Below are 140,810 nucleotides of genomic sequence, written 5' to 3' on the forward strand. Positions count from 1 at the left end.
CAACATGCATTGTATCGCATTTTTCTGACAGTCAGTGTTCTGTCACTTCAGTCATCTCAAGGCTGGCACTTTGGGGAATTTGATGTGTAACAGAATAACAGACGTCTTTTCCACAGGTGCCCATCTTTGTTGATCCTGTCACAGCTATTCAGGTCTTTCTCTTTACTAGCTTCTTTGTCAAATTTGACACCATTCAACAGTATTTGCACTGATGTACATAGTTCTCATTGTTTGTTATATCACACAAATCTTGAACATTGCCAATATCACATCTTTTTCATGAAGTTCCATCACCTTATGCATGGAAAAGTTTATTTGTATAGCACTTGTGATGGTATGCAGTGCTTTACATAGAGATAGAGGAATAATAAAGTTTATTACATCCTGAGATTTATACTGGTAGGCAGTGTGTGGTCACAGAGACCTTCTCCACCTGAAGGAGAGAGGGTGATGTGATGGGGATAGTCACTTTTGGGGTGTGAAATAAGTGCTGTGGCTACAACAGAGAGCCGGTTCTTTGGTCCAGTGGTGAGGTCATGTGTTTGTTGCCTCTAGGATCTGAGTAGGTTTGCAGCCTTTGCCATACGGTATAAGGATTAGAGAACGGAGGTGATGTTTCCTTCGGGCCACTGCATTTTGGATCAATTGAATTTGAATCATTGTTTCTTTGGGAGTCTGATTTTGACAGCTTTACAGTAATTGACCCTGCTAGAAATAGAAGCAAGGATTAGCTGCTTTGGGTCTGGCCCCATCAGGAAATCTCTGATCCCTTAAGGCTGATTTCGTAACTGATTTGATGTAACTGTGTCACGTGTGCACCCCCCCCCCCCCCCCCCATCTGTCTGTCATGTCTCTGTTGTCATGTTCCATTCACTTTTGTTTTCATTCTGGTATTTTGTAACCCCATCTCTTGGAATAGATTTCATGTGTCCATAGTTTAATTCCTTATCAGTGTTGTGTATTAAGGCCTGTGTTGCCATTGTTTCGTTGCTGGCCTTTGTTTGATGTACAGCCGTGTCTAGTGTTTGTATTCTGGTTCTATGATGGTCTATGTGTTTTCAAAATTGCAAGGTAATCCTGTCATTCCTGTTAATAATGTTCCTATCTCTGATTTACCAGACTTTACGACCTTGTCTCGATGATTAGCCTTTATAAAACCTTTCTCTTCTTCTGTCCACCCCCTATCCGCTCCACACCCAGGTGTGAAACTGCTGAAATTCAGATCAGTCTATAAGAACACCATTTCATGAGCAAACTCAGAAAGTTTAGAATTTCAGTCTTAATAGGCAGCAAGTCTGTGCTTCCTATTGATGAAGAACACCACAAGTCACCCTCTCTCTTTCAGAAACAACTTATATTTTAACAAAGTAATTCCTACCTTTCAGGGATCATTTTGGAACTCTTCCTAAAATGAGTCTTGTGTGCCAGAAATTTGTATTAATTATGAAATTGCATCACATTGCAATGTACTGATATAACTTGAGCACAACGAACCTGGTGTTACCCTGACCCCTGTCTGTCTTCATCGCACTTTGGTCACTGTATCATGCTTCATTGATAGTATTAATGTCTGCATTCCACCTCCCTCTTTTTATGTGAATTTTATAGAAACAATTAAATGCCTGCATACCTTTCAGGGCTGTTTGTGTTTTTAAAGGCAAACACATCTGTCATCTGCTTGAAAAATTACACAGGAGACGAAACTGCACCATGAAGTTAAAGAGCATCACATATTCAGTGGCGTCTTTATTACCCCTGCAAAGAATAAATACAAAGAATAAGTTGAAGTCCTATTCAAATCTATGTGGAGATTAATGATTTATGTCCAGTAACCTTAAAAACACATTTACAACACACTTTTTAATGTCATACTTTTATAAAAAAAATATTATAGTTTCCGTTTGGCTGTGATAAACAACAAAAGGTATAGCCAACCCCCCGGTTACAAAAGAGTTATTGTAAGTTAATGTTATTTTTAGGCCTCGACTGTGTGTGGTGGGGCGTGGATCCGGATTCGGCGCTTTGAACTACAGGAAGTGTGAACGGATCCGAACCGGTTCAGTAACAGTTTTGACTGACAGACGTCCGTGTGGTGTTTGGGTTTAGATGCACGACCTGATTTGACATTTGACATGAACATCGTCCAAGCGGTAAGCGAGCACTCTCTCCTCATGAACACCTACACTTTATATCCGCGGAACATGAACAGTGAGTACATTAAATCCTGCGGGTTCTTCATACTTCACTGTCAAGATTCGCCATGTTTACTAACACGGGCTGCAAGTATGGCGAGTGTTTCTGACCTTGGTGTTATAAAGGAAAAGACTCAACATTTATTTATGACATTAGGATAGCAAACAAGCTTTCAAATTAGTCAATAACGTTGCGATATCAGCACCATCAGTCTTTCTTGACTAGTTTCTTTAATCCGCTATCTAGCTCAGCCCGGCTAGCTGGCTCAATGCTGCATGGCTGGCTGTAGATGTGTAATGTGGTGCCCGCAGTAACGTAAAATGGATCTAGACACAATGTTTATATTTATATGAGGTCTTTATCTAAAATCACCGTATTTATGTGCGAACCAAGTATTCTGTAGACGTGCCAGCTGTCGTTAGTAGTGTTGGTAATTGTGGTTTTGTGCTGGCAAGAAGCAACTTGTAAACAGATAGGGAGGTTGGGTTAAACCTAAACTTAATCTACTCAGCATACTTGTTTTACAGTGTTTAGGTGCTAGACTGCTCCCTCCACGGGTTTAAACGTCTTCAAGATCACGAAACTGAGCACATTGCACGCAGTGAATGGAAATATGATCAAATATGTCACATTTTTAGTGGAACATTTTAAAGGAAGTTCACATAGTTTATCCAACACAGTGATGTTTCACATTGAATTTGGGTGGTCTGGATGCTATGCAGAACTTATGACAAACACCACCAGTGGCTGCCACCCCACTGGAAATGGTAATATTAAGATAAAATATTTGTTTCCTTTCGTTTATCATTTATATGTGCACCACTCTGATAAAGCCTTGCTCACCCTTTGGCCACCCCTTGAAAAAACGTCTAGCTCCACCACTGAACACCACTAGACGCCAACGAATGTTAGCACGTTGTTTTAAAGGGTTTTGTTATTTCAGGGCTCTTGAACGACGGCATCATGTGGCGATTTGGGAGGACGGTGACACGACAAAATGGGCACCGACAACTTCACCCGGCAGCTACAAAGAAAAGTATCCTCATATTTTAGTGCCTTTAGCTGTGACAAAGTCACCATCTCTTTACATGTGAAAGCTGTTTTTTTAATTAATTCACTGACTTGAATGTCTCGACTTTTTCAGGGATCACATTGACCCTTTCAGCAGTTGACGGCCATGGTGTCAGACGGACGTTTCTGAGGTAATATAGAACAAGATAAAAGGTAGTGTGGTGTGTAGTAAGGCATGTGGTAGCGTGTGAAAATATTTTCACCTTTATAGTTTTTAAGTTCAGCTTCCTATATCCCCCGTCCTCTGCAGAGGGATAGGTCCTTATGGAAGTATGAGGAATGAACGGATGAGCTTAATGAATTCATCATCCACTGGATTCGATTTGAGGTTATTTAGTAACAGCATATCTGACACAGGTGAGCTTGCTTTTAGTCATACCACAATATCAACTGTAATTGTAAAATATAGCCGCAAGCGGCGATTGGCGGGTTCACACAAAAAAAGGCAAAAAAGCCCAAAGGGTCTTTTAGACAAACAAATTGGCCTCTTGGCCTCAATAGGCAAAAAGAAGCCCAATAGGTCCTTTAGACCCAAAAGTGAATAGAAGCTGTTTGGAAAAAATGCATAAGTAAATCAATGTGACAAAACATTCAATTCAACTGAGGCACTAAAGGCCCAAAAGGATCAAAATAATGTGTATTGGCAAAATGATTCAGATCACAGAACTAAATCACATGCTGAGGTCAGCTTTGTGTGCGTTTGTGTGGTGTTTCATGTGAGCAATTGTTTTCAGTCAGTTTCGGTGTTTGGCCACTAGATGGAGCCCAAGTACTATCATACTGATATCTCATTAATCTCAGTAATGCAATGACATTTTGGTGAATTAAAAGGTTCATTTCTGGTCAGGCAGTGCACTTTTTGTTATGAGATGTAATTGCAATGTTATAGACCTCATTGATCTGAATCATACAAGCCCCATTACTTGTCTGTATTCTGCATAACAAGATTGCTGCGTGAGTTTTTATGATTTCTCAGGTTTTTGGGTACTGTAGCGCCTCCGACAGGCCAATTTGAACCAAACTTGGCCTACCTCACAAGGACCTCAGTCTATAAAAGCCTTTCAAATTGGGAGTTGATCACTTACATGGTTTATGAGTTATAGCAATAAAGGTCATTTATGGCATGGCCAGAAGGATATAATGGAAAAATTGACCAATCAGACAAATAAAAATGCAACATTTTTTCCTTATTTAGTTAACTACAGTGTCTACAGATTATGCCTATGCCATTTTTGCCATCATTGGATCAAATTCCTAGGACTAGTTCTTAAAGAGCTATTTTCAAACAATTGATGAATGTGACAAAAGTATGCATTTTTTAATAGGACTTGTAATTGCAAAGTTGTCAGGTCTACTGCAAGGTATAAAATGAAACAAGTTGCATGTTCCTAAGTGAAAATTTGGAGGAGTTATGTATGATTTTCACAAATAGCGCCACCTAGTGGCCAAATGTTTCAACACTGCACAGTATGACACATAGTCCTGGGATATGTACAGTGATGAGGTTTCATGTTGATTGGCCAATGGTAAGTCTGTCAAATGGCCAATTAATTCAAATAAAAATTAATTGGCTCATGGCGGCCATGTTTTTTGAGTGATGAGGTCATCATTGTGTGCCTTGATACCACTTGGGCCCCTGATGATGCCTGTAAAGTTTGGGCTTGATGTGACTAATGGTTTCTGAGAAACAAATTTCCCCATGTTATAGCGCCCCCTATTGGACAATCGTGGCCAGCTTTGACCTGTGACCTCTGAGTCATGTGCCCTAACAACTGATAAATTTTCATAAAGATAGGTCAAAGCATTGCTGAGATATAGCTGCTGAAGTCAATTTGGCCACGCCTCAGAGCTATTGATTGACATGTGACAACCAGACGGTATACCAATGTCACAGTTTTGTTGATGTTCCTTGATAATGAGATTCTTGTGAATATTTTGACACCAAGATTGTGGTGATCAGATGAAAAACCAGGGACTAGTATAAAAAAGTAGGTTTTGCATATTATGCAAATTAGCAAAAAATCTAAGTAGGCGGAGCTTAATGGTTCTTGAGGCTTTTTTGTTTGTCTGGAGCCAAGGAATGCACCTGAAGTGGAATTTTGTGTCTAGGACCTACGGGGTGGGAGATATGAATCCAAACGCAAAATGCTGCGCTATAGCGCCACCATGAGGCCAATTTGGGTGTCTGTACTTAAGCACGGTCCCGCAAACAGACTACACCAGTCTGCCAAGTTTGGTCTCCCTGCGCCTTACGGTTTAGGCTGCAGTATGCGTTTTATGCGGAGAAAAATAATAATAATAAATATAGCCGCAAGCGGCGATTGGCGGGTTCACACAAAAAAAGGCAAAGAAGCCCAAAAGGTCTTTTAGACTAACAAATTGGCCTCTTGGCCTCAACAGGCAAAAAGAAGCCCAATAGGTCCTTTAGACCCAAAAGTGAATAGAAGCTGTTTGAGTGGAAAAAATGCACAAATAAATCAATGTGACAAAACATTCAATTCAACTGAGGCACTAAAGGCCCAAAAGGATCAAAATAATGTGTATTGGCAAAATGATTCAGATCACAGAACTAAATCACATGCTGAGATCAGCTTTGTGTGTGTTTGTGTGGTGTTTCATGTGAGCAATAGTTTTCAGTCAGCTCTGGTGTTTGGCCACTAGATGGAGCCCAAGTACTACCATACTGATATCTCATTAATCTCAGTAATGTAATAGGACATTTTGGTGAAATAAAAGGTTCATTTCTGGTCAGGCAGTGCACTTTTTGTTATGAGATGTAATTGCAATGTTATAGACCTCATTGATTTGAATCATACAAGCCCCATTACTTGTCTGTATTCTGCATAACAGCATTGCTGCATGAGTTTTTATGATTTCTTAGGTATTTGGGTACTGTAGCGCCCCCGACAGGCCAATGTGAACCAAACGTGGCCTACCTCACAAGGACCTCAGTGTATAAAAGCCTTTCAAATTGGGAGTTGATCACTTACATGGTTTATGAGTTATAGCAATAAAGGTCATTTATGGCATGGCCAGAAGGATATAATGGAAAAATTGACCAATCAGAAAAATATAAATGCAACATTTTTTCCATATTTAGTTAACTACAGTGTCTACAGATTATGCCTATGCCATTTTTGCCATCATTGGATCAAATTCCAAGGACTAGTTCTTAAAGAGCTATTTTCAAACAATTGATGAATGTGACAAAAGTATGCATTTTTTAATAGGACTTGTAATTGCAAAGTTGTCAGGCGTACTGCAAGGACTCAAAAGAATCAAGCGGCATGTTCCTAAGTGAACATTTGGAGGAGTTATGCATGATTTTCACAAATAGCGCCACCTAGTGGCCAAATGTTTCAAAACTGCACAGCATGACACATAGTCCTGAGAAATGCACAGTGGTGAGGTTTCATGTTGATTGGGCAATAGTAAGTCTATCAAATGGCCAATTAGGTCAAATCAAAATTAATTGGCTCATGGCGGCCATGTTTTTTGAGTGATGATGTCATCAATGTGTCCCTTGATACCAATTAGGCCCCTGATGATGCCTGTAAAGTTTTGGCTTGATGTGACTAATGATTTCTGAGAAACAGTTTTTCCCATGTTATAGCGCCCCCTATTGGACAATCTGGGCCAGCTTTGACGTGTGACCTCAGAGTCATGTGCCCTAACAACTGATAAATTTTCATGAAGATTGGTCAAAGCGTTGCTGAGATCTAGCTGCTGAAGTAAATTTGGCCACGCCTCAGAGCTATTGATTGACATGTCACAACGACAATGTATGCAAATGTAACAATTTTGTTCAAATTTATTGATAATGAGATTCTTCTGAATATTTTGACACCAAGATTGAAGAAATCCGATGAAAAACCAGGGACTAGTATAAAAAAGTAGGTTTTGCATATTATGCAAATTAGCAAAAAATCTAAGTAGGCGGAGCTTAATGGTTCTTGAGGCTTTTTTGTTTGTCTGGAGCCAAGGAATGCACCTGAAGTGGAATTTTGTTTCTACGACCTACGGGGTGGGAGATATGGACCAAAACGCAAAATGCTGCGCTATAGCGCCACCATCAGGCCAATGTGGGTCTCTGTACTTTAGCACGGTCCCGCAAACAGACTACACCAGTCTGCCAAGTTTGGTCTTCCTGGGCCTTACGGTTTAGGCTGCAGTATGCGTTTTATCCGGAGAAAAATAATAATAATAATAAGAAGAAAAAAAAAAAAAAAAAAGAAGAAAAATTCGAGCAATTACAATAGGTTTCCCACACTACGTGTGTGAACCCTAATAAGAAAGAAAAATCCGAGCAATAACAATAGGTTTCCCACACTATGTGTGTGAACCCTAATAAAGGTTTAACATCTAAAATGTCCTAAAATTTATTCAATTCAGTGTAATATTGGCTGTATTCCCAGCCAGTAGCTGTAAATTTGTAGTGAAAACATTGTTTGCCCTGAGTGACCTTAAACATTGTTCTGGTGTTGTTCCTGTGTTTGGTCCACAGATCCTGTGAACATCCACAAACAGAGGTTAATGTTATGGTTCAGTCACCTGCCCCGGGAGGAAAAGCAGTTCGTTGGTTACTTTTCTCCCGAGTCAATGCATGTAGAGCCACTCATCATGGAAAGGAACCCAGAGGATCGAAGAGGTCTTTCCACCAGTCCCTTTAAGGGCAAAGCAGCGGTCAGCCACTCTCTCACGGTTGAGCAGCTTTTTGACGGACGTTACTCTGAAGCTCAGGGACGAGGACCCAACATTCTGCTCTATGGGGCAGTTGGTACTGGGAAGAGCACAGTTGTTCGCAAACTGGTTTTGGACTGGTGTGCTGGGTCAGTGCTGTCCCAGTTCAAGTTAGTGGTGCCCTTCTCTTGTGAAGACCTCTCTAATTTGACAAAAATCACATCACTGAGAGACCTTGTGGGTAGAAAGTACATGCACCTTCGAAAGACACCGTTTCTTAATGGAGATGGTAATCAGGCCAAAGAGGTGCTCTTCATCTTCAATGGCATGGAGAAGATGAAGTTGGACTTTAGGATTGGCTCCACCGACCTGTGCAGTGACCCTAATGAGGCTCTTCCACCAGCATCCATTGTGGTTAACCTGCTTAGGAAGTATCTCCTCCCTGAGGTGTGTGATCCAGATTTTCCCTCCAAAAGAACCTATTTTTTACTAATTTATAAAACCTGTATTGCCATACTGATCCATTCATTTTGTTATTTTCTTTTTTGTTACCATTTAAAAGTGTAAATAGCCATATGTAGCCATTTATGTTATATTTTAACAACTAAATAGGGGATTAATGCCAACAATGTTTTAACTTTTACAATTTATTTATTAAAAAAAAAAAATTCTAATATTTTTCAGGCCAGCATTTTGATTACAACCAGACTGTCTGCTGTAGATTACATCCCTAAGAAGTATGTTAGCCGCTTCCTTCAGATCTGTGGGTTCAGTGATCCTGATCGCCAGAGAGCGTACTTCACAAGCAGACTGTTGCTGCAGACTGAGGAAAAGCCAAACAAGGAGGCGGAGTCTCTGATCGAGATGCTCTTCCTCAATCTCCAAAAGGAGAGCCAATTGGCCGCAGCCTGCTTCTTACCCTCCTACTGTTGGCTCACGTGTGCCAATCTGCATTTCCTGCACTTTACCAACGTCCACGCACCCATTCGCACTCTTACCGGCATCTACACCAGCTTCCTGAGGCTCAACTTCGGAGGAGAGGTGCTGGCCACGGGAGACATATCTTCGCAAGAGCCCCAGACGTCATTAATGCTTTACGTGGTTCGCACCGTGGGGAAGCTAGCTTTCGACGGAGTTACTAGCAAGCGCACGTCGTTTTCCAAGCACGATCTAGAACAGTGGATAGGCGGACAGACCAAAACCGACGAAGAGCTTCAGCAGTTGGCAGTGTTTCGCACAGACGTGCTTGACTTCTTTCTGGTGCCTTGTGTTGAGTATAATAACAGTCTCACTGAGCCGAATGACAAACGGTACGTCTTCGCAATTCCTGCCATGCAGGACTATCTAGCTGCACTTTATGTTGTTCTTGGTGAGAATAAGAGCGCTCTGGAGAAGGTGACCAATCAGTTATCGGTTATCATTGGACAAGCTGGCGAGGACGTCACTGCTTTAATGAGCATTCTCTCCAAGTTCCTTCCTCTCAGGATATTTGCCATTTTCAACTTAGTGAAATTGTTCCCGAAACTTTTCGAGCGTCTCAGCAGCCTCAGCAAGGGTCGTATCGCCAACACCATGGCCGCGGAAATGTTTCGCTCGGAAGACAGCTTCAACGAAGACGTGTTGGACCAAATCGAGCAAAGTCTGCTGGGCGTGCAGGGCCCGCAGCTCCAGCAGGAGGACGACACCAGGTCCTTCGAGCTGTACCCCATCTTCATGGGAGGCCTCCTTCATTACGGCAACAGGAGGTTGCTGGATCAGCTCGGCTGCAGCATCAAGAGCGCCACGGTGGCGCAGATCACCCGCACGCTCAAGAAGCAGCTGATCAAGGAGAGCACCAAGCTCCTTCCTCCCGCCGAGCTGATGGACGTGCTCGTCCTGCTCTACGAGCTTCAGAACCCGCAGCTCATGGCCGAGGTCCTGCGGCCGATCAAAACCATCAACCTGTCCACCGTGCGCATGACCCCACTCAAGTGCTTTGTCCTGAGCTCGGTGCTGGACTCCACCCCCTCCAGCTTCCTATTGGACGAGCTCAACCTCTCCTCCTGTCACATCACCCCGGAGCTGTTACCCATGTTGTGGCCCGCCTTCCACCACAGCCGGAGCGTCAAGTGAGACGTCGCTTATTAATACTGGCAATTTGATTGTTAAACCTGGAAAGCTGTTTGTTTTTTTAATGCTTGGAGCATTTATGGTAATTCATAAAATGTTAAGCATGGTATTGGCTCCCTGTTGATTACAACATTTTTCTCACATGAGGTCCATGATTATATGAGCTCGCTGCATGAGAATTTCGGAATATTTGGTAGTACCTTGCCATGAGCATTTTAATACGCCAACTCATTTTATGAATGAACCAGTACCTAATGAATAACCTAATACAGTTTTGGCTCTAATAATTAGTCCAATAATAATCTGTAGATATGTACAGCCCTAGATATGTGTAAAACTGCTGAAAGCTCAGGCATTGTGAAGTAAGCCTAAATTCTCAATATAGAGAGTAATTCATAGATGTTTTTTTCATAGATGTCTTTAATTCTGAAAACATAGTGAGTTAATGGCATGCGTGTGCATTTTTAACATCACTGTGTGCATTTTTAACAGCACTGTGTTTTTTAACAGCACTGTGTGTGTTCTTGCTATGTTCAGTCTGCAGTTTAACAGCCTGGGTCCTGAATCGTGTGCACTGCTGCGAGATCTACTACTTGAACCCAACTGTACAATGAACTCATTACAGTAAGCTGATTTCACCGGCACATTGCTTTGTTCAGAGGTCATTTGATTCAACAGTGAGATCAACGGTCTTGAAACTGCCTGTTGTTTTTTTTTTTTGTTTTTTTTTTTTTGAGAAAAAATTGAGAATGAGAATAATTTTTACAGGCTGTGTGATAACTCCTTACTGGACAGCGGAGCTAGTATCTTGCTGGACGCTCTGCCTGGTAACCACTCTTTGCGGAAGCTGTCTCTGATGCACACCGGCCTGGGAGACAGTGCAGCACTGAGCCTAGCAGAGCGGCTCGGCCAGCACTCTGGCCTGCAGGAGCTGAACGTGGCCTACAACAACATCGGAGACAGCGCGGCTCTGACCCTGGCCGACGCCTGCAGGGAGCATCCCACCATCCACACTGTGCAGTGAGTGTCTGTCGTTACGCTGTCCGACTCACACCCGTCTTCAGATAGTTAGGGAGTGTGATGGAGATGTTCCTGTCCCCCCACAGCCTGTACCTGAACCAGCTCACCGACGCAGGCAAACGCTCGCTGCACGTCCGCGGGGTCCCGCAGGTGAAAGGGGGCAGGCGAGTGAAGACGCTGGTCTCCGTGACCGAGGGCTCGGACATCTCTGAGGACTGGCACCCCATCCTGAGCGTGATCGGGAAGAACTCGCTCTCCTGGGAGAGGGAGCGGGTCCGGGAGCAGCTGCAGGTCTTCCTCAAGGACCTGGAGTGGGGCCGTCAGCAGCACCACAGCTTCTGGAAGAAGATGCACTTCCGCCGAGTGGAGAGGGTGGTGAGGAAGACCCTGCAGATGCTGGAGAGAGGCAGTACAACAGGCACCAGACCGGCTTCAAAATAAAAGCGCGGGAGGGCAATCGACTAAGCAGTCTCGTGAACAAATAATGTACAAACCTTGTCTTCCTTTGCATTACTTTCTGTTTATTCACCGTGCATTTCTTAACTCGGTGCTTCCAAATGTAAATCATAAAACGTATTACTGATTTGTAGGGAGGGTTTCACTTTATGGTGGGTGGAGTGATTATATTTATAAAACAGTACTTGAAAATATTTTAGTAGTGCAATGATAACTGCAGGTCATGTTACAAGGGAGAGGGAAAAGGGGACCTTTGTGCTTTATGGTCTATATACATTATCGTTCATGTTTTTTTTTTTTTTGTCTTCAACTTCTATTCATAAGAAAATAATGTTGTTCAATTACGGGCTTTGTTTCCTACAAACAATAATGTTACACTGACTAGTCATGGCGGAGTCCTCAGTGACTGGACCACACTGCAGTTTTGGTACAGTATTAAATGAGCTTATTACTGAAGGCCCACATTTCCATTTCACCACTGACCTACAAGGGATATTTTAATACTTTTGTAACATAATTTTGTGCCTTTAACCACAGTTTACCTCGTGCATGACGTGCCCACTCAGAAATAATAACAAAATAACCCTTCCATCTTAATTAGTCCATTTCGAGATTCATTATTCATTACGTTTGCACGTTTCTCTCGCCGTTACACAGTTGAGATGCTTTGTTTTGATTCTTCACTGTACGTACACAGTGTTCCATAATAAAAGTACTGGAGTCTGCTGATCTGTGCCTGTGTCTGCGGTATTGTCTCGTAAAACCTCAGCTTAAATATTAAACTCCAGAGGAGCAGAAAGGAGGAGCGATGATGGCGGTGTGGTCGTGGTCTGTGAACGTGCACCTTGATCCTCACTGCCCGTCATCTCCTGAGAGACGGTAGGTGGCAACGCCATGAAGTACACAACAGGTAACCAGCGTTGGTCTGGGGGCCTCTGTTTGCTCCCCTCTCACTCATTTACATTAAAGGATAAAGGAAATGTAAATCAATGGAACCTGTATTATGCAATATATGTATTATACTGCAATTATATTTCAATATATGACCGTTTCTCACAAGTGAGGGCTTTATGAGTGATTTGATGTGTTGTGTTTCTAATGCTGGTGATAATGTGATACAGACTGAAATCGTAAGTGTGAATGAAATCTAGATTCATGAGGTAAACCTTCAAATACTGTGTTAATAAAGTGTTAATACTTCATTAATACCGCTCCGTTTCCCTTTGCTGCTGCCATGACTGGTGTTGTCAAACACAGAAACAAGGCAATCAAAGTTCCTCTTGGGACAATATACTAATAAATGCAACCGCCCGCTGATATCTAACAACATGGTTGCTTTGTTGCCAAACCATCACGATAGCATGTTCACATGATCTGTGCTTGAGAAACACAGGATGGTCTTTAGAATTTTTATCCCTTCAACGACAAAATCCTCAATATCATATCGTAGTATATTGATTTAAGAACAACTTTCAGGTTTCTTTCAAAAAACGTGTTAATTTGCTTAGCTTTTGCATTTTTTTACAGAGTAGTCTGCAATACCCAAACCAGTGAAAGTGTTCTCAAGTTAATGTTAAACTTCAGGCACACCGCAATGGGCATCATTATATTTTAAACTGGTGTACAGATTGTTGTTGGAAATAGGGCAATATTTTGAAAGTTACAAAGTTATTTTTATATCCATAGGGCCAGTGGAGGTGACAGACATGTCACAGTAAGTATCCTTTAATAATTTCATAAAGTGATGTGAATACATGATAAATGGGATCACTGGAGGATTTGTCTGCATCTTACAGAGTAACTAATACATTAAATGAGTCATTACATTTTATCAGTGGATTAAATAATGCTTTGTTGTTTGTTTAAAGAAAGTTCACGTTCAACCCAAAAGAAGGGATTGACAACCCAGCCCTAGTTATATCAGATGACATAGGTAAAGTAACCCCGCCCCCCGCCCCACTCCATCCTCACCCCATAATGCATTTCCTCTGTGTTTGGAGGAGATACCACATGAATAAACAGTGGGTTCTGCTTTAGTTCCAGACGTGTGCCCACGGCTATGCCTGTTAAAGCGGGAGGAGGGCCAGGGCTTTGGGTTCTACCTGCAGAAGGAGACAGGTTGCAGGGGCCATGTGGTGCAGCAGGTGGCGTCGTGGAGCGCAGCGGAGCGCAGTGGGCTGAGGGACGGAGACCGCATTCTTGAGGTCAACGAGGACTTTGTAGACAACCAAGAGCATTCAAAGGTAAAGACCTACTTCCTAACAGGAGAGGAGAATGGATGTCCTCTTAAGGTCACCTACATTTAGTCTTCAGTGCGTCCTACACAGCCGAATCACTGGTGACGTGTGTTAAATCAATCAGCCACAAGAAAACCACAGGTGTGAACTGCAACACTAATGATTTTTCTGTAAATGGAGATGTGGTTGTGTCTCTGAGCCCTGCTTCTCTGCTGTGTCTGTGTGTGGTTGTATCTCTGAGCCCTACATCTCTGCTGTGTCTGTGTGTGGTTGTGTCTCTGAGCCCTGCTTCTCTGCTGTGTCTTTGTGTGACTGTGTCTCTGAGCCCTTCATCTCTGCTGTGTCTGTGTGGTTGTGTATCTGAGTCCTAGATCTCTGCTGTGTCTGTGTGTGGTTGTGTCTCTGAGCGCTACATCTTTGCTGTGTCTGTGTGTGGCTGTGTCTCTGAGCCCTACATCTCTCCTGTGTCTGTGTGTGACTGTGTCTCTGAGCCCTACATCTCTACTGTGTCTGTGTGTGGCTGTGTCTCTGAGCCCTACATCTCTCCTGTGTCTGTGTGTGACTGTGTCTCTGAGCTCTTCATCTCTGCTGTGTCTGTGTGTGGCTGTGTCTCTGAGCCCTACATCTCTGCTGTGTCTGTGTGTGGTTGTGTCTCTGAGCCCTACATCTCTGCTGTGTCTGTGTGTGACTGTGTCTCTGAGCCCTACATCTCTGCTGTGTCTGTGTGTGGCTGTGTCTCTGAGCCCTACATCTCTGCTGTGTCTGTGTGTGGCTGTGTCTCTGAGCCCTACATCTCTGCTGTGTCTGTGTGTGGTTGTGTCTCTGAGCCCTACGTCTCTGCTGTGTGTGACTGTGTCTCTGAGCCCTACATCTCTGCTGTGTCTGTGTGTGGTTGTGTCTCTGAGCCCTACATCTCTCCTGTGTCTGTGTGTGACTGTGTCTCTGAGCCCTTCATCTCTGCTGTGTCTGTGTGTGGCTGTGTCTCTGAGCCCTACATCTCTGCTTTGTCTGTGTGTGACTGTGTCTCTGAGCCCTTCATCTCTGCTGTGTCTGTGTGTGGCTGTGTCTCTGAGCCCTACGTCTCTGCTGTGTGTGACTGTGTCTCTGAGCCCTACATCTCTGCTGTGTCTGTGTGTGGTTGTGTCTCTGAGCCCTACATCTCTGCTGTGTCTGTGTGTGACTGTGTCTCTGAGCCCTACATCTCTGCTGTGTCTGTGTGTGGCTGTGTCTCTGAGCCCTTCATCTCTGCTATGTCTGTGTGTGGCTGTGTCTCTGAGCCCTACATCTCTCCTGTGTCTGTGTGTGACTGTGTCTCTGAGCCCTTCATCTCTGCTGTGTCTGTGTGTGGCTGTGTCTCTGAGCCCTACATCTCTCCTGTGTCTGTGTGTGACTGTGTCTCTGAGCCCTTCATCTCTGCTGTGTCTGTGTGTGGCTGTGTCTCTGAGCCCTACATCTCTGCTGTGTCTGTGTGTGACTGTGTCTCTGAGCCCTACATCTCTGCTGTGTGTGACTGTGTCTCTGAGCCCTACATCTCTGCTGTGTCTGTGTGTGGTTGTGTCTCTGAGCCCTACATCTCTCCTGTGTCTGTGTGTGACTGTGTCTCTGAGCCCTTCATCTCTCCTGTGTCTGTGTGTGACTGTGTCTCTGAGCCCTACATCTCTGCTGTGTCTGTGTGTGGCTGTGTCTCTGAGCCCTACATCTCTGCTGTGTCTGTGTGTGGCTGTGTCTCTGAGCCCTACATCTCTGCTGTGTCTGTGTGTGGCTGTGTCTCTGAGCCCTTCATCTCTGCTGTGTCTGTGTGTGGCTGTGTCTCTGAGCCCTACATCTCTGCTGTGTCTGTGTGTGGCTGTGTCTCTGAGCCCTACATCTCTGCTGTGTCTGTGTGTGGCTGTGTCTCTGAGCCCTACATCTCTGCTGTGTCTGTGTGTGACTGTGTCTCTGAGCCCTACATCTCTGTCTGTCAGGTGGTGTTGAAGGTACAAGCGTCTGGACTGCACGTGTGTTTACTAGTGCTGAGCGCTGAGCAGTACGAACGGGCTCTTTCCGAGGGGACGGACCTCATGGCTCTGGTCCAGGCTCACCGTGGAAACGGCTGCGCCCGCCCCCGCCTGTGCCACATCAACAGAGAGCCTGGCTTCGGCCTGGGGCTCAGTATCATCCCCACTGAGGGTACAGGGGTCACAGTGGTGCAAGCATGAACCACAACCCACAAATTAATAGGGATAAATCTCTGTGTCTCAAAGAGAAAGCTTGTGTGCACAGATCTAATGGACTGAGGCGATGCATTTTTGTGTAGGTGATAAAGGAAGGTTTTATCTGGACCCAGTGAGTGAGGGCCCGGCTGAAAGAGCTGGCGTTCGGGCTGGAGACCGTCTTCTCTGGATTAATGGAGTCATGGTCTCATCCCTCTCACACTCAGCACTGACAAAAAAGGTTGGTAGGCACCGTTTTTGTGTAATGGTTCTCCCAACGACTTTATTTAATCTGACCATCTCTGCTTATTTTTCTTTTTCTACTAGATTAAGAAGTGCGAGGATTATGTGACCATCTTGGTGATAGATAGCATAAGTGACGACAGTTATATTCGCCGGAAAATGCCCATCTTTCCTGCTCTTGCCTGCACCCATAACCTACCACACAGGCCCAAAACTCTCCATCTGGTTCAGGGACCAGAGGGCTACGGCTTCCTGTTACGACAAGAGAAACTGACTTCAGGGAGGATTGGTGAGACTCAGAGCACACAAGATTACATTTAGTCTAATCATATAATCATACTCAGGTTTCAGCATTTCTTTAGCAAACCCATGTAGAATAGACACTATTGATAAGATGTGGGTTACATCTTAGTGTATATATATATATATATATATATATATATATATATATATATATATATATATATATATATATATATATACCATTCTGTCCTCTGGACTCCCACACATTTCACATATTTGTTTGATCCCAGCTCAGGGTGTAAGCTACCCGTGTGAACTGAGGTGTGTGTGGAGTGCTGAATCCAAGCAAACAGAAATACTGTGTGCAGTGATCCTGAGAACCTGATTGTGAACTACAGACTTAAAGGGAATGAGTTCTGTATGCTGCATCTCAAATTCAAACGTTCTATTATTGTTTTATTATGTTTATTACTGTTCTATTATGTTTATTACTGTTCTATTATGTTTATTATAGTTCTATAATTGTTCTATTGTGTTTATTACTGTTCTATTATGTTTATTATAGTTCTATAATTGTTCTATTGTGTTTATTACTGTTCTATTATGTTTATTATTGTTCTATTGTGTTTATTGTTGTTCTATTGTGTTTATTATAGTTCTATTATTGTTCTATTGTGTTTATTGTTGTTCTATTGTGTTTATTATTGTTCTATTGTGTTTATTGTTGTTCTATTGTGTTTGTTGTTGTTCTATTGTGTTTATTGTTGTTCTATTATTGTTAATGTTGTAGTACGACAGTACTGGAAATGTATTATTATTTTTTACCCAGACCTGTAACCTTAGTGTTGGTTTGGTATTATGGGATGTGACGTGAGTGTTGTGTGGTATGGGTCACTGCAGCTCACCTGCTGAGAGAGGTGGACCCCAGCAGCCCTGCGGAGGTAGCAGGGATGGAGGATGGGGACCTGCTGCTGGCCGTCAACGGAGAGCAGGTGGAAGGTGTGGAGCACGAGGACATTGTGAGAAGAATACGGCAAAGCGGTCAGCAGGTCACACTTACCACCATCTCTATCCAGGGCAGGGAATACTACACACAGGTGCGTGTACACACACACACACACACACACCTACACACACACACACACACACACACACACACACACACACACACACACACACACACACACACACCTACACACACACACACACACACACACCTACACACACACACACACACACACACACACCTACACACACACACACACACACACACACACCTACACACACACACACACACACACACACACACACACACCTACACACACACACACACACCTACACACACACACACACACACACACACACACCTACACACACACACACACACACACACACACACACACACACACACACACACACACCTACACACGCACACGCACACACACACACACCTACACACGCACACGCACACACACACACACCTACACACACACACACACACACACACACGCACACACACGCACGCACGCACGCACGCACACACACACACACACACACACACACACACACACACACACCTACACACACCTACACACACACACACACACACACACACACACCTACACACACACACACACACACACACCTACACACACACACACACACACACACACACCTACACACACACACACACACACACACACACACACACCTACACACACACACACACACACACCTACACACGCACACGCACACACACACACACCTACACACACACACACACACACACACACGCACACACACGCACGCACGCACGCACGCACACACACACACACACACACACACACACACACACACACACACACACACACACACACACACAGGTGATATACTGCACATTTGTGGACTATATTCAATACCATACAAGGAACAGTGTTTTAGTGAAACATTAATATCCATCTCTCTTCCTGGGTACATTGCTGAAACAACATCTTTTTGACACTGCACATATAACCCTGAAGACTACACTCAGATCTGGGCGTTAACTCAATAACCCAAATGTGTTTCATACCAAGCAAAATGTAGAATTTTCTGCTGATTGTGTTTATTCTACACACTGTGTCTGGTTTGGGTGTCATTTCCTGACTGTGTACTCCACAGCTGGGCTTTTCACCGTTATTGTTTTACGAACAAGACACTCCACAAAAGGGGCGTTTCCCTGGGCTCACTCCTCAGCGCAGGGACGTGCACTCTCACCAGCTGTGTCCTCGCCTCTGTGTCCTTCACAAGGAGGACGCGGGATTTGGCTTCAGTTTGGCTGGCACTCAGAACGAGCCGGGGACCTACATCGGACAGGTTCTCATCTATTCACCTGGAATATCTAATCAGCAACAAACCGTACAGTTCAATATCAGTATTCAATCATTTGTAGCGTTACCTTTAGGCATAAATCATCTCATTTCCACCGACCTCATTCAATGACAGCAAATCTGATTCGTCAGCTGGGTAGGTCACGCCCACTCTCCGAACGCTTCAACAGAATGAGGTGTTCCACGTTCGTCCTGTAGGTGGCAGCAGGGCGTGCCGCAGAGAGAGCGGGGCTGTGGGAGGGGGACGTCATCATGGAGGTGGACGGCCAGCACGTGGAGCGCCAGCACTTTGAAGAGGTGATGAGTCTGATCAAGAAGGCAGGTTCTCCCCTCAGACTGCTGGTGCTGGCGGGCTCGGAGTACGAGGTGCTCAGATACGGTCGTCTAGCGATGAGCCCAGGCCCCATCCCGCATGGCACACAGGTGAGGGGGGGGGGGGGTAAAACATCAGGCGGTATTTAGGGCAAATGTGCACCCGAGGGTTTTTTGTTTTTACCCTTTCCATCCCAGATTCCCCGGGTGACTCTCAGCTACTGAAGCTCGTAGAAACGATTCACAGGAAACGATGATCGTGATTATTCAACGTCCCTTTCTGCTTTTGTCTGAAATGTTAAACTCAACACAAGATGAAGCAATTCGGGATGTTCCTTAAGGGAGTCAGAGCGTCTGCGCTTCAAAGTCATAGTGTGTTTATATAGCGCTTTTTACAATAGCCCCTGCCACAAAGCAACTTTACAGATAGTCCACGCCCCCAGTAAGCAAGCCACAGGCAACAGGGGCGAATGGAGAAACCCCCCGGAGAGCACGAGGCACAAACCTTGAGAGGAGACGAGACTCAGTGTGTGTGTGTGTGTGTGTGTGTGTGTGTGTGTGTGTGTGTGGTGGAAGTACCGTGGCAGGAAGGATGGAAGGAAGGATGTGTGGTTACATACTGCAGTGTGTAAAACGTGTGTTTATAGTGTATAAAGGTGGACTGTTCAGATCTAGCTGAGGCAGCTGAACGTAAAGAGCTGGAAGGAAACACACATGAGGTCTCCTTGGGCCAGCATCACTTCACCGCTCTCCATAAACCTGAATCACAAAAGAGGCACAGTGACACCATCACTGCATCTCGCTTTATTCAGTGCACTTCAACACAGTCAGGATATTCCTTAAGGGAGTGCTTTTTACAATCACCCCTGTCACAAAGCAGCTTTACAGGTGTCCTAGTCCAAGCAAATACAACCCAGTGCCCATAAAGCCCTTTACCTAAGAGGAGAGATATTTAATAAAATGTCTGATAAAACAAATGGGTTTTCAGCCTGGTCTTAAATATTGAGAGTGAGTCTTGAACATTGACATTGAAGATTATTCCATAGTGTAGGAGCTTTAAAGGAAAAGGCTCTTCCCCCTGAGTCAGATCTCCTTATTCTACGTATCAACAAGGAGTCCTTTGATCTAAGCATATGTGAGGACTGTTCAGTACTTTGTAGGTTATTAGCAGTTTTAATATAATATTTGACTGCGAGCCAATGCTGTATATCTAGTATAGGAGTAAAATGTTCAAAGTAATATAGGAGTGACATACACAAACATTCTAGTTTCGGTGAGTTGGTTTATTGGTTTGAGCTACACCTTTCAAACCTATGCTTTGTTTATGTTCTTCTATGGTGCTGTAGTCAAGGTTTAAAAAATCCAGTGCAACAAAACAGGATTGACACGGAGTGTGAACAAACAGCAGAGTCTGAATTTTAAAAGATTTCAAATGGTCCCATGACGTAGCTGTATAGACAGTGAGTATCTGAAACAGTGTATAAAGTCGGTCCACGCTGGACTTTCCTCAGTGCTAACAGAGCATATGAGTCATCACATAACAAGTGAACTATCTAATCAGTGAATTATTGCTTGATTGAGTAACTACAAAGCCAACTATTGTTGGGTCATTCCTGACACACTCGAATATGAACTCATAGCATCAACACATTCTCATTACTAATATTTACACAAACACATTTTTACACAAAATAGCTTTAATAGATCAAATGAAAATGATTCAAATCTGGACTCTTGTTCTGTGTTGAGTGCTGTTTTGTTACATTAGTTCTGGTAAGAACTCTGGCCGCTGCATTGTGAACTAGCTTACACTTATTGGCATAACCACATAAGGCATTACAGTAGCCCAAGCCATAAGTGATTAAAGCATGGACTGGCTTTTCTGCAACATGTGCTGATATTTAGTATATTTCTTATCTTTGCCAATGTTTTTGAGATGTAAAAGGCTCCCCTATAAATATTACTGACATGAACTTCAAATAACAGATTGCGTCCATAATTATGCCAAGGTCTCTAATGATTAAACATGGTGTAATTGGGAAATTTAGAATATAGTTTTCATATTTTATTTTTTCTTCTTTCAGGATGCAGATTCAACACAACACAAATTTGTATAAAGGGATATTAAAAAGCTACTACAGTGATTCTTCTGGTGACTTGTAAAGGAATTCAAACTCTGAAGAACAATTCTACTCAGTCTACTGAAAAGGTTCTGCTATAGAAAAAGCTAAACATGCAAAAGATACATTATGTTTTTTTTTTATTTAAGTGATTTACATAAAATACTATGCTTATAGAGTGAAAAATGTTCATGATGTATATTACAATAAATGCTATACATCAACATATATTCACAAGCCACTGTATTAGGTACACCTTGCTAGGGTTGGACAACACTTGACCTTCAGAGCTTGAACTTTACACTTGCCTAAATCATCTTTCTTCCCCATTCTGATACTCAATTTGAACTTCAGTAGGTTGTCTTGAGCCCATGTATATCTACATACATAAAAACATGGAGTTGTCATGTGACTGGCTGATTTTTTTGCATTAATGAGCAGGTGTACAGGTGTCCCTAATAAAGTGACAGGTTGAAACTATATATAAGAAACTGAGGTACATTATTAGTGAAATGTTAATGTAAATGCCCTTAATTGTATACAGTCCAAGCTTTCTTCAATTCAAACTTCATTTCACTCTTTTCTTCATTCTGCTTGTTTTTGTCTTTCTTTTTCCTGTGGGAGAAAAAAGATTCACATATTCATTGGTTTGAAAGCAGGTTATTTATTTTCTCTTAACACCAAATCCAAGTTTTTGTCTACATCTTACTAACATGTACATATGCAGTAACAAAATAAATATAATGACATTTTGGTTCATTTTGTTACTAACCATTTTTGTGTTTTTGTTTACTTTTTCGAGGCATCCTCAATTTCTGTAAAAGTCCCAAATTCAGTAGTTTATTATTTATTTATTACATTTTTTTTTTATAAATTAAAAAGTGAATCTCCAAGTAAGTATGTCAGAGTTGCATTAGGTGTGTCACCTTGGAGAATAAGACCGATTTGCTCAGTAACCCTTTCGGCATCCTCTATGCTGAAGCACATGGGTGGTTTGAACTTGATGACGTTCTCCCATGGTCCATCGGTGCTCAGACATATGTGCCTTTCTTTCAGCCTGAAGAAGGCAGCGTGCTTCTTAGTCGATAGAAATCCTGAGTGACAATCACGGAACAAGAACCTGTATGAACGTTTCCCACCTCCTCACAAGCAGGGCCGCCTCTTCTGTTGCTGGAGTCAAAGCTGCTCTGTCTCTCACCAGTTCAAAGCCCAAAAACAGTCCTGCACCACTGCAGAGGAGGAACATTCTTAATTTAGAGACCCTTCAGAAATCTCATTATAACATTTTGTCAGATGTCACAGTGGTTTATATTTTGCAAAGGTCATGTCTACGATACATAGGATGAACCCTTGTGGATCCAAAAATACTTCACGACAATGAACCTTATAACTTAAAAAAAAAATCAACTGCCGTCTGGCGTTACTGATTGGACGCTCACCGCACATCTCCGATGATAGGGTGCTTCGCCTGGAGCTGTTTGAGGAGCTTCATTAGGTGACCACCAACACGCTCAGCGTTCCCTCTCAGGTCCTCCTGCTCGATCACATCCAGTACTGCCATGCCAATAGCACAGGACACGGGGTTCCCACCAAACTGCATTAAAAATCCAATAAATACAAACCTACACGCAATACAAATTACGGCCAGTTTGGTGGTTGAACCTTCCTCTCTATGTCTAGTCCACATATATAGCATTTTACACTAAACTGAGTGCCGAGTGGTGTTTTATAATGAAACAATATAATAACAGCTCCTCACGGTATTGAAATATTCGACTCCATTGGCCGTGAAGGCGCCCGCTATCTCCTCTGTGGTGACCACGCATGCCAACGGGTGCCCGTTGCCCATGGGCTTGCCCATAGTCACAATGTCAGGGCAGAAGTCTTCACCCTGAAGCTGGAAGGCCCAGAAGTGGCTTCCCACGCGGCCAAAGCCCGTCTGAATTTCATCAGCTACAAACACTCCCCCCGCAGCCCGGATGTGCCTGTCGGAAATTCAAATCCTTCACCGGGTCCCTTCTGGCAGTGAAATCTCTCAGTCATTGTGTACAAAATAACACAGAAATGAGCTCTGCACCTTTCTGTGTTTCTGAGTTCAGCCAGGAGATTTAGAGCTATAGAACATTGCATTAGAAAGAGAATCATTGTGAGTCATTTTGCCCATGAAACCATATTTGTGCTGACAGAAGACACCAACTCTGCAACTCTTTGGAAGTATCCAGCTGGCAAGATGATTTGGCCCCCAACACTGGGTAAGGACTCCACAAAGAAACATGAAATCTATAACCAAAAAGGAAAAGATCTGAATGTCAAAGGCATAACTACATAATGCTGGAAAAACATTTGGTAACTTTCTCAAGACGCAAATATGTCATTTCTTCGGGACACAGTGAGCGTGACTACAAACCTTCCGTCCTTTCTTCTGTACTTCTTCGATAAGGTTTTTAACAGTGTCTGCGTATGCCTGGCCTGGGTTAGGATGATCCTCTCTGTAGATTCCTCTGTACGTATCAGGGAGTGGTGCCTGCATGAACAAAACTGTGTAGTATTGCAACAGCAAGGCTGTTATACTAGACGACTCTGATTAGGTCGTGTGTCTTACGCACCACATGGACCCACTCCTTCTGACCTTCCAACTTCTGGAACTTGTAAGGACTTATGTCGATAAGACTGGTAAGATGTCCATGGTAGGCACTTGAGAAGAATAAGAAAAGGCCAACACTGATTCGAACACACTTTGGTATATCGTTAAAATCGAGACTGTCTGTAAAAACATGAGCATGTTGGTATTTTAAAAGGTCTTACTGGTCTAGAACTATAACATCCTCAGTTTGAGTATACTGACGAGCCAATCGCAGCGCGAGATCATTCGCTTCTGATCTTCAGGGAATAAAAGAATAATTTGAATGAGACAAATAATGAGGTTTTGAATCACTGTACAGTGCATAATGACAGTGGTTATAATGTTTGAACACACTCACCCCGAGTTGACAAAGTAGAATACACGTAGCTTCTGGGGAAGAGTTTCTCTAAGACGTTCAGCATATTGCACTATATTGTCATGGAGGAATCTGGTGTTTGAATTAAGAAGCTCCATTTGAGCAGTAGCTGCTTTAGTAATACTGGGGTGACAGTGTCCCACTGCAAGAAACATGTGATAATGTGTTTATTATACAAATAATAACAATAAAATTAATAATAATAGGTCACTAGTTTTGGAGGATGTCTGGCATGCACACTTTTTCATGTGTGACTGAAGACTGCAGCAGAGCGCAAACGAAACAGATGACTTCAGATTTTCTCACCATGCTGAACATTGCTAATGCAATCTAAGTACTGTGTCCCGTTTTCATCGTACAAGTACTGTCCTCTCGCTCTCACGATCTTAATCGGGTCGTGCGAGAAAAAGAGCCTGCACGACTGCCTGCAACGACATTCATGAGGAAATGTAAATGTTAGGACAGTAACACAGTGCCACAAACATGCACAGTGCCACAAACATGACCAAACCTCAACAAACAAGCAGCTGTGCACAGAGGCACCTAAAAGCACCATACCCAATCAGCTTTTTACGCATCTGAAGAGTGTGTTTCTTGTCGAAAACCTCTGAAGTCATGACTTTCGCAGTTTTGTTATGACACTGTCATATGACTGTCGTGTCACCAGTAAAAACAGTGTTTGTGCTGAAGAAAGCGGACTTCGGGAGTAACGCTGGCTGTTCACCCTGCGTGACGTACTACACATGTGTGCTCATCCCGGTGACGTAGCAGCGGAGAGTACACAACATCACCTCAGCTAGCGACGTTACGCATCAACCAGCACAAACCAGGTGCGACATTTCACTTCTCTCGCTACCGTTTCACAATATCTGCAGTTATTTTTTTTCGAGGTTATTCTATCTACCTTTTTGGGGGGTCTAAAACGTGCTGCGGTTGTCACTGACGTTACTTCTCGCCCCGCTTGCTAATGCTATGCTAGCATGACAGCTGTAGCCACACGGCTAGGTCAGCTAGCAGACTCAACAGGGCTCCAGTGAGTTGGGTAAAAATGCCATTTTTGAAAGAAAATTGGGCTATTTAATGTACACATATGGACAATTCCGTGTTGTTCGTGTCTGTTGTTGTGTGACCGCACGTATGTTCACATGCACCCTCTCTTTGCAGGCTGGTATTGAGCACCTGTGTGTGCTCCAGGGAAATGACAGACCAGGGTAATAATAATCAGAGCATCTCTCGAAACCCCTTTGCTGCCCTCTTCGGCTCCCTTGCGGACGCAAAGCAGTTTGCATCAGGGCAAAAACTACAGCAGCAAGCCGAACCACCATGTAAGTCTCCTGTCTGCTGTTCTATGAAGCATCATAGAGAGGCACACTGATGTTTCCCAGTTTGTTCTGTGGTGTATGCTTGTTTATGAATTTTTTTTTTCATGTATTCAATGGCCACTCATAGTGGAAGACTCCGGCGAGAGCCAGTCCGAGTCTGACAATTCAGTGTCTGACAGCATCGACGACAACGATGACTCGGTGGCCGAGATCAGCCGCTCGTTCCGCTCACGGCAGGAGCTCTGCGAGCAACTCAACGTCAATCACATGATCCAGAGGATCTTTCTCATCACACTGGACAACAGTAAGCACATCATCACCTGTGATGGCCAGCTGGTTGACTGTAAGGTTCAAGCGTACCTTGGCTGGCGGAATGTTTTATTCGTGTTTTACGGCATTTTCTGATGGCGTGAGAACTAAATCACCATTAACATGACATCTTCATGTTCTCACTCAGGCTGATGGTAATGAAGTTACGTTGCTATCCAGAATTGGAGCAAATGACTTCACTCTTTTCTGTTCGGTCATCTTCCCAACTTCTGACTCATTGGTCCAACCCTTACTGTTTCAGTGGCTTTCAAATCATCACAGCTGCAGCACAGATAGCACATGTATGGACATATATGCCCTATGTTTATGATCCTCAGGTGACCCCAGTCTCAGAAGCGGTAATGGCATTCCTCCGCGATGCGTCTACCTTGAAGAGATGGCAGCTGACCTTGATGGTCAAGACTGGCTTGACATGGACACGATAGAGCAGGTGGTGATCAGATGATCAGACAATTAATTTTCTTCTGGCTGAAACGAGCTACTCCATGTGCAAACTGTGTAGGGCTTTTGTTTTTGTTTTGTAGTGCGATTGTTTTGTTTTGCATAAGGAAGTAAAGTGTGTGCACGTGGCCCTCTTAGGCTGTTTTCAGCAGGCTGCTCTTACTGGATCCAGGGAACCACCTCATCTTCATGACCTCCTGCAGTGCAGTTAATCTGTCAGCAGACCGTGATGCTGGCGAGAAGCGGGCCGTGCCGTACCTTTATGCCTGCTACCAGAGAGCTAAGGAAGAGGTGGGTTACGTTGGCCTCTTCCTTTACACCTCTGGACCTTTTCTGTTAAACTTGTGTGTTTTAAGTCTTTTGAATAAAGAAGCATTTTATTTCAGTACAAAAGGAAATTCATGTGAAGGTCTACCTTTAAATATCTCAGGACAGCTCATATGACAGTATGAGGAGATCCATATTATCCTTCATACCCTTGCAGTATAGGCCATACTACATGCATTGTGTGACCTTGTGCTATCATGGCTGACCACATTGATTTCTAAGCCATCGATTATTGCTAAAAAAAAAAAACCAAAACAACAGAACCTGCACTGAAACAAATGATTTAAAAGACATGCTACATCGTCCAGGTTCGTTTGTTTGAAAACTGCTAGAAATTCTTCACGGAAATTCCCACAGATCACAAAGGTTCCAGAGAAGCTGCTGTCATTTGCGGTGCGCTGTAAGAACCTGACCGTGTCAAACACTCGTACAGTGCTCCTCACCCCAGAGATCTACATCAGCCAGAACGTGTATGAACAGCTACTGGACCTGCTGCTGGAGGCGGTGAATGGAGCCCGTATGTAATGTTCATTCTTTGGTTTTTTTCTTTATATGGTACCTCTAAGGTTATTTATGTTTATACAGCCTTTGTAATGAAATATTTCATTTGGTGCTGTCTGGCTTTTATTGCAGAAATGGAGGAAGTTGTGGAGTTTTTAGAAGAAGTTATCGCTGGTCTTTTAACTGATCAGGAAGTGCGCTCATTTGGGGAGGTCATGGTCCCCGTGTTTGATATCTTCCAAGGCCGTGTAAAAGACTTGGACCTCTGTCAACTGCTGTTTTATTCTTATCTAGATATTCTGGTGTATTTCAGCAGGCAAAAAGACATTGCCAAGGTATTAGGGCTAAAAGTTAATACATTTTTTATAGTTGTGAAATACAGTGTTTAAACAGAGATCCTAATTGACCTAAGCCACATTTCTAAAGCCATTAAAGATCATTTATAGTCGTTCCTCTCATCCCAGGTATTGATGGAGCACATTCAACCCAAAGATCCTAGCAATGGACTTCAGTATCAGAAGACCCTTTTGGGCACTGTGTTAAATGTGTCTTGTCTGCTGAAGACCCCTGGGGTAGTGGAGAACCATGGCTTTTTCCACAATCCTTCCCGTTCTAGCCCACAGGAAATGAAGATTCAAGAGTCTAATATCCACCAGGTGAGTTTCCATGCCGGCAGAAAAGCACGTATGTAGGAAGGAGTGCCATGCTGCTTTTCCCTGGGATTATATGAGATGGTTTAGGTTATATGGGATTATATGAGATGGTTTAGGTTATATGGGATTATATGAGATGGTTTAGGTTATATGGGATTATATGAGATGGTTTAGGTTATATGGGTTTATATGAAATGGTTTAGGTTATATGGGATTATATGAGATGGTTTAGGTTATATGGGATTATATGAGATGGTTTAGGTTATATGGGTTTATATGAGATGGTTTAGGTTATATGGGATTATATGAGATGGTTTAGGTTATATGGGATTATATGAGATGGTTTAGGTTATATGGGATTATATGAGATGGTTTAGGTTATATGGGTTTATATGAGATGGTTTAGGTTATATGGGTTTATATGAAATGGTTTAGGTTATATGGGATTATATGAGATGGTTTAGGTTATATGGGATTATATGAGATGGTTTAGGTTATATGGGTTTATATGAGATGGTTTAGGTTATATGGGATTATATGAGATGGTTTAGGTTATATGGGATTATATGAGATGGTTTAGGTTATATGGGATTATATGAGATGGTTTAGGTTATATGGGATTATATGAGATGGTTTAGGTTATATGGGTTTATATGAGATGGTTTAGGTTATATGGGATTATATGAGATGGTTTAGGTTATATGGGATTATATGAGATGGTTTAGGTTATATGGGATTATATGAGATGGTTTAGGTTATATGGGTTTATATGAGATGGTTTAGGTTATATGGGATTATATGAGATGGTTTAGGTTATATGGGATTATATGAGATGGTTTAGGTTATATGGGATTATATGAGATGGTTTAGGTTATATGGGTTTATATGAGATGGTTTAGGTTATATGGGATTATATGAGATGGTTTAGGTTATATGGGATTATATGAGATGGTTTAGGTTATATGGGATTATATGAGATGGTTTAGGTTATATGGGTTTATATGAGATGGTTTAGGTTATAGGATTATATGAGATGGTTTAGGTTAAAGGATTATATGAGATGGTTTAGGTTATATGGGTTTATATGAGATGGTTTAGGTTATATGGGTTTATATGAGATGGTTTAGGTTATATGGGTTTATATGAGATGGTTTAGGTTATATGGGTTTATATGAGATGGTTTAGGTTATATGGGATTATATGAGATGGTTTAGGTTATATGGGTTTATATGAAATGGTTTAGGTTATATTAGGTTGTGTTTAGTGTTCAGAAAATAAGGGACTTTGACCCTTTTGTCCACTGCCAATTTCAGTTCATGGGCCAGTTTCACGACAAGCTGCACCAGATCCTGAAGAACCTGTTGCAGCAGTCTGGGGAGACGCGTCACTTGCTGCTGTCCTGGCTTGGGACCTGCCTCCAAGCCAACATGGGGCGGGCCAAAATTTGGGCCAATCAGATGCCCGAGATCTTCTTCCAGATGTATGCCTCGGATGCATTCTTCCTAAATCTGGGTTCTGCACTACTCAAACTCTGCCAGCCTTTCTGTCGCCCTCGCTCCCCCAAGCTCTTGACCTTTAACCCCACCTACTGCAGTCTCAGGGATCTGAGCGAGGAGGAGAGGCGTGGCAGGAACGTGCATGCCCGAGGTACGCTGCCCGCCGTCTGCTCTCAAGTCCTCAACTCAGTCCTCTTTCCCATCCAAGGCTGAAAAGTCAAAATTGTGTTACGCTTTCTTCTTCAGGGTTAGACAAGGAGACGTGTCTGATTCCTGCCCCTCCTCAGCAGACGGTTGAATTTGCCCAATCATACAGCCTCCTCACAGAGAACCTGATCCTCACCCAGCTCACCCTCCACCTGGGCTTCCACAGGTCATTTCAAGCTCCGTTCTGTCACCTACAAACGCATTCGGGCCGTCAACACAATAAAGTTGTGTTATATTACAGCAATGCTAGATTAAGATTTGCCTCAGGAACGAGTGTGGACCAGCTAGAGCGTTTTGTTGCCGATTTGACCAGTTCAGCTTAAGAGGCGGAGTGAAGATGCTCAGGTGTGCCTGCTTCTTCTCGCTCGCTGTGCCCAGATTACATGATCAGATGGTGAAGATGAACCAGTCTCTGCACCGGCTGCAGGGCACGTGGCGTGAGGCCCAGCTGGGCGGGGGCCCGGTGGCCGAGCAGCTGCGGGAGCAGTTCGAGCGCCTCATGACCGTCTACTTGTCCACCAAGGCGGCTGCCACTCAGCCCAACATGCTGGTCAACTGCCTGAACCTGCAGGCCTCCTGCGCGGCCCTGCTGGTGCAGCTCAGCCTGGACAACCAGGGTCCGGAGCACATGGACCTCTGCTTCCCGCTGCCTCCGCTGCAGAACAGCCTGCTGTGCTACGTCCCCGGTGAGGCCACGCCTTCACCAGCAGGGCTTTCTGTCCCCTCGCTTGTGCGTTTAACCCCTCGCACTCGCAGTAGCTGCCCGTGGGTGTGCTCTCTCACTCACCTCTCTTACTGTTTCAGTTCAGCTACTGAATAGTGCGCTTCAAATTTTCACCATCCACTGGTGTTTGGATCTTTGTGAATACCAGACTGCTGAACTTTAACACTATAAACTACTATAGGCAACCACTGTTATTCTTAGTCTTCTTAGATGGGCTGAGGAAATGGATTCAACACCATTATTGTCATCATTGATTTATTTAGTATGTAGCCGTGTAGTAAGTGAGATTAACTGGCTGTGTGTTATCATTGTGTGATAAATGACTGTAAGGCTCACCTGCAGCTTCAGGTTCTCCTCACCCTTTTGGGCATTATTTTGTTATAATTATTGTTGCACATTATCCCCCACCTGCCGCTAATTAATGATGAGTCAGTCTGGAGTTTAGGAGGTTTTGTAAATGTCTGGTTTTGCAGAGTTCTTTGCCGAGAACATGGGCGATTTCTTCATATTCCTCCGGCGCTTTGCTGACGAGGTGCTCGAGTCGTCGGCGGAGAGCTTGGTGCAGGTGCTGGACTTCATCGCTGTGTACATGGGAAGCGTGGAGAGGTACGAGCGCCCGTTTGCCATCCGCGTTTCCCTCCGTGTGCCCGCGTGCCAGTTGTAACAATGCGCGACCGTGCCCGTGTTTACTGACAGGATGAAGAACCCGCATCTGCGGGCAAAGCTGGCGGAGGTTTTGGAGGCTGTGATGCCACATATGGAATCTGTGTCTCCTGGCACCGCTCAGCCCATCATGTTCCAGAGACAGAGGGTGTTCAGCACATACCGCCATGCGAGATATTTAGCAGAGGCTCTCATCACTGTGTTTGTAGACATTGAGTTTACTGGTGAGTTTCATGTCTGGATTTAGCTGCTTTTTGGGTAACTCGTAATTTGTTATTGTTGTTTAAACGTGGCTAGATTGCAGCGCAATGCTCTGAGGTGTTCCTTAATCTCTCCTCCATAACGCTCAGAGGCGTTCCCTTACCCTGATTCTTCTGGCACCCTCCAGGCGACCCTCACCAGTTTGAGCAGAAGTTTAATTACAGGAGGCCCATGTACCCCATCCTGAAACACATGTGGGGAGAACAATGTTACAGAGAGAGCATCAAGGTGCCATTATCCAAACATGCCTCTTTTCTTTGGGTGCTACCTGCGTGTAACAATATTGTACACCTTCTATTTTTGGAAGCGTTCATTCACCCGTGTTGTTTCATTTTTTTTTGTCATTCCTTACTATAGCAAATTAAATAAATAATTTTATGTTATTTCAGCATCTGGCAGATTATGCATCTGAAAATCTAGAGGCCATGAATCCTCCGCTCTTCTTAAGGTTTCTAAACCTGCTTATGAATGACGCCATATTTCTACTAGACGAGGCCATTCAGGTAAGGATTTACACCACAGGGATGTTTTGCATTTACTTTTCCAAAAATTTCTGTTTGCCATTTTCTTCATGAATTCTCATTTTGTTGGATTACGCTAAAGGCTTGTTGTTATATAACAGACATGGTTACGATAAACCATCATTATTACACATTATTACACAGTTAGCTTCCAGTGTTCAGTTTTCTCCTGTCTATTTGTAATTCAAATCTGGCGACATTAAAATGTAAGAAAATACTTACTGGTTGATGCTGGACTGATCTGCTGACCACTGGACCCATGGGTGGGTTCCTTCCAGTACCTGAGTAAGATCAAGCTCCTTCAGTTGGAGAGGAGTCGAGGTGAGTGGGAGGGGCTGACCCCAGACGCCCGCAGAGAGAAGGAGTCCAGTCTGCAGATGTTCGGACAGCTGGCTCGCTTCCATAACATCATGTCCAACGAGACCATTGGCACCTTGGCGTTTCTCACATCTGGTAAGATACGTACAGGTATTTAAAGTCCTTCAGAGGTGGTACAGTGACGTATGCCCATAGCGGTCCTAATTGTCTTATCTTGCCCAGAGATCAAAGGTATTTTTGTTCACCCTTTCCTTGCCGAGAGGATCATCTCCATGCTCAATTATTTCTTACAACACCTGGTGGGGCCCAAGATGGGGGCTCTGAAGGTGAAAGACTTCAGCGAGTTTGACTTCAAGCCTCAGCAACTGGTGTCAGATATCTGTACTATTTACCTGAACCTGGGGTAGGCTCTCTGTATACAAACGCAACATTTTGCTAATTTTAACCGGCGCTTCAATTAAGTGTAAGCATTCTTGTACACAGAGATGAGGAAAACTTCTGTGCTACTGTCCCAAAGGACGGGAGGTCATATTCACCCACACTTTTCTGCCAGACTGTTCGAGTTCTGAAGAAGATCAACAAACCCGGTGACATGATAGTGGCTTTCAGCCTCCTAGCAGACAAAATAAAGGTTGGTCTCACGATTGGTATGAGGATTAGGAGTACCTTAGTTTCTGTCATGTCTTCAGTGTGTTTAATGTGCTGAAAATGCTCTGTGTAAAAAAGTCTCTGGCAGACCGGCACCAGCGGGAGGAGGAGACCTACTCTGATGCACCTGATGAGTTCTTGGACCCCATCATGTCCACCTTGATGCTTGATCCAGTGCTGCTTCCTTCTTCGAACGTGACCGTCGACCGCTCTACGATCGCCCGGCACCTGCTCAGGTGTGCGAACCCAGTCCTGCTCGCACTTTTTTTTTTGCACCAACACGACCGTTCACTTACAAATGCAATTGGTGTCTCAGTCTGACGACGTCATGGTCGATGTGGTGTTTCTGTAGTGATCAGACGGACCCTTTCAACCGCAGTCCGCTCACCATGGACCAGATAAGACCCAACGAGGAGCTCAAGCAGCAGATTGTGCGGTGGCTGGCCGACCATAAACAAATGGGTCCCAGTGGCTAGTCCACATCGTTTCCCCATCTCCTCATCCCACCATGGTCTTGCACAGCATGCCCACTCTGTCTCCTTCTCATACACTTCTGCGCCACAGAAAGTGAATATTCACCCATCAGCAAAAGACGTCCATTAACAGTGTGGTATACTTTCTTTACTTTAAGGTCCAGTACAGATGTGCAAATGCCATACCTCTGTCAGCATTTTAGGCATTCTTCTCTCCAAGGCTCCGTAGCCTTTTTCAAATCATCCGCTCAAAAGCCTTATCAGTGATATTAAGATCTATCTGGATAGACAGCTTTTATACTGCTGTATTTAACAGCTCATGTTCATTTTACCTTTGCTATTTCCCTTGTCTGTTTTTATCCTGCATAAATTGTTTTTTTGTCTTTTTCAAGGACGTTGGTGAGTTGATAAGCAGGTCTGTGAAAATAAATTCAAAACAATAATTTAGCCCCTTTTGTGTTGAAAGCATTTCGCCATGCCCAAAAATTAGTTACCCAGTCACCCAGTCAAAAGTGGAAAAAATTAGCATAAATTAGGGGTTGCCTTAATTCATTATTGTTGATTTCATACAATTATAGATTTTTACAATCTGAGATCTAATGTTTGAGATATCTAAAATATACCTAGGACCCTTATGGTCATACGATAAGTTCCACCTTTTTGCAGGATAAATACATTTACAGCTGTGATTTGCAATTGCTAATTGCAGTTTGTTGTTTTAAGTGGACCATTATTAGCCACTGAACTAATGACTTGATAGCTTTTGTTATTTAAATCTGGTGAGGTTTATTTGTATTATTGGGGATTGGGAGGTGTATTGTAATGTGTCTTGCGTTAAATGTTATTGACACTGTGATAAGATTTGGAAACAAGCACCGTCTTTCATTTTACTTGGATTCTTTGTGTCTAGTGCTGTGTCCCACCGAGTTACTTCTCGGAAAGATGAGTCAGACATGAGTCAGTTTCTGGAGCATGTTATACAGTGAATGACTTCAGTGTGTCTTTGCTATTGACACTGAGAACCTACAGATGTCCTGGGGGATTGACCTTGTCCTCTTCAGAGAGAACTTTAAAGATGACATCAACTACTCATTATTGTTCTAATGGGAGGGTGATGGTTGTTGCTATCAATCAAAGAATATGTTTTGGAATATGTGTGCATGTAGTTTGTAATGTTTAATTTTTTTACCACCCCCCTCCCTTATGTTCATCTGTCACAAAGGAGTGTCACAGGTAACAAATAAATAAGTTTATGAATTCATTTTTAAATATTCATTCACATTTGAAATTACATTTATTCTGCCTTTTTAGACGTTACAGTATGTAAATGTGCTGAGTGTATAATTATTTTAGATTAATATAATCATTTATTTTTCAGGTTTGAATGTTCTTAATACATTTTTTTTGCTAGTTTTAGCTTGCTTTTTTTGTTGTTTTGATTGCTAGTATACCTAGGGAAATATACCTAGTGGTTCCCCTAATCAATTTGTGTAACCGTCCGGTATAACTGGTTTTATATTGGAGCAGGAATGTCCATCATGGGGTTGCATATTGGTGGGGGGAGAAATAACGGGCTTTTAACCACTGTGGAGCAAGATAACGCCAATGCACCTGTAATACTCGTCATGTTTCATGCATTAAGTAACGTGTATAACTCTGGAGGTAGAAACCCCCCATATGTTCCTGCGTTTGTCTCGTTTGGCCCGTTTGCCCGCGGCTGGCGAAGTTAAGTAGGGAGCCCAGAGAAAAGTTGCCCGAGTAGTGCAGTCACAGGGATGCCAGGTTTTATTAAGGGACTCGCTTTTGCTTTTTTTTCATGCCCACGTTTTCAACCAGCTGCTCGTTCGGGACGCGTTACGGGTGTTTCGGTGCGCCGTGTGCCCGGTCCGCCGGCCCAGTCACCGGGTGCGTTTCCAGTGAACCTGCGTAATTAAACTGGGCATGTAAAATGCGAAGTCGGGGTGTCCATATTACCGCCGCCCCGAAACATGGATATTTAAATCCCGCCGCTTGACGAGAGTGGGGGTTCGTTGAAATCGCTGGTTCGGGGCCACGCCCACCGAGCTCCCTGATCCTAGGGCAGGCAGGCAGAGTGTAAAATGGCGCACAGCTGTCGGTGGCGGTTCCCTGCGCGGCCCGGAGGGAGCGGCAACTCGGGCGCCGGGAGGAAAGCGGGCCGGATCCGGGTCACCGCGTCCCTCCGAAACGGCGCGGGGCCGCGTCCGACCGCGAGCGGGCTCAGGCCCGGCTACGACGCCGCGCTGCGAGTCACCGCCGCGATCGACAGCAACCTGCGGGCGTTCCGGGACGTTCTGGGGGAGTCGAGCGGCTCCAGCAGCGGGGAGGTGAGTTCGGGCGAGACCCCCGGCGGTGGGGAGGAGGAGAGGGGGGCTCCGGCTACGGCCACGGCTCTCCGCACCGGGGCTTGTTTGGGCTGCACGGCGGCGGGGGACACACACACACACGCCTCCATCCGTCCATGTGCTGCTCTCCCTCCGCCTGGCGGGGTCTGGCGAGCGCTTCGCGGGGATGACACGTCTGGAGGAGGCGGCGGGCGAATTCAGTCGCTCTCCGTGTGATAATCTGCTTTATTTTTCCGGGATGTGAGCCACTAACTGGACGGATAACCGTTAAAAAAGCGGAGGGGGGGCAGCTCGCTCGGGTCAGTTATGCAACGGGGCAGTTAGAGGGGGCGACGAGCCTCTGGCCCTCGGAGTTGGAGCCCCAGTGTTTTGACAGAGTTGGACACCCAGTAAATGATCCTACACGGGAGGATTTATCTGCCACTTTTTTACCAGTTTTACCAGCCGAGCAGCTTGTTAAATAATAAAAAAAGGGGCGACGGGTGTTTTAGAAACACGGTTTTGAAGTGCTGGTCGCACTTTTACGCGGCTGCTACTCCCAAAACTTCAGGGCAGCTAGTCGGAGCTAGCCGGGCTGTCCTAGCTCAAAGGGGGGGGGACGACAACACAAGTACATAAAACTCCCACCATAACCCACACAAGAGTCGGCGTCCGAGCACATATTGTCGGCTAAATCGCATTTATATTTCTTTAAAACACCCAAACGTCTCCCGGTGTTTTAATAACAAACACCCCGCCGTTCAACGGCGAGGACTTTTAAGTGAATGCTGTAGCCGCGCTAGCTGGTTCGGACGCGCTAGCCTAGCCGAGCTCGCGCTCAAGTTTTTTTTTTTTTTGTCGTACTTCGGTTCGGCTGTAGTGAGCTCGGGATGACCGGCGGGTCCCGCTCGGAGAGACAAAAAAAGTCTTGACGGCAACAACTACAGGGCACCAGAGCCGTTAAAAGACATTTATTTTAATGTAGATAATAATAATAAAACCCCCCGTGAGTAAATGAGACTCGCGCAGTTTCAGGTGAAGCTGACTGACGTCTCTCCTCAGAGCCCGCACTCTTTACCTCAGAAATTACCTCAGTGTTACACACGCACGTATATGTGTGCGTATATATGTCTTAATTTCACCGCCGAGGCTTGGATAAAGGCGATTCCCCCCCAAATCCCGCGTGTATTCGATGAATTATTGACTGTAATAACAACCCAATGACAAGTGTATCCTGGCCTGAGGTACTTGGGCTGGCTAGCTTGTCATCAACGGCCCTTCAAACAGCGCTAAGCTAATGCTAACGCAGCTGCCACATCCTTCCCCCCCCCGCACCACCACCACCACCAGCAGCAGCTTGAACGGAGATATATGTTCGTATATAAACCCCCTTTTGCTCGTCTTTTAATTAAACCAACGTTAATCGAATAGATTCGGCCCTTCAGCGGGGCGCTAACTGCGGCCAGCCCCGTTAGCTCTCGCTGATGCTGCTCGAGAAAATGGGAGGTGGACATGTTGTTTTTTTGTTTTTTTTTTCTTAACACATACTGCGTAGTACCAAAATTAATTCGGCGACAAAAAAACTATAATACCGCAATATTTATTCGTCATAAAAACCCCCCCGACCGTGTCGTTTGTACGGTGAGCAGGTGAACGGGTGATTGGGGCAACAAACGGATTTGTCGGGGCAGCCCCAACGGCTCCCACAACAAGGCGCCTTTTGGCGGTTGTGTGGGGGTGTGTGTGCGCCGTTACCGAGCGGCTCGCGACCGAGCAGCTCGCGACCATCTTCCCTTTCTCGTGATGAGCACGCGTGCGAGGCGAGGGGCGGGGAGTACAACACGGAGACGTACTGCTACCAGAATAGCGCTTAAAAATAAACAAATACACATTTTTGTTTTCAACAAATATAAGATATTTCGGGTCGTTTGTTTGGTTTTTTGTTGTTGTTTTTTTTGTATGCACGTTTTGTGTGCTGAAATTTTCATACCACGTTTTTGAAATTAGCTATGTTTTTTTGTTTTTGCCATCGGTTTTTACTGCCTTCGTGTACGTGCATCATTTAGGGAGAGTGGGAGGGGGGGATTGGCCCAATATGTTTCGCATCTCCATCTGTTACAGTTAGACTTTAAAGTGCATATGAGTAAAATAAGAATTGCATGTAAAATGCATAAGTCATGTACAAGGCAGACAGACGGTCAAAATCCCAGTGGAACTTGCAGCTCGTAGAAGTTGCGGACGCAGCGTTGTGATTTCATTCAGAGGGGATGTTGCGCCTGAGCCGGATTGTTCTGGCTCATCGCAGCCTGCTGGGCACCCAGACCAGCCCGAGGCCAGCATCCTTAGTAAACAGAAGGACGGAGAGGCCCTCCTTCATGCTAAACCCAAGTCCTGCTGCGGGGGTCCGCTGGGTCTCAGTAGGAATTCACTTGTTATGAATGCAATTTAGATTGCTTAATCAACTTTTATGGTTTGCCAAAGACGCTGACGTGACGGTAGACACAGTTTTATGCATCAAGTTGTAAAAATGAATAACATTTGTTTTCAAGTCCGTTATTGTTTCGTGCAGCATTTCTTTTTGCGCACAAAAATGACGCGAATCTGTAAGAATTCGGTTGCTACTGACACTTGAAGGATACATTGACTTGAGCGTGTTCCTGTTTTGTTAGGGACGCCATGTGGCTCTGCTTTTGGGGTCCAGAATAAGCCCCGCTCACCACAGTAGAATGAGGATCGCTATCAAGGCCTGATACAAAAGTGCAGCTGAATAGATACAGCAAATGAATGCTTTGCTCCGCTGCTCACGGATGAATGGCGCGGCCTGTGCGGAGGGCAAAGGTCCAGCAGGTGTTTGGCCTATTTATGTGGAGAGGGCTCCGTCCTCCAGACAGCGTGTGGATCATAGCAGGAAGCTTTGTGTCTGCTTTTATCTGAGTCTTTAAGAAGCACAGGCGGCTGAAAGAGCACAGGCGCTGATATCAAAGGGTGAAGAGCGCGCCCTCCTCCCCCTGGGACGGCACTGGGAGGGACGTTGGACACGGGCCCTCCCATCCATGGCTTTATTCTTCTTCTCTCTCTCTCTCTCTCTTTGTAGGCGGGCACTCAGAGGAGCTTTGCTCCTGTTTTGGGGAGGGGGTTGGGGGCGTGGCACAGGCGTTGAGTATTTGGAGCTGTTTGCTACGGTTTTTATGTCCCTCATTACACCTCACAGGAGGCGCGTCTTTTGTTTTTATCACGCCTCCCTCTTAAAGTCACAGCTACCCGGCCGTGTGGGTGTTGGGTGTTGGAACATGGCGTCTGTGTCGGCTCTGTTTGCAGAGAGCAACGTGTGGGTGCGTGAGGCACCGTTTGATCTGCATGATGTAAAGGGAAATTTCTGCGCGCACCTTTTTAAAGTGCTCTGAAAGGCTGCGATGATGGGGGGGAAAACCTGAGCTGGTCGGAATTCCCCTTCTGTGGCGTTTTTTTGCTGTGGGTGGAGAAACAACACAAAATGAATCTTACATAAAGCCCCAGTGCAATCTTTCTGTTTCTGATTAGGCTATCTGCTAGTCTTTCAAGTCAGCCCATGTGAGAGTATATATGTAGTTTGTGTGTGTGTGTGTGTGTGTGTGTGTGTGTGTGTGTGTGTTTGAGAGCGAGAGATGCGATATTGGTTGATGGGTAAAGAAATCCTGACCAACTTTAGAGAGTTTGATCAATTGGCGGTTGTCATAATCTGTGATCTTTTCAGGAAAATGAAATTCAGTAATTTAGTCATGGGCCTTCCTATCAGGTATCCTGGGGCTGGCAGTTAATGATTGGGTATGTTACTTGATGTGGAAATGTGGGCCTATGGTGATTATAGGGGTATTTGGGTATGTTTAGTATCACTGGCCACACACAAAGTAGTGTAATTATGGCTCCTTCTGTGGAGGGATGGTTGCTATGTTTCCCTGTGCTTGCCAGTTTGTGTCTAGTTTTTGAGTTAACTGCCATATTGAACTTTCCTGGGTTTGTGACCATCTGCTCAGGATGGGGCGCGTCACGACCACGTGTAAACAAATGGGCTGCTGGTTAACCTTTTGTTACCTAAAACTGGCAGATGGCCCAAAAGTTGTTTGTATGAAAGAGGGGGGGGGGTGTTTTTGCTCATTTTCAGCATGGCATAGAGCATAATCACAACCATTCCTTTTCATCTGTGGCTGATCAGGCTTTTAATTTTTAATCTGGGCACTTAATTTGCCGCTGTCTTTATGTTTTAGGAAGACCTGAGCAGAGTGGATTTACTGCCTGGATACATTCTTATTGCAGGTTGGGCTGAGAGAGACGGGGGGAAAGTCCAAGAGTCTGTGTTTAAAGTTGACCGTGTCCCTGTCCTCCATGCAAGGTGTCTCGAGCCCGGTGTCTCTGAATGTCCCCCATCTCTAAAGTCCCCTGTGGGTGTCGTCTGTGGAGCTCTGGTTTAAGGCAGAGAGCTGGGAGTGTGTGGGCGGTGTTGTTTAGATGAGCTTTTCATGTGTGCCTGTTGGCCACCGAGTCTTTTTCATCTTCCTGAATCTGCTGCAGCAAACTGCTGCCGTGTGGTCAAAGCAGAGATCTCTCCCTCCTCCTCTCCTCTCTGCATCTGTCACTGGAGGGTGTGTGTGTGTGTGTGTGTGTGTGTGTGTGTGTGTGTGTGTGTGTGTGAGAGAGAGAGCGCGTGTTACAGAAATGGAAGGGAAGTGTGCCTAAGGCAGTCACTCTGTCATTGAGAGCCACTCTCACACTTGCTCTGTGCTGCAGTGCTTTAAGTAGTCCACTCCTACCAACACATCTGGACGATCTGCTGTCAGGACCACGTCGTAGATGATCGTGATGAAAGGACACTCCTGGAGCCAGCGCTGTAGGCCTCCTTACGCTCACTTCCATTTTGCTTTCAAATTAAATTCTCTCTCACTGCACTACTGGGATTTCTAACAAAGTAAAGAGGCTCATGAAGCCTGAACAGTTACGAACATCGTCACGTTTCTCGGTTAATAATCAGCTTTGATTCGATTTTGATTTAACATTTCATATTTGTCAAGTTTTCCGTTCATCATACACAGTTTGTTTGGTCCAAGGTTTGTTTGTTGCAAGCTGCTGCTCCTAAATCTTGAGTGATCGAACATCTTGCGTTTAACAGACAGATGTAGCTGTTGCTTCGCTTGATAGTTTCATACCTGCAAGAATGGCAAAGAATTTAATCAGCATTTGAAAGTGTCACAAACTGGTTTTATTTGAGTAAAAGGAAAACAAGAATGATCGCAACTTGTCTATTTAGATTTCGATTTATCTGAAAGTGCTATATTTGCATAATTTTAATATTTAAATGTATTGATAAGCACTGGTAGGGGTGCCTTGTGGTAACGGCTTCATGTTAATCCCACTTGCTGCTCTAAATAAAAATTAAAAGGGGACACACACCCCCCCCCCCCCCCTTTTTTTTTTTTTTTTTTTTTTTTTTTTTTTTTTTTTTTTTTTTTTTTTTTATAAATCTTATCAACACAAAAGGATCCACAAGCCAGTCTTGGACATTAATCAAGCTGTATGGCTGAAATTACATGGTGTATCTAACATTATTACTAGCCTAGACTTCAGCATGAAAAACAGTGTATAACTAAGATGTGTTACTGTGAACAGGCTCTGATTCTGCTTAGTAGATTGACAAATGTATTTTATACAACTTCATTATTAATCATAGTGCGGTTTTGATGTGTTGTGTTTATAACTGGGAGTACCTTGTTAACCCTTCTGTGTGACTAATGTCTTCCTTTAGAGTTTGCATTAATTACAGTCATCATCTACAGTGTAAGCCTACTGAGAAATCTCATAAATGTGAACTTCGGTGGGACAGATAGCTTGCTTCTAAAATAAGCTTGGAATTATGACCTACCTAAACAGTTGTGACAGAATTAGATCATAAGTGCTATAAATGGCTTTAGTAATAAGTGCTCCTCCCAGTATCCCATGTGGTAGCTATGGGATAGACTGCAAAATACGCAGGGCTGTTGTAAGGCAAACTCCAAATCTTCACAGATCTCCGAAAGCTCTCTAAATGTTCGTAGAGCCATCTCGGCAGAACGAAGTTGGAGCACATTTGGTGATGTGCCTTTTTGCAGCCGATATCTGGGCGAGTAGCTTTGTATGCTAACATAGCTAGGGGACGTTTTCTATATGTCATTATATAGCTAACTGCCAATTTATCAATATTAAATCGGAGGTTTAGCTAACTAGACGTTGGAATTAGTAGTGTTACAAGCAGTCGGTATTGGCATCAGTCATAATGCGCAAAGCTAGGAAGGATTAGCTTCAGCTTCTGCCATGGTCTCTGTATAAGCCATTCACAGAGAAGACATACTCCAAATCGAGCTTGTTTATCATCGTTTTCACCCGAATGTGTGGAATAATCTCTACCACTCTAAATATGTACGTTGATGTTATCAACATCCCAAGTTGTCCCAAGCTACATTGATTAGAATGACCAGATGCAGACGGGACAACTTCCTGTCTGACATGGTGTCGTCGTGGCACTGTCACTCTGTGACTACGTTTTCCCATCACATGTTGACTAGCGTTTTTATGCATTATGATCTTTAGGGTGCTTCCAGACTCCTTTCTGACACAATGCTGATGCATGTTCCCCTCTGCTTGTCTTCTGTTTTTGTTATACTTTTCTCTTGTGTTTCTTGGCTTCATGTGTGTTGTTTCTGGTCGTGCTGTTGTGCTGTCTGCTGTCGACCAGAGAAGGATTGGCTTTGAGTCTCGCTTCCTCTTGAGACTTCATCATCACACTCCTCAAGTTCTTCCTCTGCCCCGTCACCATTGGCGTGCTTACCGGGCTGTGTGTTGTAAAAAAAAAAAAAAGGACCATGTTCATAACTTTTGATTGATTGATTTGTGTGTTTAGAATAGCTCGTGTCTTGTTCTTGGCGCGCAAATGGAATTTCAGTGTGTTTTCCAAGCAACAGACATGACGGGAATTTCTGCAGTGATTCTAGGTAGAGTCCTGTGGTTTGGATTTACATGGATGATTACTGTCGGTATGTGCCTTCTGAAACCTCAGGTGCCATATTTGTCATGACGATGGAATGAGCTGAATGAGTCAGCAAATTAACTGGCTTGTGCTGATCGTTTTAGGAATTGGACTCAGATGATAAATCGGATGCCACTAGTAAGTTGCTAACGGCAATGACCTGCAGAAATCCATCTGATTACGTCTCCATATTGATTTTTATAGGAAGAAGTATTTGGAGGCTTTGGTACAGTCAGTGAGAACGGAAGAATACAGAGTCCTGGATGGACCACAACAGGTGATGTGTATTTACCATTTTTTAACAAGAAAATACAGTGGACATATTTTGTTAAGTCCTGGTGTGAAATGTTTGGTGTTCACCGTGTTCTCGATTTTAATAGTGGCTTTAATAGCAGCTGATATTCCAGCACTGTGCCTTTTTAGTTTGTACTGATTTACTTTATTTCACTTAATCTCTCTAAAAGGTTGAATAAGTCTCTGAATTAATCCTGTTCTCTTTTGATTAGTTACTCCAACACAGGAGAAGAAGCCCAGAGGTCGCCCCCCAAGAGCGTCGACTGTACAGAAATTGGCAGGTGTTGAACCTAAGCCTCTACCTGTCCTCACACCTCCAGCCACAGAGAAGGTGAAGCGGCCGCCCGGTAGACCCCCTGGCTCTGGGGAGAAGAGACGAGGACGTCCCCCTGCGTCCGCCGCACAGAGGAGCTGGTCGCAGAGCGCCCATGTGTTGTCTGACGAGGGGAGGGATCCTGCCCTGGAGTCCTGCCCAAGTCCAGGACTTCGCAAGGACGTGGAGGATGACAGGGAGAGAAAAGCCCCGAAGCGCCCACCCCTGGGGCCTGACGCACCGCAGGCAGCCGGTGCCAAACCGCCCAGGGTGGGCTGCGATTCAAGGCTGACCAAACTGAAGCGACTGCGAGATGTCAAGCTGAGCCCCCTTAAGTCCGGACTCTTGAAGGGTGTACCGGTCCCCGTTGTGCCAAGGCGGAGGCGAGGCAGACCTCCATCTGCCGAGCGCCTCAAAGCGGAAGCCACGGCGGCTGCTTCTGCCGTCCAGGCCGCCGTCTCCTCCGCCCCGGAGTTGTCTCCTGCAGAAATTGGCACCGCCAAACAGAAAGCCTTCAGGGTCCGCCAGGATCGAGACGTCGACCCCCGCAGTCCACAGCATCTCAAGTTCGGGGCCTCTCATCCTGCTGATGAACGCACTAGCCCAGAGCCCCACGGTTCCCCATCGGCTGCTGACCCAACCACACCTTCAAAGCTCGGAAGACCTTTGGGTTTACGGCAGAGCCCTCGCCACATCAAGCCCGTGCGCATCGTCCCACCTTCCAAACGCACCGATGCCACCATCGCGAAGCAGCTACTGCAGCGGGCTAAGAAAGGCGCGCAGAAGAAGAAACTAGAGGCGGCGGGGTCGCAGGGCGGGGCGGGCATGGAGGTCGGGATCAGGAGGAGGAGGAGAACGCAGCTGAAGAACATTCGCCAGTTCATAATGCCGGTGGTGAGCGCGGTTTCCCTGCGGATTATTAAGACCCCGAAACGCTTCATTGAGGACGAGGCCAACTGCGGCGCTCCACCCCCGCACATGAAGATTGCACGATTGGATTCCTCCGCACCAGCGTCGGCTCCCCGGCCCGCGTCGCCTTCCCCGACTCTCGTTTCCGTTGCTCCTGCTCCGAGCGGGACCGCGGCCGTCCCCGGGGCCGGACCTGCCGTGGACTCCCTTCCTCCCCCTCCTCCTCCGGCCCCGGCTCCCAGCGCCACGCTGGTGGTCTCTGCGGCGGCCGCCGGCCTTCTCAACAACGGCAACGGACGCTTCAGCAGCAGCGCGGCGTCCTGCGGGTCCAGCGCCGTGTCCCAGCACTCGTCCCAGCTGTCCTCTGGGGAGTCCTCGCGGTCCAGCAGCCCCAGCCTGGACGACTCCTCCTGCGACTCGCAGGTCTCCGACGGCACCCAGGTCTTGTCGGAGGAGCCCGACCGCTCGCCCTCGTCGCAGGGCGAGCGGGACGCCGGTCCGCTCCACGCTCCGCGTCCGCCGTCCCCGCCCTCCGAGCCGGAGACGGAGCACGTCCTGATGGAGCCGGGCAGGCGGGGGCGTCGAGGGCAAGGCCTCGGGCGAGGCGGTCTCGTGTCGCGCGGCCGGGGCGGACTGATCGGCGACAGGAAGAAGGCCATCATCAGCCCCGCCACGGGGGTGCTGATGTCCGCCTCCCAAGCGGGGTCCCAGCAGGCTTCATCAACCGCCTCCTCCTCTTCCTCGCCCCCTCCACCCCCCCTCCTCACCCCGCCCCCGCCTCCTTCGTCGGCGTCATCGAATGCACCAGCCGTCGGTGAACACCACCCCCACTCCGCATGGATAATGTCGCACCCCATCGCCCCCTTCCTGCCCGCCCCTTCGATGCTCCCCGGTTCTCACGACAAGCGCCGCGCGATATTGCGCGAGCCCACTTTCCGCTGGACGTCGTTGACGCGCACAGAAGAGCAATACTTCTCCTCCGCAAAGTATGCAAAGGAGGGCCTTATCCGCAAGCCCATCTTCGATAACTTCCGCCCTCCGCCGCTCACGGCTGAGGACGTGGGACTGATGCCTCCCGCTCCTGGTGGGGGTGGCGTGGCCCCGGGAGGGTTCCCAGCGCCGGGCGGGGCAGGGGGGGCAGGTACCAGGCTCTTCTCCCCGCTGCATCACCATCACCAGCATCCGTCGTCTCGCTTCGAGCCGCCGCTGCAGAAGCGAAGTCCACTGCTCCGCGCCCCCCGCTTCACCCCCAGCGCCGCCCACTCCCGCATCTTCGAGTCGGTCACTCTCCCAACTTCCTCGGGGAGCAGTCCCGGCTCGCTCTCCCCCCTCCAGGCCACGTCGCCGTCCAACAGGACGCAACGACGCCGGAAGAGGAGGCAGATCGGGCTTTCGCGCGGGCAACCCAGGTCCCCCTCACACTCCATGACCACTAGGAGTGGTCAGTCAGGTGCCCAGGCTGGAAAGAGCTCATCTGAACTGTCTGCACTGACCAGCTCTGTCCCCACAAGTGTAACCGGAAACTCCAGCCCTTTACCAGGGGTCGCAGTCAGTCCGATAGCTCCAAGTGCCTTAACTCCAGCTCCGTTCAACACCTTCTCATCAAGTTCTCTTGGTCCCATTAGTCACGGGGCTTCAGACGGCCGACGAGTGGATGGTGGCCTTGGTGTTGGTGGGAGTTCTGTCTCTTCCTCTTCACAGCTCTTCCCTCGTTTTGCTTCCGGTCCCCAGGGTCAGAGCACTGGAAAAGCCGGGAGAGAGCGCAGTGTCTCTGCTTCCAGAGACGCCCTTCCCAAAGAAAAGGAAAGAGAGCCAGAGAAAACCAGGGAGCGTGAAAAGGAAAATAAAAGAGAAGGGAAAAAGGATTGGGAGAGAAGAGTGAAGGCCCACGTGTCAGAAGGTCCAACCAGTTCAACCGCGAGCCTCTTCACTGTGGATGGTAAGGACGTTGATGAGCCTTTCACCCAGAAAAAGACTCCCGGGCAGAAGAAATCTGTTGCAGTTGACTCCAGTGCAGAAGCCTCCCCAGGGGAAACGGGTGTGGCCCAACCAATAGGGGCGTTGCTGTCAAAGGGACGTCTGTCTAAGAAAGGCAGGGTGCTGGAGAAAGGTGTGGAGGCCGAAGCGGTGGAGAAGGACAAGGATAAGGAGAGAGGGAACGTGGCCGTCCAGTCCGGGAGCCCCCCCACCGCAGCCTCCCTGGGTTCGATGCTGGCGCATGTTGAAAAGCAGCCAGTCACGGACCGGCGTGTGGCGGGACTGCTGAAGAAGGCCAAAGACCAGCTCTACAAGATAGAGAAGAACAAGTCACTCAAATCAGTGGATCAGCCTAAAGGCCAGGTTGGTTTTATTTCTGTGTGTGTGTGTGTGTGTGTGTGTGTGTGTGTGTGTGTGTGTGTGTGTGTGTGTGTGTGTGTGTGTGTGTGTGTGTGTGTGTGTGTGGACTCCCATTGACCTACAAAATGGAATAACCTGCAGATGTTCTTAACACATGTGAAACCTTGTATTAGATTCATGACAATTTGCAAAATCATATAGCTCTATTCTAAAGATTTTGTAAATATATTTTTATTCTCTGCCTCAAATTGCCATTTTTGGATTTGGTTGGAATTTGTACAAAATACAGAAAGAAACCATAAAGATCATTTTTAACGTTTTCATATACATATTTGTTGCGGAATGTTTTAGAAACTTGGCATAATAATCACATTAATATACATATCTTCAATAATATAATAATACCATAAGTTCATAATGGATTATACTAGGTTATCTTAAAATATTTACTATTCTTTCTAATTAACTTGGCATCTCAACTAGTTTTCACGTTCTTGTAACCAAATTTTCTTTGTGTAGTGCTAATATATGAAGTTATTCGGTGCTGCATAAACTTGTGAACTTGAGTGATTTCTTTCCGTATGATTCGTACTGAGCCTGTTTTCACTGACTTTGAGAAACCAACAAGATACAGCTCGTAAGTAATTTAGAACATCCAGACTAACTTCACATCAGCCAGTATCATTAGAAAGCGGTAGAGGAAGCCTGTCTTAATCCCAACTGAAACAGGGCTGGGCTGATTTCCAGAATGGATTGCTACATACCCAGAAGTTTATACACTTTAATACAAACGAGTACAGTACAACTGAACTGAATCATTATGAGGTTTGATGTGAGGGTGAGATTACGGAGCTCTGTTGGCTTATAAGAAGTGACGTATGACTACAAACCTGGAACTACTCTAATTATTATGCAGCACCAAGTAACTTCTGTGTGATGGAACTATATTAATTCTACACAGAAACTAAAAATGGTTGCGATAGAGATAATGGAGATATAAACTTAGGAAAACATAGATTATTTATTTTGTGAGAAAGATTACTGTAAAACACTTGGCAACAAATATTTATTACATGAATTCATATTGCAAATTATCCTTAGGGGTTTTCAGGTCTTCAGTACAAGTTTCAACCCAATCCAGTGGAACCAGTCAGTTGATGAGCCTTGGAATACACACACAAAGACCTTCCAAGATGATTTTGACTGCCAGCAGCAATAAGACTTTTATAGATCATTGATTATTCAAACCGTAATGGGTTTTTAAATGAATGAAGTCCCTTTAGAGAGGAAAATCCTGAACTTTGAAAGTTGGCATCACAAGTAATCATTGGGGGGGTGGGGGGGGGGGGGGGGTGGACACACAAGATGATGAAATCCACATTCACTGTTGAATCTTCTGAAACAGAGAAACAACAGGGACTTTAGGGGGAAGGATAGTCCAGAATGGAAGTTTTTAAAGCGTGATTTTACCACCACCACAGTTTTTCACTATGATTCAGGGTTCATATATGGTGCCTGATGTGCATAAAGTACTTAAAGTTAACGGTTCAAACATTTGCATCCCCCTTTTATACTGTGTAATCTCAAACCTCCTCTAGCCTCCTAGGCTATCTTCTCCACCGCGTTTGTCTCTTCACAGGTGTCATTTTAGTTTGTTCTGGCATATTTGCTCAAGTTCTACCAGAATGTGGAGTTATGTTCCATCTACTGCTTCTTCAGCTCTGGACTTCAGATGTTCTACTACACAGAAGTCTAGACAAACTTTACCTGATTTTTTTTAAACCATAACCCTGTTGACTCCAAGCTTTGGACTATTGTCTTATTGCAGGGTTGGTCTTCCACGATGCTTTGACGTCTTTTAATATTCCTCTGCAAATATCTGAAATGTTGGTCGTTTCTTTTTGGGGTGTTTCTTTTTACTGCAGTTTTCCTGGTCTGATTTGTGATTAATCTCGGTAAACTGCTTGAGACTCCTGAAGACCTACCAGCCTGCAAACCATTGATAACACACCTGATGCCTGTCTTCAAGCATCAAATGCTGTCTTTTGATCTTTTAAAGCTCAGAGAAGAGAAAAAAAAACATAATAATTTGAAAGTTCATCTAAGGGGATACTCTTTGAGTTTGCTGTTAAATATAAATGTTGACTTGAATTGAGTGATTTTATTATCGGAATTGTATGTAATGTTATTTTGAAGATAAATGGTTTAATAGAAGTAGATTTTTGGATTATTTACAGATGTTCTAAGAGGGATGAAACCTTTTGAAGAGCAGTAGAGTGGTGGATTGAGAGGGGGGGGGGGGGGGGTGTGGCATCAGGACACTGCGCACTGTCCAATCACACTTCTCTTCTGCAGCCTCTTCAAACCAAAAAACGTTTGCTGGGAAATGGTCCCAAAAGTCTTGTTTAATTTGAAAGCAACTCCCTGGACCTGAATAATTAAAACATATTAATGGTGCTCCAGCTATTCGTTTGTTTAGCCGCGAAATCCACTTGGGAATGTTTGCCTTTGTCTGCCCAGGGTCAGGAGAGCGATTCTTCTGAGACATCAGTTCGTGGTCCACGAATCAAACATGTGTGTCGCCGTGCAGCTGTAGCTTTGGGGCGTAATCGTGCCGTATTTCCAGATGATATGCCCACCCTCAGTGCCTTGCCCTGGGAAGAGAGAGAAAAGATCTTGTCTTCCATGGGGAACGATGGTGAGCCCGTACACCCATACACTTTACTCTTAATTCATACGGTGATGCCTTTGGTTCTATACCACACATTTCACGCGTGCTTCTTTCTGATTCTTTTGCAGACAAGTCTTCAGTGGCGGGGTCAGAAGAAGCGGAGCCATCCACACCCCCCATTAAACCGGTGACGAGGCACAAAACTCTCCAGGAGGCACTTCCCCGAAAGGGCCGTCGCTCTCGCCGCTGTGGCCAGTGCTCTGGGTGCCAGGTGCCAGAGGACTGTGGAGTTTGCACCAACTGTCTCGACAAGCCGAAGTTTGGCGGACGCAACATTAAGAAACAGTGCTGCAAGTGAGTGATCTTCAAGAACGATTTGTGTAATTTGACTGATTCTGCAGTAGTTGATATGTTTGAAAATATTCACATACTCCACCCATGACACCAGTGAACGCTAATGGCCTGTTTTTGAAAATTGTAACATGTTGCTAAAACCACGTGTTCCATATTGTGATGCTTCATTTGAATAATTAGATTGAAGTCCGTATTCAGTTACTATCCTAACATCATTACAAACTGCAGGTGTTCAAGCATCGTGACGACTCACTAATTAGCATTTCTGCAACTGATTTGAAGTACACTAAAAATGGTTTTAATTGCAAATGCTAATTGTAATTGCAGTGTCATGGTGAATAATCACGTTACGTTCTGTAACCATTTATCCTTGTATGCATTGGGGACTTTACAGATGTGCCCAACACTTAGTGTACGTTGTGTGTTGTGACAGGGTGAGGAAATGTCAAAACCTGCAGTGGATGCCGTCAAAAATGTTTCTTCAGAAGCAAGCAAAAGGTCAGGGTCCCCTCCAATAATGCTCCATTTTTAAAAAGACACCCTTTTTATTTTTCACAGTATATAAACTGTTGCGTTTTTATTGCTTTAGGTAAAAAAGATAAAAAGAAAAACAAACTGTCCGAAAAAAAGGACGCTCATCACTCCATCAAATCTCAGTGTCCTGAGGTGAGCCCCAAAATAGCCCCGCCCCCTTTAAAGGAAGATCCTCCCAAGAAAAGTGAAACTCCACCCCCTGCACTGGGAGACGATAAACAAAAGCAACAGCGACCACCGTCCCCTACGTTACCCGCCTCTTCGTCCGCCGAACCCCCTCCACTCCCCAGCCCCGAGAACGCCCGGCAGCCGACGGCCTCTCAGAGCTCCAGGAAGGAGCGAAAGCATCAGCCTCAGTCCAGCCCCTCAGCCGGCTCCTCCCCCTTGGCACCACCCACCCCGCCAGGCCACTCCCAGCAGTTCACACAGCAGCAAAGCCAAGCGCCGGCAAAAAAGGACACGCCTACGAAGTCTCCGCCCTCCGAGCCCAAGAAGAAGGCCCATCATCGTGGCGAGGCTTCATCTCACGTCCTCTCTGGTAGGAGGCCCTTCTCACCTCACGCGAAACCTTTCGGCCGCCGTGCGCAAGCGCGCAAACCTCACGCTCGACCCCCCTCTGACCTTTTAGCGTCGGAGGCGAAGCTAATGAAGAAGCAGACGGCCCGCTGCGCCCCGTCACCGAAGCCCAAAGCGAAGGAGAAGGTGAGGTCCTTCCTGCCGAGCGGCTGCCGGCCGGCCGTTTGTCTGTCTTGTGTCCCGTAGGGGCGTCCGCGTGCTTCTTGGCACCGGCTCGCGCCGCCCACCTGACTTGCCGTTGTTTACAGGAGAGACAGATGGCCGCCAAACCCGAGCGCAGTACTTTAAACTTCCTGAGCACTCCCTCGACTGGGGGCACAGCCAAGCAGAGAGCACCCTGCGACGGAGTGCATCGCATCAGAGTGGATTTTAAGGAGGACTGTGACATCGAGAAGGTGTGGGAGGTGGGGGGCCTCAGCATCCTCACCTCTGTGCCAATCACCCCCCGGGTGGTCTGCTTTCTCTGTGCCAGCAGTGGCAACGTGGAGGTAAGTAATCCCTCACCGGGTCGCGTTGCACTCGCCTCTGTGGGTTTTAGTAATTGATACCGGGACGCTGGCTGGCCTTATTTCTTATGCAGGATGGTGTTGGAGGCCAGGCGTAGCGGCCCGACACGTGTAAGGTTGCCGCTGCGGCCCGACACGTGTAAGGTTGCCTGCTGACCGCGTGCTCTCTCCCCAGTTCGTGTTCTGCCAGGTGTGTTGTGAGCCCTTCCATCTCTTTTGCTTGGGGGAGACGGAGCGCCCCCACCACCAGGAGTGGGAGAACTGGTGTTGCCGGCGATGCCGTTTCTGTCACACCTGTGGACGCCAGCGGCAGAAGACGAAGGTGAGCTTGCTCCGTGTTCTCCTCTTATAACACGCGTGTTCTCACGGTAAGTGTTGAAGGCACATCGGCATTGATTTATGGAGGATTTTTAAAAAGTAAAAATAATTAGCTACTGTGAAATGCATTTCAGTATCACGAAAATCAAATAAACATTATCAAATTGAATTGGTAAATTTTTGGGTGACTCATTGAATGTTTACGGCACCAGGTTCCCTCCCAAAGACTTCCTGCAACAGCTGGAATTGGTATTATAAATGAATACGTAACAGAGTTTTACAGGAATCCATTTGCAATATCTAATGTGTTTGAATGGGTTGAAGTGCCTGTTTATGCTTCTGCTCAAAGGCACTGAAACTTGACCACAGGCTGCACGCCATCCAGAGGACATTTTTTAGCTTTATGTAATTATTTAAAAATAGGTTGTAAAAAAAATTTTATGCATTCAAAGAAGAAATTTTGGTGAGACGTGAGTCAGCGCTGGGTAGGTTTGCAATACTGTAATGGAATATTTACGGATTCAGATGAAGGCAAGATTTTTCAGTTCATGAATCCGTTGGAATTTCATACCACAGACGTGGTCTTGAGTCCATCCATGGAGTTATTCTCAAACCCTTCTTCCCTGTGTACCTGGAAAATGATCTCTGAACGTCACCAGACCTTCATTTAAGAGTTCAGGAATGTGCTTAAAGCTGTAGAATCTGAAACTACTATATTTTCCTTCACCCAACAGCTGCTGGAGTGTGACAAGTGTGGGAACAGTTTTCACCCCGAGTGCCTGGGACCCAACCATCCGACCAGACCCACCAAGAAACGGACCTGGGTACCTGCACTCCGCCTCGCGGCCTTGCTGCTTGCTTTGCTGTGACTATTTCCAGCTGAGTGTGTCTTCATCTTCATCACGGTGTCTTCATCTCCCCCCAGATCTGCACCAAATGTGTCCGCTGTAAGAGGTGTGGGGCCACCAAACCAGGAAAAGCCCGAGATGCTCAGTGGTCACATGACTTCTCCTTATGTCACGACTGTGCCAAACTCTTTGCTAAAGGTCGGTGGTGGCGTTCGGAGCGCCAGCGTGTGGTGTTGTGTGTGCGGAGGCCTGTCTGGGTGCCTCCTTTTTAACATTTCTCTTCTTGCAGGCAACTTCTGTCCTGTTTGTGATAAGTGCTATGATGACGAGAGTAAGATGATGCAGTGTGGGAAATGTGATCGCTGGGTCCACGCCAAATGCGAGCGAGTAACTGGTGAGTGTTTGGGCCTTTTGGGCCAAACGCGTTTGTTTGGGCCTCCTGGTACAGCCGGCCCCCTGTGCCGAAATAACCGCGTTACGGAGCTCGTTTTGGGCCAGGGCTGCAGTGGTGAAGACGACTCACACGCGCCCGCGTGTCCACTCTGTTCGCCTTTAGACGAGATGCGTGAGCTGTTGTCCAGTCTGTCAGGAAGCGTGTCCTACACCTGCGTGAGCTGCACCGAGTGCAGGCCGTCGGCGTGGCGCACCGCTCTGGAGAACGAGGTCCAGAGGTCCATGCGGCGGGTTCTCACCGCGCTCCTCAACTCCCGCACCTCCGGTCACCTGCTCCGCTACAGACAAGTAAGCCCGCCCTCCCCTCCTACCCGTTTGCGTGCGCCTATCGGTAGACCCTCTCGTGTTGATTGACAATTGACGTCTGATGTCGCAGGCGGTAATGAAGCCCCCAGAGCTGAACCCAGAAACGGAGGAGAGTCTCCCTTCACGACGCTCCCCTGAAGGACCTGACCCTCCTGTCCTCACCGAGGTGTCCGTGCCCAGCGACTCCCCGCTCGACTTGGAGACAGTAGACAAGAAGATGGATTCAGGGCGCTATAAATCTGTGGTAATGGAATTGTAAAGTACAGTATGTTAAGTTGTGAATGCTTCTCTTGTCGTGTGGAGAGTCGTGTTGCTGCGTACGTGGGGGACGGTACCAGCTGGTCGATCCTCAGATGCTCAGGAACCGGGTTCTTGTCTCCTTGTGTCTTTCAGGTGGAGTTCAGTGATGACGTTGTGCGGATTATCCAGGCCGCCATTAATGCGGAGGGAGGGCAGCTCGCAAGCAGGAAGGCGAACAGGATGATAAAGACCTTCTTCATCCGGGTGGGGCTGGAGTCTACACGGACAGCCGTCACACCGCCATGCCTCCACCCTGAAGCGCAGCCGTGTGCGACACTAACGCCGGTCTTTTTCTCTTCCAGCAAATGGAACAGGTCTTTCCTTGGTTCAAGGTGAAGGAGTCGAAATTCTGGGAGACACACAAAGTCTCTTCCAAGTGAGTTGCTCCTTTAATAAGAACCTGTGCCACTCTTGGAAAAAGAAAGAATCATTAAGTGTTCATCTTGAAGAGGGAGGGAATGAGAAGAGAGAGAGAGAGAAGCCTCAGGTCTCGAGCTGTAATAGTTAATATAGACGACAGCGGGGGCAGCAGTGACATGAGGGGGAACTATAACAGCTCGTCAGTGGGCATCTTTCTCTTTGCTGTCTTTCAAAGCAGAATATCAGCTTCCCAAAGGGTCTGCACAGTCTGTGTGGGTTGACTCTATTGTCTGAGGCCAAACTACAGTGTTACATTTCACATAGGTGCTTTGACGAGTCTTGCGGTCACCCTGTGGTTAGTCTGTTGGAAGACTTCATTTGTTAGTGTGAATTATTCAGAAGTGTGCAAAGCACTGTTTTTCGTCTTTTGGGAGGTAGAATTTTTTTTGCTTTTTATGCAAAAACTCATATCGCGTCCGTTGGGTTGTAGCTAGTAGGTTTGTTCTTATTCACTTGCGTGTTGGAAATAAAGTCATCACCAGCATCAGGACACTTCATGCGCCGGTTAAAGTCACGCATGCGGTGTCTGCTCCCACCACGCTCAGGGTTCACTGCTCACACCTCTGCAGCCCGTCGTCCCTGGACGAGGATGTTCAGTGGTGACGTGATTCTCTCTCGTCTCCTGCAGTAGTGGGTTGCTTCCCAACGCCGTGCTGCCCCCGTCTCTGGATCACAACTATGCCCAGTGGCAGGAGAGGGACCTGAGGGCGCGCGCTGGCCAGCCGCTACTCCTGAAGATCATTCCCGCTCCTCGTCCCAAGGGCCCCGGGGAACCGGACTCCCCCTTCTCCCCCCCTCCCTCTCTCCCTCCCCCGCCTCCACAATCCATACACGGTAAGGTCAAGAAAGCACAGTCCACACTCATCTAACATAATTACTTTTAGAAACTACAGAGAAGTCAGAGACTTGAATATTCTTTTCTTTCTTGTTTTTTTTTTTGTTGTTTTGTTTTTTTGGGTGCCCCCCGCCCACACAAATAGACTTGAGGCAGGATTACAGCCCTGAGCGCCCCCCTCCTCCTGGTGTAGGTGACGACAGACAGTGCATACTTTGTCTGAGCTATGGAGATGAGAACACCAAGGTAAGTGAACCCTACAGGTAATTTATACCTGGTGCCCAGGTTGTGAAACGAACTTCCACTGGTCTCCTCACTGTCTCAAAACGCAGACTGGAGCTTCATCTCTTTGAAAAGCATTTAAACTGAAGCAGGTCCTTGTAGGAAGATTTTAAATTTGCACTTGACCCATCTTGTCTCGTTTTGGGATTCTACCCTGATACTCATTTCTGATAGTGTTTCAGTTTATTTTGAAAGTTAACCCCTTTGTGCTAGCTAAGGATTGTTTCTAAGGAGTATATGACTAAAGCACTTTCATAAGTCGCTCTGGTTTAAAAACATCTGTCTTCCTCGCTGCAAAATGCTACTTTTGTGGTGAATTTGACCTGTTGTAATAACTGTTATGAGAGTATTCATAATGCGGCGTATCCCACAGTGTTGAGTATCTTGTTCATGGGTTAAAGTTCTCCGTCACTACGACGGATTTCCGTCATTTGATTTTTTTGGGGAAAAAATCCGTCAAATCATAATAAACCACACGCGCGTGCGTGCTATCTTTTGTGGCCGAAATATGATTCTCACTGGCGCTCATCAGCGCTGGATGGATGACGGCGGTGTCATTTGATTGACTTGCGGGTCATTCCGCCTTCAGATTTACGGACATTATGTAGAAAAGTGACCTCCCTCCTGCCTGGCGTGACCGTAGCTCGCGACTCTGTACACCTCGTGCAAACTTGCGCGAACGGCGGAGGCTAGTTGACGCGTCACATTCTTTTTGCAGTCTTGTCCGAAACGATATGTGGTAGTATAAAGAAACACCGCTCAAAAACAGGAGAATTTTAATGTTGCTATGTGTTCCAGGTTTGAAAAGTGCTGGAATTTAGGCTAAAGTACTTTAAAATGTTGAAATTGTAACTACTTCGTTTCACAACAAATATCTGTCTGACTGAACAGTTTTCTTGCATTACGTTAACAAATACGAGCCTCTTGTAATTCCAGGAAACATGAGAGAACGTGAAGACATTAAGATTGGGTGTTTTGAAAATAAACAACCATTAAAAAATGTGATAAAAAGCGAATTATTTCGAATCATTTCGAGTATATGTATAAATATTTAACTTAATTAAATGTAACATTGAAAACGTGTTGAAATGGACCTTGAAAGTGACGTGCAAGTGCTTTAATTCCACCTTATAAAGGTGTATGAACCCTGCAAACATGACTTTGTTCATTGTGCTGAGGCGCGGCGCGTGCGAAGTTACAAAATTCGAGAGGTGCACGACCTTGCGAATCACCAGCGCGCGAGGCTCTCGCGCACGGGTGGAGCCACCGCGATTACGTCATTTTCGGCGCACGCACCGCCCGCGCCGCCCGCACGCGCCGCGTCAAATATAATGGCTTAAACCAGGCTTAACATGGATGGTTTTGTTCTGTTTGTATTTAAAAGCTCTATCCAGTGTAATTTTTTTGTAACATACCTACTTAAAGCAGGTAATCTTACGGCTTATGTTTTTGTGAATAGTGAATTTGATAAAAACAAGAGAGCTTCATACCTTTTAAAACTCACCAGGATTCACTAAATTTGACTTGATCTTTAAATAGTTTTCTGAAGAGGACCCCCAGATTTATGTACATTTATTGCTCAGGTGTTGCATTTTGTCGCTTCATAGATTCTCTCTTCTCTCCTTACACAGGCTGTTTAGATAAATATACTTTATAAATGTGTTTATTGCGTAGAATTAGGCAAAAGAGGTCGTGTCCCAACTACACCACATTTTCAGTAATTGCTAGCATTGTCTTTTGCCAGGAAAAATTTTCAGTCAAATGAAAATTTCTTGCTTTAACCCATGATCTTGTTGAACTTCTTATTTTATTTTATTTTTTTAGGATTGCGGACGACTGCTTTATATTGGCCAGGATGAATGGGCCCATGTGAACTGCGTATTGTGGTCCACAGAGGTGTTTGAGGAGGATGATGGCTCTCTGAAAAACGTCCATATGGCCGTGAGCCGAGGCAGGCGGCTGGTAAGCCACTCTTAGCCAAGTGTTCTCTGCTCGTTCAGTCTGTCCCTGTGAATAAGTGCTTATTAAGGCTCTATTACCATTTAAGCAGGAGTATTTAACAGTTGTTTCCTGTTTGAACACAGCGCTGTGAGAAGTGTCAGAGGCCAGGGGCCACCGTGGCCTGCGACTTCACCTCCTGTTCCAGTAACTACCACTTCATGTGCGCCCGGCAGCACAACTGTGTGTTTCTGGAGGATAAAAAGGTGTACTGCCAACGCCACCAGGACTCCATCAGGGGCGAGGTGAGGATCCCCTGAGTGAGCGGAACGTCCCGTGTGTGTGTTTGACCCTGTGCTGCTTCTGCGTACACCTAAACAACATTCTTGGGATTGTTCAGGTGGTGACGGACACAGGATTTGAAGTAACCCGGAGAGTTTTGGTGGACTTTGAGGGGATCAGTTTGAGAAGAAAGTTTTTTGGTGGACTTGAGCCAGATAATGTCCACATGATGATAGGTTGGGTTATATTTTATTATTATTATTATTATTGTGAGGAAGAAAGAGATATTTTTGCATTTTAGTTTAGTTTTAGAAGTATGAAAAACAAAAACAATGTGAACTTTGCTGTGTGTATTTTCAATGCAGGTTCAATGACCATTGATTGTCTTGGTGTGCTAACGGAGCTCTCTGACTGCGAGAAAAAACTTTTTCCTGTTGGATATCAGTAAGTGCCTGTGATTTTGTTATATCACACTATGGTTTTCATGTGTGTTGTTAATTTAAAGGTGATTTGAGGTGCAATTTTACATTGTTTTTGTTATTAAGATGCTCAAGGGTGTACTGGAGTACGTTGGACGCCCGTAAACGCTGCGTCTACACCTGTAGAATTCTGGCATGCCGCCCTCTAGTGTCGGACACTGTCAGTAACAGCATGGCCACAACAGAGGATAACCACACCATTGCCCACAGCCCACCACCTGTCTCAGGTTAGTCCTTAAGGTTATTATTTTTTATTTGTTTATGATGCTGTTTTTATATCTATAGATATAAATGTTCTAAAACTTTTTTTAACTGCTGCTTCTATTATCAGAACTGAAATCTTCACCCTTGCCTGTTTCCGTTGAACGCACCGCCAGTCCAGTTACACCAAATGCAAAGGTTTACTTTAGGAACAGACATCCCAGTTACCCTCCCTGTCACCATTCTCCTTCCACCAAACCTTTCCCCTCGCCAGGTATTCAAGTCAAACAGATGTACCAGTTATTTAGGCTTTACACTAATTCATTATAAGGCTTTGATACATTACATGTTTCTGTTTGTTTTCTCTGCATTAGGAGGTGTCACCAGCTCATCCCACAAGATCGTAACCGTCGGTGACCCTTTGCTGAGCTCCGTTTTGCCAAGTATTGGATCGCGTCGCCATAGCACGTCCTCTCTCCCCACTCAACAACCTGGACAAAGAGTTTCCTGCTCTCCACAGAGAAGCCAGGAAGCTTCCCCTGCATCTGCCTCAACTATAACCTCAGCCTCCCAGGACTGTGGAATCAGAGACTCTGTGAAAGGAAAAGTATCTGGTGCTGAAAGATCTCACTGTCAGGCAGGAAGCACTGTAAACACAGGACCTCAGTGTAGACACGGCTATGGTTTCACCGACAGAACGGATGGTGGTAGAGATGTTTCCAGAAAGCAGCCGGACGGCGACGGTTTGAAGTCGGCTCCACCAGTACCGAGTGGAGTGAGTCAGGTGTCCCCTCCACTGGGAACTGCGGTGTTGACTGGGAATCAGAGGGGAAGTGGAAGTTTGAGAACAGAAAAGGGAAAACAGGCGGCAAAGGACACGGACCTCCCACCCGGAGTCACTCTTTTGTCTTGTCATCCGCTTGGTACTCTTGTAAAAGATAAAGCCATTGCTGCGAAAGATGGCGGCTTGACCACAGTTCCAGAGTCTAAAGATATTGGCAAGTCTGGCTCTCCCCAGCCACTGTACCACAAAAGTGGTGGCAGGAAGTCTAACGACTGTGTTTCAGGACCGTCCCCTGCCGCAGCCATCAAACCTTTATGGTCAACGGGAGGGAAGACGGGAGAGGAGGATATAAAGCGTGGGTCCCAGGCAAACTCTTCTGTAACAGCTGTTCATGGAACCACTGGCACCAAAGAGAAGCGTTCCAAAATTAAATTATCGATGGCCAGGGATGTGGAAAAGCAGAGGAAAGAAATGCCTCAGAATAGTAAGACACAGATGCTCAATAGCAACTCTAAAGGAAGTAATATCAAAACACACAGTCAGGTTCCATCGTCACAAAATAATACCCACAGAGCCGCAGCTCCTGGCGGTAACAAGACCTCTGGCATCGCAGAGATTAAATCAGATGGTCAGAGAAGCGAAAGACCATTAAAGTCTGGTGAGAGAATTGGCACAGAAAAAAAGCACAGTTCTGTAGCAGAAGCCGTCCAGCCAAAGGCAGGTTCAGAGCGAAGTTTAAGACCTCCACAGGTTCACGCTAAACCAAGTAAAGAGGCTATACCTGTGGAGAAGAAGCGCGCAGAGAAACTGTCTCTGATATCTCAGAAAATGGATCCTAACGGGACCAAAGCTGTCAGCACCTGTTCCGAAACCAACACCTCTACTTCCATCGCTGCCGTAAGCCATGGTCCACAGAGGAGGGCTCCCCGTGCTATGATGTTTTCCCCGTCTGCAAGCTCGGAGAGCTCGGAATCCGACAGCCACACTCACCAAGAGGACTGTGAAGAACGTCTTATGGACCACCACTCGGCAGAGGACGACGGTGACGGAGATGATCGTCATTTAGAAGATGAAGGCTTAACGGACAAACATGAGGAGGACAGTGACGGTTCTGCCGGCTCGGCGAAACGGCGATATCCAAGGAGAAGTGCCCGGGCTCGGTCCAACATGTTCTTTGGGCTTACACCTTTCTATGGCGTGAGGTCCTACGGAGAAGAAGACATTCCCTTCTACAGCAGTGGCGATATTCCCTTGAGAAAGCGCTCGGGCAGCAATAAGCGATCAGCTGAAGGTCAGGTTGATGGTGCTGACGATATGAGCACGTCCTCATCTGCCGACAGTGGAGAAGATGAGGAAGCAGGGTTTGGACCAAATAAGGATGCTTACTATTACAACTTCACACGGACCATCATAAACCCCGGCTCTAGTCTTCCTAGTATTGAGGGCATCGATCAGTGCTTAGGAAGAGGGTCGCAGATCCATAGATTCTTGAGGGATGGAGCCAAGGAAAGTCACGCTGAAAGTGATGAAATGACGAAAACCAAGAATTTGGAGTGTCAGCAAATAGGCCAACTAGATGGAGTAGACGATGGTTCGGAAAGTGATGCCAGCGTAAACACCAGTAGCACAACCACTGCTACCACTTCCTCTGCGCTTAAAACCTCGACCAAGAAACGGGGCCGGGAAAGTCGGGCAGAGAAGTTGAACGTCGGTACAGGAAAAGACACTACGAGCGGGGGAAGCAGCCACAGTCGCGATGGTCGTAAAAGTCAGAAAGATAACTGCCTGCCTTTGGGAAGTGTGAAATCACAGGGTCAGGATCCTCTTGAATCGCAGCTGTCACTCAGCACGGACCTGCTGAAGTCCGACTCGGACAATAACAACAGTGATGACTGTGGCAATATCCTCCCTTCGGACATAATGGAGTTTGTACTCAACACCCCTTCAATGCAGACTTTGGGACAGCAGTCCGAGGCTCCCACCACTGAACCGTTTTCCTTGGACGAGGGCTACGGAGTCGATGTCAACCGAAGGAAGGATATACTGTTTGAAGACTTTGCGCAGCCACTGTCCAGCGCAGAACCTGTAGAAGGTGGGGTTAACAGCGCCATCACCGTAGAGGAGCCATATGTCCTCCCTTTGGAGTTGCCGTCCGACCTCTCTGTTCTAACAACTCGTAGTCCGTCTGTAAATAACCAAAATCACGGTTCACTCATCGCTGAGAGCTCCGAGCGTGGAATTCTGGCCCTGGGTACAGAGGACTCTGGAGTTGAGAAAAGTGATAAGCAAAGAGCGGTTGGTGCTGTATCCAGCGAGAGTCCACGCGACGGTGGTGGAGATTCACAGGTGACTGAAGGGCACATGACCCCAGAACATTTCATTCCCGCCCGCATCGACGGAGACCACATCTCAAGTCCTGGAATATCTCAAGTAACGGAGGCGGGAAGTCAGGATCTGGCCAGGACGTCTGGAACACCTGGCCTGCCCAGCTCACCTACGTTGGCTCTGCAGAGTCAGAAGTTTATTCCTGCTGCCACGGTGAGTACGGGTCCCTCTCAGATGGCAAACTCTGGTGTTCAGTCCACAGCCTCCCATTTGAAACCTGGTCCAGAGAAACTGATAGTTCTCAATCAGCATCTACAGCCTCTCTACGTATTGCAGACTCTTCACAATGGCGTGACTCAAAAAATACAGCTCGGTCCGTCCGTCACCGCAACCGGTGTCATGAATCCCAGCACTCCGGTTTTAACGGGTCTGAATGCTGGAGTTCCCACACCTCAGTCTATTTTTTCTGCCGGTGGCAAAGGATTAGTCCCTGTGCATCCTCACTCACAACTTCACGCGTTCACTACCACCACCCAAACAGGCTTCCAGCCTGTAATCCCCAGTACCACGTCTGGCCTCCTTATCGGCGTTCCTTCTCACGACCCCCAGATTATTGCATCCGAAGCTGGTCAGAGGCACGATCTGGCCCCCAACGTCGCTATGGTCTCCAGCGCATCATCCATTTCCCCCACACCTGCCGTGCTTTCTGCCGCACACGGGAAGAAACGTCCCATTTCTCGAATCCAGCCTCGGAAAATCAAGAAACTTGCCCGTTCCAGGAGCCAACCCACACTAGCGCCGTCAGAGGTCGGGCCCAACATGACCCTTATTAACCTTTCCTCCCCACAGATTGCTGCTGGAATCCCTGCCCAGTCCGGCCTTGTTGAACTTGGCACAATCACTACTGCGGCTGCCGCATCTCATCGCAAGATGCCCAACATCATAAAACGGTCAAAATCTGGAGTAATGTACTTCGAGCCTGCACTCCTTCCCCAGCCAATGCCGATCTCTACTAGCGCTCAGCCTGGTCTTCTTGGACACGATTCCTCAACTCACTTGTTGCCATGCACTGTATCTGGACTTAATCCTAATCAGTCTGTACTGAATGTAGTGTCAATGCCTCCTGCGGCTCCTGGGAATCTGCTGGGTGCTAATCCAGTATCTTTAAGCACTCCAGGGCTCATTAGCTCGACAGAGATCACAGGACCCTTAGGTAACCTTCTGTTTAAAGCAAGTCCACATAACCTGGGCCTTTCGGAGCAGCAGATGGTTCTTCATTCGGGAACCCCCATGATGTCACAGATCGCCAATCCAGCCCAGACGTCCATTGCGAGCAACATCTGTGTTCTTCCACCAAACCAAACCATCAGTATGTCCGTCAGCCAGCAGGTAGACAAAGAAGGCAACCTTCATCTTCAAAACCCAGTTGGCAGAGTGGTGTCGGATAAGGCCACCGAGTCCAGTATAAACACCACTGGCCAAGTGTCTCTTGCACCCAATCCCCTCACGCCAGACCTGAACAAGGGTCGTGTGGTTGGAGTTCTTACCCAGAGCTCGCGGACTACACCGATCTCACGGCCAGTAAACCAGCAACAAGTGCTCAAGTCACCCACTGTATCAGTTTGCACAGCCTTTGGGAAGGGGAAGCAGAAAGCCAAGAGACCTCTACCGAGTCTAGACAAGCCTGGGGGGAAGAAACACAAAGGTCTTCACTCCGAGACTCTGCCAGAACCGCGCAGTGCTCCTTGCTCTGCAGATCAGTCCTCCTTGACAGGGTAAACACTTTGAATTTTGCAGAATTTCCTTTACCAAATATGCTTTACCAAAAGACGCTAGATTAAGGTGGTGGTGTGTTGTGTGTATCAATAGGCCCAGAGAACGTGTTGCACCTGAGCCAATGGAAACCGGAAAGCCTAACGAAAAGGGTTCAAGGAAGAGGTATCCAAATGTTGTGTGTGTTATTTTTAAGTTCAATATGTATGGATGGATGATTACTGGACTAAATGAAAATTTATCTTGCCTGCAGTGACTCGGTAACCAGAACATGTGAATCCACTCTTAAACAGAAGCCCATGGAACCCCATGATGAAAAACCTAAACCTACAGGTGGGTTTCGCAGTGTTACCGATACATCTGTCCTCTTATTTTGTGCTTTATTTAGTCGCCAAAAGATGATGATCAAGCACAAGTATCCCCAAAAGTGTTTGAATGCTCAAAAGGCAACATGCATGTCTTCACGGTGTGTTTGTAGGATATCCCACAATTCTCTGCACCTTGTCTTGTTAGGCCTGTCAGACCAGAGCAGTAGAACAGGATCCAGTGCGGTGCTGGCGGCCACTCCTGATCAGAAGGACGATGGCCACGACTCCTCTCTAGACTACAAGCCCAAACAAGGGCTTCTGTTTGAAATCTGCAGCGACGACGGCTTTAAGATCTGCTGTGAAAGCATTGAGGGTAGGATTGGGTTTGGACAAAGAGAATTAAAGATGTGTGATTTGAAAATAAGTACTTTATGAATTCTGTATGGTCGTCCCCATTGGTCCTAGGCAATGTGGTATTTCAGATTCTGGTTTAATTTCTGATATCTGCCTGCTCATTTGCAGAGGCGTGGAAATCTCTGACTGATAAAGTCCAGGAGGCACGCTCTAATGCCAAGCTTAAAGAGCTGTCTTTTGATGGTGAGGAAAGATGAAGGCATGGCGTCATATCCCATGTAATTTTGAAACTAAACATCTTTCACGTCTTCCAAATGGACTCCTCTTTAACTTCCCATCCTGGTTGATGGTTCCTTCAGGAGTGAATGGATTGCGCATGCTGGGTGTTGTCCACGACGCTGTGGTCTTCCTGTTGGAGCAGCTTTGCGGCTCCAGGTACTGCAGGAACTACAGATTCCGCTTCCATAAACCAGAGGAGATCGATGAGCCTCCCGTTAATCCTCATGGATGTGCTCGCTCTGAAGTCCACCACAGGTGCGTTGACTCTGGCTTCATGACCTTCATGTTAGGAGGCTTCTGTTGTGTGTGTGCACAGTAGGTTTGATGTTGTAATTGTCACTTTGTTCAGAACTGTTAATTTAGTTGACGAATAATTTTCGTCAACGAACCTTTTTTTCATGACGAAAATGAGATGATAACTAAATAAAAACTATACGAAGGGATAAAAACAAAGAAATTAATGGACATTTTCGTCAACGAATAAAAACGAGACGAAAATATTGACCAGCGACGACATCCAATCAGACCTGATTTAGTTTAGTGAATGGTAGGCATAAGTTAAGAAGAGATCCAACCTTTAGCGTACACGGAAAGGCGGGACAAACTGGGTAACCGTCCAATCAGTACTAACGTCTTCACATCGCACAGAACCCGGGAAGACCATACTAGCCTGTGAACTGGTCACTCATGAAATTCAACTTGAAGTTAACTCGACAATGTCAGCAGGGAGAAAGATAAGAGGCGATATATGGACACATTTCTCCTTTGAAGAAGATGGTGTGTAAACCATGTGGGACAATGATGTCGGGGGAAAAATACGACAAATGAAACGACATCTGCGGGCTATGGCATTGTTGTTTTTACGGCACCCAGTTTTATATAGAATGTAATATGTAGGCCTATTGTTCATAACAAACTCCATTTGTTTTCAGGTAGAGCGGGCCAACTGGTCATCAATGTTTTGTTATTGTTATGCTCAATAACTATAAGTTTAGGTCAATAAAAAAAAGTTTGTTTGTAAATTTGTTTTTGTATATATTGCTCATACAAACAATAATATTCTGTAACTGGTTAATAAATGTTTCATTTTGTGTAAGTGTATATAATGACTATTACACCATTTATATTTTAGTCAACTAAATTCTTTTGATAATTAGTCGACTAAAACTAGACTAAGACTAAAAACAAATCCAATGATTAAATTATGACTAAAACTAAATGACATTTTAGTCAAAAGACTAAAACTAAATCAAAAATTGCTGTCAAAATTAACACTGGTTCAGAATCAATCTTTGGTCACTGACGAACCTCACCTGTCAACTTCTGGTGATTTTGATGTTGTCTGACTTGCTGTCTCTTTTTCTGAAGGAGGTCCGTGTTGGACATGTTTAACTTCTTGGCGTCCAGACATCGAGAAGCTCCTGAATACAACCCCCAAGAAGACGATGAAGAGGAACTGCAGCTGAAATCTGCGCGGTGGGTGACCACGTTCGTCTCCTTGCAGATAGACTTCTTGGTTGTGAATATATTTATTGCTCGTTGCTCTAATATTCTCTTTCCCTTTTCAGACGGGCAGCCAGCATTGACCTGCCTCTAGCTATGAGGTTCAGGCACTTGAAGCAAACATCCAAAGAGTGTTTAGGCGTCTATAGGTACAAAATCTGTCTATTGCCTGAAAGATCTGGTTGGCTCTGTAAACCAAATTAAGCATAACGAAGATGTGCGTTTTGAGGGCTTACATGCAAACGAATGTTTTTTTTTTTTTGTCTTGTTTGCAGGTCCGCCATACATGGCCGAGGTCTGTTCTGTAAAAAGAACATTGATGCTGGGGACATGGTGATTGAGTATTCTGGAAATGTCATTCGCTCTGTCCTCACCGACAAACGAGAGAAGTATTATGATGGCAAGGTAAGGAATCCAGTACTCTTCACACCGCAGTGGACGAACACGATTGACTGACTTCGAGGTTCTTAATGGATTTCTTCACGTTCCAGGGTGTTGGCTGCTACATGTTTCGCATTGATGACTATGAGGTGGTTGATGCTACCGTTCATGGCAATGCGGCTCGTTTTATCAACCACTCCTGCGAGCCGAACTGCTACTCCCGCGTAGTCAACATCGATGGGAAGAAGCACATCGTCATTTTTGCAATGAGAAAAATCTACAAGGGCGAGGAGCTCACATATGATTATAAGTTTCCCATCGAGGAACCAGGCCATAAGCTGCCTTGCAACTGTGCGGCCAAAAAGTGTCGGAAGTTCCTCAATTAACACTTCTTCTGTTCTTACTTTTGCCTGAACCCTCTCCTCTCAAGCAAACTGTCTTTCGTCAAAAATGTTGACAGTATGATTATTTTGAGTAAATATGGTTATTTATTGAAACAGGCTCAGGTTTTCAGAGGGATAACGGCACTGTGCCTCAAGTTGATTCAGGAAAGGTTTCAAGAGCAAAGTCACAATGAAGAAAAGGACTGCCTTCAGTGAATACCCCCCCACCCCACCCCAAAATGACCAGTCAAATACGCAAAACTGCCCCTGCTCGCTTTTAAATTTTATGACCAGTTTTATCTTCCAAATGATTATGAACAAATTATAAATTTGTGATATCCTGTCTCATCTGCCCATGTCTATGGAAATGCAAGGAAAGTGTGATGGAATTGCCACATAGTTTTGTTCGTCACCAAAGTGCAATTTTTCTAAGGGAACGATACACTGTCTTTGCCGATAGATGAATTGCTAGTGGGCCATAATTCTTCTGTTCTTAGCCTGACCTGCACAGCCTCATGTCCTTTTCTGAATGTACGTTGACGCCTTGTTCCTCTAGGTATGTGAGGGACGCCTCTCTGTGTGTTTAAGACACTGTAAATATTACTTGAGACAGTTAGATTCTTGGGCAGGGACCACCAGAGGGAGCTGTGGTTCCAGTAATGGGCCCTCTATAAGAGAGAGACTTAAGTTTTGATTTGATTAGTAATGGGAAGAACCATTAGTGTACCTAAACTGTGTTTGAGAAGTAATAATTGCCCTGGGGCAGTGCTCAATAGGGGCTGGGCTGAGATCCTGGTGGACTGACAGCCAAGAGACTAGATAACATTAACAGGGGAGGGGGGGATGATTTAATGGGTTTTTTTTCCCCCATTTTTATATCTTAGTCTGATAGTTAAACCTGTTGTATAGAGGAAGCGTAGAATGTGCGTACTCAACGGCCTGTTGATAGCTGGTAGGTTTTGCTAAACTCCAGGGCATCGAAATGCTTTATTGAGCTGGAGTTGTTGTCTCATTATTCGGAATGAGTCATTTTAAAATTTTGCTCTTTTTTTCCCCCAGTCTCTCTTGTAGGCAGGTAAATGTCATTATTTCTTTTGATATGTAAATAATATGTATATTTTTCTATACAAAAAAAAACTGAAAAGCACTCACTAGTGAATAGCACTTAATAATGGTATTTATATTTTTAATAAAACGTATTTATTTTATCAACATTTTGTAGGAGATAGTGGTTTACAACACTAATGCTTGGTCATTTTTGTAGTGTTGCCTCCTTTGTTTTGTGTTATTTATTTATTTTTTTTGGTTTTATTAATTTTTTTTAACCATTTCTTTTCCTTCTTCTATTTTCTATTCCAAAGACTGAAGCAGTAGCTGATCCCATAGAGTGCAGTCCACCAGTATGGTTAGGGTTAACCCAGTCCACCAGTATGGTTAACCCAGTCCACCAGTAGCTCTCATTGCCAATCAAAGTCGGTCATAAACATTTCAGACGATGGCGTATGGTTAGAGTAAGCGCTGGAGCACTTCGATAGGAGTGTTTATCCGCTGAAATGGCATGACTCCCCTAGTTGCCAGCCTTATCATCATAAACAGGACCGGCCCTTCACAAGAGGCCCCCCTCTTTGGTACAATCCATAAAAGAACTATCTCAATGGGAGAAAGAATATATAAGATGCCTGAAATCCTTTTACATTTAAGCAACTGGAAAGTTCCAAAGTTTACTCCATCTATTTTATTATCGTAAAAATATTTTCATAGCCGTCGGTGTAACCCAAGGAACCTGCCACGGAGGCTAGCCCTCGAGCCCTCGTTTCTACAGCACTATGGACAAGTTGGGGGGAGCGTTCTCGTTACCCCGGCTTCGTGCACTGAGCATCAGTCTTCTTCCCAGCTTCACACGTGTTGCCTTGGCGATGCAAACAGGCTCCAGCCGTCCGAAGCACCTCGCGTGCTCGTTTTCTGTGCCGCTTCAGTCCTCTCCATTTATCCCTACGAGCAAAATCTATTCCTGTTCAGTGGATGAGTGATGGTGTATGGACTTCCCACAGCCAGCTGTGATGTAGTTCCTAGTAAGAGTTGTGGTGCCTTTCTTTTTAAACACCCCCCCAAATCTTTTATTCATCGATAAACTCATGACTATTGCAGACCATAAGACAGACATATTGAGGATGATTGGCATGTCTCTGGCCATAGGGTGGCATTGCTTCTCTGGACAGTACTGCGAGAGTACCAATCCTTGTGTTTATTTCTTAAGGTCTGAAAAACCGAAACCGATTTCATGTCCACCAATATATATGCTATTCTCTTGTGGACACTACTGTCCTCTTGACTTTTGACCCTGTTGTATATTTGTATTGGTCACGAAATTTAAGCAATTTTAACCACCAGGATTTGAGTCCTTTCTAAAGGGGATTATCGCGTTCTGGGTGGTGCGTGTGTGTGCGCGTGCGTTTTGCCGGAAGGGTTGGGATGTGTACATGCCTCCAGACAGAGCTCACTCGACCGCTGCTCCGCAAGAGTCTGGCTCTTGTTTTCAGGAGGAGCCGCTCTAAGGTCGTGTTCTCCGTGTAGCAGCGTTCTTTTTTTGCCTCGTCGGTGTTCCCCCGCGATTTGCTGATCGGTTCCAGATTCCTGGGCTCCTTTTATTTACCAGGCTCTGCGTGTCGTGATGGCGAGCGCAGGGGGGTGACGTTCGTTTGGCTTTCGCGTCATTTACCAGCCGGCTGCTTTTCTCGCCCGGCTGTTGCACTCGTGGGCTGCTCTGCTCGTGGGCTGCTCTAGCTGCGTTGTGGCCACGGCAGCTCTGGCTATCGGTTCAGGGATCGAGTTCCTCTCAGTCCGGCACTCTGCGGCCCACACAGACTCTGATTGACCTCTGCAGCTAGGCCTTCGTTGAATGTACTTTTGAATTTTTTAAATCATATTTTTGTCTTTTTAAAAATTTTATTTATTTTATTTTTTATTTAAATTTTTTATTTTATTTTTTTTTAGTGATTGTTGAAACGTGAAAGGTTCGGGTGTTTCAGGACAGATTCGTTTCATTTCAGTGGGTGAGGATTGTACAGCCGTGGCAATCTTTGTACAGAACTTGCATCTATGGGTATGACAAAGTATGATTTTTATTAATTACTAATCCTAAGGGCTTTGTGAAAGACTTTTCCTCCACATGTTCGTTTCAGTGCAACTTCAGATGTTCTGCAAGCTGGTAATGTTGTGATCAGTCTGTTTTCGGTGGCAGAAGGGTTCTGTTGATTCCTGGACTTTAATCTTCCACACCAGTGGTACCACACCATCTCCTGTTCTTGCACATCTCAGTATATATCTGTATACTTCTTCAATACATGATGAATATATATACCTAAACATATGTATGGATAGTAACTTGTACTTCAATATTTACAATATCTACGCAATATCTACGGAATGGACAGACAAACTTAGTTACAGTAGCAAAACAACAGTTTCATAATGGTAAATAGAAATGTTCAGTGTAATCTATAATGGTTTTGTGTTACAGATACAGTCTAGAGTAATGTGCTGCATTTGAATATTCACGTTTATGTTCCGGTTTCCTGTGCCTGTGAACACTCCTCTGGTGGAGTGTCGTTCTTTTTGGAACTTTTTTTGTTTTTTCTTTTTGTTTTTGTTTATTTGCAGGTTGAACAGGTGGGAGATAATGGCTGATATTTATATAATGAAATGAGTAAATGTAAAATGTGGTTGTACACTTTTTTGAGCTTAGCCATTTGTTTCAGTGCTGTAGTTTTTATTTTACTCTTTGTACTTTTTAACAGTTTGTGGACATCAGGAAAATGAGTTTTACCCAGTTGTTTCCCATATCTCTCCTTTCTCATGTCAGACCTTAAGTTGAACTATAATGTGACGTTCAGTAATGAGTAACGATAATGGTAAGCATTTTAATTTATTTTTCGCATAAATAAACATCTTCGAAACATTTGTGTACGCAGACGGAAGGGTCATGTGAACACCCCCCCCCCAGCGTTAGCAGTTTTAGAGATGGCCTGTGATTAGGGAGGTGACGTGAGAACGTGGGGGTGCGAGGCTAAACGGTCCCTCCCCCCCTCTGGCCTTCTGAACACTTCCTCTCTCTTTTTGAATGACCCATGTATGATGATCTTTTACTTGATTTTCCCAATTGCCCAATCAGTGTTGAGATATTACAAATGAAGGAATGACCATTCAGTGACGATAACAAACCACAAACAACTTAAGGATGAATGTATAACGAGGAAAAAAAATGTACATAACTGTAAAAAGGAAAATTTCTAATCATGTTTATTTTCTATGCACTTTTTTATTTAAGTGATAGTTTAAATAATAAACATGTCTCGTTTACTCAGCATGTCTCCGGGTTGTTGTTAACGTCATGGTGTTCTTGGTCTTTTTGTTGATTTGTGTTAGTTTGGCAGAAGCTGTAGTGCAGATCTCTTTACTTTGGGACTAAACACTTTTCTCCGACGTGACAAAACGTTTTATCTCTCTAGAAAAATGCTTTTTGCTTTCTCGTCTGGCTCTAGAGTTGTCCAGCCCCTTTCAGGTATTGACCAATGGCTGTGCTTAACAGAGTGGAGTCACGCCTCCTTTTCAGAACTGGATAAACCAATTGTAAGGGAGTACAGCACAAGCAGAGAAGATCCAGTCTGGATGAAGGTCCCATCCAGCAGGTCCAATCACACCCTACTCATTTACTTGCTAGCTGAAACTTAATTATACACCTTTCAGGAACTGCTGATGAGACAACATTTATACTGGTAATGACCAAAATGTTATTATCAAGTAAACGTTGAAATGAAATGAGCAAATAAAATGTCAATGCCGTTGCTCGGGCCTTTGTGGCCCTCTCTGAAAACGGGACTGATTTCTCACTCTTCTGAACGGTTCCTTCGCAGTTCCTGCCTCCTGGAAAATCAGGGACACCGAGGCTTCCTGTTCTGCAGAAGTTGAGAACCTGTTGTGCAATCTTGGCTTTCTGTGCCGTTTAGAAAGGAAATGCTGAATACGCATATCTGGAGGCGCAAATATTATTAGTGGCTAGAGTCTGAGTTTGGAGATGTCTCTGGAGTAGGGGGAAGGGACGCTAGTGTCAGCGGGGACGAACTCGAGCAGGAGACGAACAACGGAGCATCTTTTTGTCGTCATACGCAGGTCCAACTTGCACGTGCTGCCCTGTGTTGGGAGGCTCACCAACCACACCTTCCACGTCATCAGTGACTTCTCACACCCTTAGCCTGTTATGGAAATGTGTTATTTTTATTAATGCTTTAGTTTTAATGGAAGTGTTTGTGTGGTGTAGTCACTCGGGGGAGAGAGTCGGTGTTCTTTTGTGCACCTGCCAGAGACTGCACTACATTTTGATGTATTTTTCTTTTTTTTTTTTTTTTTTAAATTTAATGTCTCGTGTTTTATATTTTAACCTGTTTAATTCATCATGAAATGAAAACCTTCCTGAAAAATTGAGATTTGGAAACTTGGAATGTGGCAGTAAGTCGACTTGAGCTGGCCTCTTGGCTACGGCGGTTGGTTATCCTTTGAGGTACCTGCAGGAGAGGTTGATTTCACCGATCCTTTCAACCATGTTTCAACAATTATAACTGCACCACTTCAAACTTAATTTTGTACAACTTTCAAGTTCTATACGTCTTTTTCCTTTACAGAAATGCCAAATTATCTTAGTACTTTAAAGACATGCCAAAAGAATGAGATAAAGAGATTAAACTTCAGATGTCTTGGTAATAATAGCTATCCAGACACTAAAGCTGGGTGGTGTGTTGTCTTTTCCCCTGGGTTTGGGGTCTACTGATCTTTCAGCAGCAGAGTTCACTGCTATTATTATTATTATTTCTTGTTTCACTGAAATCAAATACAGCCAGCAGGCTGCCAACATTAACATCTAGCTAATTACTTACACATTCAAAGCTCACCACACTTCTAACCCACATCTATTGTGCCTTAAAAATATTTATTCTGTACTCCCACTCACTGGACCTGCTTCTTATAATCCCTCCGTCTCTCTTGTCTGTCTCTCTCTCTCTCTCTCTCTCTCTCTCTCTCTCTCTCTCTCTCTCTCTCTGTCCCTTGGACGCTCTTTCTCTCCTTCCTCATGACCCTCCCTCCATCCCTCCCCTTCGTCACTCTCTCCCTCTCTTTAATTGGCTTCCATCAGCGTTTCCTCTTTAACTTCAGAATGCTCACTTCTCCCCACGTCAGTCTGGACCTAAAAGACGACTCCTCTGCTTTCATTCCTCCCTGAGCAGACACTGTGCCTTCCGAGAAGCCCGGAAAAAAACTCGATGGTACGTTATTTTCATTGTTCAATTAGAAATTAAGTCAATGTCTGCAAATGTGCCAGTGATTCCACTGAGAGAAGATGGTGCTGATTTTTAAGGACATGGTTTGTGCGTCCACCGTCTTTCTGGTTTTATGAGTTTTTGAGCAGAACTAAAAGTGCTTGTGCAGCATCTTACTTTAGCATGACTGTGTGTCTGACATCAGTTCTGTTCTCTCAGTGTGCCATGCTCAGTTATAGTTACCTCAGAGATTGTTTGTTGATTTAATATGACAAACTGAACTATTCTATAGCTGGACATTGCATGAATGTTCAGACTAAGCAATATGCTGTGGAGATTTCTTCGAGTCCCATTTTAAGTGCTATTTGAAGAGTTTTAAAGTGTTGCTGCTTCTCATTAGGGGAGACATCACATGGGCGTTCCATAACTTTTCGTAAATATTCCATAATCGTTCTTCTATTCCTGGTTTGGAGCAAATCTAACACTGAGTACAAGCATCAGTTCTGGCTACAGCAATCTTACTTTGTGTGAGAGACATGAGAAAACTTCCTGGGAAGGTTTCCAAGTGCTCAACCCAAAAAAACACAAATACCGACCAGAGATCTAATGCCAGATTCTGCTGCAAAATTGGACCCAAAGTTCCTGAAACAGATGTGCTGTCTGTCTGAATTGTTTATGGGCTCTTGTGCCTGTAGTCTTGTGCCTGCCTTCTGTAGCAAACCTTGGTGGTCTGCTTGTGTTGTCTGTGACGTGTCAGCAGTTTCTGACCTTTTACTTAAACCAGCTGTTTAAAGGCAGGAGACAAGCAGGGAGACCCGCTGATTTATATTAAGCCATAAAGTGTTGGGAGCGTGTGGCCCTGAGGCAGCAGTGTAAAAATCCTCCAATCATTGGACACTTCCAGCTTTTGCTGACATTGCAAATTCCTCCAATCACCGAACACTTCCTGCCTTTGCTGATAATGCGGTTTGAGTACCGTGGACGGCCACTAAAGCCACGTTCACTTCACTGTTGATTACAAATCGGTGCAAGCGCTGAGACCAGCGTGTGCTTTTTCAATCAGAATAGTAATGGAGCATTAAAATACTGTGGCCTGCTATTATCTCATTTGGCATGTGCTGTGTGCGTGTACACCACCATCACCACCATGACCATCCTCATACTTCAAGCATTATGGTGCCTTATTGCATTTTCCCTGGCACACTGTCTCTGAGTCAGAAATAAGATTTTGCTGTTCTTCTCACATCACCTGCTAAACACATCCAGAGTGGTATTTTCAGATGTGGTAGCATTCAATGCCATGATGAGTCAGCATGCGAAGATCCTCCTTCTTCTGTCAGAGGTTCTCTCTCTCTCTCCACAGAGCTGCCGCCATGACACCCCAGCGTGGCTGTCTCTCCCTCCTCCTCGTTCTGCTGGTCCACTACACAAACATGCTCGAGGATAATAAGATTCACAGTTTGTGTTCAGGAAGCCCAGGTATCCCAGGGTCCCCAGGGGTGCACGGCAGCCCTGGCCAGCCCGGCAGAGACGGACGAGACGGCAGAGATGCCCCTCCGGGCGAGAAAGGGGAAAGGGGAGATCGAGGAGAACCAGGTACAGACGTTCGCACCATGCAAGTGACGAGGTCCTCAGTGCCTTCAGTAGTTCAGTAGCAGTCCTTCAGTAGCAGTAGTTCAGTAGCAGTCCTTCAGTAGTTCAGTAGCAGTCCTCCAGTAGCAGACCTTCAGTAGTTCAGTAGCAGTCCTCCAGTAGCAGTCTTTCAGTAGTTCAGTAGCAGTCTTTCTGTAGTTCAGTAGCAGTCCTTCAGTAGCAGTCCTTCAGTAGCAGTCCTTCAGTAGCAGTCCTTCAGTAGCAGTCCTTTAGTAGTTCAGTAGCAGTCCTTCAGTACTTCAGTAGTTCTCCTGCTGATGTTCCTCTTCTCACGCAGGTCAGTCAGGTGTGCGGGGTCTGACTGGAGATAGAGGTGATCCAGGGGAGAAGGGGGAGAGGGGCTCCCCCGGAGAGTGTGCCGTCGCTCCCAAATCTGCCTTCAGTGCCAAGCTGTCCGAGTCGCGCACCGTGCCCTTGGCAGCAGGGGAGGCCGTGCGCTTCGACAAGATCGTGCTGAACGAACAGGGGGATTATAACACGGAGACCGGCCGCTTCACCTGTCGGGTGCCGGGAGTCTACTACTTCACCGTCCACGCCACGGTGTACCGACACAGCCTGCAGTTCGACCTGATTAAGAACGGCCACACCGTGGCCTCCTATTTCCAGATCTTCGGGAACTGGTCCAAACCGGCCTCGCTGTCTGGAGGCACTCTGGTGCACCTGATCCCCGGGGACCAGGTGTGGGTGCAGATGGCCCTGGGAGAGTACACGGGCTTGTACTCCAGTTCCAAGACAGACAGCACCTTCACGGGCTTCCTGGTGTATTCAGACTGGAAAAACTCGTCTGTTTTTGCCTAGATCCACGGCACACGCTACCAAACACACCTTTCCACTACGCACTAGCCAAAAACAGACGAGAGCTGAAAATAACACCATAATTCTCTTGTGCTTTGTATCGCCACTGTTACAGACAAGGGCCCTTGTTGATCAGTGTTTGGGTCTACAGATGTTTCTAATGAGCCTTTTAATGCTTTTCTCTAACAGATGGTTATATGCTCATCACTCAGATATTCTGTTAATGGTAGTGAATATAATTTTACATAAAGCAGGACGCCCCAGTTTAATGTGCCTCTAGCAGTGAATCATTACCAAAGAAGGCAACATTAGTGGGGGGGAAAATGCATTTAAATACAAAACACTCCAGATTATTCCAGCTTTGGTTGAGATATGGGTTGATTTCTCTCTTACCACTGTAAACACGATGTGGGCAGCATTGAATTATGAAATCAATAAAGGTATAAGCAGACTTAAGATGAATTTATTACTGGCTAACCAGAAAACAGTGCTGTTTGTTTGACTTTGGGAGTAGAAATGCTTTGTGGTGTTTATTAAACACCATTTCTGGTCACTGTGAAGCTGGGTGTTTATTGCTCTTGTTGCCATGCAGTGGAGCCACAGACGTCTCCCGGGGTTTCACCACGTCCAACGGGCTGTTGAAGTGGTTTTACAGGCTCCAGGCTGTAATATTACTACTGACATTCTTCATCCAGGGCACCTGGTGTGCAGTTCTCTCTCTCTCTCTCTCTCTCTCTGTCTGTCTCTCTGTGCCATCCACCACAACACCCCTCTCTCTCTCTCTCTCTCTCTCTGTTTCTCTTTGTCTGTCTGTCTCTTGGTCTCTCTGGTGCCATCCACCACAACACCTCTCCCTCCCTCCCTCTCTCTCCCTCCCTCTCTCTCTCTCTGTCTGTCTGTGCCATCCACCACAACACCTCTCTCTCTCTCTCTCTGTTTCTCTTTGTCTGTCTGTCTCTTGGTCTCTCTGGTGCCATCCACCACAACACCTCTCCCTCCCTCCCTCCCTCCCTCTCTCTCTCTCCCTCCCTCTCTCTCTCTCCATGAGGTCAGGTCTGTGAAGGGAGAATCCAGGTCTCCAGCTGCTGCACACATTACAGGCCTTAAGGCGTCAGAATCCACCCCCTCAAATTCCCCAGTCGTCACCTTCACATCTGTCCATTATGTTTGCTTTGTGATGTTTTAAATGCCACATTAAACATTTGTAGACAATAATCCGATATTATTTAATTGATTATGAATTATGTTCAAATTTACAGGGATATACAAGATTCAATTTGTAAAGTGTGTGTAAAGTATGTGTAAAGTATGTGAACTCTTAGTTCTCCTTTTGCAGCCATTACTTCAACCAGGCGTCTTCCGCAACCACAAATAAGTGTTTCACATCTGCTTCTGGGGACTTTTTCTCTCCTCCATGCAGAACCCCAGTTGAGATGTTTGAGGAACATCTGGTATGTGCCGCGCACTTCAGATCTCACCACAGCATTTCTATGGGATTGAGACTTTGACTGGGCCAGTCCACAGTGCTAACCTTGTTTCTCTTAAGCCAGGGGTGTCCAAACTTTTTGCAGTGAGGGCCAGATTTGGTGATGTGAACATTTGTGGGGGCCTATTTAGCCTGGCATTTCGGGTGGGGGGTGGGGGTAGTATAGTATACACTGCCATACCGCAATAGTATAGTGTAGAATACACTGCCATCTTCTGGTGAAATATAAAATAGATTTCTTGGAGTCAACTGCCATCTTCTGGTGAAATATAAAATACCGTGATCGGCAGAGGCTGTGGGCCGGAAAATTTGAACGCGGGCCGCACTTTTACTCCCGTATTAAATCATTCCTTACCAGCTTCAAATCCCCGAATGATTCTGGTGAAGAATTTGTTGATGGGGCTGACAATTCCCTGGATAAAATGGAGCCGTCCTGGTCTACAGTCAGAAAAGCAGACCCAGACCTTAATTTTTTCACCACCGTGCTTCACTGTTATATGCAGTGTTGACTACAAACATGGTGCCTGTGATTGTGGCAAAATAATTCAATTTTTTATTCATCGGTCCAGAGAATGGACTTCCAGAAGGTTTGTCCATGTGCTCTCTGGCAAAGTTTAAAAGGGCAACTTTGTTCTTTCTTGAGATATGAGGCTTCCTATGAGCAACTCTCCCATGTACACCATGTGTATTGATTCTTCACCCGGTTGTAGACACATGTTTACCCCAGAGGTCTGCAGTGTTCTGGAGGTGAAGTGTAGGTCCTCACCACCTTCTTGTCTTCTTTCCTCTTGGCATCGTTGATCTGTACTTTGTCTTGGCTCAACAGTGATTTGGTTGGTCTTCTCTTCCTTTTAATCAGTGTGGCTCAAAACTTTTCCTGAGGATGTCGCATTTGATTTGTCCGCTTAATTGATTACTTGATCACACACGCGCGTTTCACCCACGTGAGTCTTAACTGACCCATCGGTGCAGCTGTGGTTCGTTTACTTTTGATCTGATTCCATGTTTCATGTAGTCTGCTGGCAACTCGCACGTTTCCTTCAAAACAAGTACATGGAATTGATGAACATGAACCTGACATTTCGTATACAAAAACCGGTGATGATAAAATAAGAGAATCGTGATAAAATAACAGAAAAATCTAAACTCAGACTTCACAAATTTTAGACAGTATTGTACTTGTATTATGTTTTCATATACTACTTCATGACCACCAGGGGGCATGATTTCTTCACATACACTCTATCCCCATATTGCAATTCTAGGAGGCTCCATGTGGTTGAATGCTCAAGTCAGGAAAGTTCTTACTTCATGAATTTCTGAATGTTCATGGATCATTTAAAGAGATGAGATCTCACACTCCACATCCATAGCTGACTGCACAAGTATAGTGTCGCATACAACATTCACACAGTCTGAGCATCTATTATTTAACTTCACACTTTCTGAAACTTATGCCCTAGTTTTAAATGAGATTATGTTGTGACCCCAAACATTTATGGGTATAAAGTTAAGAAATGAATAAAAAACCTGTGTAGGGTACAGAGCGATGTCCTAGTGCAGGGGGCCGGAGGGACCTAGAACATTCTCCTCTGAAGACCTGGGAAACGCACATTGGGAGGTAACTATCAGCACTGGCTATAATCATTGTTAATCAGCAGAAAGCCTCCTTGTTGGTTGTTGTGGGTCTCGCTGTTTGATTCATTGTCCCGAACAAGGTCAGATGTTTTCAATGTTTCAGAGCTTAACTTTATCTTGCAGGTGTCTGGTGGTGTGAGCTGAGGACATCTCAGGATAATAATAATAATATAATAAAGCAGCCAAAGTCTTCCAATGGGATATAAGGATGCCATACTTCAATTTGCATATATTGAATAATGTATGAGTTGAAGAAAAACACTGTCAAATAAGGTGGAGCAATTACATAATCATTCCTGAACATGCATAAAACATGAGTTCTGTGTATGAGTGTTGGACATTTTCTGGAGGGTTTTATTCTCTGGGAGAAATTCCCCGTAAGACCTCCTCAATTGTACACAACGATCTACAATAAAGTTAGACCTATTATTCTCTTGAAGTAATACTGGAGATTGCCTTCTTTATTTTATTATTAGTAGTAGTATTAAGTTACTTTGTTGCTGGTTTAAGGAAAATTCAGTGGTACTAACTTTAAGTGAGAACTTTAAGTTGAGTTAACTTTAAGACTCCCAGAGCCCTACGTCTCAGCCCTCAGCCCTACGTCTCAGCCCTCAGCCCTACGTCTCAGCCCGCAGCCCCGTGTCTCAGCCCGCAGCCCCGTGTCTCAGCCCGCAGCCCTACGCCTCAGCCGGCAGCCCTGTGTCTCAACCCAGAGCCCTACATCTCAGCCCACAGCCCTGCGTCTCAGCCCGCAGCCCTACGTCTCAGCCGGCAGCCCCGCGTCTCAGCCGGCAGCCCCGCGTCTCAGCCCGCAGCCCCGCGTCTCAGCCCGCAGCCCCGCATCTCAGGGCTGCTGGCTGTGTCTCAGCCCTCAGCCCTACGTCTCAGCCCGCCACATATTCCCTTGAACCCTCGTCCATCCTCCATGACAAGTTCTCACACTCCTCCACTTTTCCATCTACAGATGATCGGGTGCAGTGGTCTGAATAAGCTTCCTGCTTACACATCTGTAACTTGTTCCACTAGGGAATTTACAGGGTCACATTCCAAACCCTCATAACCACTGATCATGAACTATGCTTAAAATAAAGACCCAGAGAGTGTCTAATACAGAGCATTTACAATCACAGTATCAGGCTTTATTACATCGGTTTATGGATGTGTTCACATGGGCTTTATTATCCACTAAATACCAGCAGCAGGCATCAGTTTGGTCTTGAAATAAGAATTTCTTACTATGAAATGGAGCTGAAGTCTGCGGAGTATAGTGGTGCACTACCTTCAGTACTGTAATGGCAGCTATTGTGTTTGCTCTGCAGTGCTAGAAGCTTCATTACTGGATGGTGAGATGGTTTGTTGCTGAGAATCCAAAGCCTTTTAGAGATTTTGGTTGTGTACTTCGTCATTTCAATACCAAACATGAAACTTGGATCATCTAAGATGAGCTGAGAGGAATGAACAGGCTGACAAATGTTGGCACTTGTGTCGTTCCATACCAAGTCACCTGGGCCTCCCTGTAAATGTCATGAAAAACATTATGTAAAAACTCATAAGATCATTCGTAAGATCCTGCAAAACCCTCTAGCTCTAGTCCAAACACCTTTTTTTATCTATGAATTTTTTAACTCGTTCAGCTGAGATAAATGTAATCCCTTTTGCAATTCTTTCTGTATTCTAAACCTCAACAACTGTTTTTCGATTAAATTTATAATATCCAAAAACCCCTGAGGATCATGTGTAACGTATTCATGACCACCGTGCTAAAACGACCAAACACCTGACTAGCCCCTCCAACTGTATTTTTAACAGGTGGAGAATGTACTTGTGGTTGTAAATGTATATCATATTAGGAACCTATACCAGTTACAGCTCATTTCAAGATGAATTAATATGTGTTTGGTTCAGCAATTTGTGATCATTTTGGTTAACACTTAAAAAATTGAAAATACTTTTAACTGAAACAACGTAACAATAGAAGATACGTTCCTCACAAAAATACTTTTGTGTGAAATTTCTGGATGACCCTAAACTGCACTCACCTTTACAGGTGAACTCAATGTGAACTTTTGAATACATGTCCCACTGTTCATTGTTTCAGTACTTTGTGTACAACTTGCTGTCCTCCAACAAGAAGCTTAACGGCAAAATTCACAGCAGGTGTTTGCTCCATGAATCAACCAATACATTTCCTTAGAAACCTTTGATCTAACAAATCATTAATATTTATAATTATGCAATCCCAAACCCTTGATTAACTGTTGATGGATTAAAATTTGAATATGACACGCCAATGGCTAATAACATGCAAATATCATAAACACGAAATCAGGAGGAATAAAACTACACAATGTGATCAAACCTAGATTTTCTTCACCCCTGTATTAGCATGCGCACACTGAAGTTGCTCTGTGCTGTTCGGCCTCGTCAGTGTGGACCCCGAGATGTTCACCGTGACCCCCCCCTCCTCACTGCACAAATAGGAAACCTTTCCTTTACCACATACTTTCCTTCTGAGTGTAGAGTTATTTTTAACTCATTGTCCTCAACTATTCCATTATCCATTCTGGAGATGTTAAACGAACTCATCATGCAGTGTGTGTCCTGTTGGCCATACTGAAGACCATATATGGACAATAGAATTAGGAAGACTTCAGCAATGAGAGAAATATTTATCTTAATATTATACCTGTGATATTCCCTTCAGTAATATGTGTTTGAACAATTTCAGTTTTATTTAATATTAACTCAATAGCTCTTAACCTCTGAGATCTTCAGCAATTTAGCAGGAGCTGTCCAAAGTGCTGAACGTGTTTCTCTTTGCATTTTCACCACTTTTGGTGATATGTATGTCCTTATTAGTAACACCCGTCATTTCAGATTAAGCTCTCCTTTATGGCTATCGCAACCACGAGGACGGTTAAGGCCTCCCCTCTCCACATTAAATTACACATACAGAAGTATCACTGCACTAGTGGGGCTGAAATGTTAGCACAGAATGTTAAAGTACAAGTACAAGCACAATGTAAAACCAAACTGCTACGTCATCCAAGCACTTCTTAACAAAGGCACGTGGTCATTTCTCCGAGGAATGGTGCGCTCTTAAAGGAAGTGGCCTCCACGTCAGCCCCCCCCCCCCCCCCCCCCCAATCTCACGCCCACACCCAGCTGCTCCTTGAGACAAGATGTTTCATGGAGGCCCAGTGCTCTCCTCTCATTCAGACTATTCGCATTTTAAAATTAAACGATTATTGTGGGGATAGAGTCCCAATCCGACATGTTGCCTGACGTAGTCTGAGACTAAAATAATTACCATCAAGCAGCCACGGTGGCCTTAAAGTTTTTTTACTCAACATTTTCTCTGCTGGCCTGTGAGGACACAGCTAAGAATAACAAAACATCCCATTGTCTTTACACAACCCGCACACTTAAAACAACATGATGGTACTTATACAATCCAAACCATGTGAACTAATAGCAGATTGAGTATTTTCTTTTACATCATATGGCAACTTTGTTACTGTGTAAATGCCTGTAAGAATACAGTCCATGTCCTAGCTCACCACAGTGAAATAATAATGAGATATGAAGTTTGGCTTAAGCCCGTGACTGAATTGAAGTAAGCAAAAAATACATTGCTCAAATACAATCTGAGCTTTCATATTTGAAAATTCATCGATAATTTGAGTTTCTGAGCAGAATTATGATCCATACGGGGCTGTTCAGCTCTAATGGACAGAATCCCCTCATGCTAGAAGAAATATATAAAAATGATGGAACATCATGGGAACGAGTTTCTGCTAAAAGGTTTCCTGTGGTCCCATCCAGCTTTTAGATCATCTCCTCACATTAATCAATGGAATCAGGAGACAGGGCAGACCAGGGCCCAAATGATCAAACCTGAAGCAGGACCTCCGGCTAATGTTTGGATTTCACTTGGTGCTGATCAATACCATTTATATGAGCACACAAATAAACACAGTAGATAGAGGGCCATTACAAAAAAAATCAATATTTGGTCTAAAGCAGAATAACAAACAGCTTGAATATCAATTATATAATATCTAACTGTAAAATGGCTTGTAGAAACAGCAGAAACATCTGTCCCAGACAAAAAGAATAAAGCAAAGCAAAACGCTGTCAGCACTAGCAACAGATCGATAACATAGTACAACAAATGTTACCATTAAACCTGTTTGGAGTCAGTAAGGTCAGGCAACGCTATCTTTCACATTATAAGGCTGGAGTATTGCGTCACACAAACACGGGCCCGACAGCAGCGCTCTGCTGGGCCACGAGTGCACACAGCGGTCTGGACTGCGATGAAAGGGCCTCTCTTTGCTTTTTGTTATTATGCCAAGTGAAGCTTACATTCATGTTTTCATCACAGCAGTATAAAAATTTAGTGTACATCATTACAAAAGCTAAATTATTATGAATCATACTGTAAAAAGACAATTGTAGTTACCAGCCTCAACAAGCTGAGAATAGCTGAGTGTATAAAACGGCATTTTCATGTGCATTTACAACTTATAGTAGCAAAAGATTCTGCACAGTGGGGTGGACGACACAAGAGGAATCTACTGGCCGCTCCACCTTACTGACGGAGAGGTGGTTGTAGCGCACGATTCCACAACAGTCTCGCTCCGTTAACCTGAGATTCACAGAATAACACCAGTGGTGGCGGTCCACGGACTCTCAGAGGTACACGTCCATGGTCTGCAGGATCATGTGGCGGCAGAGAGGGCAGTTGTGCAGATAGATGGGCTGTCGGAGTAAGATGTTGGTACAGTCCCGACACAAGCACAGGTGGCGACAGGGCAGCAGCACCACCGTCTTGGTGCTGTCCTGGCAGATGACACACTTCTTCCTCTCCTCCTGCTCGTGCAGGAGGCTCAGCAGGTTATCTGCGGGCGGAGGCCGGCGGCCTGGCTCCGAGGCCGTTTTCTGCAGTGGTCTGTGAGAGCTGGAGTCAGGGAAAGGCTGGAGGTGTAGGGCAGGGGGCTGGTGTGAGGAACCGTCACCCCCCACGTCCGCTGTCCCAGCTACGTCGTCCGGAGGAGCTTCTCCCTCAGCTACGTCGTCCGGAGGAGCTTCGTCCTCGGTGTCGGGCTGCTGAATGTCCTCGTTTTCTGTCCTGACGGCCCCCCTCCCGCCGAACGACATCCAAAGGCCCATACGGCTGCGGGGCCAAGCTAACCGCTGCCACGAGCTTCTCTCCAGCACGCAGAGCCTCTGCAGTGTTCTCCGGAGCCGCCGCAGGCTGGGAGCCGTGTTGACATAGTCCGTTATCCGCCGAACCGCTTGCTGAGACAGGGCAGGGTTCAGATAAACAGTGGCACTTATAATTATGGCCAGAGTGAGCAGTAGCCCATAGGAGTTGAGCAAGAAAACACTGATGAATATGTGCCCGAGCGAGCTCAGGAAATCCATGGCGAGTCTGCACGGCGTCCAGAGCAGAACGGAGGTGCCCACCAGCGCGCTGTAGCAGAAGGTAAACACGGCCAGGGTCAGCTCCACCGCCTTCTGCAGAGGGCTGGACACGGCCTCCGCCACACCCATCACAACGCCATACAGGTTCTGGGTGCCTATGAGCAGAAGGTTGATCACGGTGTTGACGAGGTACAGCAGGAGACTCAACACGATGCCACAGCCCTCCCAGGCCTGGCGCAGCAGGTGGTGTCCCGACAGCAGCCCGCGGTGCACCAGCTCCTTCGCCCGCAGCAGGATGTGCGACGACAGGTACCCCACCATCTTGAAGCTCTCCAGCACGCCGCCCATCATCTGCACGCCTCCGCCCACCACGTTGTGGCTCACCACGGTGGCCCCGTCCATCAGCGCGACGGCGCACAGCACCGTGAGGTTCAGGCCCTCCAGGACCGAGTTGGCCACCAACGTGGGCAGGGACGCGAGCAGGGACACGAGCGCCACCAGCAGGCGGACCAGCGAGTGGACCACCACGAAGTTCACGTCCAGGAGAAGCACGACGGCGTCCACGCACCTCCCAATGCATCCAAAGACAAGGTTGAGCAACCCCATGTTCAGGACCTCGTCACTCAACACCTCCACACTCGGCCCTCTGGTCGACCTGGCGCTCATTTATCTTCACACTTCCGGTCACCAAACACCAGAACGGCCATTAAACGCATTAGTGACGCTCATAACACACCAGGCAGTGTTAGCCGCATGCTAACCGGGCTAGCTGCTAAACCCGGGCCCTGCAGATTAACAACCGCGCTCGGCGGCGGTAAACTCACAGGACGGGACGACCCACCGGGGACTAATCTCCCATTCACCAAGATAAAAGTTCGGTATCTGTTTACGAGCTACATGCGGACAAGATAAGCTAACGGGCTAGTTGGCTAAGCTAGGCGAGCAGCTCGTCGTCATGGCGCGCGCACACGCGCGAGACGGCCGTTGGTTGTTTACATTTGAGCGCGCGGACATGGCGGACTAGTTAGCCGACTAGCACAATTAGCCAATAAACGTTAGTGGCGGTTCTGCTTGAAAGCTAGTAATACAAATACTATGGGGGTAAAACCCACTAAATCCAGGTGTGTGTGTGGGGGGGTTTGCTCGAAAATCCCCCCCGAGTATCAAACGAGTCGTCAAAACACCAAACTTGTCCAATCGTTCTCGTTTACTTCCCGTCACGTAACGCCGTTCCCGAGACGTGGAGCACGTCAACGCAGCACTGAAGTTGCGCAGAATGACGACCACGCACGGAATTGTGGGTACTTGTGGAAAACATAAATAAATTATTTTTTATTTATTTTTATTTTATTGTGGAACAACATAAATACATTCTCTTTATTTGTTTAGGTAGAAAGTATGATATTAGGTATGATATATGGTAGACTGATATTCGGGGGATACAGTGTATACACACACACACACACACACACACACAAATCCAATATTTACATGCTAATACAACTTAATACTGTCACAGGAGCCCAGCTTTGAATAGTTCTGGAGAGAAAGTGGTCATAATGATGACAGAGACTTTGAAACTCATGCATTTAAGAGTTCAAGAACCAAATTATTAGATATTTTCAATATATATATAGAGAGAAAACAACAATACTTTTCATTATTTTGAATGGAACAGTGCTCCCAGAGCCAGTATGGCCACCATCATTCCAGCTGTGAAAGTTTATAAATGACACACCTTCTAATTAAACCATGTTTTACCATCTGAAAATCGTTAAAATCTTTAATGCACACCTTCCTCTGACCACATAACAACAATAATATGGTACGATCAACTGCTGATACAAGACAGCTTGCTTGAGATTACTTGCGTGGGCTTTTTGTCATGTATAAAAAATAAAACAATGTCACTTCTCTCACTCTCAATTTGAAAGTGAATCTTGAATTCCTGAGCACTCTCACAGCACCTAATCAAATGTGAATCAAATTTAAATGTAAACAGATGTGCAAAACTAAAGTATAAACTATTAACTACTGCAAAAATACATGATTTATGATGATCAAGAACCTATATAAAGAGAAAACTGAAGACCACGTATGAATGCCACTCTACAAACACACACAAGTCTTCTTCTACATGGAGGAGGAGGTAGAACAGAAGGTCAGAAGGTGGGACGGTCAAAGCAAAACAACCTAAAGGGGAAAAAACAAACAGAAAAAAAAGTATGTTTACCAAAGCCCTCGTAAACATTATTAGTGTTGTGCTAGTCTTAATAAACAAAGTCAGATTAGCAGAAAAAACAACTCAACAGCTACTGCTAGTAGACCATCTTGGGTGTGGTGGAGGTCTGGGCACAGGGCAGGTTTATCTGGACAGATCTTGCAGGAAGACGCTGCATCCTCTCAGACATCTGTGTGCTTATACCATCATTTGACTCTTCCTGGCCAAGGAAACATCATCTAATCAGCCACACGAGGTATGTGCACGTTTGTCTTCCTCTCCTTCCTCGAGGAGCCCGTCTTCCTCAGGTCTACTGCATCTAATACGTTGTCACTTTTCAATAATAATATCGGCTTTCACCAAGGCCATTTCTTTTACATGGTGCTAGAATAAAGCAGATATAGAGCATTGGCTTCTGCCTGGTCCGGAAGGCTCACCCTTTTAATCACCATGTTGACATGTATTCTTCATATCAGTAATACACTGCCTGATCCTTTGGCGGAAGTTAGCCTTGTTGAAAAGTGCATAAGAATCAGAGAGATCTCTATTCAAGCTGAACGGATCATTGCTGAAGTGTTTGCACAATATAAGATGATAAAAATGTGCACATCAGTGATTATATGAACTCATGTAATTTGTGATTTATTTTCTAATTCCATATCCATTCTAATTTCATGAAGAACAAAGCTATTAGAGCGTACACTGACCAGAGGTGTCAATTCCAGGTTCAGAGATTAAAAGTCCTCACCAGGATTTTGCTCAGGCTTCCTAGATTGCGTTGATTCCACTAATTTTACCTGGATTGCACTAATTTGAAAATCTAGCAAACTTGAGCAAAATCCTGGTGAGGACTTTTACTTTCTGAACCTGGAATTGACACGTCTGACACTGATGCCTCGTTTGTCAATGTAAGGGAAGAGAGGTACAGGTCTTACCAGTGCATGTCTGTATCATCACAAATCGAATGGGAATTAAGTAAAAGTCCAAAAACACACCCTATATTAGAAAAAGACACACAGGACAAACTCTGAATAAATGCCTGCTACAGATATGACGTGCAGTGACAATCATGGGAGTCATTCACTTGATTCAAATTGATGAATGTTAAATTGCTTTATACTTTCTGTTATAACCCCAGTCATCCATCCATTATCTGAACCGCTTAATCCCACTAGTCGGGGTCACGGGGGGGGGGGGGGGGGGGGGGGGGGGGGGCAAGCATGTAAAAGCTTTGCCACGTCTGCATCACTAGGTTAACGCTACCACATGGATCTAAAGGAGGGTGCACTATTGCATGTGGGCAGAACTGTTGGAGTACTGACTGTGTAGTTGAACTTCAACATTGTAGAAGATAGAAAAGCTCCTTAATAATCACAGCAGGCAAATGAAACTCTTAAATCAGGCTAACATCTGCCTGGAAACTGGATACCGACTCTTATATCCCGAGTTAACGAGACCGCTGAGCTCAGCAGAGATGGTTTCACACAGCCAAGGGCCATGAGCAGTCCAGCGTTCGTCTTCTCTACTCCAGTCAGCCTGTGTGTGCCGTCCTAGTCTTGAAAGGTCTTGCAGAGCTGTGACACTTGTTCATGGGAACCCGATCGTCCAGGCTCATGCAGGTTTGGATTCAGCAGATGGAGTCATAGGAAGTTCTACTGAATTCTGAGATCCCATTGGTCGGGCGTCAGCTTTTGAAGATAGCATTCCACTGGACTGTTTTAATCCCTTTCAAGATTGAAACGTGATACTAGGACAGATTGAGCAAGTTTAAGTTCCTCACATCAAAAAGTGTCCCTGGTGGTTAATTGTCTCTGTTGAGCCTTTACAGATGGAAGATCAGACTGCAGAAATATCTGCACTGGGCCAAACAACAGATTTGTTTTAAAATTCTTCATCTGCACCTCACTTTGGCACAATGTAAGCAGAGAAACTTTTTTTCAAAGGGAATATTCTCTGTACTTATCCCAAGAGATGCGAAAAGATTGATTGAGATTAATATATGTCACAAAATCAAACCAGGCAAACCCCACTGAAAGGTAGTTATATGATTCACAGAATATTTGTAAAGGAGTAAAGTCATAATAAAAGTTTAATTCTGAGAACAAGGAAGTTCTGATCATCCAAAATGCTGTATCTTCAACACAGTCCTACATTTAGCATAGCTTGTAGACTCTGGACAAATTAAATCTGTATTATCAGCATATGAATAAAAGCCAGTATTATAATTTCAAATGACATAGGTCTTATTTACTTGCTGGCTGCTTATCAAACAGGGCCAGGTGGTAAACAGAACAAACTTATAAAATAATTTTAAGTTTATGACTTGATAAACAGAAAGTAACAGTAGGAGGAAGAGTAGGGAAGTGCTCACATTAAGGACACTTTGTCAGAGATACAGAGGCAGTGCCAACTCCATTACAGTCTTAGAGAGAGAAGTCATACAAGTCAGAGTAGGCAAACCATCTCAAACTGCCTGTCAGCAAATTCATACATGTCCATCTCATCACTGCATCAAAGTTTCAAGCAAGCACCACCTACACACTCCCTTCATAATGCACTACTGGCCAATATCTGAGGTCTAACACTGCCTCTCTGATAAAGTGTAATGGATACTGTCAAAAACTGAAGTGAAGTCCAACAGAACTTAAAGAGAATGTCCACAGTGGAGATGTGGGACACTGACCAGCCAGCACTCATTCTGTTCTCAGATACTTTCAGAAATATAATTTTCTACTTCAAAACCATGTAATCAGTGGAGGTCTAGCTAGTAACAGGACACACAGAGAGAAAACACACACACACACACACACACACACAAACACACACACGCACGCGCGCACACACAGCAGAGTGGTTGGGTAACACCTTTGACTAGATTGACAATAGCATGGTCCAGATGTGGTTTCTTAAGGAAATGCTTAACAATGGTGAGTTTGCCGACAACGGCCTTATCCATATCATAAACACACACACACACACACACACACACACACACACACACTCACTAACAGGACAGGACACAATTGTCTTCATGTACATAATTTTTCACTGATGACAGGTAATGTAAATTTTTATCTTGCTTTGAAGCCAAGTAGAAACTTTCTGCTCAGTGAACTCTAAGCTGGTCATTTACACTGATTGGTGGTTTCAATTAGAAAGCAAAGGTCCCTTAAGACCAGATATCAGACTGAACTGTAGAAGTGTTAGTGTTGTTAATGTGTTTGTGCTTAGGGTGGGGGGCCCTATTATGGTGCTACGCTGACTTTCCTGTGGATACGGGTCTAAACCACCATGCACCAGTTCAACAAGTCTTCACTCAAGTCGCCTTGTGTAACTGGAGAAGTTAAAGTAAAGGGCAGTGCCAGTTTTTGACTTTTTGTCAAGCAGAAATCACTTGTTAGATCACTGAAACGTTGCCACTGATGATATTTTGTCAGACAGACTCTGACATGCAAAATGTTACTCTTTCTTCACTAAACTACAGTACACTTTATTTTACTCAAATCAATTATCCCAGACTTTATAGCAATTCAACAAGTAGTCAGCAAATCATCAATTGTAATTTGCATTCCTCATACCATTAATTACCGGTACTTCCTTAAGTTGCTAAATGTTTAAAAACAAAACACTAAAGGATAATTTATTTTCCTGCACTGGTACTAGAATGGCAATTTTATTCCTATGGATCAGTTTTACAAGTACAAATTTTAAAGATTCTTAAATGATATTGTCCTGTCTGTGCTTCCACGTGTGATATTGTCCTGTCTGTGCTTCCACGTGTGATATTGTCCTGTCTGTGCTTCCACGTGTGATATTGTCCTGTCTGTGCTTCCACGTGTGGTATTGTCCTGTATGTGCTTCCACGTGTGGTATTGTCCTGTCTGTGCTTCCACGTGTGATATTGTCCTGTCTGTGCTTCCACGTGTGGTATTGTCCTGTCTGTGCTTCCACGTGTGATATTGTCCTGTCTGTGCTTCCACGTGTGGTATTGTCCTGTCTGTGCTTCCACGTGTGATATTGTCCTGTCTGTGCTTCCACGTGTGATATTGTCCTGTCTGTGCTTCCACGTGTGGTATTGTCCTGTCTGTGCTTCCACGTGTGATATTGTCCTGTCTGTGCTTCCACGTGTGATATTGTCCTGTCTGTGCTTCCACGTGTGATATTGTCCTGTCTGTGCTTCCACGTGTGGTATTGTCCTGTATGTGCTTCCACGTGTGGTATTGTCCTGTCTGTGCTTCCACGTGTGATATTGTCCTGTCTGTGCTTCCACGTGTGGTATTGTCCTGTCTGTGCTTCCACGTGTGATATTGTCCTGTCTGTGCTTCCACGTGTGGTATTGTCCTGTCTGTGCTTCCACGTGTGGTATTGTCCTGTCTGTGCTTCCACGTGTGATATTGTCCTGTCTGTGCTTCCACGTGTGGTATTGTCCTGTCTGTGCTTCCACGTGTGATATTGTCCTGTCTGTGCTTCCACGTGTGGTATTGTCCTGTCTGTGCTTCCACGTGTGATATTGTCCTGTCTGTGCTTCCACGTGTGATATTGTCCTGTCTGTGCTTCCACGTGTGATATTGTCCTGTCTGTGCTTCCACGTGTGGTATTGTCCTGTCTGTGCTTCCACGTGTGATATTGTCCTGTCTGTGCTTCCACGTGTGATATTGTCCTGTCTGTGCTTCCACGTGTGGTATTGTCCTGTCTGTGCTTCCACGTGTGATATTGTCCTGTCTGTGCTTCCACGTGTGGTATTGTCCTGTCTGTGCTTCCACGTGTGGTATTGTCCTGTCTGTGCTTCCACGTGTGGTATTGTCCTGTCTGTGCTTCCACGTGTGGTATTGTCCTGTCTGTGCTTCCACGTGTGATATTGTCCTGTCTGTGCTTCCACGTGTGATATTGTCCTGTCTGTGCTTCCACGTGTGGTATTGTCCTGTCTGTGCTTCCACGTGTGATATTGTCCTGTCTGTGCTTCCACGTGTGGTATTGTCCTGTCTGTGCTTCCACGTGTGGTATTGTCCTGTCTGTGCTTCCATGTGTGATATTGTCCTGTCTGTGCTTCCACGTGTGATATTGTCCTGTCTGTGCTTCCACGTGTGGTATTGTCCTGTCTGTGCTTCCACGTGTGATATTGTCCTGTCTGTGCTTCCACGTGTGGTATTGTCCTGTCTGTGCTTCCACGTGTGATATTGTCCTGTCTGTGCTTCCACGTGTGATATTGTCCTGTATGTGCTTCCACGTGTGGTATTGTCCTGTCTGTGCTTCCACGTGTGATATTGTCCTGTCTGTGCTTCCACGTGTGATATTGTCCTGTCTGTGCTTCCACGTGTGGTATTGTCCTGTCTGTGCTTCCACGTGTGATATTGTCCTGTCTGTGCTTCCACGTGTGGACCAAGACTTCTGAGAGCTCTAGACATATTATACATGGAGGAGGAGAATTGGATTTCCTGGGTTCTCTTGCATTTTAAGGAAAATCCATGCTGTGATATTGGCAAAGAAAAGAGACACAAAGACACTGGTAACCCCTCCCCAAAAGGACATATCATAACATTTTTTACATGTTTACAATGGATGCATATATTCGATGCAGTTACCATCCATACATGTTCATGTTGACACATCCAATGAAGAAATGAACACAGTAAAGGTCAAAGTAACAACTGAATAACCGACGTCTAAGTTTGTCTGTAGGAATATGCTAAACATATTGAGGAAAATCTGTTGTGGTGTTCATGTTTTATTGCATGTTTAATGATGTACATTTCTATTTTTTCAGTAAATATTCTTAACGTTTGATCTTATGTTCCTCAATCATCCATGCTATGTAACTAAAGTGATGGAATCAAGTAGCAAGTTTGTTTATTTAGCCATTATCTGCTGTAGACTGTGAGATTTGGCCAAATCTCTCTGTTAAAGCTGTGTTGACTTTGTCAGTGTGCCAAACGCAATATGAGGAGAGCTATAAATACTGGCCAAAATCAAGAGGAACATGGAGTTGTTGGGGGTAAATCCGTCATCCAGAAGCTTCTATGGGAGAACACAAAGTCTCAACAGATGAAGCCAGTGGTGAGTAGACCCAACCCCAGCTGTGACCTCACATATCCCAGCAGCCCACAGGTTCCCGCCAAGTCCAACATGGACGGACTTGAAAAACCCTGATATCTACAGAGCCACAAAGACTAAAGAAAATATTGATATGATGAAACTTATATTCCCATTGGGTTGATATGCTTGGTGTGGGAAAATTGGCTTCCTGGAGATATTTGTGGTGCCATGGTGTACAGTGGTGATGGTATTCCCTGTGGAGCGGGGAGGGGAGGCGTGCCACTCTGCCTGCTAGCCTAAAGCCCACTCGGTTTAAATGAAAATTAATTTGGTGTCCAACTATTTGAATGATTCTCTAATATTGAACCAGTGAGGTCATACATACGAATGAGGCATCGAAGGTCCAGTGAGAGAAGTCAAAGACATTCACAGTTATGTATGTCTGTATAGAATCACCATAGAAACGACCTCATAAAAACGTTGGTGTCAGAGCAAGTGTCCGTTTGCCAGCCCATCTTCATGTGAGGGGGCTTTGTGTAAATGGGAGCCTAAAAGTCTTTTCTGCCCCCTCACTCTCACACACACACACACACACACACACACACACACACACACACTCACACACACTCACATCCCCCACCCTTACACTTAACACACAATAGCGTCTTCTCATTCACACAGACAACTTCAGAACAATAAGCCGGGGTCCAGAGTGGAAAGAGTGACACTGTTCCTATTTCCTTCCTTAGGGTTTTGAGCATGAGGAAGGGTCTTTCCACCAGAGAAAGAAAAGCAAGATAACAAACATCCACAAAGCTACATTAATCACTCCAGACAGCTGATCCACGGAGGAGATGCCCGCGTGAAGGACAGTGGACAAGGCAGGAGAGCCTGGTTGACGCTGTTTGACGTGAAGACACATGTATGTGTGAGAGAGAGACATGACCAAGATTCCAAAATATGATCTTAAAACAATGGCACACATTGTGAATGGGAATAAAGAAGTGCAATACAGGAGTCAGGAGATGGTGGTCATGGTCTGCTGGGGTAGAAGATCTAGCAGAGGAAGTGTTCAGTGTGATGGTGTAGTGGAGTAAGTGATGGTGTAGTGGTGTAAGTGTTGAGTGTGATGGTGTAGTGGAGTAAGTGTTTGGTGTGATGGTGTAGTGGAGTAAGTGTTCAGTGTGATGGTGTAGTGGCTTAAGTGTTCAGTGTGATGGTGTAGTGGAGTAAAGGTTCAGTGTGATAGTGTAGTGGAGTAAACGTTCAGTGTGATGGTGTAGTGGAGTAAGTGATGGTGTAGTGGAGTAAGTGTTCAGTGTGATGGTGTAGTGGCTTAAGTGTTCAGTGTGATGGTGTAGTGGAGTAAACGTTCAGTGTGATGGTGTAGTGGAGTGTTCAGTGTGATGGTGTAGTGGAGTATGTGTTCAGTGTGATGGTGTAGTGGTGTAAGTGTTCAGTGTGATGGTGTAGTGGAGTAAACATTTAGTGTGATGGTGTAGTGGAGTATGTGTTCAGTGTGATGGTGTAGTGGAGTAAGTGTTTGGTGTGATGGTGTAGTGGTGTAAGTGTTCAGTGTGATGGTGTAGTGGAGTAAAGGTTCAGTGTGATAGTGTAGTGGAGTAAACGTTCAGTGTGATGGTGTAGTGGAGTAAGTGATGGTGTAGTGGAGTAAGTGTTCAGTGTGATGGTGTAGTGGCTTAAGTGTTCAGTGTGATGGTGTAGTGGAGTAAACGTTCAGTGTGATGGTGTAGTGGAGTGTTCAGTGTGATGGTGTAGTGGAGTATGTGTTCAGTGTGATGGTGTAGTGGTGTAAGTGTTCAGTGTGATGGTGTAGTGGAGTAAACATTTAGTGTGATGGTGTAGTGGAGTATGTGTTCAGTGTGATGGTGTAGTGGAGTAAGTGTTTGGTGTGATGGTGTAGTGGTGTAAGTGTTCAGTGTGATGGTGTAGTGGAGTATGTGTTCAGTGTGATGGTGTAGTGGAGTATGTGTTCAGTGTGATGGTGTAGTGGTGTAAGTGTTCAGTGTGATGGTGTAGTGGAGTATGTGTTCAGTGTGATGGTGTAGTGGAGTGTTCAGTGTGATGGTGTAGTGGAGTGTTCAGTGTGATGGCGTAGTGGAGTAAATGTTATGTGTTAAGGTGAGACAGCGGTACTATTGATGCTTTTATAGTGCTGTTCTTTCATTCTTAAACCACCTGAGAAGAATCTCAGACCAGCTCTGTGTAGCCAGTGAAGAGAACACAAATGAGCTATCATTTAGGATTCGTCACGTCTTACGTGACTGCCGTAAAATCATATAAAATCAGTATGTGCTCAGGTCTGTCTGTATTTCTCCGTTGTATCAATATGTATTAATTTCTGTCTGTTTCTCTGTATCAATGTTTTCACGTCTGTATCAGTTAAATCAGTCTTTCTGCACGTCTGTCTGCATGTGTCGGAAAAAAAACAGGATGTATCTGTGTATGTGTGTCTGTAAAATCATTATGTATTTATACAGGGATTCTGCATTGATGTCCTTAGCAAACACACACACAGATGGAGAGGGAGGCTATTTGTCATGTCCATGTTTTTATATCTTTGAGCTCAATACCCATGTCTGCCTCAGAGGCCATCTGTTAGTTCATGTGTCTCTGCACCAAGGTATCAAAGAAAACGTGAGATGGTTATTCCAAAGATCACAGTGACGTTATGCGCCTGGTGGTTGTGGTCCGGTTCGGGTTTTGTGTCTTGCTGGTTACCTCGTTTCCAGGTCCACCTCAACCTTGATTGAGCTGCTGTGTCATATAAACGGAAGTTCTTCAGAACATGACAAATACACTCATTTGGCAGAGCGTGGTTACGAGTGGCTTCGGTCTCCTGTGAGTCACGTGTGCATGTGTGTGAGTCACGTGTGCATGTTCTGGGCTTGGTGGTTGTTTATCTGGTAATTTTGTTTGTATGTACACTCTTAGTGGTAACATGTTCCATGTTGTTTCTTGTGAGTCCTGGTAGTGTGCTATTTCATAGTTTAGTTAATTCTTTTTGGCGTCTGTTCTGTTCAGTATGTATGTACTGGACCACTCCTGGAGTTCTCACCAACTGTTTCTTTGTGCTTGTGAAACTGTCTCATACACCTGTTTCTCTCTAACATTTCACTTTCTGCTCTTGCTCTTATGGTCTCATTACCCTGTTGGGGTCATAACAGTAAGAATTAGGAAGTGTGATCAAAATATATATACCTGTTATGCTCTCATCAGATCTGACATCCCACAGAAATAACAAAGGTGAAACCATAAAAATAAAAATTCTCTCTGGGTATGAAAAGTGCTATAAAAATAAACTCACCTTGTACACATCATAGATCCATGATTTAGTGTTACAATTGATCTGTTCTGACCATTCACTGGTTCAGAGATCTAGTCCTACAGTTCACTGGTTCATAGATCTAGTCCGACAGCGTTGAGATATGAGTGCAGTTTTTGGGGGTCTTGCTCTTATTTTATCCTGCAGCAGCAGTCTGGAAATATCCTGCTGTGTATCGGGACGTTTATCATGTATTTGATCCTCAGTCTGATAAGAATGAAACATACATCTGGGCAGTTTTGATCCTGAAGAGAAGTAAAGGAAATGTCTGAAATAAATCAAATCAAATATATTTGTATAGTGCTTTTCACAACATATGTTGTCATAAATAGAGGACAACACTGAACATTATCCAAAGTATGAACATGAGGGAGAATCATCAGATAATAAGGACGCTGCTGAAATTATTTTCCAGTCAACACAGTAATTTAGTGTGCAGATACTCCACTGTGAAACACAGTGCTGTCTTCTGTTTACAGTGTTTCCTCCTCTTGCAACCTTAATTTGGATTAAACACTTGCACTCTTGTCAACAAATTCAGTTTATTAGTTCATGTTTATGCTGATACAGACGCGGGCTGGTTGTAGTCTAGAGTTTAAAGCCCTGGCAATACAACAACAGCTTTTTCAGTTTGACATCTTGTAGACTACAAGCACGTGGCCACACAGGTGAGCAAACATGCGGTCTTACAAGCTGTCGACAGCACCCTGTATCAGTTGGGTGGGGGCAGCAGGGACTGAGGGGGGGGGGGGGGGGTGTAACGCCGGACACAGGAGGCTTCATCTGTCAGCTGGCACATCACCTACTGTTACATAAGGTTAGGAGATCTCACAACAACCCCCCGATTACAACGTCTATAACGATGAAGATTATAAACTAAAATAGTTCAAAAGAATTTAACTTCATTTTCTTATTCCCTATATAATTTAATTAACTCTTCTGTTGTGTTTCCTTTGGTTAACATTCAATGTTCCAAATCACTTTTGATCAGGATATGTTTTTTCAATTATGAATACACAATGATGCAAGTATTCTCACCTAATGTTGTATTAGACCTTTTTACCAACCTTCAGCTCTTGTTGAACTTGTATGCAAGTCAAACCACTCAATTCTTAGGGAAAAAACATTAGATACATCATATTTTCACTATAACAAATCACAAGACAAACCCTATTGTATTATTTGTCACAGAGTACTTTACTGAAATGTTTATCAAAGTCACTTTTTTGAATCCTGTTAAATTTTCTGTGCTACAAAATAACATATGTGTTTCTGGACATAAGTGAGCAGTATGATTTATTTATTTGAAACAAAAGCCTAAATGTAAAGCAGGGAAATGTAACTATACTAGACAAGCCATACACTGTATTAACACATTTACAATGATCTATTGTAGCTCTGAAAAGTGACACAGTGTCACCCTTAGTTTTGTACTCTCATGACGATGTTGGGTACTATACTGAGGTTGTTGCATGTTCTTTGAATCTTGGCTTTTTTATCTAATGGGGCAAAAGGTTGGATCGTGTTTCTCTTGACTCTTCACTGGTTGGGTGAATGTTGCTGGTGTTGCTTGCATTACTCACCAGTACAGCAGAGCATGGCGTTCCTGGAAGGTGTCTGCTCCCTTGAATGAGGGGCTCAACTATGCAAGTTCTTCGAGGAACCTTCAAGGTCTTCTCTTGTAGTCTTTTTGTGCCCCTTACAGTCTGGACTGATCTCACTCCAAGCCACAAATGCACTGTAGAGCGACACATCAATGATGTTGGGAAGATAACACCATGGGCCAACGTAGCATCAGTCTATTGCAGGAGTATATGCTAGCTAACCTGCACAAGTGCAATGCTGTACACACCAAAATCAACACGCATTGGCTTCAATATTCACCCTGTCTGTCTCCTTCCAGGTAGCTCCTGTTGTGATTTTGGGTTTTTGCTTAGCACTAGCATTAGCAACAATATATTTTGCTTACCATTAACATAATATAGTAATTAAATATAACTACTGGATTAGATGTGTTTAAGCTGTGAACCCTAAGAAGGGCCTTGGGAAATCATGATGTGTAAGGAGTTTCAAAGGGAAGATGACCCGGTCAACGGGAAGTTGAGGACCAGTGTTAGACTGATAATGGAGAAGTACAACATACCGGTGTATGACAGCATCCCTTTAGAACAGATATTCTAATATGTTGAAACAAATGGAAAAGTCATGTCTGCTTGAACAGCAAAATCATGTTTGCTCGAATAACAACACCATGTAAGGTATAGAAGAAGATCTAAGTGTTTGGGGGCGGAGAAATCGTATATAAAGACGGCATGTACAAACACTTGTTGGGTCTCTCTGATGTAAATGTTAGGATGTGGGAGATCCCCAGAGATATCTCTGTTTTAATAAAGGCCTTTTTGATATTGCTATATTTTGGTATGTTGTTCCTGCTATCTCTTTCCCATCAAACAAACACGCTGGGCTAAAGTGGTAGGTAGAAGTTTAAAGCCCTCAACACTCCATAAACTCTCGTCCCGTCCAGGTCTGTCATGTTCAGTGATTACAATGGAGTTTGTGAGGAAAAAGTTGAAACAGGACTTGATGTCATCCACTTGGGACATGGCATATCGCGTTGCCGCTGGGTCACCCTGGTAACACTGCATTTACAACCTCTTTTCTCAGGTCAGGATGGCATCCAGGAAAAATGCCCATTTTTGGACCCAAAAGGAGACCACACCTTCAGCTGGGTGTTCTTCCTCGTCAGTGTCATTGTCTTCCTCCTCTGGGTTTTTCTGTTTCATCTTCATCCTCTGACACTTGCCCCTCTAAATCCTCCTCACTGTCATCCCGGCTTCTCTCCTCTCAATCACTCTCATGGTCAAATATGAGGGTCTGAGCTTCAGTTGAAGTGCATCTGTTGGCCATTGTGCTGCCAAACACTGAAGTGAAGAAATGCCCCAGAAAGGTTCTTTATTCCAGAGCTGTGAGAAAATAGATTTTTTTTTCTTTTTCAACTGGTGTGGTTGATGAAATTTATATTGTCAACAGGTTCATGTGGGAGTTGCCATGGAAGCTTAAAAAGGAGCATACTGTGTGTGTGTGTGTGTGTGTGTGTGTGTGTGTGTGTGTGTGTGTGTGTGTGTGTGTGTGTGTGTGTGTGTGTGTGTGTGTGTGTGTGTGTGTGTGTTTCAATGGCCGGACATTTTTGTCTGGGAACAAAATGGGTTGTTTCATAAACCTCAATTGTTTTATAAAAATATTTCCGATACATTTTATTTGTTTATATACCATGTATGAAACCTCATGACAAAAGGTGGAAAATTACAACACTTCTTAGAAAGGAAAATTGTAAATCGGTCAAATCTCAGGAGGGTTAACTGAAATAAACCGTAAATGGTCAATAATGCTCGATTCATCTCTAAATCTTCAAAGTTTGAGGCTAATGGGTAGAACATTACATAAGGGGTTTAACAACCTGGTTTATTTTGCTGTTTTGTTCCTTATTACAGTATGCAAAAACATACTAATCGAAGACAAGAAGATTAATTGCACAAAACACAAAGCCACTTTTAATCATTTATGCCACAAAGCGTTAAGATCTATTTATCCTGTTTATTTCTGTACATATTTATCTCTTTCCAACAGAAAAGGATCTTGCAGGTCAGCACAGCGCGACTCTTTCTGGCGGAATCTCCGCGGGCTCCGTCCTGCACATCCTCGCGCGCCCCTTTATTGCGCTATGCAAATGTGGCCGTGATCTCGCGGCGCGTCGTAGAGCGCGCAGGTTCCGCCCGCGCGCCGCTCTCGCGCACCGAGCGACAACTTGGCGCTCGCGACGGCAGCAGGAGCGCGATGGCTCAGCGGAAGGTTCCCCTCGCGCTCGCGGGACTTTGCGTCCTCGTTTTGCAAGGTGAGTGAGACAAACCACGGCGGTTTGGAGCTCGTATGAGCAAACTGGGTTATCAGATTTAGAATTACAGCAGTTTTATTATTATTTTGCTGTTCTGCGGAGATGAAATTGCGCTGCTGTTTGTGAAAGATGCTCTGGGTTCTCTGTTGTTCTTCTATGAACTTATATATTTAGTTTAGTTCATATATATTTAGTTCATTCTGATGTTATTCTCGAGGCATCCGATTTCTGAAAGCTGTCCAAAATATACTTTTGAATATCGCTTTGGTATGCAATTAAACCTTAATAAAAAAAAACCGCCATGCGTCATCTTAAAAACTTCCATTTGTAGTAAATCTGTGAATATTTTTTGGTTCCGCTTTCTGTATGAATGCTCTTTCCAGAAGTTTTAACATGAGGTCGTAGCATCCACGCTGGGTGATGAAGCTAGTGTTACTGTCACATATATTCATGTGTATGTTAAACTGGGAGGCAGATGACACTATTAAAACCTACGAATATGTAATGAGAAAACATTCATTTACCTAATCTACATGATGTCAATTAATTTTGGGATTTTGTGTCAGACATAAAATGTAAAATAATGTTAAAATGTTAAATTACCTGAGTGGGTTAAACAGTCTGTGTGTGTGTGTGTGTGTGTGTGTGTGTGTGTGTGTGTGTGTGTGTGAGTGAGAGAGAGAGAGAGAGAGAGAGAGAGAGAGAGAGAGAGAGAGAGAGTGCTTCTGGAACACATCGATATAGCTAATGTAAATAGAGTGCTGTTTGGGACGGTCTTTATACAACTGTGGGCACAGAAGGAATTAACTTATAAATCTAAAACAACATGTAGATTTATTGGAAAATTATTATACTTGGGGTGTGGGTGTGGGTATGGATGTGGGTGTGGGTATGGGCGTGGGTGTGGGTATGGGTGTGGGTGTGTGTGGATCTGGGAGGATGGGGCGTGTGTGTTTGTGGGTAGATGGGTGTGTGTGCATGTGTGTGAGTAGATGGGTGGGTGGGTGTGTGTGTGTGTGTGTGTGTGTGTGGGTAGATGTGTGTGTGGGGGGGGGGGGTGTCGGTGGGTGTGTATGTGCATGTGTACAAGCAGTTAAATGGACCTTTGATTATGTTTAATTTTATAAAACCACAATCAAGTGGGTGAAAAATATTGATATTCTGTGTCATTGCTAATTATTCATGGTGTAATTGTCTCATCTTTGTCGAGCAATCAGTTGAGCCCTTTGGTTTTGCTGGGAAGGATGTTTGAGGATCTTTCTCCTCACCACCATCATCGTGTTTATTTGGCGTTTCCCGCCTGTCCGTCTTCTCTAACTTCCTTAGTGGGCCAGTGGAGCGGGGCGGTTTGTTCTGGCCTCTGCAGGCTAAGTGTTTCTCCTCATTGTGCCAACCTCCTGTTTAACTCATGTCCTCTGACCTCACTCTTCTCTCAGGGCAGCCTTTGTTCAGCTGCGTTCATGCCCTCTTCTTCAGCCTTCCGCTATACTCCCAGTATACTCCCAGTATACTCCCTGTATAAGTAAACTTGCGGTGGAGACTTCCCTTCATTCTGAGCAGGTGTGGTTTTTGGGTTAGATGGACTACATGGTGCCCTAACATGGATAGTGTATCTTTCCCCCTTTTCTTTCTTTTCAAGAACACACAGTGAGACATGGGGCATCTTATGGGAAGCTATGACCTCTGCAGGCAGTCCCGTTTGTATGGGGCACTTGTTACAAGATGTTGGCAAGTCATAACTAAGCAGACCATGTGCTGAGCTCTGAATCTCTCCACAAATGGAACGAATTCAAAGTTATACATGTGACGGAGGTTAGGTCATTACTCTCCTGCTCATTGCTGTCTGGCCCACCAATAACTGGCAGCACATTTCAGAGCCAGGAATCTTCAGTGCTTACCTTGTTTGGCTTGATTAAGAACCGGATATATTTTTAGGCAATACCAAAGTTACCAGAGTTCTTTGGGCATTTGAGCACCAGTGTAACCTGTGATTTGCATACAGGTTCTTTTCATCTTTCCTGTCTGACGTCTGTTCCACCATGACGGCCCTCAGGGAGGTCGGGGGTGTGCTGTAGGAACCATGGTTATGGTTATGTGGACAACAGTCAATAACGGACGCCTTCTTCTCCTGACTCATCACACAAGCAATGCCGAAGGGCATCGGCAATTTCTGCGCTAAAAAATGTATAAAGCGTTTTTTTTTTTTTTTTTTTTACTGACGCCATCTAATTATGGGTTAAAGGCCAGTCTGATTCTCTTGAGCAGCAGGACTTCTGATATGGAGTGTCCTTCCCCGTGTTACAAAGCTCCCTGACAAAGTCTCTAGAGTTACAATAAATGGCTCTGTGTCTAATATTTACCATTCAGAGATAAGACATTGAAGAACTTGCCAGTGTACCATCAGAACGCTGCTTTAAACAGAAGCCATTCAAGTCTTCTCTCCCGAATGCCACGTTCTTACTGAATGGTCTACGATATGCCAAAATGAGAATAATTGGTGTATAGTAAAAGGCTCAGATTAGTGGCAACACTTCATTCTGTTTATCTTCATCATGTCCATTGTTTGGACTGAAACTTGGGCATTCATTCAGAGTTTTTAAATATCAATTCAGTTAATCATACTACTATGCCATGTTTGGCCACCTCAGGATAGCATATGCAGCAAATTGAAAACAAACCAATATTTGCATGCATATTTGCATAATATTACATATTTGCATCAATGACTGAGGGTGGGTTAGGGTTAGGGCTAGGGTTAGGGTTAGGGCTAGGGTTAGGGTTAGGGTCTACAGTGCATGATTCCTCTGCTGAGCTGGGAATTTGGCCTGACTGAGAGCTAGCGGCAGTATGGACTGCATTTAGGACGGGCTCGGATCGGTTTCCATATATCCCTCTGCGGCTGGGAAAATAAATGTCCCATGTACACAATGCCCACATCTGCACTGTGTTTCTTTTCTATCCACATCCAACCTCTTAATATGTCCATGTGACAGAAAAAAAGAGACATTTGCCTGCTTTTGATATTGTCTGTAGACTGCTGCTATATAAATACGTGTCTGGATAATTCATAGTTGTTAGCACTAGCCTGACAGTATCCAGGTCACATGTGGAGTGGGAGGAGTCTGGACATGTGTCTTATTCAAGCGTCATGTGATGTGCAGCATTATGGTTGGGGATGTAAGGGCAGTTTTGATGGCTGTGTTCGAAATAGACTACTACATACTGGATACTGCATACTGGACTCAGTATATACTGGATACTGCATACTGGTCCTCGTAGTAGTATGCAGTACAGTTTCCAGTATGCGACAAAAGCAAAGCACACTACGGGGTCACGTGAACGTAGCGTTGCATGATGGGATGCAGTACACCACGAAGATAGCTCTGTTCGCGTACTGGAATATTTTGCGGAAGTAGTAGGTCATCCGGGTATGTTTCACGTACTGGAAATTTTCATTTTGGTCACATACTGCATACGACATACTGATTTGGGGCTCGATCAGTACGCCAGTAGTATGTAGTAGGCTATTTCGAACACAGCCGATTTTTACACCTCCTGAAGATGCATCCTGGGAATGTGGGCGTGGCTTAACTCTGTCCTCCCACCTCACAGTCAACTTTGAAAAATGCTTCAGGAAAAATGCTTCAAAAACCACTGCTGGGCAAGATTTGCAAAAATTACAAGTCTTGTCCTCTTGTCTGTTTCATCATTTGTGAAATTACACATATATGGTGTCTATTTATGGATATATGGATTATAATTTTTTTCTGGAAGGAGAAGTGCGAGGATATTGGACATTTTGTAACACCAGCTAAATTAAGCACAGCCATTTACCACTGAGGTGCTGAGTAAGTAAGTGTACATGGTTATGAGATATGACTGGCTCAGTCGTCTCTCTGTAAACTGTACCGAATGCGGTAATGTACAGTTGAGAACTTTTCAACGTTGAGTTCTCTAATGTAAGCAAATAGTTTTGAGGGAAAATGAAGGGTCTCTTTCCAACAACAGTTGTCACTGTGAGGTGGGACGCTTATCCAGAACTGGAATTTTGTCTGCTGTTAGTTTAAGGTGAAAACAGTGGTCATGAGCCTGGTCCAGGGTGTTGGTCTGGATTCATTACTACTGGCTGTTAGGGCTTGAACTTCTATCAACCACTTTAGGCTAGCGTGTTTGATTGATGCAAAAGGAGATAGCAGGAACAACAGACCAAAATTATTGCAATACCAAAAAGGTCTTTATTAAAACAGAGATATATCTGGGGATCTCACACATTCTAAACATTTACATCAGAGAGATCCCAAGTTTATTGGTAACAAGCAGGTTTATATACTACTGCTCCACCCCTACAGTCCAATTGCATCCCATACATAGAGTTCTCATCCTACATGCATGACTTTGCGTTATTTATTTCATGTTCACTGTGTCCCAAACTGATAGGGTGTCATTACAGGCAGTTGGTGCCAGTTACCTTCTGTGGAGCTTATCAGTATAGAACATATTCTACAGACACTTCACAAGAGTCTTCACTTGCCTTAGACCAAAGTATTTTCTGATGCAACAATAGTCTGTATGGCCCTTCTCAAAATATATAGCTTAAAACATTTAAGGAAGCAATTATTTATCTAATTAGCAACTATATATCAAATTTTAATATCACATTTACTGATGAGCAAAATATACTTTTGCTAATGTTATTGCTAAGCAAAAACTCATGTTCACAACATGGCCTACATCTTCCCGTCCTCAGAGGGCCCGTGTGGTACTGCAAACAGCCGACACGGCCTTGGCTGAAAGGACGCTTCAGGACGTGAACATGGTGGCCCATCAGATTGCTGGTGTCTTGGTGGTCTGTTGGATTGCTGGTGACGTGATGGCCGTTGGATTGCTGGTGTCCCTGTTAGAAGAGTGTTTGGAGCGTAGTCCAAACGCAGGGAAGCAGCGGTATTGTCTCAACCTCCGGTGCTCTCGCTCTGCTCTTCTCTAAGCACCGTTGGACAAGAGACACCTGGAGACTCGTGAGTCTCTCCAGCGTTTCTTCTGATCTTCAGCAGCAGCCAGTGAGCAGCTGTCCACACCCGGTGTCCCCCCTCTCACGGAGGCCATTTGGGCTGGGCTCAACTTTCAAGCAGCGAGTTTCACCCCTTCCTGTCCCTCGTAGTCGTGGAGCACGCAGGAACGTCGTCACCCTCCTCTTGACTTTGTGCCTCTCGTCTTCGGCTTGTTTGAGTGCTTTCCCGGGATTATCGTATTATTTTAAGTCAGAGTTGAGCGACCTCGTGAGCCTTTTTCTTACAGCGCTAAGTGATGTAACGCAACAGAAATCAATACACTCAGATTTTTCAAGCACTTATCTGACCAGAATCCACATCCCGAAAGAACAGTGATCTTTGCTGCCCTGGGCCACAGCTTAAAACTGCATTTAGGGATTGAACAGTAATTTGTTATTGTTGCACTCATATATTTATTGTGCAAAGCTGAGGTGTTCATGGGCTGTAGTACAAAAACAAAACAAATAAAGAAAAAAAAAACACTGCAACTACCATTTAAATCTTACCAGTAAGCCATAAACAAGTGTTGCCTTGCAGTAAAATAAAAACAAACTTCAGTTTGGTGCAAGCTGCTCACTCATGAACGTCTGACCCACTTAAAGTACTACAGAAGAGGCTCTGTGTTTGGGGCCGGCAGCAAGGCCCGGCGGTAGTCACCTGGCCCGAGAGGCATGTTTGTTTTGACTAGGGCTGTAGATCCAGGACACTTTCTGAACACTTGATAGAAGTGCCGTCCTGTTTCAAGATCACTGAGGTTAATTCCAGCAAGATGTTCCACACCAGCATAACTGAAAGGTATATAATTAGATCCCAGCTGTGCCATATGCCTTTTATGGCCTGGGTTTTTGTGAATGCAGTAGGCCATGATAACTCGGAACCTAATGTAGCCCTAACAAAAGTGTCATGATGACCTCAGAGCTCCTGGTCAGTAGACCAGGCGTCTGTTCACTTGTTTCTTTATCAGAGGTATAATAGTGTAATGACACGAAACAGAAAACAGTAAATCAACCCCACTGGCTTTTAAAAAAACTTTGATAACAATCGCTGAACAGAAGCTTCAGTCCCTGTATTACAAGAAGGGCTGGAAAACCTAAGGACAAACCTAGATGGATGAATGGATGGATGGATGAAAAGATAGATAGATAGATAGATAGATAGATAGATAGATAGATAGATAGATAGATAGATAGATAGATAGATAGATAGATAGATAGATAGATAGATAGATAGATAGATAGATAGATAGATAGAAACTTTGAGACTTCTACCTTCTTTTCTTTTTAAATTTTAAGGATGGTGTCAGAAGGATTGCAAAAAACTGAGCATTCAGTAAAAAAATGTGCCTACATCATACTGGTAAATTACATCATACTGGTAAATTACCTCATACTGGTAAATTAACTCCCACCAGTAAAGTAGCCTGTGGTTCACTGATGCACTGCAACCCTGAATTTGGATGAATGAGTGAATGAATGAATGGTAAAGCCATCTTAAGCCCTTATACACACATTACGCAGAGCTTACGCAGAGTTTCCTTTGTATTGTGAGTGATTCCCTGAGCTTCCTCTTCTTTCACAAGTGAAGAGGAAACTGCCAAAGTCGTGACGTTCTGGCCGTGGTCTCCATTGTCTTCAGCCATGACGTTTTCCAGGTGTAGGCTGGAAAAAACGCACACTATGTTGGCCTTCCAGCAGGCCCGACCCAAGCCTGGGTCCACACTCAGGAACGCTCCAGGGGTGTCGTCACTTCTGTTCAGTGGCAGAACGCTAGAATACAACCATTTAAACCATACAGATCTACAGGTCAGTTATAGAAAACACTGAATCTTGGTCAGATGCTTTGCCCAACAGCTTAAGGACAGAGACCTGGGAGTGTTATTTTCTCTCCATCTCCACCTCTATTTCTCTCTCTTTACTGTATTTTGTATATTTTTACACCATTTTTAAAAACCTTTAAAATTGGCTTAATATATTTATTAATCATATTTCACATATTTATCAAATGTGTCTTCAGCTGGAGTTAAGAATGATGTGACTGGTAAGAGAATGAATGCAGTATGCAGTCCTACAATCTGCCATACAGTTCTATTTATTCTTCATAACCGGAAACTCATGAATATTAATTATAGTATTTTGGAGCCATGGATAATATGCATTTGTCAGCACAATCATCTACTACAGGATTCAAATATGTAGCAGATGTAGAAGGTTTCTCTTTATTCATTATTTCCTTTTATGTTGTTTCATTGGTTATTTTTCGTAGTATGGACCTATTCTTTTCTTTCTGTGCATTTATAGTTGTGTTGTGTGATGACAGTGTGGGCAGTCTCTTTTCTCTAAGTTTATCGACCGTGAGGAGTTTTAATGGAGTGATTTTCGCTTTTGCTCTTAATAGCTTTGCAACCTCATAAACTTTCACAGGACAAAGCCGATGTCCAGTGTACAGGCCTTTGACTGCGACTCTGAACAGGGACGGTGTAGTGACAACATTTTCAGGCTCTGATAAAAAAAGACACAGAAAGCCTGGAGTTAGAGTGGCACGTAGAGCTCCGTGTGTGTTAGGGTGTTGTACAAACACGGAGAGAAACGTCTATGAATAGTTTGCATTACATGCTGTGTGATGTTTGCGAAAGATTAAGCTCATGATCCCAGTGGGAGAAAGAGCTCCTCCCCCTTCACTCATTTGGTGAGAAAACCCTTTTGTGGCTGCTTGTTAGCCCGTGGTCAAAATACACCCATGACCCTCAACATGAGCTCCAGTACATGAGGAAAGTGTGGCAGATCACAGAACGGTTATGTCACATTGAGATGTTGAATGCTGAGCTTCTTGGCTATCTGATGGATAACCAGCCAGGAAGATTCGGTCATCCAGCACTTCTATAACACAGACATCTCCTCTAGTTCCCCAGTCTCACAAATTGTAACTCCTGGAGGTGTTAATGAGATTTTTGAGATGGTATCACGTGGATTTGACTCTGATATCTGATTGAATTTACACATCACTCATCATTGCGTCATAGAGGCAGACAGGAAGAAACAGAGACGTTTTTGCCCGTTCACGCCAACACGTGAACCGCATCTGCGCCGTGTATCATCGATAAAACTTCGCCTGCTTTAATAAATCAATATTTTTGTGTCACTGAGTCAATTCACGAGATGTCATGTGCAGTGTGTGCTGCGTTTATAGGAGCAGAAGGTGGGAATCTGAGCAGTAAATGTCGAGGAGTAATGAATGTTGCTCTTGACCTCTTAGACCCTGCTCCCACGGCAGGGTGAGACACGCCACTTTGGTGTTCCCCCCCAGACGGGATTGATGACCTGGGAAAAATGTCTTCTCTCCACAATCTTCTTCTGTGGTGCTGATAGCATGTCTAATCTGTGCAGACTGATGTCTCCTGTCTCTGTAAAAAGCGCGGACACTTTAGGGGCTGGTGGCTGGTGGTGGGGTCTGAGTTATGGGAGGGGCGGGGTCTGAGTTATGGTTTTCCCAGTCTGCGAGGGGGAGAAGGGGGGGTCATCCATAATGGTTATCTGGCCTGCCCTGCTGGATTGAGATGCCTGACATTCTTCCCTTACTGCCTTCTGCCTCCCCGTTGTTCCCCCTTGTTTCCTCCTGATTGGTGCGTGTCGCTCCTCTATCTGCTCTGATTGGTGCGTGTAAGTCCTGCGTCCCTCCTGATTGGTGTGTGTCAGATGCCACTGACTGGATCTTTGAACTGCCACCATGACCTTTAATCACTAATGCACTCTCTCTGTCTAGTGGTGACTCTCTACTCCTTCCTGCAATACTGAATCCTGCACCTATATCTTAATTTAAATGTATGTATGTATATACACTACCAGTCAAAGGTTTGGACGCACCTAGTTTTTTTTTTGTTTTAATATCTTCTTCATTTTAGAAAAACAGTGAAGGTATCAAAATAATGAAATAAAACATGACTATGCTATGTTAATCCAGAATAGATGGTTTAGTAGTTGGCTGTAGATTGTAAAGTTCACCAGAGCCGCTACCATTTCTGGACAGTTTGGGATGATCTCTGGATGCTCTTGATGTTCTTGACCACCTTCATAAAGCATCGATGCCCTGAACTCATTCTCATGTACGCTGAGCACTTGTAGAATGAGTAGTGAAATGTATAAATGTATAAATTTTTGAAGAGACAAAAGTCATTAAAAATGTCATTATTATTATTTGAATTATATACTGTATACATTGTTTTTTTTGGAAAAGAAATTATTGCAGATTTTATTTATAGGCCATCGACATTCACTGTTTATATTTGTCTTAGGAGCAAATTTAAACATAAACCATTAGCTAAAAATGTCTTTAAAACTATAAAGAACATACATTCAGTGAGCTGTGTCCAAACTTTTGACTGGTAGTAAACCTGAAATTATTTACACTAAAAGAGTCTGGATTTGGTATCTGTTCTCTATCTAGTCTTCTCAAGAAAAGAAAAGCTCTCTGTGAGCCAAACACTAGTTCTGCAGTGTAAACTTCTGGGCAGCCTGGAGGAAGCCGCGTGGCATTCCAGGGAATTCCTCAAACCATCTGCATGTCCGAGACGGCGAACAGGGACAGTGAGACGCAATGCGCACAGGTTCAGACGTCCTGCGTCTTTTAGCTGATAGAGCGGTCATTGGGGAACGGATGTTGATTGTAGGAGAGCAAGAGAGATTACTTAGACTTCCATCACAAGCTTCTTCCCACCAATCTCTATGGGCTGGTTAATAATTGATGCTTCCTGAAACCACAGTCTTTGCTGATTCTAGGCCTGCTAAGGGTCTTCTCAGCTAAGATGGCACACACAGCCTTTTACAGCCTCTGTAGCTCCAGCGAGTGCACATTACAGCACGTGGCGTGAATTGGCCAGGGACTGAGCCAAGAGAATGAAGTGCACCATACGAATGCTCAGGAGGTCCCATAAAGATCTTACTTATTTCATCTACATACGTACACTGGATTAAAGATCGTCTTGCGTTCTGAAAGTCCCGTGTTTACGTCAGGCTCCGGCTCAAGCACCTGTACCAAACAAACGGCTTTTGGCTCTGCTGCCAGTTAAACTTGCTGACACGGTTCTGTTGTTCGGTTCTGTTGTGAGCAACTTGGCAAAACTTCACAGTCCGTCCTCGGCACATCCAGTGTTTGAGGACGGGTATTTTTGAACCTAATTATGTGCTGGGTGTCCTCTGTTTACACTAGGACAAGGCCCAAAATAGAATAAAGCCATATTTTCTATTAGGCAACAGTTACATTTACTGTTGAGAAACAACTGAAAATTTTTATGCAAACACTACTAGAAATTGTATTATTATACAATTGTAAATTATTGTAGTGATGCCACTTGTTTTTAATGTTTTTGTTATTTCAAGTAAACTAAATTGAATTGGAATTCATTCTCAGACCCGCCCCATGCCATGGGCGTGTGCACTGAGATGCCCCTGCTGTTTGGACTTGGAGGCCCCAGGGGTTTGGTCATATCTGATTGGTTCCTTACCTCATTCAGTCACCTCATACGAGTTTGTGTGAATCCAGGTGGTAACGTACAATCTAGAATTCAAGCCTAAAGCACCCATTCTGCTCTGTGATTTCCTATTTTGGTGATTGGGGTCTCGGGACCAAAGCAAATTCACCAAAGCAAATTCTATTTATGAGAATAAAAATATGTACCTTTTTTTCATCTGTGGATTCCAGTGCCGTTAAAAAGCTCTAGTGCACGTCATAATAGCACAACGCATGTGGCTGGATGGGCTTGTTGGAAGGGTTGAGGTGCACACAGGACTAAAGCACTCCAGCATCTGGGACACCAAAAAAGGAGAGAGTTGCTCTCTGGTGCTTCGTCATGTTGGCAGTAGCAGTGAGCTCCAGCACCGGTGGCTATCTTTAGAGCCAAGACTCAGTCTAGCGGCGAGAGATCGCCATCACACATCCCATATTTCTTAGGGCAAACCATGTGACTTGTTCTTTGACGTCTTAAAGAGCGTAGTGAAAATATGTCCCACTGATTTGTTCTCATACTCCGGTTCTGCAGTTATTTTTTGCGTGAGCAGACGAGGGTGCCGAGTGGAGCCTTTTCGTCAACGTGGGAAAATGGGTCAGAAGGGAAGTGGAGGGGCATGGGACCGACCGCAGGGGAACGTCCACAGAGACCAATCTTAAGTGCTGCTAAATTGTGTTCTCCATTAGCTCTGGTCACTAAGGCCTTTTTTTTTTTTTTTGCTTGTAAGCTGTACATGAGAAGCTGACATGAAGAGTCAAAAGTCACGTGCAACTAAACATCCTTCATTAGGATGTTTACAGCCAAGCATGCGACCGCTTGCATTCTTTGCTTGAACCTTTAGTTTTGACTCTCGGGCAATTAAATGTTCTTCATTCACATGAAGCGTTCATTCAAGTCTTTCTGGTTCCCCCGATCTGTGGACGTCAGCAGATTCATTGTACATCCAAGAACACCAGAACTTTCCTTAAATGCCACTGTGTGGTCAACACACCTTCCTGCTCCGTGACCCCAACCGTTGTGTCGGTGGTCTGTAAGCCCCGCTGTGGCCTGGCGTCCTGCCTCCGTCCATGTGTTGGGCCATGGATCAGTGGTGCCGTGGTTTCGGGCCTCATGGGAGTGTGACAGAACCCGGCAGCTGCTCTCTGCTGTGTGTTCTCAGTGAGCTTCCAGCAGGATCCAGGAGGAACATCTGAAGGTCACAGTGCCAAATACCTCCGCGCTCCGCTAATGGTAATTAGTGAAATCTTGGCTATGTTTAGTCTAGTGACTAGGTGGATGTGTGTGCGCTGTAGGTTCTTGTGTCATAAACAGAAATGCCTCGGAGGCCCTTGGTGCATTCAACAGCACCTTCAGCTCATCCTGCAGTGCCTTTTATTAGCGGTTAGCACGTTTCAGTGTCCAGTTTAGACTGTAAGACCACTTAAAACCTTAAAAGACTTCCTAAAACAAGAGTCTGCTCCATCAGTAGCTTGGTTATACAACGTCTCTAAACAGTGTGCTTTAATAGTGAGCCCTGTTGCTCAGTGCAGGGCTACTGTACTGAGACTTCCTGAAGAAAGAGTTTAGAAGGCCTGAAGATGTTCATTTCACAGCGATGTGGTCAGAGCCTGAGTACGTGCCAATTACATGCCTTTGATATTAAATATAGCCAGGCTCTGTCATGGGAGTTTAAAGAATCAGCGTGGCTAAAGTAGCTCACGCATCCGCTTATTGTAATCCGTCCTCTTATGAAGAATCCATCCAAGGGTGCATCAAGTGTTCTGAAAAAAAGTCCTCTGATAGAAAACCATCCAGAACGCTTATTCAACATGACTTAGCAAAAATGTCTCCAGTTTCATTCCAGTTCAAAACAAGAGGCCAGCGTGTTCCTGAAGGATTACACTTATCACTTCAATAGGAACAACTGTTTAAACAGTTTATTTAAAACATCTTGTGGGAGCAGTGAGACACCTAAACCAATATGTTATGTACAGGTTGTGTTAGCCATTCTCTACATTTTTAAATCAGTGGTCAGCGTTTAACTCAGTTCTCTCTGTTGACTTTAGGGTGACAAATTACTGCCTCCCAGCAGTGACAATGACACACGTGAAAACCCCAGCAACACTGCAGTGCCTGATAAACACACACCAGCACACTAACACCTACACCCAGAAGGGTCTGCCTCCCAAATTATATCCAGTTTGCAGTGATTCAGTGGTCAGAAACTGACCAGCGAGAAACAAGGAGAGAGACAAGTTGTGAATGGCATCAGAAGGACATAACTCTGAATCTATATAAAATGCCCATTAAGATAAGATGTTTGGTGTGTGTAGGCCCAGAAGTGGCTGGTTGAAATGGTTTCAAAAGGCACATATTTTTAAGGTAAACAGGAATCTGCTCATCTTATTTTAGATTATTTTAATCAACCCAATGAGTTCTATTTATAGATCTATTTACATTTTCACACAGCACATAACCTTTCCGTGTTAATGTCACCCGCACATGATACGGCGTTATTCTTAGACACTTGATGTCAGATGTGGTGAAGCAGGGCACAGCCGCTCTCCAGTCATTATTCACCTCCACCCGATCCTCCACCAGTTGTACGTTTCATCCTCATAGCAGCAAATGCTTTTCATGCTGTCAGAGCCTTTTTCTGCTTGCTGGAGCAAGTTTGATATAATGCGGAGAGCCCGGCGAGGAGATCCCGCCCGCAGACGTGTCCATGGGCGTTAGAGGCAGGGGTTCAGGGGAGGGGACGGGGGACGGGGGACGGGGGACGTCCTGCTGAGGACGAGTAGCACAGTAGCTCTTCTGTGTGTTGTGCAGAAACATCATCTCCCCTGGAAACAGAATTTAGGCCTGCAGCCTTTGCAGAACACTGTGGAGCCAGATAAACACCTGATAAACACTCTGTGTGTGACCGGGACAGACTGCTGCTTCTCCTTGTGTTATTACAGAAAGATTCATTCATCACAGGACGTTAGGGCTCCTACTGCTGGCCTCCTGGTAGGTCTGGTCACTGTAGTTTCTAGGCCATGTCAACAGACTACAAGTACACTAACGTTCTTTATGGGGCAAGATTGTGCGGAACAGGTGCACAACGTTCTGCGTGCCTGACCCCCAAGAGGCTCGGTCATGTGAGGGAAGATCACGGATCAGTACCGTGTCTTTCACACCCACACGACATTCCTGGGTCGTTCAAGCTGTTCCCATGTCATTCAGACACACAGGTCATTCTCACGTGGTTCTGGGCTCGGGTCGTCCCCACATGGTTTAGAGCTCAGGTCATGGGTCAGACATCCTGTGTACCATGACCCATTGTGCATTTGTACGAAACAAAAAAGGAACCATTGACAATTAACCTCTAACCATTAACCACTAAACACTAACCATTAACAATTAACCATTAACCTCTTAACGATTAACAACTAACCACTAACCATTGACTTAACCATTAACCACGACACCTCAAACTATTAAGAATGAACCACTAACTGTTAATCATTAACCACTATTAACCACTAATCACTAACTTCTAACCACTAAACATTAACTATTAACCAGCAATGATAAACCACTACTAACCATTAACCACAACCATCACAATGGAACTGCATTTGTCTGCAGTGACATGTTTACCTGCAGGGGGTTAGGGTTAGTATGTAATTAGGTAATGTTTACATGCAGGGGGTTAGGGTTAGTATGTAATTAGGTAATGTTTACATGCAGGGGGTTAGGGTTAGTATGTAATTAGGTAATGTTTACCTGCAGGGGGTTAGGGTTAGTATGTAATTAGGTAATGTTTACATGCAGGGGGTTAGGGTTAGTATGTAATTAGGTAATGTTTACATGCAGGGGGTTAGGGTTAGTATGTAATTAGGTAATGTTTACATGCAGGGGGTTAGGGTTAGTATGTAATTAGGTAATGTTTACATGCAGGGGGTTAGGGTTAGTATGTAATTAGGTAATGTTTACATGCAGGGGGTTAGGGTTAGTATGTAATTAGGTAATGTTTACATGCAGGGGGTTAGGGTTAGTATGTAATTAGGTAATGTTTACATGCAGGGGGTTAGGGTTAGTATGTAATTAGGTAATGTTTACATGCAGGGGGTTAGGGTTAGTATGTAATTAGGTAATGTTTACATGCAGGGGGTTAGGGTTAGTATGTAATTAGGTAATGTTTACATGCAGGGGGTTAGGGTTAGGGTTCAACTGAGGGATTTATGCTGAAGAGTAGAAGGAGTTCATCACAGTGGCGTCTGTCTCTGTGTAGCACTTTAGCTACTGGGACACAGTGGGTGCCACTGTGGAAAAGGTTCAGGGTGGGTTCAGGGGCACCAGCATCTGTTGGTATGACCTCAGAGGTTTGGTTAGCGCTGGTATCTCACAGGTGTGTGTGCCATCATACTCTCACAAACTAGTCAGCAACCTTTTTTTTGCTGAATAAGAAGCTTTGTATGATCTGAGAGTCCCGTTCTGTGTGTGTAGGTACAGGTGTGTGCGTGTGTGTGTGTGTGTGTGTGTGTGTGTGTGTGTGTGTGTGTGGGCGGAGGTCTTCTGCACCTGTGTCCTTTCTTTGGCCGTTAACCGTCTTCGCGTGTATTCAGTTCTGCAGGGGGCTAAAATCCATCCACCGTTCAAGCCAAATCACATTTCACATATGAGCTCCAGCGGTCCTGTCTACACTATCAGTGTGTGTAGAGGTCGTGTCTGCCCAGCAACCTCCTGGAAGTGAATCCTGAGCTACCGGTGGTATAAACGGGCTCACCGGGATAACAAAGTCTAAATGCTTTATTGGATAGTGAGAATGCATGTGGATAGTATGAATGCATGTGATGTTTCCTTCTCTGTCTGCCATCAAAGCTATTTGAGTGACTGAAATTGTCTGCTTTTACTGTCTATAGAGAGAAGACATGTGTGGTCTGGCCAGCATTCAGTTTCAGTGCAGCTCAAATCTCTTTCCTCTCTCTGGACTGTACATGGACTCATTAAGATGACAAGTCACTGCTTGTTAACATATCATGTCCTTTTCTAAAAATTTGATTTTGAAAAATCAGCCATTCAGTGAAGTCTGAAGTCTGACACTCCTGCCCCCCCCCCACCATTGCACTGTGTGCTTGTAAGTCAAAGCTTTTAGTGGACACAAACTCAGGAAGTCCATCAGAGGAAAAATGGATTTGGCACAGAGAAGTAACTGAGGTGTAACTCCGAGTCCGAACACATTCCAGGTCTGCACTTTAGGGAGACTCCGCCATGCCCTGTCGATATGTGACGCTGCACTAAAGGTATCACAGGTCTGATGGCCACAGCACAGCGCGCCCGACCTGGCCGGACGGCCCTAATGCACAGGAAATGCCTTTGTTGGGAAAAACTTAATCGAATTGCTGTAATGGGGAGGCATCCTTCATACTGAGTTTCCTGTGCACAGAAGCAGCTGTAGTACAGAGTAGGTGTGCTCTGCTAGTCTGGCGTGTGATGGCTTTGATGTTTGTAGTGATGGTAGCGTTACATCCTATTTCTGCTCTATTCTCACGTCAACGCGCAAGTGTCTTAAACATTTTACCATTCAGTTGGATAAACATTGAAGAAATCGAGCTGCACTTTTCTTGACGTCTAAACCGGGAGTTCGAGCGTGCCTCTTTAGACCTCTTCATTATGATGAAGCTGGTATTTGAAAACTACTATATAGTAAAGTGCATTATGGGAGTGAGTGGTGTTCTCATGGTCCAGAGAGCTATAGTGTACTTTTAGGGGGGGGTGCTGCACATTCCCAGACCCCCGGGGTGAACACTGCCTCACTATTCTGGATGTAAATCGAGCCTTTATTCTTCTAGAGGAGTGACACGCTGGAATTCGCAGCATTAATACAGACATGGGTGGCTCAGTAGAACCCACTCACAGCATATATCAGACCCCCCCCCCCCCCACGTCATCAGGCGTTGTGGGAACAGTGTCTGGTCCTCTGGAAACACAATGAGCATGTGCCTCGGTTACTGGCCTAACTAAACTATTCTAACAATTCCATTAAGGACTTTTGTTATTTCAGCTTTGATTAGTGTATGACAACAAAATCTTTCTGTTTTGGCCTGCACTTAGTGAAAGTGAATGTGTGTGTGTGTGTGTGTGTGTGTGTGTGTGTGTGTGTGTGTGTGTGTGTGTGAACACAGCATGGGCCCAGCTTGACATCAGCATGGAGGACAGAGTAGAAGGTCTCCTCGGTGAAACCGCTGAGATCCCCTGCATATACAACACCAGTCAGCCACTCGGGTCACTGACGCTACAGTGGTTTGTGGTGGGTCACGATGACGCAGCACACACACCTTGACACGATGCACCCAGAGGTCTCCCGCGGGGACGCTGATACACCTGCGTGTCTGTTCTTCCTCTAGAGGGCGCCAGGGAGCAAACACAGAGAGCAGATCTACTATAAAGACAAGAACGGGGAGAGCGTGACCGCCAACACAGACTACACCGACAGGATCAGAGTGTCTAACGCCATAGACAGCACCGTGGGGAACAGCATTCTGACCATCACTGGACTGAGGATTAAAGATGAGCAGGAGGTCGTGTGTGAGGTGCACGGGAACACGGATATCAAAGAGGGCCACACCAACCTTCTTGTGTTCAGTAAGATGAAACAAGCGGTCTCTCCACATCATCCACAATGAAGAATAAAAAAAGTAGCAACACGATGAAATCCTTGATTCCGCTGTGCAGTCAAACTGTTTGGATTGAAAGTTTAAAAAAATATATTAATAAATATAATATATAATATATATATATATATATATATATATATATATATATATATATATATATATATATATATATATATATATATATATATATATATATATATATTTGTATATACACCTGCAGCAAGCACAAATGAATGTGGACATTCAACATATATTTTAGGAAGGAATTTGGAATTCCAAATGACAAGAAAATGACAAGAAATCTGTCCAATGAAATGCATTATTTTCACTGCTGGGCGGGGCCACAGAAGCCTGGGTGAAGTAGTGGTTACAGCATGATTAGTAAAGCGTCACTGTTTGTGTACATGTTACCATAGCCAGGGAGCTTAGATGGTGACTACAGTAAGATTCTCCCAGGAATTCAGCAAGGCCTGCCAACTCGATTTATAAGTCTTAGCCAGAAAGGACAAAGTTATGTTTGCAGTTTCTGCATGCCGTGGTTCATTTACATCAACAGAATATATGTTCACGCATGCATCTTTTTCATGACTCATCATTATATTTAATCTTTAAATCTTTACATTTTTACATTTACATTTAAATCGAAAAGTCACTCACTGCCCAGGTAGTCCTGACACAGGGCTACATGTCTCTCACACATGTTCTGTGTTTCCAACATCTCGCAGTAGAAGAAGAGATACCTAAGGGTTTGTCCTCTTATTTTCCTTCAGACACGCCAACGCCCCCGTCTGTTATAAAGGGATCTTACACCTCTACGGAGAAGGAAGAGAAGGAAGAGGTACTGAACGTCAACTGTGCTCCTTCTGGTTAGATGAACGTACCAATGTCATGATCGCAGCTGCAGGAACGGAGATGTTCATACCACACGTCCTGCGTTCATTTGTTATAAACCAGCACAGCACAGTCTCCACTGCCAAAACAGCCCCCAAAACAGCAACGATCCCAACCCATGCAGAGAACCAAGCAATGGCCGTAATCTCTGTCTGTCTTTCAGATTGCATCCTGTGAGGTAAATAATGCATACCCTGCACCCAACATCACGTGGTATAAGAACTCAACGCCCTTACATCCAGCATTTCATAGTAAGTACCTGTACACCTGTACGAGGTCGTAGCCATCACACCTGTACGTGGTCGTAGCCGTCACACCTGTACGAGGTCGTAGCCGTCACACCTGTACGAGGTCGTAGCCGTCACACCTGTACGTGGTCGTAGCCGTCACACCTGTACGTGGTCGTAGCCGTCACACCTGTACGAGGTCGTAGCCGTCACACCTGTACGTGGTCGTAGCCGTCACACCTGTACGTGGTCGTAGCCGTCACACCTGTACGAGGTCGTAGCCGTCACACCTGTACGTGGTCGTAGCCGTCACACCTGTACGAGGTCGTAGCCGTCACACCTGTACGTGGTCGTAGCCGTCACACCTGTACGTGGTCGTAGCCGTCACACCTGTACGAGGTCGTAGCCGTCACACCTGTACGTGGTCGTAGCCGTCACACCTGTACGTGGTCGTAGCCGTCACACCTGTACGAGGTCGTAGCCGTCACACCTGTACGTGGTCGTAGCCGTCACACCTGTACGTGGTCGTAGCCGTCACACCTGTACGAGGTCGTAGCCGTCACACCTGTACGTGGTCGTAGCCGTCACACCTGTACGAGGTCGTAGCCGTCACACCTGTACGTGGTCGTAGCCGTCACACCTGTACGAGGTCGTAGCCGTCACACCTGTACGTGGTCGTAGCCGTCACACCTGTACGTGGTCGTAGCCGTCACACCTGTACGAGGTCGTAGCCGTCACACCTGTACGTGGTCGTAGCCGTCACACCTGTACGTGGTCGTAGCCGTCACACCTGTACGAGGTCGTAGCTGTCACACCTGTACGAGGCCACACCAATATAAAATCAAAGCATTTCACACCAGTATGAGGAGGTGGACTTCACACCTGTACAAGGCCAAAGCCTCCACACCCGTCATCAGTCTGTAGTTCACTACCATCATTTAAAAATGCAGATGACGAATCTTGACCTGTGTTTCAGACATGAAGATGGAGAACGCCTTGACCACCAATCCCAGCGGCCTGATAACGGCCCACAGCGTGCTCTTCCTCCAGGTGGTGAAGGAGGACAAGGAAGCGCTCTTCTACTGTGAGGTCAGCTACTTCACCCCCGGAGGAACCAACATGATGGAGTCCGAACTCTTCAACATCGAGGTCCACTGTGAGTCATCCACCTCTGACCTTTATACCCACGCAATGGTTGATACGTTTCATAAAACAACACGGATTCCCAAGTTAGATTCACATTATTTCATAAATATGTGCCATGAATATATGATGTGAAATGATTTTGTCTCATTATACCCAACACAAAATTGGTTATTACACCCACACTAGTTTCACAAAGTGTTCATGACAGGATTTATAAGAGGACAGTTTGTGCATATACAGATAGACTATTGAACTGTTGGACTGTTGGACTCTTTCCTGGTGACTTCAAAGTGATACCTGTCATGGTGCAACTTGAATTTAAGGAATAATAATAATACAAATAATAATCTTGCTAATGTTCTACAACAAAACCTTTCATGCCACTGGTTGGATGCATTATGTGGTGACATCTGATACCCGGAAGGAATATAACAAACTACTGAAGCTCTCTCTATTCTGGTTGTTTTTTTTTTTACCATATTTGCAGATCCAACAACACAAGTTACAATTAGAAGAGAAAACCCCACTGAGCTCGTCAAAGAAGGCGACAGTGTGGAATTTATTTGCGAAGGAGACGGAAGCCCTCAGCCAATCTTCATCTTCGAACATAACAACGTAAGGGGATTGTGTTTCATGCGTGTTCGCTGACCACTCCCTGGCTGTGGCGCTCTTCAGCCGGACTGCAGCCCGTGAACTGGGCTACGACTGGAAGGCTTCTCTTGTGTTCCTTGCAGGAACCTCTAGAGGCTGAATCTGGCTTCCTGTTCCTGGAGAACGTCATGCGGTCAAACAGCGGCGTGTACAAGTGCATGTCTCTGGACGGGTTGGACAGCACCAACAGCTTGGAGCTCATGGTGAATTGTATGTAGGAAAGCCCGCCAGAACTCCTGGGGTGTCGACGCGATCACGGCATACATCTCAGGTCCGGTGTGCCCAGTGCAACTCTTGCTTTGTTTTGCAGACCTGGATCCTGTGGTGATCACACCAGAAGATTCGCCACACATGGTGATTCAGGGTCAAGATGTCTCGCTGACCTGCAATGCTCTGTCTTCTCTGCCCACCCACACAAGGTGGTACCAGGTAAAGAGCCCAAACATGCACTGGAGGACCGAGCACAACGGGACACGGTGGTCAGTGATTAGATCACTTTGGTTCATAAGTTGAAGAACATGGACAGACAGTGGCCTTCAGAGAGAAGGTCTGAGGGTATGATGGGTCAACTACTCTGAGAAATGTGAGTGTGTCTGTCTATCGAGTGACCTGATCAGGTTGCAGTCAGCTTGCACGATGGAAGAAAAAATTTCACAGGAATTAGTTCACTACATAATATTAATTGAGATTTTGTAAGAACAAATTAATTGGCTGGAGCGCTAAGGCGTTTGTAAAATCATTAATGATAGAATGACTGGGCAGTCATGGTCTAGTGGTTAGGGAACCAGTGGTAGGGTGGATTCCCAGGCCTGAGGTCATGACTGAAGTGTCCTTGACTACTGCTCCCTGGGCGCTGGGCTAGGGCTGCCCACCACTCTGGGCATGTGTGCACCACAGCCCCCTAGTGATCACTAGTGTGTGTGTGTGTGTGTGTGTGCACCACAGCCCCCTAGTGATCACTAGTGTGTGTGTGTGTTATCACTGCACAGATGGGGAAAATGTGAAGGACACATTTCAATTGGGCTGAAAATCATGACAAATTAACATTTTTTTTTTACATTTATTTTTTCTGCAGTTAGTGAATAAAACCATTTGTGAGCTGTGACTACAGATCGCATGAAGAGTCGCTGAGCCCTGTTTTCACTGTCTGGTGTGTGTGTGTGTGTGTGTGTGTGCGTGCAGGATGGTTCGGTTCTGGAGGACAGCCACACGCTGAACTTACACAACCTCTCCTACGACATGTCTGGGTCATACGGGTGTGAGGTCTATGTACCTAGCTTACCTGAGCTAAAGAGACAGAACTCTGTGCTCATTATTGTGACAGGTAACACACACCTGGAGAACTCTGTGTGTGTGTGTGTGTGTGTGTGTGTGTGTGTGTGTGTGTGTGTATAGACCCTGTTAAGTACTAATAAGACAATGTCTCCTCTCCAGGTAAACCTGAGCTTGTGCAAGAAGTGGCCATGACTTTGCTGGATGGTGAAGGCTTGGTCAACCTGAACTGCTCCGCGATTGGACACCCCACCCCAAACATCACCTGGAACATCTCTCACAACCAAGTAGCGTACAGGACTGTCTGCTCACCAATAGAGTGTCATGTAACGCTACCCAGTATCACACAGCCCCTCCCAGTATCACACAGACCCTCCCAGTATCACATATCCCCTCCCAGTATCACATATCCCCTCCCAGTATCACACAGCCCCTCCCAGTATCACACAGCCCCTCCCAGTATCACACAGACCCTCCCAGTATCACACAGCCCCTCCCAGTTGTAGTTGTGTTGGTATGGGATGCACTGTAGTTGCAACACGTTTTAACACCAGTTTTTTTGTGCTGTTCAGACTATACTGGATGAGTGGATCACAAGGACAGACTACACCATCCTCAGCGTTATCACCGTCAGCGTCACGGCCGACTTCACTGCGTCCTGCGTGGTCGTCAATGAGCTAGGCAGTGCAGAGGCCTCTCGCCACATCACAGCCAGTGAGTTTCTGCTACGCACCTTCTCTGCTGTCTGTGTCCCGTTTCTGTCCACCCACACAGACACTCGAGTCAAACGGTCAGTGTGGCTAAACTCTGATCATATGGCAGTTGCTTGATATTTTGTTTGACTAGACAACGTTTCTCAAGAGTTTGACCTTTTGTTTCCAGGTGAAATTAGGAGACCGGCTGCAACAACAGCCCCCCCCACCACCACCACCACCACCACGTCCACCGGTGCCACAAAAGACACGAAGGGTGAGAATCCAACACACTCCTTCACTCTGCGGCTTCTGACCATCGTTGCTGCTCTCCGAGACTCCACGTCCACCGTGTGTTTGTACACAGAGGGACTGGTGTGTAACAGTAGCAGGCAGTGCTTTCTGTAGCCTCTCGTATCCCATCAGCCCCTTGGGCAGCGTCACTGCAGCCCAGAAGAACTGGTGCTCTCCGCCCTCTTCACAAACAGATAACCGCAGGGCTGAAAATGAGATGAACTGGCATTTCCCTCAGTGGTAAACCATGGAGATGCTTCCTTCACTCCGAGCGCCCAGAGGTGGTTTGGTTTATGCTCTGGTAAACACAGTGGAACACCAGCTCTGAGTGGCGAGATTGTACAGACAACGAATATTTTATGGTGTCCTGACAGTGTGTCCTCTTCCGTGTACACAGTCCAGTTTGTGGTCTGTGACAGATGTAAGAGGCACAAAGCCATCGGCACACTGGCTTTTACAGGCACCGTTAGCCTCGCCACAGATTACCGACTGCACATCGCGCATCTCTTCTGTTTTGTGTCTTCACACAATCTTTACATGATGAAAACATGCTTGCACCTTCTCACGTTTGCCACCAGAGGGCAGTGGAGTCATCATTGCCGTCATCATCATTCTCATCCTGCTGCTAGCCATTTTGGGAAGCGTCCTGTACTTCCTCTACAAGAAGGGCAAGATCCCGTGTGGCCGCTCAGGGAAGCAGGATCTGTACGTAAACATCACACCTCTTACTTCTTCACGTACCAAACATTAGAAACCCAAACAAAACTCTTTTTTTTTTTTCGTGTTTATATAAATTGCTTGACATCAGGTGTGCACCCTGAGAAAATGCAAAGATCCACTGTACTCTCTGTTCGAAACGTGTCTGCTCTCAGCACGAAGGAGAAGTCCAGTAAGGACGACGTCGTCGTCGAGATGAAGAGCAGCAGGTCCGAGGAGGCGGTTCTTTTACAGGGAGTCAACGGGGAGAAGAAGTCTCCCAGTGGCCAGGTTGGTAGCCCAGCACGTCGCAGACAGCAGACAGGTGTAACTCCTTCACCATAACCATCTCGTACCCCTCCACCTGCAGTAGGATGAAGATGAACACTGTGTGGGACGCGCAGAGCAGACGGACCACCAGCGGTGTCCATGCTAGCACACTCAGGGTGGGACCCTCTCAGCGCTAGTGCATACGACTCCTCCCCCTGTACCCTGGGGCAAGATCTGATTGGCTCATTCTGTGACACTTTTGTTTATTTTTTTAAATATGTTAACCCGAATGCCAAAGCGAAGCAGCATCATATGCGAAGAACAATCTCCTGCTCTTTACATGATGTATATAAGACATGCTGTACATATGTAGTTATTTAAAATGAATCAGACAAAATCTGAAGCGCTCCGATGACGCACGATGTCTTTCTGACGAGGGAGCGAGGTGTGCAGGATTGACCCCTGTGGAAAGGTCATTCGTGAAGTGGAGAGTGTCCCGCTGTGTCCTGATGGACCTGCTTCTGCCCCCCCCCCCCCCCCCCCCCAACACAGCTCGCCACTGGCCTTTTAAAAGACCACAGACGCTACAACTCCCCTTGCGAAACAGGTCAAAGACCGCAGATCACCACGCTGGGAGGACGGATCCCATTTGGCAATATTTTTTTAAGTAGTTCAGAATGTATATGACGTTCAAGTGGATTTACCTTTAGACCAGGTGCAGATGAGACTGCTGTAAGAAGCCAGTCCCTCTCGTGTTGAGGTCATTGACCCGTTTCCTCCACGATCGTGATCTGCTGTCTTCGTCTTGCACTATATGTAAATAATGAATTATAATCACATGTAGGATCCAATTTTGCAAGGCTGTGTGTGTGAACGGAAGAATCTAAGAAAACTTTGCAGTTCCGAGTAATTGTTTGGCCAATAAAATCAGAAAATGTTTGGATGTAGCCGGTCGCAGTCGTCATGCCCCTTAACTGCCCCCCCTTCCAGCCTTTGAAAGCCCCCCTCCAACAGATTTTTTTAGAATGATACACATAATTTTACCTTTATGTTTTTTTTTTTTTTTTACATTTTCTTAAATCTTTATCAATTAAAGAACTCCGTGTAAACAGGAAAACTCCACGGCCAAACTGAGCTAACTACTGTACTATTGTTCTTCACTGCTACCTACTGTATTACCTTCATATAGCACAGCAGACCAACCTTGTGTCTTTACAGAAAGATGTGCTGAATAACCTGATGTTTAAAAATGTTTTAAAACATTTTTGTAAACTTTTTTTTAATCAGTTCAGGCTCCATTTATGATTTTTACTTTGAATACCAAATATGTTTCAACAGAAAAATGATAGACATGCTTTATGATGTGAACTCACCCATCCCAAGCTCATTAAAAGGTTTTCCTTTAAATATTAGTTCTCAACTTATTTAAAAGATCTAACAATTTATTCGATTTCAAAACACTGACACCACTAGTCCAAACTAATAGGTTTCACTAAATAAATTGCTAAAATAATGAAAAAATAAAAACAAGCACCTAAATCACATGTAGAACTGCGGACCTTGAAGCACAGGATTCATCACGTTAAGACAGAGCACCTGAACTCCAGACTGGGAGGGATTGTGGCCTCAGCAGGAAAACTGCTTCTGTGGGTCTGACAATTCTCAGAACATTATGTTTGTGTTGCTGCACAAGCAGAAATGGAGTGCCGTGTTTTACTCTGAACTGTTTTTCACCCAATTTCACTTGGATAACGAAGAGGTAGAACCGGAGGAAGACGTGAACCTTGACTTGGCCGTCCAGAGTAATGTCGTACACCTCGGGATCAGTTATTAGACAGGGAGGCACACCAAGGTTGGACTCAACATTTCACATCAATGTTCTTGGCCCGGGTGCTTCACAAGAGCACAGATGTCAACTGTGATGAAGCTCTGGCCCAAAATTGATCAGACTACATCAATAAAAATTGCAGGTGGAGTTGTGTTCATATACTGACCATGGAAGAGGTTTCGGAGTGAGTCATAACTCCTCTGTGTGAATCGGACCTGACAATGCATCTGCATAAATTCGTCCTCTGAACCAAACTATTCTGATTACATTTTAATTCAATTTGCAATGCGATCGGAAGGTTTTGTAGCTTGGGTATTGTGTTCTGATCAGTGGTTGGTTAGGCAGAACAGTCTCTCTCTCTCTCTCTCTCTCTCTCTCTCTCTCTCACATACACACGACATGGAGAAGCTTGTACTTGAAGGAAGAATTCAAAGATTCTTAAAGCTACTGACAGCAAGTTAGTTTTTAAGCTTTAACAACTAAATTCTAGTAATATTTTGATTTAAAGATAAAAGTATTATAATGCAAAACAAGCTCAACTACTATACATTTATTCAAAATTGCTTTAATAACATGTATAAATTCAAAAATTAAAATGACTTCATGAAGGAGGGATCTCTGGGTTGGAGTACATCAACATTAATAAATAACATTAGTCTTTTTCCTTAACGAGTGAAACGCGCACACACACACACGCGCACACACACACACTCCTCTCCGTGTTCCACTTACTTCTGGGAGAGGGAATGTTCTCCGTTTCACCCCTGACTGTTTCCAGTTTGTATCTGCACTGCTGCGCCAGTACTGGGTTGACCTGTAGCCCCTGCTTCAGGGACCAGAGAGTACCTGTAGCCCCTGCTTCAGGGACCAGAGAGTACCTGTAGCCCCTGCTTCAGGGACCAGAGAGTACCTGTAGCTGCTTCAGGGACCAGAGAGTACCTGTAGCCCCTGCTTCAGGGACCAGAGAGTACCTGTAGCCCCTGCTTCAGGGACCAGAGAGTACCTGTAGCTGCTTCAGGGACCAGAGAGTACCTGTAGCCCCTGCTTCAGGGACCAGAGAGTACCTGTAGCCCCTGCTTCAGGGACCAGAGAGTACCTGTAACCCCTGCTTCAGGGACCAGAGAGTACCTGTAGCTGCTTCAGGGACCAGAGAGTACCTGTAGCCCCTGCTTCAGGGACCAGAGAGTACCTGTAGCTGCTTCAGGGACCAGAGAGTACCTGTAGCTGCTTCAGGGACCAGAGAGTACCTGTAGCCCCTGCTTCAGGGACCAGAGAGTACCTGTAGCTGCTTCAGGGACCAGAGAGTACCTGTAGCTGCTTCAGGGACCAGAGAGTACCTGTAGCCCCTGCTTCAGGGACCAGAGAGTACCTGTAGCCCCTGCTTCAGGGACCAGAGAGTACCTGTAGCCCCTGCTTCAGGGACCAGAGAGTACCTGTAGCCCCTGCTTCAGGGACCAGAGAGTACCTGTAGCCCCTGCTTCAGGGACCAGAGAGTACCTGTAGCTGCTTCAGGGACCAGAGAGTACCTGTAGCTGCTTCAGGGACCAGAGAGTACCTGTAGCTGCTTCAGGGACCAGAGAGTACCTGTAGCTGCTTCAGGGACCAGAGAGTACCTGTAGCCCCTGCTTCAGGGACCAGAGAGTCATTCCTGCACCTGTTCAGCTTAACAAAAGATTCTCTCCGCTGTACCTTACAGGGCCAAACGTCCACGTACACTCACACTGAAAGATCACCAAACCTATTTGGCATACGTTTGCCCTTTAAATCTCTAGCGGGACGAGCCTAAATGCCCCTGTGCCGCTAGACGTGGGCCTGGTTCTGATCAGCCTGCCAGGCGTGGGTCTAACCCACAGGGTACCACGTTCACATCATTCAGCCACACCGACGCCAACGCTCCCACTCAGACAAAAAGCTGATGCACATGAACAGTTTTGAAGAAGAAAAAAAAAAGGTAAGAAGAAACGAGCACGATGTCACTAAGAACGGCAGTCTGGTGAGCGTGTGTGACCGTCAGTAAGGCGGAGCAGGCCACGGTCCTCACGTGCTCTCCGGAGTGTTCGGGTCACGTCTCCAGCACGTGTTCCAGGAGTTAAGGCTGCTTACGGAGCACGAGGAGAAACGTTCACGATGCATCTCACACGTTAGACATCAGGTGGACCGAGTGAGTACGTTCTGAGGTCCGGTGATGTCCTCACGTTTATCAGCTTCATCAGAACCTTTTCATTCAGCTGCAGAGCTGTTCATTCATCAGCACCAGATCGGAAAGTGCACCAAAACCTTTAATGCAGATGTTGAAAGTACCTATAAGTAGAGACTGAGGACACCGTCTTTTTCCTATAAATTTAATTCAGTATAGCATGGTGCATACTTTTGATGTGATGAGTCAGACAAAAAAAAAAAAAAAATCCTGAAATATTCAAGGAAATTATGGCAAAATGAGGAAGAGCTCCCTCTTGTGGTCTGAACGGAGAAATTCAGGTCAGCCAATTCATGGTGTCATTGAAGAAGAAGAAAAAGGTAGCTAAGCCTTTAGCCGCAACGGCGTTGTGTGGGAACAGCACAGGTGACGTACTGCAGACCAGCGACTCACTACAGGAACAGGGCTGTACGCTGGTCAGCAGAACCAGACCAACACCACTGAACATATGGCACCACTCACAGTATCACTCACATCAGTAAACACACACCAGCAAACAAAAATCTAACAGTTTGGACATATACAGGAATGCCAAATGAAAAAACATTGCCATCCACATGTTCTATATATCAGTAATTTTATACACTTGATTTTAAAGTGACAGTATCGTAGCACAAACCGTTATATTGTGCGAAGTTGTTGTAAAACAAGCACATGTGTCCAGAGACTCAAACATCCACTAGATATACAATATTGACAAGAAATACAGTAATTGGAACAAAACGACTCACAGTCCTGGTTAGAAAACGAGGAACCCCCTTCTTCACATGGTGCACTCAAAAACGTTCATGGTGCACTCAAAAACACTCAACTATACGTTCAAACTGTCAACATTTGAAGGAAAATGGAGAAAAAAAAACTTAAAATGACGAAAATCTGCACGATGTCAATTTAGGTAGATATTCCTATCAGTTCAACAGAATTAATGTACCTACATGTTTCATATTGTGGAAGTACCTGCAATGCCAGTGCAATATTTTAGGGAACGTAAGAGACACCCAGCCACCCTGATGACCACCAATAATTACTCGACAATAAGGATTAAATGTTACATTAAGATGAATCAGTATATGGAGAGCCAGTACACACACACACACACGCGCGCGCGCATCACACCCCCACCCCCACGGGCCTCCGCCCCAAACAGCTGCTCCCACGACAGAGGACGCCAGACCACATCTGTTGTTGGGCACTGTGACATTTGTACGACGTGAAAGAGCGGACCACGAGAGTCGTGCTTGGGCGTGTCTGACCTGAGCAGGACTGCTTCACTGCTCATACAATACTGACAGAGGCTGTTTACATGTACGGTATATTCCTGAGAGAGAGAGAGAGGGAGAGAGAGAGAGGGAGAGAGAGACGGAGAGAGAGAGGGATGAAGGGAGAAAGAGGGAGGCGGGGCAAGACGAGCAGACGTTGCAGCGTACGTGCTGAACACGTGTGCGGTGGCGTGATGATGAGGGCGATGAAGACGACTTCGGATCGCACTGTAACACCAGCACAAGACAGAGAGACAGAGACAGAGACAGAGAGAGAGAGAGAGACAGAGAGAGAGAGAGAGAGAGAGAGAGAGAGAGAGAGAGAGAGATCACAGAAGCCAGCCTGGGCCGACAGCCACACAAGCTGGTAGGAACTTCAAGTATGCTACATAGTCAAATTAAACTGAACAGATACTGTCACTTTAAAATAGGTTAACACAACATTCACAAATATACATTTAAGGCTTAATTGTTTAGCACTAACAATAGTAGCAGCAGTAAAGCACTTCTGAATTAATAAAATCAATAACATTAATGCCTTGATAATAATAATAATAATATTAATAATAATATTATATTAAAGTGATCAATGGTGATTTCACTTCGATGAACAGTTTCAGGTAAAAGCCCAACAATGGCCAGTCCCAGATCAACACCACCAGGCAGCCAGGTGTCCCAGATGGACAGACACCCCCTCCACACAAAGCCAGATCTCACCTGGTGTTCAACACCTCGCCGGGACAGAACACGACCTTCATGAGAAGCAGATTTTCATTAGGTCATGATTCTGCATGGCGCTAATCACACATGGACAGGATAAGTACAACACACACACACACACACAAGCCTGTATCCAGATTAATTTAGCAGACAATGCGCTGAACTTCCACCTGCAATCCAATATTACACTCATGTAACATGACATCATCTGTTTCATCATCACCACGTCAAATATTAATGGAGTCATAAGAGGTTGAATTCTGAATTTCACTGAACAACCTTGAAGCTAAATGAGTTTCAGTTACAGTAACGCTACACAACAGCACAGGCGACGCGGGCTATCACTGTTGGTTAAAGCCACTTTCACACACCCCCCCGTGACCTCACACACACACCAGTCACCAAGGGTCACTGGTACACAACTTCAGGTCAGTGTCCGATGATGACGCCACATATACACTGAAGGAGCAGACGATGGTTTGGGGACCTCGTGCCACTCAACACACACACACACACACACACACACACACACACACACACACACACACACACACACACACACACACACACACACACACACACACACACACACACACACACACACACACACACACACACACACACACACACACACACACACACACACACACACACACACGTCTCAAAGTACCAAAGCAACACAATTAAAGGCCGTTTTTGACATCAGCAAAACGTTCTGCTGTGGGTCTCCGCTCATCTGCCTGGTGGCTGAGAAAACAGGCAACGGGCGTGGCTACTATTGCCCCACCCCCACAGTTGAAGGGCGTGGCATCTACTGCCCCACCCCTTGCCCCCAGCTGCTCCAACCCCTCTCCACCCTACAAGTGTATATATTAACTATATTCAGTATGCGGACTTATATATTAAATTATAAAAAAAACACACGTAGCGGTCCATTTCTCGTCCTTGCTCGAGTTTGAGGACCCTCAGAGGGACATGCGACGCCTCGAGACGAACTCCAGGTGGCGATCTCACGGAGGCGGGGCCCGTGAGACACCGAGACGTGACACTGCAGCGGGTCCACGCCGAGCTGCGTCAGAACCACAGTCAGAGGGCGGGAGGCAGACACTCCCCAGGCGCTGGGGTTAAAACAGGGCCAGCTTCCTGGTCCGGCACGGACGCGGGGCCCGGGCGAGGGGGCGGGGCTACGTGAGGATGTGCGCCGTGGTGGACACGGACACAAACTCGCGCAGGATCTTCTTGGCCATCTCGATGTTGTTCTGCGCGATCATCAGCGCCTTCTGGATGTCCTGGTAGGAGTAGCCCTGGTTCATCAGGAGTTCGATCTCACTGCTCATCTGTGGGCTGCCGGCCGCCGCCCCAGAAGGCACCGGGCTGTGTCTGCGGTCCGAGTTGATCCGCCGTGGCAGCGGCTTGGGAGGGCGTTCGGGAACTTCGGAGTCGAACGCTGTGGGGGGGACGAGACACGAGCCCGTTACACGTGGACGGGCGAAGTGGACCCCTAATTCATCAGATTGGTGTAGCGCTCTACCATTTACACGAGAATGAATAAGAATGTTTGCGAGGTTAAACTTCAAGGCGCGTTTGAGACGCAGGAGGTCTGAAGCGCGTGCGGGAGCCAGCAGAGGGCACTCACGAGCAGACGTGCTGGGATCGCCGTCCACGGAGAGGCGGCTGAGCGAGGAAGGAGAGGCCAGCTCGCCGAGCGGGCGCCGTGCCACAGGGAGGGGGGGCTTGGGGAAGTCGTAGCCATCGTCCTCCTCCTGCTCCTCCGGCTCCTCCGGCTCCTCTCGCTCCACCTCGCGGGGCCCGTTGGAGCTCACCAGCGGCGGTAACTCCGAGTAGTCTGGGTCGGGATGAGAGCAGGTCTCAGTATGTTAGTATTGGGAAGCACAAATCCATTTCTGCTCCAGTCGCTCAGGGTGTGCCACAAGGTTCTGTTCTGGGTCCCCTGTTATTTATCTTATACATCCTCTTTGCAATATTATCTGTTCCTTCAGTCTTAATTACCACTTCTACGCTGACGACACTCAGATCTACCTTGATTTCAATCCAACAGATTCCTTCCCTCCTTCCACACTGCTGTCCTGTATTCAGGAAATAACACACTGGCTTAGCTGCAATTTCCTCAAACTAAACGCATCTAAAACAGAACTCAATAGTTATCGGCACCAAGTCAGCCATCTCTGCCTTTCCTGAATGCAGCCTACATGTTGATGACAACTCCGTTAGCCAGTCGCCTACTGTGCGTAATTTAGGTGTTCTGTTTGACTCACACGTCAGTTCAGTCTGTAAGTCTGCCTTTCTCCATCTCCGGAACATTGCTCGGCTTCGGCCCATAGTCTCACCTACAGCTGCTGAAACTCTGGTCCATGCTTTCATCACTACTAGATTGGATCACTGCTCTATGGTCTACCAGCGAAAACACTTCGCCCTCTTCAGTACATTCAAAACTCTGCAGCCGGAGTCCTCATGTTCAAATTTTTTAGCTTGACACATCACTCCAATCCTCCATAAACACCACTGGCTCCCGATCTCAGAACGCATCCGCTGCAAAATCCTTTTAATGACTTTTAAAGCCCTCCATGGCCTCACACCTGTTGCACCCTCACGTTCCATCACGTCAGGTCCTCCAACTCAGGTCTATTAACCATCCCAACACACAGACTCTCCACTATGGGTGTCAGATATTTCAGTGTTGCTGCCCCCACTCTCTGGAACTCTCTACCTTCCTCTCTTCGCTCCTCTGCCTCTCTTCCTATTTTCAAAGCTCAGCTAAAGACCTTCCTATTCTCTCACTACTCCCACTCTCTCTGATACTCCCTAACTCTCCTCTCTTATATATGACCATGTTCATGTAAAGACCTTCCTATTCTCTCACTACTCCCACTGTCACTGATACTCCCTAACTCTCCTCTCTTATATATGACCATGTTCATGTAAAGACCTTCCTATTCTCTCACTACTCCCACTGTCACTGATACTCCCTAACTCTCCTCTCTTATATATGACCATGTTCATGTAAAGACCTTCCTATTCTCCCACTACTTCCACTCTCGCTGATACTCCCTAACTCTCCTCTCTTATATATGACCATGTTCATGTAAAGACCTTCCTATTCTCTCACTACTCCCACTGTCACTGATACTCCCTAACTCTCCTCTCTTATATATGACCATGTTCATGTAGACCTTCCTATTCTCTCATTACTTCCACTCTCACTGATACTCCCTAACTCTCCTCTCTTATATATGACCATGTTCATGTAAAGACCTTCCTATTCTCTCACTACTCCCACTGTCACTGATACTCCCTAACTCTCCTCTCTTATATATGACCATGTTCATGTAAAGACCTTCCTATTCTCTCACTACTTCCACTCTCTCTGATACTCCCTAACTCTCCTCTCTTATATATGACCATGTTCATGTAAAGACCTTCCTATTCTCTCATTACTCCCACTCTCTCTGATACTCCCTAACTCTCCTCTCTTATATATGACCATGTTCATGTAGACCTTCCTATTCTCTCACTACTCCCACTCTCTCTGATACTCCCTAACTCTCCTCTCTTATATATGACCATGTTCATGTAAAGACCTTCCTATTCTCTCATTACTTCCACTCTCACTGATACTCCCTAACTCTCCTCTCTTATATATGACCATGTTCATGTAGACCTTCCTATTCTCTCATTACTTCCACTCTCTCTGATACTCCCTAACTCTCCTCTCTTATATATGACCATGTTCATGTAAAGACCTTCCTATTCTCTCACTACTCCCACTCTCTCTGATACTCCCTAACTCTCCTCTCTTATATATGACCATGTTCATGTAAAGACCTTCCTATTCTCTCATTACTCCCACTCTCTCTGATACTCCCTAACTCTCCTCTCTTATATATGACCATGTTCATGTAAAGACCTTCCTATTCTCTCATTACTTCCACTCTCACTGATACTCCCTAACTCTCCTCTCTTATATATGACCATGTTCATGTAGACCTTCCTATTCTCTCATTACTTCCACTCTCTCTGATACTCCCTAACTCTCCTCTCTTATATATGACCATGTTCATGTAAAGACCTTCCTATTCTCTCACTACTCCCACTCTCTCTGATACTCCCTAACTCTCCTCTTATATATGACCATGTTCATGTAAAGACCTTCCTATTCTCTCACTACTTCCACTGTCGCTGATACTCCCTAACTCTCCTCTCTTATATATGACCATGTTCATGTAAAGCGACCTTGGGTTTGTGAAAGGTGCTATATAAAATAAATGTATTATCAACACAAGCGTGGCTGGTCAACGTGACCAGAGAGGTGGTGTTCTGGTTCACTGATCCAGGCGGGGGGCGTGATGGTTGGAGTGGTGCTGGTGGGTGGAGGAGTTGGAGATTCTCTGAGGTACCCGAGTCTGCAGCCTGGTGTCCAGACACGGAGAGGGCTTGGGCTTGGATGTTGTACATGGCCTCATACATCTGCGGACCCTCCGAGTCCATGTCCATCAGAACGGGTCTGCAGAGACAGAGAGGGGCTCAGTCTCGACAAGCAGCCGTTCACAGACCAATATAGAACCTACTAGAAGCAGAACGAATTCAGGCTCATGAAGGAGTGGTCATATTTCAACAGTGCACAGGGGGGCGTGAAGGAGAGGTGGGAGGTCACGGCGGGTGTGATTGACAGCTGGAGGTGTGGTGTACCTGGAGGTGAGGGAGGGCTGGGGAGCGCGGGGCACCACCTCACCGAGGGAGGGGTTCATGTTGGGCAGGACGGGCCGCGAGCTGGGGGTCATGTAGTCGGAGTCTTCGTCACTCTCACAGCCGTCCTCTCCCGTCAGGCGCTTCGCCCCGTGAACAGGCCTGCAAGAGCAACACACACACACACACAGACACACACACACACACACACACACACACACACACACACACACACACACTCTGAAATCACACAGCCTCCCACACGCAAATATATCGTAGTTCTAGCACCTCCTTTAGCAGCATTCGCTTAATACTTGAAACTAGGGCTGAACGATTTTGGAAAATAATCTAATTGCAATTTTTTATCTATAAATTGCGATTGCGATTTAAAATCGCGATTTTTTTCCATTGTTCCACTTCAGGAAACTCTGTTTCGGCATTTTTTATACAGCTCAGATACAGGGTTGCCGGGGGGGTGTAAAAAAAAAAAAATGGACTAAATTTAAGTATTATTATTATATCGTGATCGATCGATCACCTGTGGTTGGCGCCAGAGCGAACTAGTAACTTTTTAGTCTAAGACGCTCAATGCGTGAGAGTTGGCAACCCTGCAGGTATAGCAACTTGGCTAAAATATGTGCGTGAGGGCATTTGGTTGCGCTTATCCAGTGTGTTTAACAAAGCCATGAAGCCGGGATTGTTCACTACATTAACGGACATCATGTCTTTCACTATGAACTCCGTTACTGCCAGAGTTATTTCAGCGTGCCGCTTCGAATTATATCCATAAGGAGTTACACTTTCAAACGGTTCGGTCAGTGAACCCTGTCTGCTGGACCGCGGTCAAGCTATCCGCGCTTTCGCGATTCATCCGCGCTTTAAATCTTATTGCGCCTATATGCGTGATTTTACGGTATTTCGCTGCTCACCGCATACTAAAGCTGTAAGCGCAGAGAAACACTTTTGCGTATTTGAAGATGCAGCACTGGTCGTTGGCATTTTAGCCTTACAAATATGAGGCTTTGTGGTGTTTTTTTTATGCTGAAGAAGGTTTGTAGTGTTTCCTCGCGTCGTAGCGACAGTAGCAAGGCACGTTTTGCAGGGTACCTGACGCTGAGCAGCATCTTTTAAAAGCCAAAGTAATTTCACACAACTGATGTGCTGCCCCTCTTTGGTATTAGACTTTCAGTAGTGTCAGCTTCTGTCGAGCCTGAAGCCATTGTGCAACAAGTTAGAGTGCGCTGTGTTAACTTCACTTCTCCACCTCCCTGCCTCCTGCTCGGGTTTGCTCCGTTCGTCCTCGGCTCGCTCCCAAGTCACGTGACCAGTTTAAATCGCAGCCTGTGCGATTAGACAATCGCGTTTTTAAAAATCGCGAAATTATCGCAAATGCAATTAATCGTTCAGCCCTACTTGAAACTCTCTCACACACACTTTCCAGGCCTCACACAGGGGCCCAGGCGTACCTAGCGGCCAGGGCGTAGATGGCGTTTGCGGAGACGGAGGGCTTCACTTTGGGGTTGTCGTAATCTGCTCCACCTGAAGCTGATGCACCAAGACTCTGCAGCATTGAGACAGAACCAGAGTCACAACTGTAGTTTGACACACACACACACACACACACACCCCCCCCTGGGAAGGGTTCAACGTCTGCCATTTCACAGTTGATGCAGCCACAAACGTACCAGCTGGTGGTCCAGGCTGTTCCTCTGGGCGTCTGGCCGGGTGTCCAGGGCGGAGGGCAGTGCCAGGGGCAGGGAGTGTCGGTTGGAGAGTTCTCTTGCCCCGCGCGAGTCCCCCCCTGCGGCGGGAGGCTGGGTGGGGGCCTTGGGCACCGGGCGTGGGTTCCAGTCCACCATGTTGCGGTTAGGTGGAACCGGGGGCAGTTTGTCGCGGGTGGGGTCGCCGGGCGTGCAGGGCAGAGGGCGTCTCTGGAGCCGGCCGTCGGGCGGGGCCGGGTGGGGTCGGTCGGGCGGAGGAGGCGGGGGCAGGTCCCGCAGGGCCGGGGGCAACGGCAGCGGCTTGTCCTTGTGGTGAGAGGAAACCTGACAATAGGTAGGCAGACACAGGCACAGCTGCCACACTGCAATGGCGACATTTTGAGCTTCGGGAGGAACAAAGAACCCGCGTCTGGGACCGCGACGGACTGGTCTGCCAAACTGGGACCGCGACAGACTGGTCTGACAAACTGGGACCGCGACAGACGGGTCTGCCAAACTGGGACCGCGACAGACGGGTCTGCCAAACTGGGACCGCGACAGACGGGTCTGCCAAACTGGGACCGCGACAGACTGGTCTGCCAAACTGGGACCGCGACAGACTGGTCTGCCAAACTGGGACCGCGACAGACGGGTCTGCCAAACTGGGACCGCGACAGACGGGTCTGCCAAACTGGGACCGCGACAGACGGGTCTGCCAAACTGGGACCGCGACAGACTGGTCTGCCAAACTGGGACCGCGACAGACTGGTCTGCCAAACTGGGACCGCGACAGACGGGTCTGCCAAACTGGGACCGCGACAGACGGGTCTGCCAAACTGGGACCGCGACAGACGGGTCTGCCAAACTGGGACCGCGACAGACTGGTCTGCCAAACTGGGACCGCGACAGACTGGTCTGCCAAACTGGGACCGCGACAGACTGGTCTGCCAAACTGGGACCGCGACAGACTGGTCTGCCAAACTGGGACCGCGACAGACGGGTCTGCCAAACTGGGACCGCGACAGACTGGTCTGCCAAACTGGGACCGCGACAGACTGGTCTGTCAAACTGGGACCGCGACAGACTGGTCTGCCAAACTGGGACCGCGACAGACTGGTGTGCCAAACTGGGACCGCGACAGACAGGTCTGCCAAACTGGGACCGCGACAGACAGGTCTGCCAAACTGGGACCACTAAGTCGGTACTGGTGGATTACCTTTGAGCTGGCACCGGGGCTGGAGGCGCCAGGGGGGTTGGGTGGGCGGTGCTGGTTCAGCAGGTCTAGACGGGGGGGTACTGGGGGCAGACTGGAGTGAGGAGTAGCTGACAGAGGGGACGGGGGTCGCTCCACCTGCAACACACCCAATAAAATCACACACAGGAAGGCGAGGCCGACCCGGGCGATGCGCATGGCATTACGACCTCCGGCGGCTAGAGGGCGCTCTACTTACTTTACTGCAGGCCAACTTGCTCATCATGAGGTGAGGGTCCTCGAGACGGTCGTCGTCGTCGTCGTCGTAGCTGGGGGAGGGGGCCCCTTCTGCCCCGAACATGCCCCGGCACCCGCCGTACGACCCGCCGCTGTTGTCCTTGGGGTCGAAGGGGTCGACCACGATGGGCTCGGTGCCCTTGATCTCACAGCGGCAGAAAGGACAGCCCTGACCTTCGGACTCCTGCGGGGGGGACGGAGAGGAGAGAGTCAGAGTGAGATTGACCCCGCCCCGGCTGCAGATTGACCCCGCCCCCGCGAGTGCCCTTACCTGCCACGCCGTAAGGCAGGAGGTGCACATGAGGTGGCCACACGGCTCGATCTTCACGTCTTTGTCGTTCTCGGCGCAGATCTTGCACAGCTGGAAGGTGGAGCCCATTTCGCAGTAGAGCTCGTATTGCTCCTGTAGAATAAAACGGGGGAGTGTTACAGCCATGAACGTGGAGAGAGGAGTGTGTGTGTGTGTGTGTGTGTGTGTGTGTGTGTACGGGCTCACCTGGGTGACTTTGATATGGTCTTGCGGTGAAGGCTCACACAGGCTGGTGAGGTCTGGGTTCTGAGTACGTCCATCTGGGAACAGGTAACTGTGCAACAGGTGTTCATCTCAGTACTGAACTATTTCTGGCCCTCAACCAATGATGAATTAGACTCAATGTCATCAACACAGAAATAAATTATTCTAATAGACAAAATAAATATTACAGAATTACCACTGAAATATATATGTCCAATTTTCTTGAACTGATAGTTGACCAACATCAATTCAAGGCCCATTCTGAAGTACGAGTCTCCATGTTCAAGACTACAGTGATGCATGATGGGAAGAGACCCAACAGAACAGCAACCGGTCACGACTGGAAGCCCAGCAAACTTACAATCCTTCCCTGAAGCCGTCGATGAGGGCCTGGAAGAGGGGCTTGTTGTGCGGGATGGTCTGCAGGATGTTCCCGTCTGCGGTGACGTAGCCGATGGCCCACTGACCCAGACGAGTGCAGCTCAGTCTGAAAATGTAGCTACAAGGAGAAGAACGACTCAGCGCCACGATACAGTACAGCAAGAGCATCAGAGCAGACACCATTACTCGGCATTATCAGGGCAGACACCATTACTCGGCATTATCAGGGCAGACACCATTACTCGGCATTATCAGGGCAGACACCATTACTCGGCATTATCAGGGCAGACACCATTACTCTGCATTATCCACAATGTGGACAATTTTTTTTGCTTTTCATGTGTTTCAGATCAAATGTGAACTCCACACTTAACCTGAAGACTGTTAGAAACGAGGTCTGGAAGCGTTTTATTCAAACATCAGCCGAGTTTGGTGTGAAGCGTGAAACAGCACGAGAGCTCACACACTCGTATCCGCACCGGTGCACAGTGTCAACATTGACAAGCCACGTGTAAGATTAATCAATTATTTTAAATAAAAAGTATATGAATACGTAATTATACAATTAGACTGATTATGTGAATATCCAGTTAGCAAATGAGTGACACGGTAATAACGGCACAATGTTGGCACCTGCATGGAGACACAGAACATCGGCCTGGTGTCTTTCCCTTTAAGACAGAAGCTGCTCAGACCTACCGACAGACGCCGATCTGCCTAATGAATATTCGACAGACGCTGATCTGCCTAATGAATATTCGAGTGCCTGGCTGCATTACAGGTCGTCCCATGATGGCCCACTATGACATCACTAGAGTTTTTACAATACGTCTATTGAGACGAGGTACCAAGCGGTCCCGCGAGCCGCGGGGGAGCGAGACGGCTTCTGGGAAGTCCTGAATGGTTCCCTGTGTGTCCCAGCCACTGCTCGTGTCATGAGAGATCTTCTGGATGTGGTCGTGGTTGCAAACAAGTTTACAGTAGGTATCTATACCAAGGACTATGATTGTGAAGTAGCCACACGTAGGAGGTGTTTGTTGGGAGGAGACTGGTGGGTTTTCTACCTGCTATACGCGCATGTGTGGAGGTGGGGTGTGAATTACCTGCCAGATTCCCGTGTGCTTGTGCGCGCACACACACACACACACACACACACACACACACACACACACACACACACACACACACACGGCTGGTGTGTGAATTACCTGCCGGGTTTATGGATGAACTTCTGTAGACGAGCCTTGACCTCATCGTAGGTGAGAAAGGCCATGTAGCCTGGGTGAGTGACCGCTAGGCTGTTCCAATTACGCAGCAGAGACGACCACGGCTGGAGGGAGAGAGAGAGAGAGAGAGAGGGAGGGAGGAGAGAGACAGGTGAGTCACTAAATGTTCAGTGTTTGGCAGGGTGGGGAGATATGATCTGATCTCCTCTGGCCGAGGCCAACGTTAGTGGCCGTGTGGAGAACAGGAGGTCCTGAGATATCCAGTGGAAGTGAGTCACTGTGTGATTAAACCTTCACAGCTGTGGTTAATAACGCAGCGCTACACGCCGGAATGCAAGGACGTGTAAATGGAATGAGCAGGTTTTCACTGAATGGAGAGAACAGGAGGAAGAACTGGCTGAATCATTCCTACTGAATCAACCCGAGCTCTGCCTACACCACGTGCTTCACTCTCTGGCAAACGCCACACGCATCGCTTAGAAAACGGTGGAGAAGCATTCGATCTTTACAAACTCTTCCCACATGCCATACTGACTGTGATGAGCCACACAAATACTCAAGCAGCCCCACCAACATAATGAATCATTACATTTCATGCATATGAAACACTGAACTAATATTATTTCAGTGCATTGCAGTACGTGTACAACAAAAAGCTACAAAGTGATGCACAATAAGAAAGTTAATGGGAAATAAATTAAACTCTATGCAGCAGACCTCTAATCGTTACCCTTGAAAGACTAAGGCATACAAGTGAATCAAAGTCTGATGCTGGGGGAGACCACCCTAGATTCCCCAGACCCCCTGGACCGAGAGAGAGAAGACCAGTGTGTGTTTAGAGTCAGCTGGGGCTCATTCAATGCCCGTTGATTAAGGCAGGAAAAAGGCAGGGCGATACGCTAATCAGACGAGATGACAAACACATACAGCACGTGACCCGCCTGTGTATCCGTCATCAGCATACGGATACAGCACGTGACCCGCCTGTGTATCCGTCATCAGCATACGGATACAGCACGTGACACGCCTGTGCTATATGTCTAAGATGTATTAAAGCACGAGTTTCTTTAAATGCAGTGAGGAATATTATTTCTGACTCCTCTAAATCTCTCTAAACATCATCAGGAGCGATAATCAGTCTTTCCCTCATTTAACTTTAAACAGAGTAGATAGTCCTTTAAGTGTGTAGCGCAGTGTAACAGATTAGATAACGTACTGCGGCAATTACTCATGAAGATACCCACGTGCATAAAAATAAAAATGTCAAATTTACTCCCAATTGGTGGCCGATATAAAGAAAAAGGGCTAAATAACCCGGAACAGTGTGTGCGGCGTGGACGTGTGAGGACGCGTGAGTGTCACAGGAACGCTCTATGGACACTTGCATAATTGAAACCGATGTCTATTTCCTAAAGGCCTGAAATCCTAATAAAACAGCGTAAATAACGTCCTGAGCTGTGCTAGCAAGTGTATGCTAGCGAGTGTGTGTGGTGGTATCTCCAGCCTCTCTGAGCACACCTGCACTTCAGACGCAGCCAAGCACACAGCTCCTGCAGCAGGTCAACCACACACACTCAGCAGCTGATTCCTTCTGCGTGTCTGTTCGGAGGAACAGACTGCAGGACTGATAACGCCACTGTGAAACTGTTCCGGCTGAGCGTGTTGGTGGGCGGCATGTCGTACTTCTCTTGAGCAGAAACAAGACAGCAACGCGACGCCTCTGTACATGGCGTGAGGCCAGCGGTCCAGTGTCCCGACGGCCACGCTCCACGTCTGCTGCAGGACCTTCAACTTGCTGCCCTGATCCTTTCCAGGTGTCCCATGCTGCTGGTGTTCTGACTCCAGCTCAGATGTGCTCGGGCAGGAAACACCTGAAACTGTGGAGCTGGGGAACTGCACCAAACCCCAGGATATCACTACCTACAGTAGGTTTAAAGGAGACCTAGCATGATGCACGATGGTTCTATGTGCCGCTTGTGTACAGAGCATGAAAACAAACTCACTCTGCAAAAAGCCCGCCTATTTAGGGACAAGGGGGTGGGGCCAGGAAAAGGGGCGTGGTCCTGCGAGGCAAGCAGCTACAGCAATGCACAGGAATGACAGTACAGTACCATCATAACTAATTGGAAAAAATATATTTAACACTAGAAAGGGCGAATCCAGTTAATTAAAGGGCAGATGTGTGTGTGGGTGGCCTGCCTTGCTGAGAGCTCTGTGTCTGGTTTAGGACATACAGCTTAATGAGCCCAATATAAATACATGAACATGGGTACACACAGCTTCCCCAGCAGATATACCGCATCACGGAAAGAAGGGAGATGTGGTGGAGAGAGAAGTGTGTTTATATGCACGCCATCGTTCTCATTCACGCCATCGTTCTCATTCACGCCATTCTGATTGTTGGTTTTGGGTCAACAGTCTACATGGGCCGTGAGGCGACATGGTGCTTACATGTGCAAACACATTTAATTGGAAGAGCCGTGTGACGTGCTCATGTGACGCTCGGCCGAGCTTGTGGCGGTAGTGAACCGAACGGGGGCCTAATTTTGCAACACATCCCACAGAAGATACGAGGAAGTGAAACTTGCTAACGTAGGCTGATCTACAACAAATGTTTTGTTCTTTAAGGGTTTGAATTTTAAAAAATAACGAAAAACAGGCTGTACGCAGAGCTGAGCCTGGAAGTCGACACTTTGAGAAACAAATCCCCGTGTGTTTATGTCAGAAGGACACGCGTGCACACGGATAACGCAGCACAGCAGGAGGGAGCTGGTTTAAGCTGTTTACACGCGTACCATTTCACTATTGTTCCGTTTACGAGCAGTTTAGCATGAATCTGACTGAAACGTCAATCAGTTTGAGGTATTTAAATTCTGCCTGGAGCGTTTTCATGGAGCATTTTATCCGGG

At 45.6% G+C, this 140,810-nt stretch overlaps 9 protein-coding genes across 18 annotated transcripts in view; 6 read left to right on the forward strand and 3 right to left on the reverse strand.

The window, feature by feature from the left end:
* The first annotated feature begins 1,982 nt into the window (after positions 1-1,982).
* On the forward strand, positions 1,983-12,258 carry nlrx1 (NLR family member X1). Of its 2 annotated transcripts, XM_076977381.1 has the most exons (9): positions 1,983-2,150; positions 3,137-3,229; positions 3,338-3,395; positions 3,515-3,621; positions 7,769-8,391; positions 8,629-10,052; positions 10,591-10,677; positions 10,822-11,073; positions 11,160-12,258. In XM_076977381.1, exons 2-9 carry the CDS (start codon positions 3,157-3,159, stop codon positions 11,512-11,514), a joined length of 2,979 nt encoding a protein of 992 aa, XP_076833496.1. In that variant the 5' UTR covers positions 1,983-2,150; positions 3,137-3,156; the 3' UTR covers positions 11,515-12,258. The 2 variants fall into 2 exon arrangements, with proteins under 2 accessions (XP_076833496.1, XP_076833497.1); XM_076977382.1 differs by lacking the exons at positions 1,983-2,150; positions 3,515-3,621 and having other exon boundaries at positions 3,148-3,229.
* Positions 12,259-12,335: 77 nt separating this feature from the next.
* nherf4a (NHERF family PDZ scaffold protein 4a) lies at positions 12,336-21,539 on the forward strand. Of its 2 annotated transcripts, none has more exons than XM_076977384.1 (11): positions 12,336-12,408; positions 13,216-13,243; positions 13,398-13,462; positions 13,567-13,772; positions 15,731-15,935; positions 16,063-16,199; positions 16,286-16,490; positions 17,345-17,541; positions 18,605-18,799; positions 19,012-19,236; positions 21,210-21,539. In XM_076977384.1, exons 2-11 carry the CDS (start codon positions 13,236-13,238, stop codon positions 21,240-21,242), a joined length of 1,476 nt encoding a protein of 491 aa, XP_076833499.1. In that variant the 5' UTR covers positions 12,336-12,408; positions 13,216-13,235; the 3' UTR covers positions 21,243-21,539. The 2 variants fall into 2 exon arrangements, with proteins under 2 accessions (XP_076833499.1, XP_076833498.1); XM_076977383.1 differs by having other exon boundaries at positions 12,398-12,439.
* Positions 21,540-21,683: 144 nt separating this feature from the next.
* phykpl (5-phosphohydroxy-L-lysine phospho-lyase) lies at positions 21,684-24,977 on the reverse strand. The gene is made up of 13 exons (XM_076977385.1): positions 24,803-24,977; positions 24,551-24,669; positions 24,227-24,386; positions 24,051-24,125; positions 23,852-23,939; positions 23,653-23,769; positions 23,443-23,525; positions 23,005-23,230; positions 22,685-22,839; positions 22,385-22,474; positions 22,172-22,302; positions 22,018-22,060; positions 21,684-21,860 (listed from the first exon to the last, which is right to left on the reverse strand). The coding sequence occupies exons 1-12, from the start codon at positions 24,859-24,861 to the stop codon at positions 22,035-22,037; spliced, it is 1,329 nt and encodes a 442-aa protein (XP_076833500.1). The 5' UTR covers positions 24,862-24,977; the 3' UTR covers positions 21,684-21,860; positions 22,018-22,034.
* ube4a (ubiquitination factor E4A (UFD2 homolog, yeast)) lies at positions 24,916-34,408 on the forward strand. 2 transcript variants are annotated; one of them, XM_076977380.1, is made up of 20 exons: positions 24,916-25,074; positions 25,409-25,569; positions 25,694-25,870; positions 26,214-26,326; positions 26,476-26,628; positions 27,022-27,181; positions 27,298-27,500; positions 27,630-27,821; positions 29,132-29,465; positions 29,561-29,687; positions 29,900-30,207; positions 30,719-30,851; positions 30,942-31,132; positions 31,297-31,397; positions 31,559-31,672; positions 31,969-32,143; positions 32,231-32,411; positions 32,492-32,639; positions 32,735-32,892; positions 33,009-34,408. In XM_076977380.1, exons 2-20 carry the CDS (start codon positions 25,443-25,445, stop codon positions 33,130-33,132), a joined length of 3,219 nt encoding a protein of 1,072 aa, XP_076833495.1. In that variant the 5' UTR covers positions 24,916-25,074; positions 25,409-25,442; the 3' UTR covers positions 33,133-34,408. The 2 variants fall into 2 exon arrangements, 1 of the variants encoding a protein (XP_076833495.1); XR_013121747.1 differs by lacking the exon at positions 33,009-34,408 and having other exon boundaries at positions 32,562-32,639; positions 32,735-32,870.
* Positions 34,409-35,213: 805 nt separating this feature from the next.
* kmt2a (lysine (K)-specific methyltransferase 2A) lies at positions 35,214-70,113 on the forward strand. Its single transcript, XM_076976342.1, has 35 exons — positions 35,214-35,474; positions 42,709-42,781; positions 43,011-46,360; positions 48,878-49,055; positions 49,157-49,382; positions 49,816-49,880; positions 49,972-50,454; positions 50,545-50,618; positions 50,741-50,980; positions 51,174-51,320; positions 52,051-52,140; positions 52,242-52,362; positions 52,454-52,558; positions 52,721-52,905; positions 52,994-53,167; positions 53,317-53,427; positions 53,526-53,599; positions 54,272-54,477; positions 54,624-54,724; positions 56,585-56,722; positions 56,845-57,003; positions 57,099-57,216; positions 57,346-57,424; positions 57,526-57,686; positions 57,791-57,934; positions 58,035-62,544; positions 62,639-62,707; positions 62,796-62,875; positions 63,056-63,223; positions 63,373-63,447; positions 63,564-63,738; positions 64,852-64,959; positions 65,052-65,135; positions 65,262-65,391; positions 65,478-70,113. The coding sequence occupies exons 1-35, from the start codon at positions 35,229-35,231 to the stop codon at positions 65,751-65,753; spliced, it is 12,723 nt and encodes a 4,240-aa protein (XP_076832457.1). The 5' UTR covers positions 35,214-35,228; the 3' UTR covers positions 65,754-70,113.
* Positions 70,114-71,908: 1,795 nt separating this feature from the next.
* On the forward strand, positions 71,909-74,960 carry c1qtnf5 (C1q and TNF related 5). Its single transcript, XM_076976343.1, has 3 exons — positions 71,909-72,067; positions 73,425-73,657; positions 73,992-74,960. Exons 2-3 carry the CDS (start codon positions 73,435-73,437, stop codon positions 74,510-74,512), a joined length of 744 nt encoding a protein of 247 aa, XP_076832458.1. The 5' UTR covers positions 71,909-72,067; positions 73,425-73,434; the 3' UTR covers positions 74,513-74,960.
* Positions 74,961-80,959: 5,999 nt separating this feature from the next.
* Positions 80,960-84,326, reverse strand: rnf26 (ring finger protein 26). The gene has a single exon (XM_076976671.1). The coding sequence runs from the start codon at positions 83,727-83,729 to the stop codon at positions 82,329-82,331; it is 1,401 nt and encodes a 466-aa protein (XP_076832786.1). The 5' UTR covers positions 83,730-84,326; the 3' UTR covers positions 80,960-82,328.
* Positions 84,327-92,124: 7,798 nt separating this feature from the next.
* On the forward strand, positions 92,125-123,290 carry mcamb (melanoma cell adhesion molecule b). Its single transcript, XM_076976525.1, has 17 exons — positions 92,125-92,239; positions 98,291-98,555; positions 115,253-115,377; positions 115,475-115,712; positions 116,515-116,582; positions 116,799-116,886; positions 117,839-118,018; positions 118,496-118,623; positions 118,743-118,869; positions 118,970-119,088; positions 119,842-119,983; positions 120,094-120,218; positions 120,504-120,645; positions 120,814-120,900; positions 121,496-121,622; positions 121,790-121,904; positions 121,984-123,290. Exons 2-17 carry the CDS (start codon positions 98,498-98,500, stop codon positions 121,984-121,986), a joined length of 1,872 nt encoding a protein of 623 aa, XP_076832640.1. The 5' UTR covers positions 92,125-92,239; positions 98,291-98,497; the 3' UTR covers positions 121,987-123,290.
* Positions 123,291-124,246: 956 nt separating this feature from the next.
* The window catches only part of cbl (Cbl proto-oncogene, E3 ubiquitin protein ligase), a 33,474-nt gene continuing 16,910 nt past the window's right edge, over positions 124,247-140,810 (reverse strand). Inside the window, exons 5-17 of one of the 7 annotated variants that reach the window (XR_013121636.1) lie at positions 137,884-138,005; positions 136,656-136,793; positions 136,277-136,364; positions 136,052-136,183; positions 135,743-135,964; positions 135,508-135,642; positions 134,277-134,636; positions 134,058-134,152; positions 132,595-132,753; positions 132,303-132,409; positions 129,524-129,733; positions 125,325-129,334; positions 124,247-125,208 (exon numbers count right to left, since the gene is read on the reverse strand). Coding sequence is in view for 2 of the 7 variants with exons in the window: in XM_076976523.1 (XP_076832638.1) it covers positions 129,072-129,334; positions 129,524-129,733; positions 132,303-132,409; positions 132,595-132,753; positions 134,058-134,152; positions 134,277-134,636; positions 135,508-135,642; positions 135,743-135,964; positions 136,052-136,183; positions 136,277-136,364; positions 136,656-136,793; positions 137,884-138,005 (2,031 nt within the window). In the remaining 5 variants the exon portion in view is untranslated. Of the gene's footprint in view, positions 129,335-129,523; positions 129,734-132,302; positions 132,410-132,594; positions 132,754-134,057; positions 134,153-134,276; positions 134,637-135,507; positions 135,643-135,742; positions 135,965-136,051; positions 136,184-136,276; positions 136,365-136,655; positions 136,794-137,883; positions 138,006-140,810 lie in introns of all 7 variants that reach the window. The other 6 variants (XR_013121635.1, XR_013121633.1, XR_013121634.1 and 3 more) reach the window with 6 other exon arrangements.

Source organism: Brachyhypopomus gauderio, chromosome 16 (assembly GCF_052324685.1).
Source record: "Brachyhypopomus gauderio isolate BG-103 chromosome 16, BGAUD_0.2, whole genome shotgun sequence".
Taxonomy (NCBI): Eukaryota; Metazoa; Chordata; class Actinopteri; order Gymnotiformes; family Hypopomidae; genus Brachyhypopomus; species Brachyhypopomus gauderio.

Excerpts from the sequence above, each read along its gene's own strand:
- rnf26 (XM_076976671.1), bottom strand. The coding sequence starts at position 83,729 with ATGAGCGCCAGGTCGACCAGAGGGCCGAGTGTGGAGGTGTTGAGTGAC.
- nlrx1 (XM_076977381.1), top strand. The coding sequence starts at position 3,157 with ATGTGGCGATTTGGGAGGACGGTGACACGACAAAATGGGCACCGACAA. Across the intron at positions 3,230-3,337 it reads CCCGGCAGCTACAAAGAAAA|GGATCACATTGACCCTTTCA; the intron begins GTATCCTCATAT and ends CGACTTTTTCAG. Across the intron at positions 8,392-8,628 it reads GGAAGTATCTCCTCCCTGAG|GCCAGCATTTTGATTACAAC; the intron begins GTGTGTGATCCA and ends AATATTTTTCAG.
- mcamb (XM_076976525.1), top strand. The coding sequence starts at position 98,498 with ATGGCTCAGCGGAAGGTTCCCCTCGCGCTCGCGGGACTTTGCGTCCTC. Across the intron at positions 118,019-118,495 it reads CTTCAACATCGAGGTCCACT|ATCCAACAACACAAGTTACA; the intron begins GTGAGTCATCCA and ends CCATATTTGCAG. Across the intron at positions 118,624-118,742 it reads TCATCTTCGAACATAACAAC|GAACCTCTAGAGGCTGAATC; the intron begins GTAAGGGGATTG and ends TGTTCCTTGCAG.
- ube4a (XM_076977380.1), top strand. The coding sequence starts at position 25,443 with ATGACAGACCAGGGTAATAATAATCAGAGCATCTCTCGAAACCCCTTT. Across the intron at positions 26,629-27,021 it reads ACCAGAGAGCTAAGGAAGAG|ATCACAAAGGTTCCAGAGAA; the intron begins GTGGGTTACGTT and ends AAATTCCCACAG. Across the intron at positions 31,133-31,296 it reads TGTAGACATTGAGTTTACTG|GCGACCCTCACCAGTTTGAG; the intron begins GTGAGTTTCATG and ends GGCACCCTCCAG.
- kmt2a (XM_076976342.1), top strand. The coding sequence starts at position 35,229 with ATGGCGCACAGCTGTCGGTGGCGGTTCCCTGCGCGGCCCGGAGGGAGC. Across the intron at positions 49,056-49,156 it reads GTCTTCCATGGGGAACGATG|ACAAGTCTTCAGTGGCGGGG; the intron begins GTGAGCCCGTAC and ends ATTCTTTTGCAG. Across the intron at positions 50,981-51,173 it reads CCAGCAGTGGCAACGTGGAG|TTCGTGTTCTGCCAGGTGTG; the intron begins GTAAGTAATCCC and ends CTCTCTCCCCAG.
- c1qtnf5 (XM_076976343.1), top strand. The coding sequence starts at position 73,435 with ATGACACCCCAGCGTGGCTGTCTCTCCCTCCTCCTCGTTCTGCTGGTC. Across the intron at positions 73,658-73,991 it reads GGGAGATCGAGGAGAACCAG|GTCAGTCAGGTGTGCGGGGT; the intron begins GTACAGACGTTC and ends CTTCTCACGCAG.
- nherf4a (XM_076977383.1), top strand. Across the intron at positions 13,773-15,730 it reads ACAACCAAGAGCATTCAAAG|GTGGTGTTGAAGGTACAAGC; the intron begins GTAAAGACCTAC and ends TCTGTCTGTCAG. Across the intron at positions 16,491-17,344 it reads ACTGACTTCAGGGAGGATTG|CTCACCTGCTGAGAGAGGTG; the intron begins GTGAGACTCAGA and ends GGGTCACTGCAG.
- phykpl (XM_076977385.1), bottom strand. The coding sequence starts at position 24,861 with ATGACTTCAGAGGTTTTCGACAAGAAACACACTCTTCAGATGCGTAAA. Across the intron at positions 24,387-24,550 it reads CATTAGCAATGTTCAGCATG|TGGGACACTGTCACCCCAGT; the intron begins GTGAGAAAATCT and ends TGTTTCTTGCAG. Across the intron at positions 22,061-22,171 it reads AATCGGTCTTATTCTCCAAG|AAATTGAGGATGCCTCGAAA; the intron begins GTGACACACCTA and ends GGACTTTTACAG.